This window comes from Rhinoderma darwinii, chromosome 3 (genome assembly GCF_050947455.1).
Source record: "Rhinoderma darwinii isolate aRhiDar2 chromosome 3, aRhiDar2.hap1, whole genome shotgun sequence".
NCBI classification, from domain to species: Eukaryota; Metazoa; Chordata; class Amphibia; order Anura; family Rhinodermatidae; genus Rhinoderma; species Rhinoderma darwinii.
The window spans coordinates 375,300,781-375,444,959 of record NC_134689.1 but is presented as its reverse complement, the minus strand read 5'-3'; the positions used below and the strand labels follow the sequence as shown (position 1 = coordinate 375,444,959).

General features: G+C 43.4%; 1 protein-coding gene across 3 annotated transcripts; it reads left to right on the top strand.

The window, feature by feature from the left end:
• Positions 1–25,224: 25,224 nt before the first annotated feature.
• LOC142748289 (CD209 antigen-like protein C) lies at positions 25,225–136,124 on the top strand. 3 transcript variants are annotated; one of them, XR_012882217.1, is made up of 12 exons: positions 25,225–25,584; positions 41,348–41,398; positions 42,598–42,699; positions 50,719–50,820; positions 64,322–64,429; positions 81,873–81,914; positions 83,987–84,034; positions 91,592–91,633; positions 107,836–107,987; positions 126,165–126,274; positions 135,480–135,700; positions 135,802–135,880. XR_012882217.1 is itself a non-coding variant. In XM_075855389.1 (11 exons), exons 3-11 carry the CDS (start codon positions 42,675–42,677, stop codon positions 135,938–135,940), a joined length of 768 nt encoding a protein of 255 aa, XP_075711504.1. In that variant the 5' UTR covers positions 25,226–25,584; positions 41,348–41,398; positions 42,598–42,674; the 3' UTR covers positions 135,941–136,124. The 3 variants fall into 3 exon arrangements, 1 of the variants encoding a protein (XP_075711504.1); XR_012882216.1 differs by having other exon boundaries at positions 135,467–135,700; XM_075855389.1 differs by lacking the exon at positions 135,480–135,700 and having other exon boundaries at positions 25,226–25,584; positions 135,802–136,124.
• The last annotated feature ends 8,055 nt before the right edge of the window (positions 136,125–144,179 follow it).

The following is a 144,179-nucleotide window of genomic DNA, read 5'->3' as shown; positions in this document are numbered from 1 at the left end:
GGCTCAAATTACGTTGCAAAGAAGTGTCCTGCACTTTTTTGCCGAGGCAGTCAATTTACGCGTCGTCGTTTGACAGCTGTCAAACGACGACGCGTAAATGACAGGTCGTCTGCACAGTACATCGGCAAACCCATTCAAATGAATGGGCAGATGTTTGCCGACGTATTGTAGCCCTATTTTCAGACGTAAATCGAGGCATAATACGCCTCGTTTACGCCTGAAAATAGGTCGTGTGAACCCAGCCTAAGGAAGAATTGTACATCAAACACAGATTTTAACACACAAAGTCGCATTTTATACAAACGGTTTAGAGAAAAAAACTATCCTCGTACCCTATTATCTGATGCCTATTAAAAAACAAAAAATTTAAAACAACTGGATTGTTTTAAAACCGCTGACACAAAAGAAATAATACCAAGTAAGAAGGAAACAAACTAATTTTCTTTTAACTTTGTAACAAAATATAATTGTGCACACAAAAAAATTAGGAACATCATCTGTAAACATTGGCATATCTTACAAAGGGACCCTTATTTAAATAACAGTTTACCCACTAAGCCGCTAATCACATTTAGGAGGGCAAAAACAATTAAAAACATACTAGCACCTAGCCGTGTAATTTTTTCTGATAAGAACAATAAAACCAAACCAATAATTGATGTAAAACAAAATAAAAAAGGCAGTTCGAAATGTAGCAATCCAAGATGCCTTTGCTGCGATATGATTATCAAAACTGATGTTTTTACATCAAAACAAACTAATAATACATATAAGATTGAAAGCAACTTGAATTGCCAATCAGAATATGTTATTTATTTAATTAATTGCCAATGTGGCTTACAGTATATAGGAAGGACCACACAGCACTTACACTGCCGTGTAAATAAACACCGGTCAAACTGTAAGAACAAATTTTTATTACACAGTGTTTCCAAACACTGCACGGTTACACATAACAGTAATTTCGATTGTTTTAAAATTATACCTATAGAACAAATAACCACATCTAATACAAATCGTTTTGCGTCATTATGCAACTGAGAAAACTTCTGAATTTACAAATTGAAAACTTTAATACCAGAAGGACTCAATGAAAAAATGGAAACAGTTATTTAACCACAATTAACACAGTATTTATCCTAAGTAATGATAATAAATATTGCCTGGTCTGAACCTATTTTAAGTTCATCCTTCCTTCAACTATATACAATGAAAACAGTACGGCAAATGAAATTTCTGTAAATTTAATGAGTCATTTCACTAGAGAATTAGTGGCTAATTATTAAAAACGAAATATAATATAAAAAAATACTATTAATGTTTCTGTCAAACACAAACAATTTTTTCTTCACTATAAGCTCTATAGCTACAATATTCATCTTTTAACACACCATGGCTAATGTTAACATTTTATATATAAAATTTTTATATGGTTCTTATATGATATTTTCTGATATGATAAGTTCTTATGACATTTTTAATACCAATATTTTCTGTCATTTTATCCCTGTTTTAATATGTGACAAAAGTAATTTACATATATTGTGATTCTTTTTTACTATTTTATTGAAGCATACCAACTCTGTTTTAAAAGTAATATTATCGGGGGCGTGGCCAGCTACTGATGTGAGAGGACGTGTGTGGCGATAGCTCCGGGCCGGCATCCTGCATTATATCCTCCTGACGGTACAGTAATCCGTGAAAGTTGCCAAAATTCCTTACCAGCTACGTCGGAAGGGAAGGACATCTCACAAAAAAAAGATGAGCCCGCCTAAAGCGATGGATGCGGCGGAAAAACTGAAATCCTATGCCCGCGTGGTGATCCAAGATGGCGCTGGCGGGTGCTCTGCTGGGCAGGCCGCGGCAATGGCAGGGACATCCACATCAGCTCCCCCGGAACAGGATGCGGGACTCACGTTGCAGGAGGCATCGGATAAGCTGCTGACAGCCATCCTTGAGACACGTACGACACTCACGGCCAAGATAGATGAGGTGAGAGTGGACGTGGGCCTATTGAGGCAAGACCTGCAGAATGTGCGGGAAAGAGTGACGGAGACGGAGGGCAGGATTTCGGCCTTGGAAGATCTCACTGCTAATATGCCTGCGGCTATACAAGACCTGCACCGTAAAGTGGATTTGTGGCGCCAGAAAGCCGACGATCTGGAAAATAGATCGCGCCGTAATAATCTCCGCATTATGGGGCTGCCGGAGAGGGCAGAGGGGCAGAGATCGGGAGAGTTTGTGGAGAAATGGCTGAAGGAGACCTTCCCAGATGCGCCATTCTCGTTGGCGTATGCGGTAGAAAGGGCGCACAGGGTTCCAGCACGATTACCACCTCCGGGTGCTCCCCCAAGACCTCTGCTTGCTCGGATGCTGAACTGCAAAGATCGGGATACGGTTCTGCTGGAAGCTCGGAAGGCCGGAGGGATTCGATTTGGAAATGCTTCTGTGTCCATATACCCGGATGTTTCTCCTGATCTGCAGAGACAGAGGGCGTCTTATGTCCCTATCAAGCGCCGACTACGGGACCTGCAGATTCCTTATTCGATGGCATATCCGGCTAGATTGCGGGTTGTGGATGGAGACAGGGCCATATTCTTTACGAATCCAACTGAGGCGGAAGATTGGATTACAAGAAAGCATAGGCAATCTCCCCGAAGATGAGAGCTGTGGCTATGCAGGATGGAAGTTATATCTGACATATGGAACTCATGGATACCCCATATTGCTTATAGCACGGACGTTCCAGCTAAAAGTATCCTTCTAAGATAATGATGTGATGATGTACCGTATTGGCTGCAACTTGTTATGGGGGGCATGAGGCCCATGTTATAAGGTGGGCAGTTCAAGGCCCATAGTAACATCCTTATATGTTCTAAATTGAAGGTATGGGGGACCGATATTATACGTCAGGTATTAAAATGTCTTTAAAAGGGCCTGGGGATGCTGGCTCGGGGGTGTGCTACACTTATACAGACAGTGTATTTACGGCAGAAGCACGCTAGCCGTAGAAACTACCCCCTAGAGTATAGGCTACAAAGGTTAGCTCCTGTTGAGCAATGTTTGTTTTTGAAGTTGTTATGAAGGATATTGAGTCAATTCACATTATAGCAGAACACGGCTTAGATATTGCATACCTACGAGTCATGGAGGGCAATGCATACGGGACTGGGATAATTGTTACTCAGGGGCTGGGGGATAGGTTTCAGGGCAGTAATGCTCCAATGTGTGTTAACAGTATGAAATGGCAGGATTACGGTTAATGTCCTGGAATGTCCGGGGAATGGGGTCTCCTGAAAAGAGGCATATGATATTTGCTACTGTGCGGGGACAGCGTCCACATATAACGTGTCTACAAGAAACACACATGACACCGGACACTGTGTCGATTCTGAATAAGCCCTGGGTACAGTGGGTGGGACACGCTTCGCACACTTCGTACTCCAGAGGGGTGGCCATCTTAGTACACGCAGAGCTTCGTTGGAAATTGCTACAATCCAGTGTGGACCCGGAGGGGCGGTACATTTTTTTACACGCGGTTCTAGATGATTGCCCATATGTGATTATGGGGGTGTATAATCCTCCACCAGCCTCATTGGCAGTAATTCAGGAAGCCGTCCGGTTTGTGGCAGCACACCCCGGGGTTCGAGTGATCATGATGGGGGATCTCAACTTGGTTATGGACCCAGGTATGGATAGACTGCCGGGGAATGGGAGTAGAGGCCCTGGTAATCCCACTCAGTTGAGCATGTTGGTAAAGGAAATGGGATGGATAGACTTGTGGAGGGTGACACATGAAGGGATCAGAGAATTTACATGCCACACCTTGCAGTACAACGCGCTGTCCAGAATTGATTATATATTTGGATCACATGCGGTTTTCCAGGGGATAGAATCAGTGGATCATTTACCGAGGGGGATCTCGGATCATAGCCCGATATTATTGACATTAAAAAGGCCACAGGTAGGCAGAAGGGGGATGGGTAAAATACATCCGTTTTGGCTTCAGCTCATCCAACAGAATGATCGCATACCGGATCAGTTATAAATTTTTATAGAAGCGCATGCTCAGATGGAAAATCGGTCACTGGTGTGGGATACCCTCAAGGCCTATTTAAGGGGGTGTCTCCGATCCTCCATATCCTATGTAAAACGAGCATCCGCCCTGCAGGAGGAGGACATAGCATATCAATGTTCACAGGCGGAAGGGGCATTTGTTCAGGATCCCACACCAGCTAACCGGAATGCATGGCTGGATTTGGGTAGACAGTATTTGCAGATCCTGAGGGATAAGACATCGCGTAGCTTATTCTTTAGCAAACAATCTCATTTTGAACTGGGCAACCAATCGGGTAAAATTCTGGCACAAATGGTACGGAACAGCTCTAGATCCCCCCCGGTGATGGGCATAGCGGGGCCTGGAGATGAGATCTACACCTCCCCGGGAGAGATTCTCGAGCAATTTACACAGTTTTATGATCAGCTGTATGCATCGAAAGTTGATTATAGGATGGAGGAGATGGAGAGCTACTTGGACGGAATATCGTTTTCTTCATTGACAGCGGAGGGGGTGGCATCTCTTGAGGCTCCATTTACGTTAGATGAGGTTTTGGAGGGAATGGCTTCATTGGCTAAGGGGAAGGCTTCAGGGCCGGATGGTATTCCTCTGGAGGTATATTTACAATATGGAGAGCTGCTGGCCCCCCAATTGCTGGCCCTGTTTGAACACAGCTATCGGAATTCCGCTCTTCCGGAATCCATGTGTGACGCCACCATAATTGTGTTGCTGAAGCCAGACAAAAAACCAGAAGAATGTGGTTCATATAGACCGATCTCATTGCTGACAGTGGATTACAAAATCTTGACTAAGATGTTAGCTAGTAGGCTCTGCAGAGTGATAAAAGAGATCATCCATTCAGACCAGTGTGGCTTTATACCTGGCAAGTCCACCTCAGAAAATATTAGGCGGGTACAGGTGGTGACACAGATCGGATGGGAGGAGCAGCAGGACTGGGCAGTGGCATCTCTGGACGCGGCAAAGGCATTTGACTCGGTAGAATGGCCTTATCTGCTGGCAGTACTGCGAAGATTTGGGTTTGGGGAGAGATTTATCAATTGGGTTTCCCTGTTATATAAATCTCCACGAGCGCAGGTGTTGGTGAATGGGGCCCTGTCCCCTTCCTTTGGCCTCCATAGGGGCACGAGGCAGGGGTGCCCTCTTTCGCCACTTCTCTTCGCTTTAGCCATTGAACCACTGGCTCTTAAAATTAGGAAGGATCCTGCATATATGGGAATTAGAATAGGAGACAGAGAGGACCGGATAGGATTATATGCGGACGATATGGCGTTGTTTATGGCGAACCCCAATGCCACCCTCCCCAGAGCTATTTCCCTTATTAACGATTTTGGAAGATACTCAGGGTTACTAATTAATTGGTCTAAATCGTATCTGATGCCATTGAGACAGGATAATTGTGGATGGGGCACCCAGTTTAGCGGACTGCCGGTAAGATCAGAGTTCAAGTACCTGGGGATTAATATTGCTAGAGATAGCACTAGATCGTATGGGTTAAATATAGCACCCTTGGTTACGTATCTAAGGGACAAAATACAGGTGTGGAAGGGCCTGCCTTTGTCAGTAGCAGGACGTGTCAATCTATTAAAAATGATAGTAATGCCAAAGTTCTTGTATGTGCTGGAGCACATGGATGTGTTGGTGCCTAAAAGGTTCTTTAAAATAATAAATTCGTTGTTTGCGCCGTTTGTGTGGGGGGGGGGGATCTAAACTCAAGTTGTCGATTCTACAAAGACCTAAAGATGAGGCTGGGGCTGCGTTACCGGATGTTTTTCTATATTATTTGGCGGGGCAGCTAAGGTATTTGATCTCTTGGGTCTCCCCCCCCCCTAAAGACTAATGCTGAGAATCATCTAGCCCGAGTACTGGGCTTAAAAACTCTATGGCCGATACTGGAGCCGCATGATTTTAGGCACCGCTCTCTGTTGCCCTTACATAAGCTGGCGAGACGAGTCTGGCAACAGGCTAAAGATGTACTGGGATGTGTGGGGGTGGTGGCGGAGAGTCCGCTGTGGGATAACCCGAGCTTTTCTCATTTGCATGGGTTGGTGGGGAAACGTTACTGGTCATCTAGAGAGGTAGTTAATGTATCACAACTGCTAACGGAAGAAGGGTCGGTGATGACGGTGAGCGAGATTCGGGCAGCATTCAATATACCGCCAGGGGATGAATTATATTGCATACAGCTTCATCATGCTCTAATAGCACAATTCCCATTGAACTCCGTGACATACTCTAGCTGTGACTTGGTGGTGAGGCTGTGCACGCCGTTTACAAGGGGTGCTATTTCCCAAATTTATTCTTATCTAATGGAGGCTAAAATGCAAATGGAGCTCCTGGGGGTGGAGGATAGGTGGCGTGCATTAATCCCACAACTCACAGCAGAGGAATGGAGGGAGGCGCAGGGCTCCCATCTGCTGGTTTCACCAGCTGCAAATAATAAACTTGTGCAACTGTTCATCATCCACCAATGTTATTTAACGCCCGTAAAGTTACATCGAATGGGAAGATTGGAGTCCTCACAATGTCATAGGTGTGGAGAGATGAGGGCAGACTTTATACACCTAATGTGGGGTTGTCACCGGATTCTTCGTTTTTGGGAGGAGGTGGTTGCATTATTAACGGCAGTGATGGGGAGGACGATAACTTGCAGGCCGGAGGTGTGTTTATTGGGACTGCTAAATGAGGAGCAATGGTCAGTATATGAGAAGATCTTTCTCAGAGAAACACTGTTTATGGCAAGAAAGGCGGTGGCCATGAGATGGATGGCGGATGGGATCCCGACAGTAGCGCAATGGCGCAAAATGGTCAATGACATGCTTCCATTTGAGAAAATAGTGTATAAACATCGGGGAAAGCCAGCTAAATTTGATCTGATCTGGGATGGGTGGTGCTCATCGAGCCTCACTCATTGTACAGTCCAAGGGCTGACAGCTGCTCTGGCGCAAGCTGGGGGTGGGAGAGGGTAAAAGACTAGGGAGGATGACATGTCCAGGTGCTCCAGGGTATGATGTACAAGAGGATTGGGGCGGGGTGATAGAATATTGAAATGTGGGAGTATTCCTATTCTCATGATGTAATGTAATAAAAGTCGGGGTGGAATGCATTGAGAATCCTGTATTATGTGTGTGTGGTCTGCGAACCACGGGTTATTATGATGGATACCTGCGAGTAATCCCTTTGTATATATTGAGTCTTCTGACATATGCACTATTGAATGTATACTGTTCTCCTGATGTATGTGATGGATTGACTCTGACAGTTACTTTTAATAAAACGAGTTTAAAAAAAAAAAAAAAGTAATATTATCAAATGTCTATATATATATATATATTTTTTTTTTTAACGATCGCCTGACCTGTCAATTTGACCCGGCAGTTGTTCTCAAGTTAACTCCTCTTCTGGGATATATAGCAGAGGTTTTTCCTAATTACAAACACTCGTACACTGCCTGAGGAAGAGATCTGTTCGATCTCGAAACTTTTTGTTGTATCTGTACATGAAATAAAGCCTGTTTTTACGCACCCGCTCTCCGATTGAGTAAAAAATTCATATAAGGTTGCGCCAGAAGGAAAATCCATTTTTTTATCCATTTCTTTTTCCAATTGATGCCATACCTGGCACGTTTGTTGGGCAAATACTGCCTGAACTTCACCCTTCCCTTGAAATGCACCAGGGACTTGTCAATGGCAATTTCTCTTCCAGGGGTATATGACATGGAAAACTTTTGGGCCAAATGGGAAATAAGGGGTCTAATTTTATAGAGTCGATCGAAATTGGGGTCATCCTGGGGGGGAGGGGCACTGGGAATTATTGAAATGCAAAAATTCTGTATTGCCTCAAAATGAGCTCTGGGCATTGTGGTACGGCAGTGGTAAAGAATATCAGTGGAGCAATAGGCCCTCACCGATGGCTTCTTTGTTAGGCCCATATTTAGGACCAATCACCAGTACTGCAGCATTTCTGCTGTCGGTGGGATGCCACCTGTATGGCCTGGCATAAAAACTACCGAGGTTGACAGCAATAAATTGTTGAGCACAAAGATTCGTTTGCTCAACAATTTTGTCCACAATGCTGTCCGAAAAAAAGAGCTGAAAAAACTCAATTTCGGACAGCCCTGCTGTCTGGACTTGGACCCTTGCAGCAGCAGTAAAGTCCAGTACTTGGGGGGTGTAGGAGGTTGGGGGCAACCAATTAGGTTCAAGTGCAGGTGTAACCTGAACACTAACCCTCCTGCGACTGCGAGGAGGTTCCTCGGTGTCACTTGAGGACAGCACAAAAGCGGACCCAGCATCACTCGCAGTATCTGTGTCCGATACAAGCATCTCATACGCCTCCTCTGCGGAAAATGGTTTGCGGGCCATTTTTTATTTTTGTGTACAGTAAATGTTTATGTACACTTGTATACTGTAGAAAGTGTATACAAAAAATGTACATAAATTACATAAAACGCTAAATATTAACACGAACGTACACTAATATATATTTTTTATTTTATGACACTATAACTAACACTAAACTACACTTGCAAAAACACGATGACTAACTGACAATCACACACTGACTGACGCTAACTGAAGGACGCTAACTGACTGACACTGTCTGACGATGACTAACGGGCGATCTGACGCAAACAGGCGATCTGACGCTAACGGGCAATCTGACAGGCGGTCTGACGCTGACTAAATTGACACTGACTAACACTGACTAGTGACGCTGACTAACACTGACTAAATTGACGCTGACTAGATCTGACTAAACTAACACTGACTAACGGACGATCTGACGCAAACAGGCGATCTGACGCTAACGGGAAATCTGACGCTGACAGGCGGTCTGACACTGAATAAATTGATACTAACACTGACTAAATTGACGCTGACTAACACTGACTAAATCTAAATTGACACTAACACTGACTAGTGACGCTGACTAACACTGACTAAATTGACGTTCCCTATATATAACACCAAAGCTGCCTGTATTTCACACCATATTAAAATCTACATAATAACATCAACAAGTAAAAATATTATTCATAAAACTGTCCCTAGTTGTATATAACAAAACATAAAACTTATTCTAACATTACGCTAAACGTTTCTGTATGGGAGTATTTTGAAAAAATTGAAGACCAGCCCTGCTTCCTTGTCCTGAATATTGTAGATAGTACAACTATTGCCTGGAGGAACGAAAACGAAGTCTCCATCCTTTAAAATCCGTTCTGACATATGGAGATTAAGCTCACTCGACCTTGTTCGACATAGTAAATCACGAATTCAGCCACAACGTTCCTTTTAGTCTTTTTTTGTGGGGCGATTATCAACTTCCCAGTAGTAAATATATTGTTTCTGAAGCTGTTCCAGGATGTACAGGAATCATTGCCAATAAATTAGCTATTTTCACTTTGGGCAACGCATTCAACAAGTACATTACTCTCTGAATCAGGATCAAAAACAATCGCAAGGCGTTTCAAAAATTCTTCCGTTTCATCTGAACTAACATTTAATTCATCCTCTTTATCTCCAGGTGTAAGGTCTACTACTGCACCCCCAAATTCTACATTTCAACTAACAATTGATTCATTCTCTTCATCTTCAGTTGTAACATGTTCATCTGTGGCTGGAAAATCCAAATCACATGCAAGTGATTTCACTCGTCTATGAAATTGAACTGCTCTTTGGGGTTTAACAGGCCCGCACCGAAAGACTTTGTTGTCGTCAACCGGACATGGTGTGCTTACATCCTTCATATTAGCCCTTCTTTTTTTTGACTGAAGACCCACACCTGTCACTGTCTGTCGTCCATCACCATGATCAATTTCTGGACTTTCCTTGGAAAAGTTTTCTTCCTGCTTCTTACCTGGTTGTTTTGAAATTTTTGCCTTTTTGTCAGCCACTCATGAATTTGCATTATCTTTTCCTGCCCTATTTCTTATACTAAACGTTGCTTCTATATCACCATACACCTTTGCCGCGCTCCAATTAACCCTTACTCCTTGATTGCGTCTAATTTGCGGGACTCGCACTGGTTTCTTATTATTCAAACTATCATTCTCTGTATGATGAGCTTCTTAGTTTTCACCTGGCAAATCATCTCCATAAATACTTTCCCTTCTTTCAATACCTTCTACAACTCGTGGCGAATCAGTATCGTGAGATAAAGGTCCTTGTTTTTCAATGCATTCGACAACTTGCAGCAGAGCAGCATCTTGAGGTGAATATTTATTTCTACCTGCAGCTCCTTCTGTATGATTGAGCGTAGAAACATTGCTCAACTCTGCATTTAGTCTTAATTGGAGGTATCTGAACAAGTTCTTTAAAGTTTTTTATTAAAGGTGGAAGATCCTGTTTTTTATACACATATTTCCCAAACTCCTCTGATTCAGAATCAACGTCATCTTTAGCAGTTTTCGGTAATCGTGGCATAGATTTCTCTCTCTTACTAACACGACCATTTTTTGTCGATTTTTCCTTCGCAAAGGTTTGATTCATTTATGTGTGATAGGTCTTCGATTTCAAATTCTTCCTCATTAGCACTAACGGTAGTTGAAGTAGCCGGAGATTCAGAGACCACTGATGATAATCTATTGCCTATTTATCCAGTTGTTGTAGTCTTGAAGAAATGATTTGAAAAACTATACTTCCTTGCATTTGGATCATTTGTCTTCTTTTCTGTGTTTACCATCCTTTCACCTGTGGTGCTACTGGCCAGTGATGCCGTCACATTCTCAGATATCTTCTGCCGACCACTGGAAGCTTCAATTGGATTTGTTTTTTTAGGAGTTGGTGTTGGTTCATCTTTCTTAGCTCTAGTTGATAATGGAGAAACCTTTTTCTTTTTAACGGGAGAAATCCAAGAATCCAAATTACAGCTGCGTTCATCCTCTATCACAAACTCATTTTTCGGTCTTTGTTGAAGAATCAAACCTTTTGACAATTCCTGCGAAGGAAAAGGCGACAAAAAAATGGTTGTTAGTAAGGAAGAGAAATCTATAGATGTAAAGCATTGGATTTTTCAAAAGGACAAACAGACCTTGGTTGAAGAATAATCCAAAGGAATTTATTTTAAGCATTCCTTCGTTCCAAAAAAACGTAATTACGTGGTGAAAAAGTCCATAGTTTGTGTAAGGGCCTGTTCACATCACCGTTCATTTCCGTTCCGGGGTTCCGTCGGGTGAACCCCGCAACGGAAAGTGAAACTGACAGCACAGCTTCCGTTTCAGTCACCATTGATCTCAATGGTGACGGAAACATCGCTAATGCTTTCCGTTCGTCACCATTCCGGCTGGTTTCCGGTTTTCCGACTGAATCAATAGCGGAGTCGACTATGCTTGAATAGGAGCAAGGAGTCGACTATTCACTTGAATAGGAGCCAAGCTGCAGTACGGTTGCTATTCCGTGTCCGGATTCAACTGCTTCCGGCTCCAACTACTGCATACCGTTCAAAACATCAAGCGCCTGGAGGTAGCCCGAGCAGCTGATCGGTGCGGGGTCTGGGTGTCGGACCCGCAGCGATCATATACTGATGACCAATAGTGTGGATACGTCAACAGTTGTCCGGTCGTGGACAACCCCTTTAACCCATTTTTGACATCTGTCGTATATATACTGTGCTGTCGGGAAATACTTCCTGCAATTTGCAATATATGTACAGGGCAGTGATGTCATCCGCAGTGGTTGTCTGCTATATATTACAATTGACAATCTGCTGCCAGAGGCAGTACCTAATAGGATGCAATACACTGCATGGTTAAATCCACTAGTGGGGAGTAAAAAAATAAAGTTTAATAAAGTTTTCATAAAATAAAAAATAAAAAAAACACAAGAAAATGTCAATACCAATAAAGGTATCATACCTACAATACTTTTGTGTTTGTTGACACAAAAGTATTTAACATTGCATTTTACAATGTCAAAAACTCTAAGGAAAAAAAATACACATATTTGGTATCGCTGCATCCGTAACGACCCAAAGTAACAAAGAAAAAAGCCAAAATAGTTTTTTGTTCATCCCGCCTCCCAAAAAACAAAATGTGATCAAATAGTTGTATGTGCCGTACAATGGTGCTAATAAAAACATAAATTCATCCCACAAAAAATAATTAAGCTGACACACAGCTCCATCAATGAAAAATGTTAGAGTTATGCGTCACAAAAAAAAGTTTTTATTGTGCAAAATATAAAAAAAATACATTTGCTTGCTGTTGTTTTTCTTCATCCCCCCAAAAAAAGAATAAAGGTATTTCAATACACTACAAATAAGTAACCCAAAATGGTGCCATTAAAAATACAACTCTTCACACAAAAAAAACAAGCCCTCATATGGCTATGTTGACCGAAAAATAAAAAAAAGAATGCAGCGGAGATCACTCCTGTCTTCCACTTGACGCTGTGCCTCGACTTGTGGATACTATCCCCACACACAGGGCCGGCTTTAGGATAAATGGCGCCCCGTGCAAAGTTATCTTTCGGCGCCTTCAGGAATTTTTAAGCAGATTTTGAATTGACAGCGTTGTTTGACGCTTTTTTTAAGCCATTGAAGCCAATGCAAAAGACGCAGGCAAAAAAGCACCAAACGAGTGCCACAGGTATTTTATGGGACATACTAAAAAGAATGAAGAAAAAGAATGAAGATTATTACTAATGGAAAGAAAATATAAAAAAGGGCACAATTCATTTTTTATGTTTGGTAGACATGGCATGAACAGATTTTCTTTGTGTTTATTTCCTCATTAACTACAAATTCCATATAAACAGACTCCTTTGGAAATTCCTGTGCTTGATAGACCTGGAATGAACACGATATATGTGTAGTTTATAGTGGAATGAACACATATTCCATAGAAACAGATGTGTAATTATTCTCCTGTGCTTGATAGACCTGGAATGAACACGATCTATGTGTAGTTTATAGTAGAATGAACGCATATTCCGTAGAAACAGATGCGTAATAGTTTTCCTGTGCTTGATAGACCTGGAATGAACAGGATCTATGTGCAGTTTATAAGGGAATGAACACATATTCCATTGAATCAGATGTGTAATTATTCTCCTGTGCTTGATAGGCCTGGAATGAACAGGATATATGTGTAGTTTATAGTGGAATGAACACATATTCCATAGAAACAGATGCGTAATTATTCTCCTGTGCTTGATAGGCCTGGAATGAACAGGATATATGTGTCGTTTATAGTGGAATGAACACATATTCCATAGAAACAGATGTGTAATTATTCTCCTGTGCTTGATAGACCTGGAATGAACAGGATCTATGTGTAGTTTATAGTGGAATGAACACATATTCCATAGAAACAGATGTGTAATTATTCTCCTGTGCTCTATAGACCTGCAATGAACAGGATCTATGTGTAGTTTACAGTGGAATGAACACATATTCCATAGAAACAGATGTGTAATTATTCTCCTGTGCTTGATAGACCTGGAATGAACAGGATCTATGTGTAGTTTATAGTGGAATGAACACATATTCCATAGAAACAGATGTGTAATTATTCTCCTGTGCTCTATAGACCTGCAATGAACAGGATCTATGTGTAGTTTACAGTGGAATGAACACATATTCCATAGAAACAGATGTGTAATTATTCTCCTGTGCTTCATAGACCTGGACTTGTACATGTAGTTATTGGGAATGAATACATATTTCTAATAAACAGATGTGTAATTATTCTCCTGTGCTTGATAGACCTGGACTTGTATATGTGGAGTTATTGGGAATGAATACATATTTCTAATAAACAGGTGCCACTGGATCCGTGAACTTAGTTTTGGTATGATAGTTCTTTATTGATATATTGTATATTCCCAGTTGCTAAACGACGGACTGGTTCCCGTTAGACCTTCCTACTTCAAGCAAATATATTGAGGAAGGGATAGTGTATAAAATGTAACTTTTAATTATTTGTCCATATAAAATGGGATAACAATATAGATAAAAATTGTGCTATAGATATGTAGCACTATAATGTTCAATTTGCCCAGTGCTTTTTAACCCCTATCCGCACCAGGACGTAACTGTCCGTCGTTGCGGGAAGTTACTTCCCGCACGAGGACGTACAGTTACTGAGTTAATCCCGGTGCACACTGTCGGCGACAGTGTGCACCGGGAACCAGGAGGTCAGCTGTCGCCGACAGCTGACACTCCCCTCTTGCCGGCCAGCGGTCCTTTGCCGCTGATTTCGGCACATTAACCCCTTAAATTCGGCGATCGGGTGCAATCGCCGAATTTTAGGGGTTTCTAACATATCGGCAGACCCCCGTCCGAAATCGCGGGGTCTGCCGATAGTTAGTATGGCAAACGGAAGCCAAACAATGGCTTCCGGGTCTGCCATGGACAGAAGCCCATCAGGACCAACCTTCGGCTGGTCCTGATAGGCTTCCTGTCAGAGTGACAGAAAGTCACTGTGCCGTTCCCGATGCACACTGTCGGCGACAGTGTGCATCGGGAACTTGGAGATCAGCTGTCCCCGACAGCTGACACTCTCCAGTGTTGCCGATCAGCGGCTCATCGCCGCTGATTTCGGCAATTAACCCGTTACATGCGGGGCTCGATTGCGATCTCCGCATGTAGCGGGTTTGTAGCGCATCAGCAGCCCCCATGCAATCGTGGGGGCTTCTGATGCTTGTGATGGCACTCGGGGGCCAGACAACGGCCCCCAGGTCTGCCATGTATGTCAGCCTATGAGGATCAGCCTCTGCTGATCCTCGTAGACCAACTGTCAGAGTGACTGTGACGTCACACTGACAGTTGGAATACATTACACTACCTAGGTAGTGTAATGTATTCTAGCAGCGATCAGAGCTGCAGGTCAAAAAAAGAAAGTGTAAAAAGTAAAAGAAAAGTTAATAAACAAAAATATAAAGTGTAAAAAGTAAAAAAAAGTTAATAAAAATGTTTTATAAAAGTGTAAAAATAAAAGGTTTTGTTTTCCTATAATAAGTCATTTATTATAGGGAAAAAATGAAAACGTTAAAAAAAAGTACACATATTTGGTATCGCCGCGTTCGTAACGACCCAATCTATGAAACTATAATGTTAATTTTTCCGCACGGTGAACGCGGCAAACAAAATAAACGGAAAACTGTCAGCATCGCTATTTTTTGGTCACCACCCCTCCCAAGATATAGAATAAAAAGTGATCAAAAAGTCGCATTTACCCCAAAATGGTACCAATAAAAACTACAACCCGTTCCGCAAAAAACAAGACCTCCCACAGCTTTTTTGACGAAAAAATAAAAAAGTTACGGCTCAGAATAGCGTGTCTCAGAAAATAAATTATTTTATAGAAACTTAATTTTATTGTGCAAACGCTGCAAAACTTTAAAAAAACTATACACATATGGTATCGGCGTAATCGTACCGACCAGCAGAATAAATTAAAACGTAATTTATTGCGCACGGTGAACGCTGTAATAAATAAAGAATTTAAAGCGCCAAAATCGCTGTTTTTTTGGTCACCCTAGCTCTAAAAAAGATCCTGAGGGGCCAAAATGCTCACTATACCACTAGAAAAATTCCTTGAGGGGTGTAGATTCCAAAATGGGGTCACTTTTGGCGGGTTTCCACTGTTTTGGTCCCTCCGGGGCGTTGCAAACCCGACATGGCACTGAAAACCAATCCAGCAAAATCTGCGCTCCAAAATCCAAAAGGCGCTCCCTTCCTTCTGAGCCCTGCTGTGGGTCCAAACATCAGTTTACGACCACATATGGGGTATTGCCGTAATCGGGAGAAATTGCTTTACAAATTTTGGGGTGCTTTTTCTCCTTTATTCCTTGTAAAAATGAAAAAATTCTATGTTTCCACAGAAAAATAGGTGATTTTCATCTTCACAGACTAATTCCACTAAATTCTGCAAAAAAACTGTGGGGTCAATATGCTAACTATACCCCTAGAAAAATGCCTTGAGGGGTGTAGTTTCCAAAATGGGGTCACTTTGGGGGGGTTTCGGCTGTTTAGGTACCACAAGACCTCCTCAAACCTGACATGGTGCCTAAAATATATTCCTAAAAAAAGGAGGCCCCGAAATCCACTAGCTGCTCCTTTGCTTCTGAGGCCTGTGTTTCAGTCCATTAGGACACTAGGGCCACATGTTGGATATTTCTAAAATCTGCAGAATCTGGGCAATAAATATTGAGTTGCGTTTCTCTGGTAAAACCTTCTGTGTTACAGATTTTTTTTTATTACAAATGAATTTCGGCAAAAAAAATTAAATTTGTACATTTCACCTCTACATTGCCTTAATTCCTGTGAAACGCCTAAAGGGTTAAAATATTTTCTGAATGTGGTTTTGAATACCTTGAGGGGTGCAGTTTTCAAAATGGGGTGATTTATGGGGACTTTCTAATATATAAGGCCCTCAAAGCCACTTCAGACCTGAACTGGTCCGTGAAAAAATAGCCTTTTGAAATTTTATTGAAAATATGAGAAATTGCTGCTAAAGTTCTAAGCCTCGTAACGTCCTAGAAAAATAAAAGTACGTGAAAAAAATTTATGCAAACATAAAGTAGACATATGGGGGATGTTAACTAGTAACTATTTTGTGTGGTATTACTATCTGTTTCACAAGCAAATACATTTAAATTTAGAAAAATGCTAATTTTTGCAAATTTTTGCTAAAATGTGAAGTTTTTCACAAATAAATATTGAATTTATCGACCAAATTTTTTCACTAACATAAAGTACAATATGTCACGAGAAAACAATCTCAGAATCGCTTGGATAGGTAAAAACATTCTGGAGTTATTACCACATAAAGTGACACATGTCAGATTTGAAAAAATAGGCTGTGTCCACAAGGCCAAAACAGGCTGTGTCCTAAAGGGGTTAAATGTCCAGATTCGTATTAAGCAGGGTTAGGGCATGACCACACATGGCGGAATTCCTCCGCAACTGTCCGCATCAATGCCGCACAGAATCTGCGTTGCAGATTCTGCAGCGGATCTGCACAAAATGTGCAGAAAATTGATGCGGACTGGCCGCTGCGGACTGCAGGAAAAGTGCTTCTCTTCTCCCTATTCAGTGCAGGATAGAGAGAAGGGACAGCACTTTCCCTAGTGAAAGTCAAAGAAATTCATACTTACCGCCCGTTGTCTTGGTGACGCGTCCCTCTTTCGGCATCCGGCCCGACCTCCCTGGATGACGCTCCAGTCCATGTGACCGCTGCAGCCTGTGCTTGGCCTGTGATTGGCTGCAGCCGTCACTTACACTGAAACGTCATCCTGGGAGGCCGGACTGGAGACAGACGCAGGGAGTTCTCGGTAAGTACGAACTTCATTTTTTTTTACAGATACATGTATATTGAGATCGGTAGTCACTGTCCCGGGTGCAGAAACAGTTACTGCCGATCGCGTAACTCTTTCAGCACCCTGGACAGTGACTATTTACAGACGTCTCCTAGCAACGCTCCCGTCATTACGGGAGCCCCATTGACTTCCTCAGTCTGGCTGTAGACCTAGAAATACATAGGTCCAGCCAGAATGAAGAAATGTCATGGTAGTAAAAACAATACGCTCCGCAGCACACATAAGATCTGCGGACTTCATTGCGGAATTTTGACTCTCCATTGAAGTCAATGGAGAAATTCCGCCATGAGTCCGCAACCAGTCCGCCACTGCTCCGCAACAGACAGAGCATGCTGCGGACACCAAATTCCGCTCCGCAGCCTATGCTCCGCAGCGGAATTGTACGCATCGTGTAAACGAACACTGCTAAATTAAAGTGAAAGTCAATGGAGAAACGGCTCCGCTGCGGATTAACGCTGCGGAGCGTCCGCAGCGGAATTTAAGTGAAATTCCGCTATGTGTGAACCCGCCCTTACTCAGGATCAGTTACGAAACACAATGGTTTTCTATCTGTCCCTTGCGTCTCAAATTTCCCTTGCTGTACCAACATAACAGGCTCACGTTCTTAGAAGAACGACCTGGTTGTTTCTGGAACCTGTCCCTATGATGAAGACCGTATTCTAATTAGGTTCATGCTCCAGATGTTCTATTGTTCTATGCTGGCTTTTGGTACAGAATGTGCAGATTTAAAGAGGCTCTGTCACCACATTATAAGTGCCCTATCTCCTACCTAATCCGATCGGCGCTGTAATGTTTTTTTTTTTTTTTAAAACGATCAGTTTTGAGCAAGTTATGAGCAATTTTAGATTTATGCTAATTAGTTTCTTAATAGACAACTGGCCGTTTTTTAACTTTTTACCAAGTGGGCGTTGTAATGAGAAGTGTATGACGATGATTGGTCACTGCTTCGTCAGCGTCATACACTCCTCTGTGCAACGCCCACTTGGTAAAAAGTTAAAAAACGTCCACTTAGGCATTAAGAAACTAATTAGCATAAATCTAAAATTGTTCATAACTTGCTCAAAACTGATATTTTTTTAAATAAAAACCACTGCTGTTATCTACATTACAGCGCCGATCAGATTATGTAGGAGATAGGGCACTTATAATCTGGTGACAGAGCCTCTTTAGGGCAAAGCCACACGTGGCGGAATTGCTCTTGAATTCCGCTGCGGACACTCCGCAGCGTTAATCCACAGCGGAGCCGTTTCTCCATTGACTTCCACTTCTAATTAGTAGGGTTCGTTTAGACGAGGCTGAAAATTCCGCTGCGGAGCATAGGCTGCGGTGCGGAATTTGGTGTCCGCAGCATGCAATGGATGTTGCGGAGTTGTGGCGGACTGGTTGCGGACTCATGGCGGAATTTATCCATTGACTTCAATGGAGATTCTAAATTCCGCAATGAAGTCCGCAGCTGTCATGCACATGTTATGTGTGCTGCGGATGAGTCTTGCTTTTTTGACATGACATTTCTTCATTCTTTCTGGACCTATGTATTTCTAGGTCTACAGCCAGACTGAGGAAGTCAATGGGGCTCCCGTAATTACGGGAGTGTTGCTAGGAGACGTCTGTAAATAGTCACTGTCCAGGGTGCTGAAAGAGTTAAGCGATCGGCAGTAACTCTTTCTGCACCCGGGACAGTGACTACCGATCCCAATATACAGCAACCTGTAAAAAAAATAGAAGTTCATACTTACCGAGAACTCCCTGCTTCTGTCTCCAGTCCGGCCTCCCAGGATGACGTTTCAGTCTAAGTGACGGCTGCAGCCAATCACAGGCTGCAGCGGTCACATGGACTGCCGCGTCATCCAGGGAGGTCGGGCTGGATGCCGAAAGAGGGACGCGTCACCAAGACAACGGCCGGTAAGTATGAAATTCGTTTACTTTCACTAGGGAAAGTGCTGGCCCTTCTCTCTATCCTGCACTGATAGAGAGAAGGGAAGTACTTTCACCGCAATACGCAGCAGCTAGTCCGCATCAATTTACTGCACATTTTGGGCAGATCCGCCGCAGAATCTGCAAAGCAGATACTGTGCGGCATTGATGCGGACAGTTGCGGAGGAAATCCGCCACGTGTGGGCATGCCCTTAAAGGGAATGTGTCGCTAGAAATATATATATATTTTTTTCAGTTAAACAGTTAGTATTTAAGTGATTACACATTGGTTTAATTTTTTCACAAGTCAGGAAATATTATAAATTAGATTCTAATTTATAACATTTCCATGTGCTGGTCATTAGAGGGAGCAATTCCCAAAATTGCAGCATTGCAATGTGGTAAAGCAACCTCATTGCTTTATGCTGCAAATTTGGTGTAAACCCACACGCTCTAGTGTCCTCACACACTCCCCCCTCCCTTATCCTGGCTAGTGCCAGGAGAAGGAGGTGGTTGAATCTTTTAATCCTCCTACACTGTGCATTCGCTCAGAAAATGGCGGGCACACAATGTAGGCGGATTACATACAGTAATAATCAGACAGTATAATACGAACATAATACACTTTCCACATACACAACTTACCTGCTCCTGGCGCAGCTGCTGACTCCGATCCTACTCCTCGCGTCTTCGCTGCCTGGAACATATGTCCGGAAGCCGCGACCGGAAGTAGTCATCTTACTGTCCGGCCACGGCTTTCCGGCCCACATGAAAATGGAGCCGGATGTCGCTTTGCCGAAGACCTTCCTTTTGGACTGTGTGGGAGTGGCGCATGCGCCGTTCCCACAGACGGCGTACACCATAGTGAATGGAACGGCTCCTGTTCGCATTCTCTATGGGGATGTGTGTGCCGTATTCCATCTCTGTATGTGTCATTAATCGACACATACAGAGATGATAAAAAAAATGGCAGCCCCCATAGAGAAGTAAAAGAAAGAAAAAAGTACAACACAAAAACACAAATAAATTAAATTTATTTTAATAACATACTAAAAGCAAATTGACATAAAAAATAATAATTTGCGACACCTTCCCTTTAAATCTGCACATTCTGTACCAAAGGCCAGCATAGAACAATAGAACATTGGGATTTGAACTGAGATAAGATAGAAAGATGAGAAAACTTTTTTTCACAAAAGAACAAAGCTAAGACCATAAATACGGTGACCGAGTGTATATCAATAGAGAACTATCATACTAAAAGTTCACGGATCCAGTGGCACCTGTTTATTAGAAATATGTATTCATTCCCAATAATTCTAGATATACAAGTTCAGGTCTATGAAGCACAGGAGAATAATTACACATCTGTTTCTATAGAATATGCGTTCATTCTACTATAAACTACACATATATCGTGTTCATTCCAGGCCTATCAAGCACAGGAGAATAATTACACATCTGTTTCTATGGAATATGTGTTCATTCCCTTATAAACTACACATAGATCCTGTTCATTCCAGGTCTATCAAGCACAGGAGAATAATTACACATCTGTTTCTATGGAATATGTGTTCATTCCCTTATAAACTACACATAGATCCTGTTCATTCCAGGTCTATCAAGCACAGGAAAATAATTACACATCTGTTTCTATGGCATATGTGTTCATTCCACTATAAACTACACATATATCATGTTCATTCCAGGTCTATAGAGCACAGGAGAATAATTACACATCTGTTTCTATGGAATATGTGTTCATTCCCTTATAAACTACACATAGATCCTGTTCATTCCAGGTCTATCAAGCACAGGAAAATAATTACACATCTGTTTCTATGGAATATGTGTTCATTCCACTATAAACTACACATATATCGTGTTCATTCCAGGTCTATCAAGCACAGGAGAATAATTACACATCTGTTTCTATGGAATATGTGTTCATTCCGCTATAAACTACACATAGATCCTGTTCATTCCAGGTCTATCAAGCACAGGAGAATAATTACACATCTGTTTCTATGGAATATGTGTTCATTCCACTATAAACTACACATAGATCCTGTTCATTCCAGGTCTATCAAGCACAGGAAAATAATTACACATCTGTTTCTATGGAATATGTGTTCATTCCACTATAAACTACACATATATCGTGTTCATTCCAGGTCTATCAAGCACAGGAGAATAATTACACATCTGTTTCTATGGAATATGTGTTCATTCCGCTATAAACTACACATAGATCCTGTTCATTCCAGGTCTATCAAGCACAGGAGAATAATTACACATCTGTTTCTATGGAATATGTGTTCATTCCACTATAAACTACACATATATCCTGTTCATTCCAGGCCTATCAAGCACAGGAGAATAATTACACATCTGTTTCTATGGAATATGCGTTCATTCTACTATAAACTACACATATATCCTGTTCATTCCAGGCCTATCAAGCACAGGAGAATAATTACACATCTGTTTCTATGGAATATGTGTTCATTCCACTATAAACTACACATATATCGTGTTCATTCCAGGTCTATCAAGCACAGGAGAATAATTACACATCTGTTTCTATGGAATATGTGTTCATTCCGCTATAAACTACACATAGATCCTGTTCATTCCAGGTCTATCAAGCACAGGAGAATAATTACACATCTGTTTCTATGGAATATGTGTTCATTCCACTATAAACTACACATATATCCTGTTCATTCCAGGCCTATCAAGCACAGGAGAATAATTACACATCTGTTTCTATGGAATATGCGTTCATTCTACTATAAACTACACATATATCCTGTTCATTCCAGGCCTATCAAGCACAGGAGAATAATTACACATCTGTTTCTATGGAATATGCGTTCATTCCACTATAAACTACACATAGATCCTGTTCATTCCAGGCCTATCAAGCACAGGAGAATAATTACACATCTGTTTCTATGGAATATGTGTTCATTCCCGGTCTATCAAGCACAGTCAACATTTTTACACATCTGTTTCTATGGAATTTGTTTTTATTTTCTCATGTTTTCGAAACATAAAAAACTCATATTTTTTTTATATTTTCGCCCATTACTAATATTGTTCATTCTTTTTCTTCATTCTTTTTAGTATGTCCCGTATTTTCTGCCTCCTATTAATTTCAATTGGAGCTCAGAGGTGGAAACCACTTGAAGACCTTTAGCCCCCCACTCACAGTAAAATAACCATCATCCCCCCCCAGTAAAGAGACCATAAGCCCCCACCAGTAAAGCGACCATCACCCTCAGCCCCCTCCAGTAAAGTCACCATCCGCCCCCCCACTCACAGTAAAATAACCATCAGCCCCCACTCACAGTAAAATGACCATCAGCCCCCCCAGTAAAGAGACCATAAGCCCCCACCTGTAAAGCGACCATCACCCTCAGCCCCCCCTAGTAAAGTGACCATCAGCCCCCTCCAGTAAAGTCACCATCCGCCCCCCCACTCACAGTAAAATGACCACCAGCCCCCCTAGTAAAGTCACCATCAGCCTTAGTCCCCCAGCAAAATGACCATCAGCCCCCCAGTAAAGTCACGATCAGACTCACCCCCCCCCCAGCAAAATGATCATCAGCCCCCCACTCACAGTAAAATGACCATCAGCTCCTCTAGTAAAGTGACCATCACAGACAGAAAGTGTGCTTACTCCCGGGGACGGAAATAAGGAGGTATAAGGGGAGAGAACTACAACTACCAGCATGCCCAGGCTGTTGTGTGATATCAAGGGACATTACAGGGAGGAGGTATAAGAGGAGAGAACTACAACTCCCAGCATGCCCAGGCTGTTATGTGATATCAAGGGACATTACAGGGAGGAGGTATAAGAGGAGAGAACTACAACTCCCAGCATGTCTTGGCTATTATGTGATATCAGAGGACATTACAGGGAGGGGGTATAAGAGGAGAGAACTAAAACTTCCAGCATGTCCAGGACGTTATGTGATATCAGAGAACATTTACAGGAGGAGGAGTTATAAGAGGAGAGAACTACAACTCCCAGCATGTCTAGGCTATTATGTGATATTAGAGGACATTACAGGGAGGTGGTATAAGAGGAGGACTACATATACCAGCATGGCCAGACAATTATGTGATATCAGAGGACATTACAGGAGGAGGTATAAGAGGAGAGAACTACAACTCCCAGCATGTCTTGGCTATTATGTGATATCAGAGGACATTACAGGGAGGTGGTCTAAGAGGAGAGAACTACAACTCCCAGCATGTCCAGGACGTTATTATGGGATATCAGAGGACATTACAGGGAGGAGGTACAGTATAAGAGAGAACTACAACTCCCAGCATGTCCAGGACGTTATTATGGGATATCAGAGGACATTACAGGAGGAGGTATAAGGAGAGGACTACAACTTCCAGCATGTCCAGGCTGTTATTATGGGATATCAGAGGACATTACAGGAGGAGGTATAAGAGGAGAGGACTACAACTCCCAGCATGTCCAGGCTGTTATTATGGGATATCAGAGGACATTACAGGAGGAGGTATAAGGAGAGGACTACAACTTCCAGCATGTCCAGGCTGTTATTATGGGATATCAGAGGACATTACAGGGAGGAGGTATAAGGAGAGGACTACAACATTCAGCATGTCCAGACTGTTATTATGGGATATCAGAGGACATTACAGGAGGGGGTATAAGAGGAGAGGACTACAACTCCCAGCATGTCCAGACTTATGGGATATCAAAAGACATTACAGGGAGGGGGTATAAGAGGAGAGAACTACAACTACTAGCATGTCCAGGACGTTATTATGGGATATCAGAAGACATTACAGGAGGAGGTATAAGATTCAGCACATCCAGACTGTTATTATGAGATATCAGAGGACACTACAGGGAGGTGGTATAAGAGAGTACTACAACTCCCAGCATTCCACTGGCTCCAGTTCTCACACAATTAATAAACTAAAGAAAAAACACCTACCCTGCCCAGCTAATGGCTCCTCTCCCTCCGGCTCTTCTAGTGGGAAGTGTTGGGTGGTTCAATGTCGGGGGATATTTCCGGAGGTTGTAGCAAAAAAAAAAAAAAAGTGGATGAGCGGAGTGTCGCGGCACCCTGTTTGGGAACCACGGCTCTAGCCTATGGGCTGACATGATTTCTGTATTAGGGAGACTCATCACGTATGTAGCCTTGGGGGCAGGGCTGGGTATCAGCTCCTAGTACAGAGATCATGTCAGCCCATAGAGATCATGTCACCCCATAGAGATCATGTCACCCCATAGAGATCATGTCACCCCATAGAGATCATGTCACCCCATAGAGATCAGGTCACCCCATAGAGATCATGTCACCCCATAGAGATCATGTCAGCCCATAGATATCATTATCAGCCCATAGAGATCATGTCAGACCATAGAGATCATGTCACCCCATAGAGATCATTATCACCCCATAGAGATCATGTCAGCCCATAGAGATCATTATCAGCCAAAAGTCACACTCACACTTCAAGCTCTGACTGCTCTGCGGCCTCTGTCTCTTCCCAAATGCAAGAAGTCATGAGGCCGCTCAGTCCAGGAGCCGGAGAATAAAGAATATGCGGCTGCCGCGCGCCAACGGGGGTTAGGAGAGGGGGTGACGGCAGCGCAAACTACACACAGAACGTCCTGAGCGTCAGGTCGTTGTGGGCTCCGCAGCGCCAGGGGCAGATCCGTTCATATTGCTCGGACACTGGCCAGGCAGAGAACACAAATAAAACGGGCGCAGAGGGCGGGCGTTGCCGCCCCCATCACTCCTCCGCGCTTACATTTAGTTGTGCACACATTGTCCTGGCCAGTGTCAGAGCCGTCCACTATGCATTAAACGAGCGGGAATCCTCCCGCCCTTGCTTGCAGCTGCCACTAGGGGAAGCTAGCTGCACATGTATTTATATTGCCCCCATTGACCTTAATGTGAGCTGCATATGTGAACTCACCCTAGTTTTGGCAGGAATTTTATGGCTGTGAGAAGACGGGCGCTCTGCTGAATTAGCAGTCTGCTCGGGCCCCATACACACGAGGATCTGTTTTCCCACACAGAGAGGAGAATTGCTCTTTCCTCTCTGCAGTGAGAGGTGAGTGCTGATTGGTGGAGCGTCAGGGTCTTCTGTCTGCTCCACCAATCAGGCAGTCGGTCCTGCACACAGACTCAGCCCTGCACCGCCCCCCGCAGTTTCTCCCTCCTCTGCTGCTGCCACAGTGATAACTCCTCCACGGGCCTCCGGAGTCTGGTAAGAGCAGCAGCTTCAGTGTACTCCGTGTATGTGCAGTGTGTGGGGGAGGGAAGAGGGAGCTGTAACTGGATGGGGGCTTCTGTATAGATCGATGTTGTGGGGGAGGGGCGACTTGTTTATAAGTGCTTTATGTGGGGGGATTCTTTATAAATCTATTTTGTGGGGAGGGGGACTTCTGTATTCTGAAACTTGGCTGCAAATGTTATGTATGGGGGACAAAGAGATCATTCTTGTGGGCGAGGGCAACTTGATTAATAGGGGTGGGAACACACAGGGCGGATACACTGCGAAAAACTATACAGAGTATCCGCCCGGAAAACCGCAGGGAATTCCAGCTGAGAAACCGCACGGGTGGCAGGTCCGCTGCGGAAAGACTGCAGAAATAATTTTTAAATAAAGCTGATCCTTGCTCCCGGCTGTAGTCATGGCGACGCGTCCCTCTGTTCAGGGCCTCCTGGGATGACGCTGTAGTTCATGTGACCGCTGCAGTCTTTGATTGGCTGCAGCAGTCACATGGGATGAATCGTGAGGCCAGGCTGCGTTCAGAACAGATTAATGCGTCGCCATGACTACGGCCGGGTGTAAGTATCAGCTTTTTTTTTTCTCATTTGAGATTTTTGCGCCAGAATGGCAGCGTTTATGCCGCAAAAGACGCAACACATGACTTTGTTGCAGGTTTTACCTCCCATTGAATTCAATGGGTAAATCCCACGATACAAGAGCAGCGATTCCGCAGCATAAATTGACGTACGGCAGATTAAAAAACCGCAGGTCAATGTATGGACAACTTCTGTGTAGGGATGATGTTTGTTCAAATCTTACCCGCGCTGCTGCTACTGGGTTAGGCTGGGTTCACACGAGCGTGTTACGTCCGTAATGGACGGAACGTATTTCGGCCGCAAGTCCCGGACCGAACACAGTGCAGGGAGCCGGGCTCCTAGCATCATAGTTATGTACGACGCTAGGAGTCCCTGCCTCGCTGCGGGACAGCTGTCCCGTACTGAAATCATGATTACAGTACCAGACAGTAGTTCCACGGAGAGGCAGGGACTCCTAGCGTCGTACATATGTATGATGCTAGGAGCCCGGCTCCCTGCACTGTGTTCAGTCCGGGACTTGCGGCCGAAATACGTTCCGTCCATTACGGACCGAACATGCTCGTGTGAACCCAGCCTTATGCTGCAGATTTTCCACAATGAAAGCCATTACGGACGATCTGCAGTGTTATTCGCTGCGTGTATTCCTACCCTAAGAATATATTCACGTGTTGCTGCCATATTGCAGTTTTGCTGCATTTAATTTAGTGAAAATTACAGCAAAATATGAATGTAACGTGTGAATACGTCCTAAATAATTAGTGGCGGAGCGGGGCTTATTTATAGTTTGCTTGTTGGTGGGGGTGGGGTAGATTTGGCTATAAGGCTATAATTTTGGCGTTATGACGACATGACATCAACTTCAATGTTTCCCTATCAGACATTTTAAAATGTTCGCAAGGTTGTGCACAATTTTTTTCGGGCCCATCATGTAATCTAGTCATGGTATGGTGGTGTTGACCCTTTAGTGACCAGCCTATTTTAGGCCTCAATGACCAAGCTATTTTTTACGTTTTTCCATCGTCGCATTCGAAGAGATAGAACTTTTATTTTTATTTTGTGTCGACATAGCTGTATAAGGTCTTGTTTTTTGCAGGATAAGTTGGATTTTTTAATAGCGCCATTTTGGGGAACGTATAATTTCTTGATTAACTTTTATTTACTTTTTTTGGGGGGGATAGAGAAAACCAGCAATTTCGCCACTTTTTTTGCGTCCTAAATTGACGCCGTTTAACGTGTGGTATAAATAACACAATAACTTTATTCAGCGGGTTGTTACGATTGCAGCGATACCAAATTTATATAAGTTTTGTATGTTTTACTACTTTTAGGCCTCATGCACAAGAACATATATTTTTCCTCCCGTAAATACGGGTCCTTTGTCACACGTATTCGACCCGTATTCCACCAGTATTTACGGACCCGTGCCCGTAAATACGGGTCCGGTGTCACCAGTATCCCACCCGTATTTACGGACCGTTTTCACTAATCGGCAGCCCCTTCTCTCTATCAGTACTGAATAGAGAGAAGGGGCAGCCCTTTCGGGCAAAGTTAAAGAAGTAAAGTAAAAGAAGTTCATATGTACCCCGGCCGTTGTCTTGGTGACGCGTCCCTCTTTTGACATCCAGTCCGACCTCCCTGGATGACGCGGCAGTCCATGTGACTCACAGGCTGCAGCGGTCACATGGGATGAAGCATCATCCCGGGAGGCCGGACTGGAGGAAGGATCAGGTAAGTTAACTTTTAATACTATTAACTCCAGCGGTAGTCACTGTCCCGGGTGCTGAAAGAGATACTGCCGATCAGTTAACTCTTTCAGCACCCTGGACAGTGACTATCCCCTGATGTCGCCTAGCAATGCTCCCGTAATTACAGGTGCACACATGTAGCCACCCGTAATTACGGGAGCCCCATAGACTTCTATGGGCCTGCCCGTGCCGTAATTATGGCCTGAAATAGGACATGTTCTATATTTTTCAACGTAGAAGTCTATGGGCCTGTAATTACGGGCCGTAAATTCGGTCCGTGATTACGGGTGTTTTTACGTTCATGTGCTTGGGGCCTTAGGCCTCATTCACACGACCGTATTTTTGTCCACCCGTAAATACTGGCGTAAATACGGGTCCTTGGTCACACGTATTCGACCCGTATTCCACCCGTATTTACGGGCACGTTTTTGGCTGCAAAATTGCACTGCACTAATCGGCAGCCCCTTCTCTCTATCAGTGCAGGATAGAGAGAAGGGACAGCCCTTTCCGCAGTAAAAGTAAAAGAAATTCATACTTACCCGGCCGTTGTCTTGGTGACGCGTCCCTCTCTTGACATCCAGCCCGACCTCCCTGGATGACGCGGCAGTCCATGTGACCGCTGCAGCCTGTGATTGACCTGTGATTGACTGCAGCGGTCACATGGGCTGTAACGTCATCCCAGGAGGCCGGACTGGAGGAAGAAGCAGGGAGTTCTGGGTAAGCATGAACGTCTTTTTTTTTTTTTACAGCTTTATCTATATTGTGATCGGTAGCCACTGTCCAGGGTGCTGAAACAGTTACTGCCGATCGTTTAACTCTTTCAGCACCCTGGACAGTGACTATTTACTGACGTCGCCTAGCAACGCTCCCGTAATTACGGGTGCACACACGTAGTCACCCGTAATTACGGGAGCCCCACAGACTTCTATGGGCTGCCCGTGCCGTAATAACGGTTTGAAATAGGACATGTTCTATCTTTTTCAACGGCACGGGCACCTTCCCGTAAGCATACGGGGAGGTACCCGTGGCCAATAGAAGTCTATGGGCCCGTAATTACGGGAGTTTTTACAGTCGTGTGCATGGGGCCTTAGACAGTAAAAACACTTTTTTTTCAAAATGATTTGGTTTTGTGTCTCCATATTTGAAGAGCCATAACGTTTTTATTTTTCCGCCGATGCAGTTGTATGAAGGCTTTTTTTTTGCGGTACGACTATTAGTTTTTATTGGTACCATTTTGGAGTAGATGCGACTTTTTGATAACTTTTTATCACATTTTTTTCAAGGCAGGATTCACAGAAAACAGCAATTCTTGCATTGTTTTTTATTTAATTTTTTACGGTGTTTGCCGAGTTGGTTAAATGCTGTAATAACTTTATAGTTGGGGTCGTTACAGACGTGGCGATACCAAATATGTGTAACTTTTTAACTTTTTTTTTTCCATAATAAAACATTTTGTAAGTGGAAAAGGTGAGTTTTTCTTTTTTTGTTTTTCCGTGGGCTTTTTAATTATTTATTTATTTAGTTAACTTTATTAAACTTTTTTATTAGTCTCACTTGGGAACTTTACTATTCGATCGTTTGATGGCTTTTATAATACACTGCAATACTTCTCTATTGCAGTGTATTATTGCCTATCAGTGTAAAACTGACAGGCCTCTGGCATGGCCTAGCAGGCATCCACTACAGGCAGACCTGGGGGCCTTTGTTAGCCATAGAAAGCACCGATACCCTGCGATCGCATGCAGGGTGCCGGTGGTGTGAGAGAGGGAGCCGCTTCCCTCCGAAACTACTTAGATCCGGCGCTCGCTATTGAGCGCCACATCTAAGTAGGGATGCACTTCGATACTGTTTCGATACTCTGCATCCCAAAACGGTTCGATACCGTTATTTCATGGCCGCACAGCTCAGTATAGTAACACATGAATGAATGCGAGCGGGGCTGCGGCCTTGTAATACAGTCACTGCCCCGCTCCTGAGTCCTGACAAGTGCGCGCCGTCAGGATGATGCGATGCGGCCGGCACTGTACTAATGAGCGGCGGCACTGAAGACAGAACATGGTGGGCGCACTGCAAAACACACCCATGTTCTGTCTTCAGTGCCTGCGCCGCCGCTCATTAGTGCAGCGCCGGCCGAATCACCTCAGGCTGACCGCGCGCGCCCTTCCTGTCAGGAGCGGGGCAATGACTGTATTACACAACCGCAGCCCCGCTGGCGGAGATCAGAGAAACCTCTCATCTCCGCCGTTATTCCCCTGAATGCTGCGATCAAAGCTGACTGCAGCATTCAAGAGGAAGTGAGAAGGGGGATGCCCCTTGGATCGCATCACAGGAATCCCTGTGATGAGATTGAGGGGCATACCATATATGGGCAGACAGCCCAGGGTCCATTGAAGACCCCAGTGCTGTTTTACCATATTTCCTGTTAGGGCATACTGAGGTATGTCCTAACAACTGCCTGTGTACTATCTAACTGCCTGTGTACTATCTCTACACAGGCTAATGTACTGGCATATAGGTATATGCCTGTGTACTATCTGTATATAGATATATGCTGTTAACGCAATCATGGGCCAAAATATATTAGACTGAAATTTGTAATGGGTATGTCAACCGATACCCGCCCTCCAGTGATTTATCCAGCTTCCAAATCATAGGTGATAGATATATATATCTGAGAGAAAAGACGACACAAGAGACCATGCTTGTATGCTCAAAATCCTTCTCTGATCTTTATTGATCCAAACAAGTATATAAGTATAATGACAGGAAAGGTGTAGGCTTTGGTTTCAGCCAATCATCTACATTATGATAATGACTCTGATTCAGCCAATGAGAATATTTCAATGCATTATAATAATTCTTCACCCTCCAAGCCCCAGGTGGCCTGAACCTTGTCCCATGGGAAGACACACATTTCAGAGACACAAGTTAATTTGTCTCCTTCTTAGGCTATTTGATCTGCTCCTCACAAGAGTAATAAAACATTCAATTCAAGAACACATAACATAGAATTGCTTCAGGACATCTGCTGACATATTACTTTTTACTTAATCTCAAGATGGCTCCTTCAGGCCACAAGATAGATTCCAACAATCCAAAATGGACGCCTACCATACAAGATGGAGTCCATGCAAAATGTTATCTTTTAGACATATTCTAATCACTTTCACATATGCCAGTACATTAAAGTTTAAAAATAAAGTAAAAACATCAAATATTAAAATAAAAACTGCTTAGCTTCACTTATTGTGAGGCACGAGGTGTGATGAATTTAACCTCCATGTGCCTCACATTAATAGGAATTAACACCATCATGTACCTTACACATTAACCCATTATGACTGAGAAACATGATGGGGTTAATTACTATTAATGTGAGGCACATTCAAAATTCATTACACCTCGTGCCTCACATCACAAAATGGAAGAACTTTTTTTTTCATTACTGTTGGCAAAGTATCGATATGGTATCGAAATCGCAATACTACACACAGTATTGGTATCGAAGTCCAAATTCTGGTATCGTGACATCCCTACATCTGAGGGGTTAAACGGGCGGATTTCAATCCGCCCGCTCGAGGAGCGCTGCTCCAAGCACTCTGCTACCAGAGGTACTTGAGAGCAGGGAGATTTAACTGCCCCCTGCCCTATTTATTTATTCCGATGCTGCGCCGTAAAAAGGCTATTGCATTGGAATAAAGCCGGTTAGTGGCCGCCGTAAAAATACCAATGGGCGGTCACTAACGGGTTAATCAGTCACTGTATGATGGTATTATTCAGTCAGTGTGTGGTGGTATTATTCAGTCACGGTATGCTGGTATTCAGTCAGTGTATGATGGTATTATTCAGTCACTGTAATGGCAGGAAGGAGGTGAAGGGAACAAGTGAGCCCTAATCTACCCACCGCCCTGTCCCTGCCTACTTGCAACGACCCGCCCTAGGCGACGGGGTACAACTTGGCGGCGGTCCCTACGCTGTCTAAGTGCAAGGGAGACAAACAGGGAACACGCAAGGGAATACAGTAGCCCACGGAACGCCGCGAGGAAACGGAGCGGTGAATGAGCCAGACAGGATCAGGAAGTAGTGGAGTATACAAACGGGAGCACGGAGCAGAAGCAAGCCAGGGGCAGAGCAACGCAGGATAAACGGAACTGAAGCAAGGCAGAAGCACGGCAGAAGCAGGCTGGAGCAAGGCAGCAGTGGGGCCAGGAATCCAAAAAGAATAACAAGCAAGGAGGAAGAGAAAACGGCAGGTATAAATGGACAGGGGGCGGAGCTAACTCTGACTGACCAGGCCGCGATAGGCTCTCCCACTCCTGAGCCTGCCAACCTGATTGGTGGGAGCAGGTGTCAGTCTCAGAGGTCTGGCCTCAGGTGTCGACTGATTAATCCTGGGAGTATACCCAGATGTAGTGCCTGGCAGATCCTTTACAGTACTCCCCCTTTTATGAGGGGCCACCGGACCCTTACTAAGAGGACCCGGTTTAGTGGGGAAGAGAAGGTGGAACCTCCTTATCAATACCCCAGCGTGAACATCTCGAGCAGGTACCCAAGTCCTCTCCTCCGGCCCGTATCCTCTCCAATGGACCAGGTACTGGAGGGAGCCCTGGATCATCCTACTGTCCACAATCTTGGCCACCTCGAATTCCACCCCCTCAGGGGTGAGAACGGGAACAGGAGGTTTCCTCGAGGGGGACCAGGACGGGGAGCAGCGTTTCAGGAGGGAGGTATGGAAGACGTCGTGTATGCGAAAGGATGGGGGCAGCTCCAGACGGAAGGATACAGGGTTGAGGACTTCAATGACCTTATAAGGTCCAATAAATAGGGGAGCAAACTTCCTGGACGGGACCTTAAGGCGCAAGTTCCTCGACGACAACCACATCAGATCCCCGACGACAAACCGGGGGTTAGCAGAACGTCTACAATCAGCCTGAATCTTTTGTACGCTCTGGGACGCCTCTAGGTTCTTCTGTACCTGGGCCCAGACTGTGCACAGTTCCCGATGAACGTCCTCTACCTCGGGATTATTGGAACAACCAGGGGAAACGGAGGAGAACCTAGGATTAAACCCGAAATTACAGAAAAACGGGGAGACCCCTGACGAGTTACTGACCCGGTTATTCAGGGAAAATTCGGCGAGGGGAAGGAATGAGACCCAATCAAATTGACAGTCAGAAATGAAACACCTTAAATATTGTTCCAGGGATTGGTTAGTCCTTTCCGTTTGGCCATTAGTTTCGGGATGGAAGGCGGAGGAGAAGGATAGATCAATCTCCAACTTTTTACAAAAAGCTCTCCAAAATAAGGAAACAAATTGTACCCCTCTGTCCGAAACTATATTGACCGGGGCCCCGTGGAGACGCAGAATGTGTTTCACAAACAAAGAAGCTAACGTCTTGGCGTTAGGTAGTTTCTTAAGGGGCACAAAGTGGCACATCTTGCTGAAGCGGTCTACTACCACCCACACCACCGACTTGCCCTGAGATGGAGGCAAATCGGTGATAAAATCCATGGAGATATGGGTCCAAGGTCTCTGGGGAATGGGCAAGGAACGTAGTAAGCCCGCAGGTCGGTTAATAAAATTCTGGAAGACGGCAGGGGCATTACACAACCCAAAGGGCATGACTAGGTATTCGAAATGACCTTCGGGCGTGTTGAACGCAGTTTTCCACTCATCCCCCTCTTTGATGCGGATAAGGTTATATGCCCCCCGTAGATCAAACTTAGAGAACCATTGGGCCCCCTGAACCTGATTAAAAAGATCCGGAATCAAAGGAAGGGGATACTGGTTCCTTACTGTGACCTTATTCAAGTTCCGATAATCAATGCACGGCCTAAGACCACCATCCTTCTTCCCCACGAAAAAGAAGCCAGCACCTACAGGAGAAGTCGAGGGGCGAATGAAACCCTTGGCCAGGCATTCTTGGATATACTCCCTCATAGCTTTACGTTCAGGACATGAAAGATTAAATATCCTCCCCTTAGGAAGCTTGGCACCAGGCACCAAATCGATGGCGCAATCGTAATCTCTATGAGGGGGCAACACCTCGGAGGCCTCCTTAGAAAACACATCAGCGAAGTCCTGAACAAACTCAGGAAGCGAGTTTACCTCCTCCCGGGGAGAAATAGAGTTAACCGAAAGACATGACATCAGGCAATCACTACCCCATTTGGTGAGATCCCCAGTATTCCAATCAAACGTGGGATTATGCAGCTGCAACCAGGGAAGACCTAATACCAGATCGGACGATAATCCCTGCATCACCAGTACAGAGCACTGCTCCAAATGCATGGAGCCAACACGGAGTTCAAAAACAGGAGTATGCTGAGTAAAATAACCATTAGCAAGAGGAGTGGAGTCGATACCTACTACAGGGATAGGATAAGGTAAATCAATAAATGGCATTTTTAGAGACATAGCAAATTCCACAGACATGATATTAGCAGATGAGCCTGAATCCACGAAGGCACTGCCAGTGGCAGACCGGCCAGCAAACGAGACCTGAAAGGGAAGCAAAATCTTATTGCGTTTAGTATTAACGGGAAATACCTGTGCGCCCAAGTGACCTCCCCGATGATCACTTAGGCGCAGAAGTTTTCCGGCTGCTTATTCTTGCGCCTGGGACAGGTGTTCAGTAGATGCTTGTCGTCCCCACAATAGAAGCAGAGACCATTCTTCCTGCGAAACTCTCTACGTTGTCGAAGGGACATGGAGGCCCCGAGTTGCATAGGTACCTCCGAGTCCTCCGTGGAAGAGCGAGGAGACGGGACCTCGGGGGGAATCGCAGGGCAGTCAGAGGGGAAAACATTGAAACGTTCAAGCTGACGTTCCCTGAGACGTCGGTCAAGTCGTACTGCTAGGGCCATAACCTGGTCTAGGGAGTCAGAAGAGGGGTAGCTAACCAGCAGATCCTTCAGGGCGTCAGATAATCCTAACCTAAACTGGCACTTTAGGGCCGGGTCGTTCCACCGAGAAGCTAAGCACCACTTTCTAAAATCAGAACAGTATTCCTCAACAGGTCTCCCACCCTGACGTAAGGTCACCAGCTGACTCTCGGCTAAGGCAGTCCTGTCAGTCTCGTCGTAAATGAGACCGAGGGCAGAGAAAAACCGATCAACGGAGGAAAGTTCAGGGGCGTCAGGAGCCAAGGAGAAGGCCCACTCTTGGGGCCCTTCCTGGAGTCGGGATATAATGATACCCACCCGCTGGTTCTCGGAACCTGAGGAGTGAGGTCTTAGGTGGAAATAAAGTCTGCAACTCTCCCGGAAGGAGAGAAAAGTCTTACGGTCCCCTGAGAACCGGTCAGGTAACTTGAGGTTGGGTTCTAAAGGTGAGGTGAGGGGTACTACAAAGGCAGCGTCAGACTGATTGACCCTCTGAGCCAGGGCCTGGACCTGTAGGGAGAGGCCCTGCATCTGCTGGGTCAGGGTCTCAAGGGGGTCCATGATAGCGTCAGGGTAGAAGAAATGGTAGACTAGGTAAGGGCTTGTTATTATGTAATGGCAGGAAGGAGGTGAAGGGAACAAGTGAGCCCTAATCTACCCACCGCCCTGTCCCTGCCTACTTGCAACGACCCGCCCTAGGCGACGGGGTACAACTTGGCGGCGGTCCCTACGCTGTCTAAGTGCAAGGGAGACAAACAGGGAACACGCAAGGGAATACAGTAGCCCACGGAACGCCGCGAGGAAACGGAGCGGTGAATGAGCCAGACAGGATCAGGAAGTAGTGGAGTATACAAACGGGAGCACGGAGCAGAAGCAAGCCAGGGGCAGAGCAACGCAGGATAAACGGAACTGAAGCAAGGCAGAAGCACGGCAGAAGCAGGCTGGAGCAAGGCAGCAGTGGGGCCAGGAATCCAAAAAGAATAACAAGCAAGGAGGAAGAGAAAACGGCAGGTATAAATGGACAGGGGGCGGAGCTAACTCTGACTGTCCAGGCCGCGATAGGCTCTCCCACTCCTGAGCCTGCCAACCTGATTGGTGGGAGCAGGTGTCAGTCTCAGAGGTCTGGCCTCAGGTGTCGACTGATTAATCCTGGGAGTATACCCAGATGTAGTGCCTGGCAGATCCTTTACAGTCACGGTATGATGGTATTCAGTCAGTGTATGATGGTATTATTCAGTCAGTGTATGATGGTATTATTCAGTCACGGTATGGTGGTATTATTCAGTCACTGTATAGTAGTATTATTCAGTCACTGTATGGTGGTATTATTTAGTCAGTGTATGGTGGTATTGTTTAGTCACACTATGGTGGTATTATTCTGTCACTGTATGGTGGTATTATTTAGTCAGCGTATGATGGTATTATTCAGTCAGCGTATGATGGTATTAGTCAGTCACGGTATGGTGGTATTATTCAGTCATTGTTTGGTGGTATTATTCAGTCATGGAATGGTGGTATTATTCAGTCACGTATAGTGGCATTATTATCACTTATTATTCAGTCAGCGTATGATGGTATTATTCAGTCAATGAATGGTGGTATTATTAAGTCACTGTATGGTGGTTATTATTCAGTCACTGTATGGTGGTATTATTCAGTCACTGTATGATGGTATTATTCAGTCACTGTATGGTGGTATTATTCGGTCACTGTATGATTGTATTATTCAGTCACTGTATGGTTCAGTCACTGTATGGTGGTATTATTCAGTCACTGTATGGTTGTATTATTCAGTCACTGTATGGTGATATTATTCAGTCAATGAATGGTGGTATTATTCAGTCACGGTATGGGGGTATTATTCAGTCACGGTATGGTTCAGTCGCTGTATGGTGGTTTTATTCAGTCTCTGTATGGTGGTTTTATTCAGTCGCTGTATGGTGGTTTTATTCAGTCGCTGTATGGTGGTTTTATTCAGTCTCTGTATGGTGGTTTTATTCAGTCGCTGTATGGTGGTTTTATTCAGTCGCTGTATGGTGGTTTTATTCAGTCGCTGTATGGTGGTTTTATTCAGTCGCTGTATGGTGGTTTTATTCAGTCGCTGTATGGTGGTATTATTCAGTCGCTGTATGGTGGTTTTATTCAGTCTCTGTATGGTGGTTTTATTCAGTCTCTGTATGGTGGTTTTATTCGGTCCCTTTATGGAGGTATTATTCAGTCACTGTATGGTGGTATTATTCAGTCACTGTATGGTGGTATTATTCATTCAATGTATGGTGGTATTATTCAGTCACTGTATGGTTGTATTATTCAGTCACTGTATGGTGGTATTATTCAGTCACGGTATGGGGGTATTATTCAGTCACGGTATGGTTCAGTCGCTGTATGGTGGTTTTATTCAGTCTCTGTATGGTGGTTTTATTCAGTCGCTGTATGGTGGTTTTATTCAGTCGCTGTATGGTGGTTTTATTCAGTCGCTGTATGGTGGTTTTATTCAGTCGCTGTATGGTGGTTTTATTCAGTCGCTGTATGGTGGTATTATTCAGTCGCTGTATGGTGGTTTTATTCAGTCTCTGTATGGTGGTTTTATTCAGTCTCTGTATGGTGGTTTTATTCGGTCACTTTATGGAGGTATTATTCAGTCACTGTATGGTGGTATTATTCAGTCACTGTATGGTGGTATTATTCATTCAATGTATGGTGGTATTATTCAGTCACAGTATGGTGGTATTATTCAGTCAGTTTATGGTGGTATTTTTCAGTCAGTGTATGGTGGTATTGTTCAGTCAGTGTATGGTGGTATTGTTCAGTCAGTGTATGGTGGTATTGTTCAGTCACTGTATGGTGGTATTGTACAGTCACTGTATGGTGGTATTATTCAGTCACTGTATGGTGGTATTATTCATTCAATGTATGGTGGTATTATTCAGTCAGTTTATGGTGATATTGTTCAGTCAGTATATGGTGGTATTGTTCAGTCAGTGTATGGTGGTATTGTTCAGTCAGTGTATGGTGGTATTGTTCAGTCAGTGTATGGCGGAATTATTCAGTCAGTGCATCGCAGTATTATTCAGTCAGTGTATGGTGTTATTGAGTCACTGTATGATGGTATTATTTAGTCAGTGTATGGAGGTATTATTCAGTCACTGTATGGTGGTGTTATTCAGTCACTGTATGGTGGTTTTATTCAGTCGCTGTATGGTGGTTTTATTCAGTCGCTGTATGGTGGTTTTATTCAGTCGCTGTATGGTGGTTTTATTCAGTCGCTGTATGGTGGTTTTATTCAGTCGCTGTATGGTGGTATTATTCAGTCGCTGTATGGTGGTTTTATTCAGTCTCTGTATGGTGGTTTTATTCAGTCTCTGTATGGTGGTTTTATTCGGTCCCTTTATGGAGGTATTATTCAGTCACTGTATGGTGGTATTATTCAGTCACTGTATGGTGGTATTATTCATTCAATGTATGGTGGTATTATTCAGTCACTGTATGGTTGTATTATTCAGTCACTGTATGGTGGTATTATTCAGTCACGGTATGGGGGTATTATTCAGTCACGGTATGGTTCAGTCGCTGTATGGTGGTTTTATTCAGTCTCTGTATGGTGGTTTTATTCAGTCGCTGTATGGTGGTTTTATTCAGTCGCTGTATGGTGGTTTTATTCAGTCGCTGTATGGTGGTTTTATTCAGTCGCTGTATGGTGGTTTTATTCAGTCGCTGTATGGTGGTATTATTCAGTCGCTGTATGGTGGCTTTATTCAGTCTCTGTATGGTGGTTTTATTCAGTCTCTGTATGGTGGTTTTATTCGGTCACTTTATGGAGGTATTATTCAGTCACTGTATGGTGGTATTATTCAGTCACTGTATGGTGGTATTATTCATTCAATGTATGGTGGTATTATTCAGTCACAGTATGGTGGTATTATTCAGTCAGTTTATGGTGGTATTTTTCAGTCAGTGTATGGTGGTATTGTTCAGTCAGTGTATGGTGGTATTGTTCAGTCAGTGTATGGTGGTATTGTTCAGTCACTGTATGGTGGTATTGTACAGTCACTGTATGGTGGTATTATTCAGTCACTGTATGGTGGTATTATTCATTCAATGTATGGTGGTATTATTCAGTCAGTTTATGGTGATATTGTTCAGTCAGTATATGGTGGTATTGTTCAGTCAGTGTATGGTGGTATTGTTCAGTCAGTGTATGGTGGTATTGTTCAGTCAGTGTATGGCGGAATTATTCAGTCAGTGCATCGCAGTATTATTCAGTCAGTGTATGGTGTTATTGAGTCACTGTATGATGGTATTATTTAGTCAGTGTATGGAGGTATTATTCAGTCACTGTATGGTGGTGTTATTCAGTCACTGTATGGTGGTATTATTCATTCAATGTATGGTGGTATTCAGTCACAGTATGGTGGTATTATTCAGTCAGTTTATGGTGGTATTGTTCAGTCAGTGTATGGTGGTATTGTTCAGTCAGTGTATGATGGTATTGTTCAGTCAGTGTATGGTGGTATTGTTCAGTCAGTGTATGGTGGTATTGTTCAGTCAGTGTATGGCGGAATTATTCAGTCAGTGCATGGCGGTATTATTCAGTCAGTGTATGGTGGTATTGAGTCACTGTATGATGGTATTATTTAGTCAGTGTATGGAGGTATTATTCAGTCACTGCATGGTGGTGTTATTTAGTCACTGTATGGTAGTATTATTTAGTCACTGTATGGTGGTATTATTCAGTCAGTGTATGGTGGTATTATTTAGTCACTGTATGATGATAAGTGGCTGAAGTAAATAGACCTGTTTTGGAATTGCAATTTGAGCGATTCTCCTAAGGCTGCTGGAGAGTGTCGGGAGGGAGCGTGCACATAAAACCGCAACCTCGAATCCATCACAACTCTGATCGACAGTGTCTAAGGCGACCCTAAGGTTCTCAACAGAGCCGACCGCAAGGTGGGATGGATTTTGCTGCTTAGGACCCAGGTTGTCTTAGCAGAGTTCAACGTTGCATAGGAGGTGCAATGCAGACTAACCTGACAGCCAGGGTATAAACAGAAAGTCCAAATAAGAAGGCAAGCATATATCAGGAATAGCAAAGGTCAAAACCGGCCAGGAGCAGATAATCCAAAATCAGCAAACAAGGGAAGCTGAGGTCAGTTTCCAAAAGGTCCAGAAGTCAGGAGTGCAGGGAATGTAGGAAGCTTGATCAGACACCAGAAGACAAGAAAATTCACAAGCACTGACAGGTGGAGGAGGCTGGGTATAAATACTAATTCTACACCTGAAGGCAGAAAGACAGACAATAGAGATAGGCTCAAGGTAAAACAGACACGCCCAGAAGCCAGAACCATAGTCATGGTAACCTTAAAGGAGCAGACGTTTTCCTGACAAGACCTTTAACCCCTTAATGACCGCCGATATGTCTTTTTACGGCGGTCATTAGTGGGCTTTATTCTAGAGCGCCGACAAACTACGTCGCTGCTGTAGAATAAAGTAAACAGAGCAGGGAGCCGTGAAATCTCCCTGCTCTCAGCTGCCAGAAGCAGCTGAGGGCTGGGGGCGTCCCTGCTCTGCCGGGTGAGATCGATATTAGTATCGATCTCACCCGTTTAACCCTTCAGATGCGGTGCACAATAGCGTGCACCGCATCTGAATGGTTTTGGAGAGAGGGAGGGAGCTCCCTCTCATCTCACTGACACCCGGCGATAAAATCGCCGAGTGTCTGTGTCTTCTATGGCAGCCGGGGGTCTAATAAAGACCCCCAGGTCTGCCTGCAGCGAATGCCTGCTAGATCATGCCGCAGGCATGACCTAGCAGATGCCTGTCCGTTTTAAACGGACAGGCAGTAATACACTGCAATACAAAAGTATTGCAGTGTATTACAATAGCGATCGGAGGATAGGGAAGTCCCCTAGTGGGACTAGTAAAAAAGTAAAAAAAGTTTAATAAAGTTAATAAAAAAAAAAAGTGAAAAAAAAAAAATGAAAAACCCAGCTTTTCCCCTTACAAACTGCTTTACTATTAAAAAAAACTACAATAAAGCAAAAAAGTTACACATATTTGGTATCGCCGCGTCCGTAACGACCCCGACTATAAAGCTGTTACATTATTTAAACCGCACTGTGAACGCCGTAAAAAATAAAATAAAAAACAATGGAAAAATTGCTGTTTTCTGTTAATCCTGACTTAAAAAAAATGTGATAGAAAGTGATCAAAAAGTCGCATCTACTCTCAAATGGTACCAATAAAAACTGCAATTCGTCCCGCAAAAAACAAGACCTTATACAGCTATGCCGACGCAAAAATAAAAAAGTTACAGCTCTTCGAATGTGACAATGGAAAAATCTAAAAAATGGCTTGGACATTAGGGCCCAGAATGCCAGCAGGGGGAAGGGGTTAATGGGTCATATTCAGGCTTAGTGCCTAGGACAGCGTGAGCTGTAAATACGGCCCTGCCTGTGCTTATGGTCGTGGTTTACACGTGAATTGTTTTTTTTACAATGTACAAGGCGTATTGAATCTCATGTTTCCCTGCAGGTCATTCTTAAAATTAGGTAAGAAAGGGGTCTCCGGAATGGTGAGATTCAGGTGAGTAAAACTTTGCGGATTTAGTTGTGACCTAAAGGTCAATTTGCAGTTTTTGCATTTTAAGCTCACCGGCTCTTCTTGCAAATGTCACCGTTACAATTTCTTGTCTTGAGTCCTTCCGTTCTTTATTTTTTGTTTTTCTTCTGCAACTAAATATTTCTTTATGACTATAAAATGTTCCTTTAGGCTATGTTCACATGGAGTATTTTGACGAATTTATTGACGCGGAAACCGCGTCACAAAACTCGTCAAAAACGGTCCGAAAATGCCCCCCATTGATTTCAATGGGAGGCGTCGGCGTCTTTTTCCCGCGAGCAGTAAAACTGCCTCGTGGGAAAAAGAAGCGACATGCCCTATCTTCGGGCGTTTCCGCCTCTGACCTCCCATTGACTTCAATGGGAGGCAGAGAAAGCGTATTTCACTGTGTTTTATGCCCGCGGCGCTCAATGGCCGCGGGTGAAAAACGCCGCGAAAAACTCTGAAAATCGGCGTGCAGGGAGAGGAAAATCTGCCTCAAACTTCCAAACGGAATTTTGAGGCAGATATTCTACCTTCAAAATACTCCGTGTGAACATAGCCTAAGTATGGTTTTTATTTTTGTTTTTTAATTTGTAATGTTTCTAAGCTGGTAAGGCGTTGGGCCCCATGCACACGAACGTTTTTTTTATGGCCGCAATTCACCCGCAAAGCTGCGGGTGAATGTTGATCCCATTCATTTCTATGGGCCCATGCGCACGACCGTGGTTTCCATGGTCCGTGCATTGCCCTGGAGCCTGGACCGCAAAAAGATAGGACATGTCTTATTACGGCCGTGTTTTGCGGTGAAACTCTGCGGCCGTCCGAGCCGAAAATCACGGCCATGCACATCACTACGGTCGTGTGAATGAGGCCTTATTCACATGACCGCAGTTTCGCAGCCGTATACTACAATATAGTATAGTATAAAATGCATGCTTTCCTATGGCCCAATGCACACGACTGTGGTTTCACGCATTTGCGGTCCGGGCTCGTTGACATGAATGCACATCTTGTGTGTGCATGGTCCGTGATTGAGGACGGCCTGCTGATGACACTCCGTGGCCCATCCGTGCCGAAACCTCGGACCGTACACACAGCTCCGGACGTGTGAAGGAGGCCTAATATACAGATCTTTGCTCTCTATTTGGTATCATGATGCCTGTGTCTTTTATTTTTCTTAGAACATCATTATGTGGATAATGTATATGGGAATGTGGATGAACTAAACAAAGAACCAAAACTGTCTGGATCCATAGAAATGGAAGAAGCATCAACAACCAAGGGTAAAGAATCTTCCTACAAGTGTGCAAACAATCTTATTCATTGCTCCAATGCAACTAAAATGAAGCAACTTTGCAAATAGTCTCGGTTAAAAATCGACCAACATTTTGTGTATGCAGCTTCTATGCAGACCTATGTATCTCTATGGTTACAGACTACAAACAAACTCTGTAGTCTGATCCTGCAGACATATATTACTCCATGCCCTCATAGCATATGGAGGAGTGTAGGTTTTCATGGAGCAGCACCTACCATGGAGCACAGAGACAAATTCCACTGTAAGAATGTCCTCTTTAACCCCTTAATGACCAGCCTATTTTAAACCTTAACCTCTTGCCGCGCTGCTCCGCAATAGTACGTCCTGCAGAGGGGTTAGTTCCCGCATCCAGACGTACTATTGCGGAGTAGTTCCCGGCGCACACTGTCCTAACGGACAGTGTCCGGGAACCTGGAGGTCAGCTGTCCCCGACAGCTGACACTCCAGCCTTGCCGCTGATTTCGGCAATTAACCCCATAAATGCGGCGACAGATTGCCGTCGCCGCATTTAAGTGGTTTGAAGCACATCAGCAGCCCCAACAAAGTGATTGTGGGGGCTACCGATGCTTGTCACGGCAATCGGAGGTCAGACAATGACCTCCGGGTTGCCATGTATGGAAGCCTCAGAGGAGCAGCCTCCTGCCGGTCCTCCGAGGCTTCCTGTCAGTGTGACTGTCACATCACAATGACAGTTAGAGTACATTACACTACGTGTGTAGTGTAATGTATTCCAGCAGCGATCAAAGCTGCAAGTCTCGTAGTCCCCTAGTGGGACAAGTGAAAAAAGTAAAAAAAAGTAATAAAAATGTTTTAAAAAAAGTGTAAAAATAAAAGTTATAAGTTATATAAACAAACACTGCATTTTTTTCCTATAATAAGTCTTTCATTATAGGAAAAAAATGAACACGTTAAAAAAAGTACACATATCTGGTATCACCGCGTTCGTAACGACCCCAACTATAAAACTATAATGTTATTTTTCCCGCACGATGAACACCCAAAAAAAATCAATAAAAAACGACACCAGAATCGCTATTTTTTGGTCACCACCCCTACCAAAATAGAGAATAAAAAGTGATCAAAAAGTAGCATGTACCCGAAAATAATACCGATAAAAACTACAACCCGTCCAGCAGAAAACAAGCTCTTACACCGCTTTTTTGACTGAAAAATAAAAAAGTTACGACTCTCAGAATACGGTGACACAGAAAATAAATTATTTTATAAAAAAGTGATTTTATTGTGCAAACGCTGCAAAACATAAAAAACCCTATATACATATGGTATCGCCGTAATCGTACCGACCCGCAGAATAAAATATAATGGTCATTTATAGTGCACGCTGAACGCCGCAAAAAATAAACTAAAAAACATTGTCAGAATTGCTTGTTTTTGGTCACCCGGCTTGCAAAAAAATGTAATAAAAAGTGATCAAAAAAATCGCATGTATCCCAAAATGGTACCAATGAAAAGTACAGATTGTACCGCAACAAATAAGCCCTCACGCAGCTCCGGTGGAGAAAAAATAAAGACGTTCTGGCTCCCAGGAATATGGCGATGCAAAATGTGCAGTCTTTTCTAAAAGCGGGTAACCTCCGACACCATTTATCAGTGCGACGCTGGCCACACATCTATGAATTATTATTTATTTACCGCATTTTTATACCCTCTTATTATGCCCTGATGTTCTCCGCACAGATTACATATATCCTGATGTACTCCGCACAGATTAGATATGCCCCCACATTATAAACTGAAATACCAGCAAAACCCAAAACAGAAAAACTACCAAGCAAACTCTGTGCCCCAAAAGCCAAATGGCGCTCCCTCCCTTCTGAGCCCTGCAGCGTGCCCAAACAGCAGTTTGTGCCCACATATATGGTATCGCCATACCCGGGAGAACCCGCTTAACGCTTTATGAGGTATTTGTCTTCAGACATATTATGTCTTTTGACATATTATGCACTAAAATGGCATATCAGTGGAAAATTGCAATATTCACACCATCCGCTGTGCATTAACCCCTTTGAGCACTATGACTTAATAGCACGTCATGGTGCGGGGGTGATGTATGGAGCGGGCTCACATGCTGAGCCCGCTCCATACGCTGCGGGCGTCGGCTGTGTATTAGAGCTGACACCCGGGACTAACGGACAGGAACAGCGATCGTGCGGTTACAGAAGCCTGTAAGAATAACAATATACTGCAATACATTAGTATCGCAGCATATTGTACCCGCGATCCAATGATCGCTGGTACAAGTCCCCTAAGGGGACTAATAAAATGTGTAGAAGAATTAAAGTTATTAGTGGTGAGAAAGAAAAAAAAGTTACAAAAAAAAAACTTTTCCCATTTTTCTTCAAAAGTAATGTAAAAAAATAAACAGAATTGATATCGCTACGTCCGTAAAAGGCCGAACTATTACAATATACCATTATTTAACTCGCACGGTGAACACCGTAAAAAACGAAAATAATTTAAACCGCCAAAATCGCTGTAGTTTTCGTTTTTACCGCACGGCGAAAGCTGTAAAAACGAAAACCCCCCAAAAATGGAATCAGATTTTTTTCCTATATTCCTATATTTTCCTATTTTTTTTTCAGTTTCCCAATACTTTTTATGGCACTTTAAATGGTGTCAATAGAAACTACAATTCCTCCCGCAAGAAATAAGCTCTCACATCACTCTACTGACGGAAAAAGAAAAAAGTTATGGCTCTTGGAAGGCGGGGAGTAAAAAACAAAAATAAGAAAGCAAAAAGTGGATCAGTCCTGAAAGGGTTAATTCATTTCTAATGAAAAAAATGTATGACCCCATGTGGGGTATTTCCGTACCCGGGAGAAATTGCTTTACAAAAATTGGTTGTTTATTTCTCCTTTATCCCTTGTGAAAATGAGAAAATGCAACATTTTAGTGGAAAAAAATTGTGATATTCATTTTCTCCGCCTAATTCTAATAAATTCTGCAAAAGACCCGTGGAGTCTAAATGCTCACTATACCCCTAGAAAAATTCCTTGAAGGTTTTTCCAAAATGGGGTAACTTGGGGGGCTTCCACTGTTTTGGTCCCTCCAGGGCGTTGCAAAGGCGGCACCGAAAAACAATCCAGCAAAATCCGTGCTCCAAAATCCAAATGGCGCTACTTCCAATCTGAGCGCTGCCATGGGTCCAATCAGCAGTTTATTACCACATATGGGGTATTGCCGTAATCAGGAGAAAATGCTTTACAAATGTTGTGGTTCTTTTTTCCTTTATTCCTTGTAAAAATTTAAAATTTCTATGCTTTTTCAGAAAAAAGTTGATTTTCACTGCCTAATTCCACTAAATTCTGCAAAAAACCTGCGTGGTCAAAAAGCTAACTATAAACCCATAGATAAATTCCCTCAGAGGTGTAGTTTCCAAAATGGGGTCACTTTTGGGGGGTTTCCCCTGCTTTGGTCTCTCCAGGGCGTGCAAACGCGACATGGCACCGAAAACCAATCCAGCAAAATCCGTGCTCCAAAATCCAAATGGCGCTCCTTCCCTTCTGAGCCTTGCTGTGGGTCCAATCAGCAGTTTATTACCACATATGGGATATTGCCGTAATCAGGAGACATTGGTTTACAAATGTTGGGGTGATTTTCTTCATTATTCCTCGTAAATATTACACATTTCTATGTTTTTTCAGAAAAAAAGATTTTCATTTTGACAGACTAATTCCAATATATTTAGCGAAAAACCTGTGTGGTCAAAATGCTAACTATACCCCTAGATAAATTCCTTGATAGGTGTAGTTTCCAAAATGGGGTCACTTTTGGGGGGTTTCCCCTGGTTTGGTCCCTCCAGGGTGTTGCAAACGCGACATAGAACCGAAAACCAATCCAGCAAAATCCATGCTCCAAAATCCAAATGGCGCTCCTTCCCTTCTGAGCCTTGGTGTGGGTCCAATCAGCAGTTTATTACCACATATGGGATATTACCGTAATCGGGAGACATTGCTTTACATATGTTGGGGTGCATTTTCTTTATTATTTCTTGTAAATATTAAAAATTTCTATGTTTTTTCAGTAAAAAGTAGATTTTCATTTTTACAGACTAATTCTGATAAATTTAGCGAAAAACCTGTGCGGTCAAAATGCTAACTATACCCCTAGATAAATTCCTTGAGGGGTGTAGTTTCCAAAATGGGGTAACTTTCGGGGTGTTTCCACTGTTTTGGCACCACAAGACCTCTTCAAACCTGACAAGGTGCCTAAAATATATTCTAAAAAAAAAACTTTGCTTTAATTCCTGTGAAACGCCTAAAGGGTTAAAACACTTTGTGAATGCTGATTCGAATACCTTGAGGGGTGCAGTTTTCAAAATGGGGTGACTGCTGGGGATTTTCTAATATATAAGGCCCTCAAAGCCACCTCAGAACTGAACTGGTCCCTGAAAAAATAGCCTTTTGAAATTTTCTTTAAAATATGAGAAATTGCTGCTAAAGTTCTAAGCCTTGAAACGTCCTAGAAAAATAAAAGGACGTTCAAAAAACGATGCCAACATAAAGTAGACATGTGGGAAATGTTAACTAGTAACTATTTTGTGTGGTATTAATATTTGTTTTACAAGCAGATACATTCAAATTTAGAAAAATGCTAATTTTTGCATATTTTTTCTAAATTGTGGTGTTTTTCAGAAATAAATACCAAAATTATCGACCACATTTTTTCACTAACATAAAGTACAATATGTCACGAGAAAACAATCTCAGAATCGCTTGGATAGGTAAAAGCATTCCAACGTTATTACCACATAAAGTAACACACGTCAGATTTGAAAAAATTGGCTGGGTCCTGAAGGCCAAAACAGGCTGGGTCATGAAGGGGTTAATGACCAAGCCATTTTTTAAGTTTTTCCATCGTCGCATTCCAAGAGCTATAACCTTTTATATTTGCGGGACAAGTTGTATTTTTTAATAGCACCATTTTGGGCGACATATTATTTATTGATTAACTTTTATTAACTTTTTTTTTGGGGGAATAGAAAAAACCCTGAAATGTTGCCACTTTTTTGCGTCTTAAATCTACGCCGTTTACCGTGTGATATAAATAACACAATAACTCATCCTGATGCAGTGCCATAAAAAGGCATATGCATCAGAATAAAGCCCGTTAGTGGCCGCCGTGAAAAGGCGTATTGGCGGTCACTAACGGGTTAAAGATAAATACAACAGTATTGTGGAGTTTTTGTCCAATTTTTTTCACCACTGGACAGGTCCTGTAGATTTGGATCACGTAAAGCCACCACTTTAGGTACCATTCATATTACTGTAGACCTCCACGCAACCAACCGAACTAAAATGGTCTCTGCAGATGTCGTTTTTCTCCTGGGAAAGGGTCTATATCTACATTACAGGGATTTTCCGGCACTACTGCACACATTGGTAAAAGGTTTGGCCGCACTGCACATATTCAAAGTACAGTATTCCACCCCAAATATCTTTATTACGTTTATTTCATCTTTTCTGGCAACCCCCGGGCTCCAGGAGTGCTTCCAGCTTGTGCTTACATGCATGATTTCCGGTCCGTGGCTGCTTTAATGTGATTAGACATCAGAGTTTCTGTAAAGAAAGAATCTGGACACAGGCACACGGGAAGATAGACACAGAGATTGTGTGGAGCAGAGTTGCTTTGAATGCATTTGAGGATCTGAGCGAACCCAAATTACCCCAGATACCCCAAGGCCAGAAGAAGGCTTTTGAAGACATTGGACGCACGGCACCGGATGAATCAATTTCACAGGGGTTCGGTGTCACATGACCAGCAACACAAATAGGAAAACACTGGGCATTTTCTGAAACGTAAGTGAATTGTAAGTGTGTTTCATTGGCACCTTGAGGTATAGCCATTTGATAGATAGTTAGTCCCGGAAAACCGCTTTAAAGAGGCTCTGTCACCAGATTTTGCAGCCCCTATCTGCTATTGCAGCAGGTCGGCGCTGCAATGTAGATTACAGTAACGTTTTTGTTTTTAAAAAACGAGCATTTTTGGCCAAGTTATGACCATTTTTGTATTTATGCAAATGAGGCTTGCAAAAGTACAACTGGGCGTGTTGAAAAGTAAAAGTCCAAGTGGGCGTGTATTATGTGCGTACATCGGGGCGTTTTTACTACTTTTACTAGCTGGGCGTTGTGTATAGAAGTATCATCCACTTCTCTTCAGAACGCCCAGCTTCTGACAGTGCAGACACAGCCGTGTTCTCGAGAGATCACGCTGTGACGTCACTCACAGGTCCTGCATCGTGTCGGACGAGCGAGGACACATCGGCACCAGAGGCTACAGTTGATTCTGCAGCAGCATCGGCGTTTGCAGGTAAGTCGATGTAGCTACTTACCTGCTGATGCTGCTGCAGAATCAACTGTAGCCTCTGGTGCCGATGTGGCCGACACGATGCAGGACCTGTGAGTGACGTCACAGCGTGATCTCTCGAGAACACGCGGTGTGTCTGCACTGCCAGAAGCTGGGCGTTCTGAAGAGAAGTGGATGATACTTCTCGTCAGAACGCCCAGCTAGTAAAAGTATTAAAAACGCCCCGATGTACGCACATAATACACGCCCACTTGGACTTTTACTTTAAACACGCCCACTTGGACTTTTGCAAGCCTCATTTGCATAAATACAAAAATGGTCATAACTTGGCCAAAAATGCTCGTTTTTTAAAAATAAAAACGTTACTTTTATCTACATTGCAGCGCCGATCTGCTGCAATAGCAGATAGGGGTTGCAAAATCTGGTGACAGAGCCTCTTTAAGATTAATAATTAGTTCACCAATGATACAAAATATATCAACTGCAATCCTACAGATGATCTCCTCGAACGGATCCTAACAAATCCTGATAGATCTCATTGACTTACAGTTGCAAGAAAAAGTAAGTGAACCCTTTGGAATTACCAGGATTTCTGCATTGATCACTAATAAAATATGGTCTAATTGTCTATAATTATGACTTAGATAACAAACACAATGTAACTAAACTAAAACACACAAATAGTTGTACTGCTCATGACGTATATTGAGTACATTGAGAAAATATCCACAGTGCAGGGAGAAAAAGTAAGTGAACCCGGCAATTTGATAACCTGTAGATCGTTTCCTGTAGCTGCAAATGAGATTTGCACAACATTGAGGAGGAATTTTGGACCATTTCTCTCTGCAAATGTGTTTCAGTTCATCAATATTTCTATCTGTCAGGTGTCCATCAGGTTTTCCGTCTGTGTTTTGGTATTTGGAATGCAAGAATATCACTCCGGACTGTGAAAATGTAAACCATCCTCCAACCTAAAAGCAAACAAGTCTGTGTAGGGCTTTTCAGTTGGTTCAAGGGCAATAAAAGCTGCTTTTGATGTTAAGGCACATATCAGGTTAATGGCTGGTCAGTGGAAGAAACTGAACACAGGTTGAACACAGAAACTTAGCTTTGGAGTGCAGGATTATTTTTAGGCTGGGTTCACACGAGCATGTTACGTCCGTAATGGACGGAACGTATTTCGGCCGCAAGTCCCGGACCGAACACACTGCAGGGAGCCGGGCTCCTAGCATCATAGTTATGTACGATGCTAGGAGTCCCTGCCTCTCCGTGGAACTACTGTCCCATACTGAAAACATGATTACAGTACGGGACAGTTGCCCTGCAGTGAGGCAGGGACTCCTAGCGTCGTACATAACTATGATGCTAGGAGCCCGTCTCACTGCAGTGTGTTCAGTCCGGGACTCGCGGCCGAAATACGTTCCAGCCTTTACGGACGTAACACGCTCGTGTGAATCCAGCCTTACAGTTAGTTTTGGTGCACATAGGTCTGCATAGGAGCTGAATACATAAAACGGTAGGATATTTTTTTTATTGAAAAATATATTCAACATTTCCTCATTAAAGTATGTTCGACTTTAATTATTTTCTCAGTTTTTTCTGACGACCGGAAAATAAAGGAAAATGGGAAATTTATCTAATAATGTCTTCTTTTTAGACAACTCTATCAGTGAGGATGTGTATGTGAATGTAGAGGGACTAAAGAAAGAACCTACATTGACCAGATCCCTGCAGAATGATAAAGCACCAACAACAAAGGGTAAAGTATATTAACCCCTTAGTGTCCAAGCCATTTTTTTTTTCTATTTTTGTTTTACACTCCTCGCCTTCTATGAGCCATAACATTTTTTTTTTTCTGTCAATAAAGCGGTGCGAGGGCTTGTTTTTTGCGGGATGAGTTGTAGTTTCTATTGGCACCATTTAAAGTAACATATAATTTACTAGGAAACTGAAAATAAAATCGAAGTGGTGTGGAATTGGAAAAAACTGTGATTCCTCCATTTTCTTTTGGGTTTCGTTTTTACGTCTTTCACCATGCAGTAAAAACTACATATTTACTTTATACTGCTGGTCAATATGATTACGGCAATACCATATTTATATAGGTTTTTTATTGTTTTAATCCTTTTACAAAGAAAAATGTATTTGTTAGAAAAAAAATTGCAGATGCCACAGGCAGGGCTTAACAGAGGCAGAGTGAAGGCAGTCCTGGGGGCCTTCATTAGGCCGCTGGGCTGCCATGACAACCATCGGCACTCCTCGATTGCGTTGAGGGGCCACCGATGAGCTGTTGGAGCGCCCCCCTCTCTATAACGCCTCAGATGCTGCGGCCGCGATTGACCGCAGTATTTGAGGGATTAAATGGCCAGGAACAGCGCGATTGCTATTCCTGGCCATTAGTCCCGGGTGTTGGCTGTAAAATACAGCCAACAGCCGCAGGCTATGGAGCACGCTCACCAGGTGAGCGCTCTCCATACTTCTCCCGTGCACCTTGACGTAAGTGCACGTCAAGGTTCGTTAAGGTGTTAAGCTTTGATTTTTTTATACGTTTGAAAAATAAAGATAAATGCAATTCTTAAAAGGAAAATACTAAAAGGTCTATACATTATTAAAGCATAGTGCATGCTGTCTACTCTAATGAGAATGGGAAGAGAGGGATGAAAAACCTATGGGCCTGTGGTGTCATAAACACCCATTGTGGGGGCCCCGATTGATTTCGCTATGTTGTTGGTAAAAGATAACAGTGGTATTGGAATTATTGTAACAGACGTCAGGCGGTTGTTTAATACATCTCCTGCACATCTTATAGGGACAGATACTTTTGGCAAGAACAGAATAATCCACATGGCAAGCCACTATACATTACAGACATATCACTGCTCTGCCGGTGTGTCCTGAAAATAAACGGCTTAGCGAGACGGTGATCTAGGCTACCAAGTGGCTGAACCGTGTGTTATAATGGGAGAGCATACCGCTGCAAGCCGATGCCAAACACAGTAGCATACAATGTATCACTGAATATAGGATAAACACAACGATAAACAATACCACCTTTGTTCTGTGCAGTGGGGCATAGACAACCTTGCTTCGTGGCCGAGGCTATTTAACACGAGTGTGAGGAAGACACCTGTTCTGTGTTGAAACGCGTAGCCCTATGAAATGAAAAATCCAGTCTATGTCCTTCATCCAGCAGCGCTCAGATATCCTTGTTTTTCTAACTTTATCTATGCTACTTATTGCGGATTTTTTTACGCACAACCTGCCAAGGAGGAGCTGCAGCTGGTCCAGGGGCGTAGCTAAAGGCTCATGGGCCCGGGTGCAAGAATTCAGCTTGGGCCCCCCTACCCCTCCCCAACACCACCATCATCAGACCCCTGCGTGCGCCTATGCCCAGACGCCTTGCCCAACAGCCCTCATAGTATAATGCCCCCACACAGTATAATGCTGCCATAGCTGCCCCCACACAGAATAATGCCCCATAACGTATAATGCCCCCATAACAGCCCCATACCGTAAAATGTTCCCCATATCAGCCCCCACAGTATAATGCCCCACATAGCTGCTCCCATACAGTATAGTGCCCCCACATATCAGCCCCCATACAGTATAATGCCCCCATATCAGCTCCCCATACAGTAAAATGCCACCCATATCAGTCCCCCATACAGTATAATGCCGCCATATCAGCTCTCCATACAGTATAATGCCCCCCATATCAGCTCCCCATACAGTATAATGCCCCCCATATCAGCTCCCCATACAGTATAATGCCTCCATATCAGCTCCAATACAATAAAATGCCCCCCATATCAGCTCCCCATACAGTACAATGCCCCCCATATGAGCTTCCCATACAGTATAATGCCCCCCATATCAGCTCCCCATACAGTATAATGTCCCCCATATGAGCTCCCCATACAGTATAATGCCCCCATAGCAGCTCCCCATACCGTATAATGCCCCCCATATCAGCTCCCCATACAGTATAATTCCCCCATATCAGCTCCCCATACAGTATAATGCATCCATATCAGCTCCAATACAGTAAAATGCACCCCATATCAGCTCCCCATACAGTAGAATGCTCCCCATATGAGCTTCCCATACAGTATAATGTCCCCCATATGAGCTTCCCATACAGTATAATGCCGCCCATATGAGCTCCCCATACAGTATAATGTCCCCCATATGGGCTCCCCATACAGTATAATGCCCCTCCATATCAGCTCCCCATACAGTATAATGCCCCCCATATCAGCTCCCCATACAGTAAAATGTCCCCATATCAGCTCCCCATACAGTACAATGCCCCCCATATCAGCTCCCCATAAATTACAATGCCCCCCATATCAGCTCCCCATACAGTACAATGCCCCCATATCAGCTCCCCATACAGTAAAATGCCCCCATATCAGCTCCCCATACAGTACAATGCCCCCATATGGGCTCCCCATACAGTATAATGCCCCTCCATATCCGCTTCCCATACAGTATAATGCCCCTCCTTATCAGCTCCCCATACAGTATAATGCCCCCCATATCAGCTCCTCATACAGTACAATGCCCCCCATATGAGCTTCCTATACAGTATAATGCCCCCCATACAGTATAATGCCCCCCATACAGTATAATTCCCCCATATCAGCCCCCATGCAGTATAATGCCCCCCCATCTTATCAGCCCCCCATGCCATATCAGCCCCCATGCAGTATAATGCCCCCCCCATATCAGCCCCCATGCAGTATAATGCCCCCCCCCCCCCCGCAGTATCAGCCCCCCATACAGTATAATGCCCCATATGTGTATAATAGAAAAATAGCATAATTACTTACCTATCCCCGTTCCCACGCCGGGTGGAGGATCCTTCACCTCTTCCGGTGTGTACTATGAGTGACTCAGCGCAGACAGGCGCGATGATGTTGCTACATCCCGCCTGCCTGCGTCGAGCCGCTCAAGGCACAGGGAATGCTGGATCAATGAGACGTCAGCTCCTTGCTCCAGCATTGAATGGAACCGGAACCTCGGTGAGTGACTCGCGACTCCACAGAGGTCTTCACACGAACCCCCAGGGGGACGCGACCCACAGTGTGTAATGTATTGTGTTGTATTGTGCAGTTTGCGGTGGAGAGAAGAGGGGGGGATGTAATTTAACGGCCCCCCCCCTCTCCACCACTGCACTGACTGGAAGACGTGTCACGTGACAACACAAGTGTACCATGTGACCGTAACCTGGAAGTGCCGGCTTCACGGCACAGGAAATTTATTTAACAAGCCTGTTGTAGCACATCTCACCCAGGTGAGCAGATATATCTCCGTCTGTCCATTCTCAACATACCAAAAGGTTTCTTCACTACAAAGTGCCGTGTTTTTATTTCTTAACCCCTTCGCGCTCAGGTCAGTACTATTACGTCCTGCTGAGCGCATCGTTCGCGCTCAGGTCAGTAATAGTACTGACCTGAGTTAACACGGCGCCATCTTTCCCCGGCGCGTGTTTGAGCTGTGATACCTTCTGTTTCCGACAGCAGGCTATCACAGCTTAGTGTGCAGGGACCGATCGCGGTGGTCCCCGCCGATTAACCCCTTAGAAGCCGCGTTCAATAGCGATCGCGGCTTCTTAGGGGTTAAGCTGCCATTGCCGGCCTGCTACACGATAGCGGGCCGCGATGGCTACTATGGCAACCAGAATCCTAACAATGGACTCTGGCTACGCCATCGACGGAAGCCTAGTGGGTCCTGACAAAGTCAGGACCCACTATGCTTGCTGTCAACGAACAGCTGACAGTTCTAATACACTGCACTACGTATGTAGTGCAGTGTATTAGAATAGCGATCAGAGCCTCCTGCCCTCAAGTCCCCTAGTGGGACAAAGTAAAAAAAGTGTAAAAAAGTAAAAAAAAGTTGTGTAAAAATAAGAAAATAAAAGTTTTAAAAGTGCTAAAAGTAAAAATCCCCCTTTTTCCCTTATCAGTCCTTTATTATTAATAAAAATATATAAATAAACAAATAAACTATACATAATTGGTATCGCCGCGTCCGTAACGGCCTGAACTACAAAACAATGTCGTTATTTATCCCGCGCGGTGAACGCCGTAACAGAAAATAATAATAAACCGTACCACAATCACAATTGTTTGGTCACTTCACCTCCCAAAAAATGGAATAAAAAGAGATCAAAAAGTCGCATGTACCTAAAAATGGTACTGATCGAAACTACAGTTCGTTACGCAAAAAATAAGTCCTCGCACGACTTTCCTGATGGAAAAATAAAACCGTTATGGCTCTTAGAATAAGGTAACACAAAAAATAAATTATACTTTACAAAATGTATTTTATTGTGCAAACGACATAAGACATAAAATAAAAGTATAAACATCTGGTATCGCCGTAATTGTATCGCCATTCAGAATAAAGTGAATATGTCATTTATAGCGCACGGTGAACGCTGTAAAAAAAATATAATAAAAAACAATAGTAAAATTCCTGTTTTTTAGTCACCACGCCTCTTAAAAATAGATTAAAAACTGATCAAAAAGTCGCATGCACCCCAAGAAAACTACAATGAATTCCTCAAGGGGTCTAGTTTCCAAAAAGGGGTCACTTTTGGGGGGTTTCCACTGTTTTGGCACCACAAGACCTCTTCAAACCGGACATGGTGCCTAATAAATTAAATTAAATTAATTAAATTTCACCTCTACTTTGCACTAAATTCCTATGAAACATCTAAAGGGTTAATAAACTTTCTAAATGCTGTTGTGAATACTTTGAGGGGTCTAGTTTCTGAAATGGGGTGTTTGATAAGGGTGTCTAATATATGGGCCCCTCAAAGCAACTTCAGAACGGAGCTGGAAACTAAAAAATAAAATAAAAATTAGGCAATACTTCGCTTCTTACATTATACTGATAATGAGCCGTGCCCACCCCGAAATGACCCCAGTTTTGACCGTTTGTATAAACAGAGACCCCTATTAGACCGTTTCAGTGCCCGGTTTTCCCAAGCATACAGCCCTGAGAAGTGTATTTCTATTGATGAGTCCTTGGTACATTTTAAAGGGAGGGTTCAATTCCGCCAGTACCTGCCGGGTAGGAGGGCAAGGTATGGCGTGAAGATGTATAAGCTGTGCGAGAGTGCATCAGGGTATACCTACAAATTTAGGATATATGAAGGGAAGGACACCAGTATTCAGCCCCCAGAATGCCCCCCCTTACTGGGAGTTAATACAAAAATTGTGTGGGATTTGGTGCACCCACTGCTGGACCAGGGTTACCACCTCTACATGGATAATTTTTATACCAGCGTCCCACTCTTCAACTGCCTCGCTTCCAGAAGTCCTGCGGCATGCGGCACTGCTAGAAGAAATCTGAGAGGCCTCCCTAAGACTCTGCTTGGGCAAACAAGAAGGGGTGAGAGCAGGGCACAATCCAGCAGCAACATATTGTGTGTCAAGTACAAGACAAGGGAGATGCCACACCAGTACCCATGTACCAGTACGAGGTACCAGTACAGAGACCCCCAAACCAGACTCCATCCTGGACTACAATAGGTACATGGGAGGGGTGGACTTGTCAGATCAAGTCCTGAAGCCCTACAGCGCCATGCGGTGTGGTATAAGAAGCTATCCGTGCACATCATTATCAAGAACCTAATCTTTAGGGACCAAGAAGGAGGCACCCAGTACTTCTGGAAGCGATGCCACAGGTATCGTACATGGGCAACACTTTCCAGAAGAAGTTCCCCAAACTGGCAAGAAGGGAAAAAGTCAAAAGAGGTGCAAAGTCTGCTATAAGAGGGGGATAAGGAGGGACACAATATATCAATGTGACGCGTGTCCCGAAAAACCAGAGCTCTGTATGAAAGAGTGTTTTCAAATTTATCATACATCCGTTTATTTTTAATTTTCCCCAGTTTTACTCGCTCTGATCCACTTCGCACAACTTACCCCTCCTCATCTTTCCCCTCTGAGCCCTGCTGCGTGCCCAGGCAGCTGATAACAGCCACATGTAGGGTATTGCCGTACCTGGGAGAACCCACATTACAGTTTATGGGGTGTATATCTCCGGTGGCGCATGCTGGGCACACTATATCGGACACTGAATTGGCATATATGTATAGAAAATTCCAAATTTCACTCTGCACCATCTGTTGCACATTATCTTTTACACAATACCTGTGGGGTCAAAATGCTCACTACACCTCTAGATGAATGCCTTAAGGGGTGTAGATTTTAAAACAGGGTCACTTCTCGGGGGTTTCAACTGTACCGGTACCTTAGGGGCTTCTGCGTACAAGACTTAGCACCAGAAAAGCTCCAGTAGGCCAAATGGTGGTCCTTTCCTTCTGAGCCCTGCCGTGTGCCTAGGCAGCTAATAACAGCCACATGTAGGGTATTGCCGTACCCGGGAGAACCCACATTACAGTTTATGGGGTGTATGTCTCCGGTGGCACATGCTGGGCACAATATATCGGACACTGACATGGCATATATATAGAAAATTGCAAATCTCACTCTGCACCATCTGTTGCGCATTATCTTTTACACAATACCTGTGGGGTCAAAATGCTCACTACACCTCTAGATGAATTCCTTAAGGGGTGTCGTTTTTAAAACGGGGTCACTTCTCGGGGGTTTCAACTGTACTGATACCTCAGGGGCTTCTGCACACATGACTTCGCACCAGAAAATTCCCAGTAGGCCACATGGTGGTCCTTTCCTTCAGAGCCCTCCCATGGGCCCAAACGGCAGTTTATCACCACAAATAGGGTATTGCCACACTCAGGACAAATTGGGCAACAAAATGGGGTATTTTATTCCTTGTGAAAAGAAGAAATTTTGAGCCAAAACTACCTCTTATTGGAAAAAATTAAATTTTTTTTTAATTCACAGCCCAATTCAAATAAATTCTGTGAACAAACTGTGGGGACTAAATGGTTACAACACCCATAAATAAATTCCTTGAGGGGTGTAGTTTCCAAAATGGGGTGACTTCTGGTGGGTTTCCATTGCTTTGATACCTCTGGGGCTCTGCAAATGCAACATGGCACCCGAAAACCAATCCAGCAAAATCTGGGCTCCAAAGAACACATAGCGCTCCTTTCCTTCTGATCCCTTCCATGGGCCCAAACGGCAGTATATCACCATAAATAGGGTATTGCCACACTCAGGACAAATTTGGCAACAAATTGGGGTATTTTATTCCTTGTGAAAATAAGAAATTTTGAGCCAAAACTACCTCTTATTGGAAAAAATTACATTTTTTTAAATTCACAGCCCAATTCAAATAAGTTCTGTGAAAAAACTGTGTGGTCTAAATTGTCACAACACCCATAAATGAATTCCTTGAGGGGTTTTGTTTCCAAAATGGGGTCACTTTTGGTGGGTTTCCATTGCTTTGATACCTCTGAGGCTCTGCAAATGCGACATGGCACCCGAAAACCAATCCAGCAAAATCTGGACTCCAACAAACACATAGCGCTCCTTTCCTTCTGAGGCCTCCCATGGGCCCAAACGGCAGTTTATCACCACAAATGGGGTATTGCCGCACTCAGGACAAATTGGGCAACAAAATGGGGCATTTTGTTCCCTGTGAAAATAAGACATTCTTATCAAAAATGACATCTTATTGGAAAAATTGTCATTCTTTTAATTTCACAGCCCAATTCAAATACGCGCTGTGTAAAAACTGTGGGGTCAAAATGGTAACAACAACCATAAATTAATTCCTTGAGGGGTGCAGTTTCCAAAATGGGGTCAGTTTTGGGGGATTCCTACTGTTTTGGCACCTCAACACCTCTCCAAACCTGGCATGCTGCCTAAAATATATGCTAATAAAAAAGAAGCACCAAAATGCACTAGGTGCTTCCTTGCTTCTAGGGCTTGTGTTTTAGTCCACGAGCGCAGTAGAGCCACATGTGGGACATTTCTAAAAACTGCAGAATCTGGACAATACATATTTAGTAGCATTTCTCTGGTAAAACCTTCTGTGTTACAGAAAAAAAAAATAGAATAAAATTGAAATTCAGCAAGAAAAGGGAAATTTGCAAATTTCACCTCCACTTTGCTTTAATTCCTGTGAAATGCCTGAAGGGTTAAAAAAAACTTTCTAAATGCTATTTTGAATACTTTGAGGGGTCTCGTTTTTAAAATGGGGTGTTTTATGGGGGTTTCTAATACATAGGCCCCACAAAGCCACTTCAGAACTGAATAGGTACCTTAACCCCTTCAGGACTGAGCCTGTTTTGGCCTTCAGGACGAAGCCGATTTTTCAAATCTGACATGTGTCACTTTATGTGGTAATAACTCCGGAATGCTTTTACCTATCCAAGCGATTCTGAGATTGTTTTCTCGTGACATATTGTACTTTATGTTAGTGAAAAAATTTGGTTGATAAATTCAATATTTATTTGTAAAAAACACCAAGATTTGGAGAAAATTTGCAAAAATTAGCATTTTTCTCAATTTAAATGTATCTGCTTGTAAAACAGATAGTAATACCACACAAAATAGTTACTAGTTAACATCACCCATATGTCTACTTTATGTTGGCGTCGTTTTTTGAACATTCTTTTATTTTTTTAGGACGTTACAAGGCTTAGATCTTTAGCAGCGATTTCTCATATTTTCAAGAAAATTTCAAAAGGCGATTTTTACAAGGACCAATTCAGTTCTGAAGTGGCATTGAGGACCTTATATATTAGAAAGTCCCCATAAATCACCCCATTTTGAAAACTGCACCCCTCAAAGTATTCAAAACAGCATTCAGAAAGTGTATTAACCCTTTAGGCGTTTCACAGGAATTAAAGCAAAGTAGAGGTGAAAGTTACAAATTTCATTTTTTTTTTACAAAATTCATTTGTAATACATTTTTTTCTATACCACAGGAGGTTTTACCCGAGAAATGTAACTTATTATTTATTGCCCAGTTTCTGCAGTTTTTAGAAATACCCCACATGTGGCCCTAGTGCGGTCATGAACTGAAACACCGGCCTCAGAAGCAAAGGAGCACCTAGTGGATTTTGGGGCCTCCTTTTTTTTAGCATATATTTTAGGTACCATGTCAGGTTTGAAGAGGTCTTGTGGGGCCAAAACAATAAAGACCCCCAAAAGTGACCTCATTTTGGAAACTACACCCCTCAGGGAATTTATCTAGGGGTATAATTAGCATTTTGAACCCACAGTTTTTTTGCTAAATTTATTTGAATTAGTTTGTGAAGGTGAAAATCTAATTTTTTTCTGAAAAAACGTAGAAATTTGTAATTTTTTCAAGGAATAAAAGAGAAAAAACACCCCAACATATGTAAAGCAATTTCTCCTGATTATAGCAATACCCCATATGTGGTAATAAACTGCTGTTTGGACCCACAGCAGGAGGGAAGGAGCACCATTTGGATTTTGAAATTCTGATTTTGCTGGTATAGTTTTCAGTGCCATGTCGCGTTTGAATTGCACTGGAGGGAACAAAATAGTGGAAACCCCCGGAAAGTGACCCCATTTTGGAAACTACACTCATCAAGGAATTTTTCTAGGGGTAAAGTTAGCATTTTGACCCCACGGTTGTTTTGCTGAATTCATTGGAATTATTCTGTAAAGGTAAAAATCTACTTTTTTTCTGAAAAAAGGTAGCCATTTTTAATTTTTACAAGTAATAAAGGCGAAAAAGCACCCCAACATTTGTAAAACCATTTCTCCCGATTACGTAAATACGCCATATGTGGTAATAAAGTGCTGTTTGGACCCACAGCGGGGCTTAGAAGGCAAGGAGCGCTATTTGGCTTTTGGAGCTCAAATTTAGCTGAAATGGTTTTTGGGTGCCATGTCGCATTTGCAAAGCCCCTGAGAGGCCAAAACAGTGGAAACCCCCCAAAAGTGGAAATTACACCACTTAAAGAATCTATCTAGGGATATAGTGGGAATTTAGACCCCACAAGTCTTTTGCAGGATTTATTAGAATTGGGCCATGAAAAATTAATATCAACATTTCTTCCACTAAAATGTTGCATTTTTTTCAATTTTACAAAGGATAAAGGGGGTAAAAGCTGCCCAACATTTGTAAAGCAATTTCTCCCGAGTACGGCAATACCGCACATGTGGTCATAAATGGTTTTTCATTAGAAAGTAATTAACCCTTTCTGGACTGATCCATTTTTTTCTTTTCCTTTTTAGTTTTTTCCTCCCCGCGTTCCAAGAGCCACAACTTTTTTATTTTTCAGTCAATAGAGCGGTATGAGGGCTTATTTATTGAGGGACAAGCGGTCGTTTTTATTGGTACCATTTTTTGGTACATACAACTTTTTGAGCACTTTTTATTACATTTTTAGCTAGAGCCAAGGTGACCAAAAAAACAGCGATTTTGCAGTTTTAAATTCTTTATTTTTCACGTGAGACGCTCCATACATCACCCCCCACACTAAGACATGCTATGTCGTGGTGCGCGAAGGGGTTAATGCGCAGCGCATGGTGCGGAGTGAAAATTACAATTTTCCACTCATATGCCATTTTAGTCACTACATGTTATGCCCAGTTTGTGCCACTGAAGACAAATACCTCATAAAATATTAACCGGGTTCTCCCGGGTATGGCGATGCCATATCTGTGGACGTAAACTGGTGTTTGGGCACGCTGCAGGGCTCAGAAGGGAGGGACGCCATTTGGCTTTTGGGGCGCAGATGTAGCTTGGTAGTTGTTCTGTTTGGGGTTTTACTGGTGTTTCAGTTTGTAATGTGGGGGCATATGTTATCTGTGCGGGGTACATCAGGGTACATGTTATCTGTGCGGAGTACATCAGGGTATATGTTATCTGTGCGGGGTACATCAGGGTATAATAAGAGGGTATAATAATGCAGTAAATAAATAATAATCCGCAGATATGTGGCCAGTGTCGCACTTATAAATGGCGCCCGATCTTATCTGCTTTTGGACACTCTGCACATTTTGCATCGCCATATTCTGGGAGCCAGAACTTTTTTATTTTTTCTCCACCGGAGCTGTGTGAGGGTTTATTCTTTGCGGGACAATCTGTAGGTTTTCATTGGTACCATTTTGGGGTACCAGAAATTTTTTGGATCACGTTTTATTCCATTTTTTGCCAAGCAAGGTGACCAAAAACCATCAATTCTGACAATGTTTTTTATTCTTTTTTTTATGGCGTTCACCCTGGGCTATAAATGACCATTTTACTTTATTCTGCGGGTCGGTACGATTACGGCGATACCAGATGTATATAATTTTTTTATGTTTTGCAGCGTTTGTGTAATAAAATCCCTTATTTATCAAATAAATACATTTTTGTGTCACCGTATTCTGAGAGCCATAACGTTTTTAGTTTTCAGTCAAAAAAGCGCTGTAAGGGCTTGTTTTTTGCGGGACGGGATGTAGTTTGTATTGGTACCATTTTGGCGTACGTGCGACTTTTTGATCACTTTTTATTGTATATTTTGGGAGGGTTGGTAACCAAAAAATTGTGATTCGGGCACTGTTTTTTGTTTATTTTTTTTGCGGTGTTCACCGTGCGGAAAAAATAATATTACAGTTTTATAGTTGGGGTCGTTACGAACGCGGCGATACCAAATATGTGTACTTTTTTTAACATGTTAATTTTTTTCCTATAATAAAAGACTTATTATAGGAAAAAAAGCATTCTTTGTTTATGTCACTTCTAACTTTTATTTTTACACTTTTTAAAAACATTTTTATTATCTTTTTTTTACTTTTTTTACTTGTCCCACTAGGGGACAGTTAGACTTGCAGCTCTGATCGCTGCTGGAACACATTACACTACACACGTAGTGTAATGTGTTCTAACTGTCATTGTGACGTAACCGTCACACTGACAGGAAGCAGAGGAGGAACGGCCGGAGGCTGATCCTCCGAGGCTTCCGTACATGGCAACCCGGAGGTCATTGTCTGGCCTCTGGTTGCCATGATAAGGATCGCCAGCCCCCGCAAATACATGTGGGGGGCTGCCGATCCGCTGTAAACCTCTTCGATGTGGTGATCGCAATCGACCACCGCATCGAAGGGGTTAATTGCCGATTTCAGCGGCGACAGGCCGCTGATCGGCAACGGGGAGAGCAGGGCTGACACCCTGCACAGTTAACTGCCGCTGCGGTGTAGCGCCGCGCGGCGGTTAACTGTTAGAGCTCGGACGTAACTGTACGCCCAGGTGCGCGAAGTTACTGCTCACCTGGACGTACAGTTACGCCCAGGTGCGGGAAGGGGTTAAAAAAAAGGCTTTTGAAATTTTCTTAAAAATATGAGAAATTGCAGTTTATGTTCTAAGCCTTGTAACGTCCAAGAAAAATAAAATAATGCTCTAAAAACTATGCAGATCTAAAGTAGACTTATGGGAAATCTGAACTAGTAACTATTTTGGGTGGTATAACCATCTGTTTTACAACCACATGCATTTAAATTCGGAAAAATGCTATTTTTTCAAATTTTTCTCTACATTTTGCAATTTTTCACAAATAAACACTGAATATATCGACCAAATTTTACCACTAACATAAAACCCAATGTCTCACGAGAAAACATTCTCAGAATTGCTTGGATAGGTTTAAGCATTCCGACGTTATTACCACATAAAGTGAAATATGTCAGATTTAAAAAATGGGCTCTGAGCCTTAAGGCCCAAACTAGGCTGCGACCTTAAGTGGATAAAGAGGTTTATAAAAAAAGAAAGTGCAGTTACTCTTTAACTATCACGCTGAAGCCCCAAGGAGGAAAGTGACCAATTTAGCTTTGCTACATTTGTACAACAATGATTTGAAACATAGTCCCACATTTACTAATGCTGTCTAATAGTGTAACTTAGACCAGGAAGACAGAAAATGCGCCAAATTTATCACTGTGGTACATGCTGCATAATAATTTTGGCGCACCTTGCTTAACCTGTTAAACACTTTTTTCTTCTCTATACCACTTTTGATTTGGCTGACGTTGTGCCAGAATTTTGTGCCAGTTTCTTTGGCACACAGTTTTTATGCCACGCCCTTTACTGCCAAGCTACACCACTTTTTTTAAAAACACTTAAAAAGTGTCTAATGAGGCGCAAACATCAAAATTGCATCAATTTGCACTAGATACATTTTCTAGACCCAGACACAGTAGTACATCTGTTCCAATATCTTTTTATTTCTCCCAGATATGGACTTTTTTTAAAAGTTTGTTCATACTGTATGCTAAGAATAATTAGAATAACTACAAAGATTTACATTTGATTCTTGTAATTTTATTTTGAAAAGCTTCCTTTTAATTTTATAACAGGAGGACATACAAAGAAAAGCCATGGCTGGATGGTACCAGTGCTAGTGGTTACACTGGGCATCCTATTTGTCATTGTGGGCATCCTCACTGGAATCCTGTTTGTGAATTGTAAGTATTAAGCATAAAGATATACGATACGGGTGTACATACCGGTGGGACAAACACTTTTGGTGCTGGCACTGCTGGTGTCCAGTGGTTTTGTTCCTCAGCCCCTGGTGATTTGGTACCTCAGCTCTAGTTTCATAGAGCTTTATGTTACTGAACACGGGTCCGGCCTTAGGGGTGTGCGACTGCGACCTTTGCTGTTGCAGAATAACGCATGACATGTCAATACTGGCGACTAGCACACAGAGCTTGCACCCAATCCCATACTTTGTGCCCAAAGCTATAGGAAAGTGTTATTTAGGCAACTTTCTGACAGTATTATTTGGGTGAAGACAACCTAAAGGGAACAAAAAAGGGACATAGCCCTAAGAATGATAATGAACTATATAGTATACAAAAATACAAAATCTTTATTAGAAATGATACAACAAATAACACGGAATATAAAAACGAATGAACCACATATGGAGATAAAGACAGTGCGGTCAGGTGTAAAAGACCGTAAACATACAGAGTCAGCCAACCAAGGGAAGACGGGAACCGCTCATGTAACCCACAGGGAAAGAAAAGATGAACCGTGCATATAGAATGACTATGCCCAAATGTGTAGGGAAGTGCTGCCTATCCACATATGGAATATGTATGAACAGGCTAGGAAAGTCCCAACAAAGTACCTGGGCAAAAGTAGTCAGGCAGGGTAAGACTATAGTAATAGACAGAAAGACAAAAAATGCATCATATAAAAACCCAATGCCAGCACGTACCCTGAGACATAATGGAGAGCGGAACCAGCGACCCAGAACAGAATGATGAATAATGCCTCGACGCGCGTTTCGCCAAACAGACCGGCTTCGTCAGGAGGCTAAATTGCATAAAACTAGGGGGGCTTATATGGAAATGGACTATGGTTAAAGCTCACCTGTGACGGGTGAAAATCGGCGCTGGACACGCCCATTGAGCGACGCACACATCGCTGGACGCGCCGCACGTCAGATGACCAGGCGCCGCATGATGACCTCTGCCGAGAGTCACCATGACAACGTCAGACGCTAAGCAGCACTCCCGGATGTGGGTCGTACAGCGCATGCGCAAGCCAGCGTCTGTACACACACCACAGTAAAGAAAACCAGGATGACAAAAACGAGGCAAGTAAGTGAATTACACGAATGGGACTACTATAGAGGATAACCTAGAGGAATACAGATAAATGATAAATCGAAATAATAAATACGTGTTTGTAATAATGTACAATACGTACAATCATATATAAACGTGACAAATAAAGATGATGACTAGGTTAATATAAAAGTCGTGCTAATTACAGAATGTGCATAAAAAGTGAAGAAAACAAAAATAAATATAAAGGTGACACTAAACAAAGAACGTGCACAAACTTTTTGTTCAGAAAAAATTTATTGTAAAATAAAGTGGAATAAATAGGGAAATATAAGTGATAATAAGATAAAGAAAAGTGACAGAATGTAAGATGACCCAAAAATATATCATATAATAGGGGCATATAATGTGATAAAAAGTGAATAGTATAAAGTGATGAAAATACAAAGATATACATACAAAATATTGAAATAACATCTGTGTTGTGAAAATTAGGCAAAATAAATATAAAATAAAATATATATAATATATAAAAAGTATATCCTAACAATCAAATATACATAAAAAGAAAAAGGTAAAATATTAAAAGGAAAAGATACTAATACTATCCCAATCACTATAATAAATATAGTAAATGTACAATAGACAAATAACAAACAGTTGTGTCTGATTTTTCTTTGGTAATAGTATACATACAAAATATAATAAATGTACACTAGACAAATAACAAGCAGTTGTATCTGATTCTTCATTGGTCAAAAGAAGCTTAGGTAGTAGTGTTAACTTGGTATCTTCTCCAATCCAGTAAAGTGCATATAGAAGTAGTCCCACAAAATTAAATAAACACTCTGTAAAACAAAAAATAAATATAAATAAAAGCAAAACAAAAAGCCACCCTAGAAAGATAAAATTCACGCATAGCTGTAAATTATAAAAAGGGCTTGAAACTAGTGGCCTCATTTAAACCAAATGGTGCCGTGGTATTAAGAAGCGTAATCCATTTCATCTCCTTTCTCAATAGTGCCAGGCGTACATCACCACCTCTATAACCCAAGGAAATTCTGTCTATTCCACGTACCTCAAAACCCCTGGGATTACAAGAATGGTGCTCGCGAAAGTGTCGAGCTATAGGTTGAAGTTTATCCAATTCTTTGGTATTAGCAGCCGATTTGATTTTATTGACGTGTTCTAACACACGTACCCTGAGGGGTCTACTGGTGATACCAATATAGATGAGGTCACATGGACAGATGGCAAAATAAATCACAGCCGCTGTATTGCATGTGATATGATAGACGATCTTATAGTCTTTGCCTCTATCAGAACTGTAAAAATTGAAAACACGTGGGATGTATTTACACGCGGAACAATTCCCACAATAAAAGGATCCCCAAGGGGGACCACGACTACCAAAAGGATTAGGAGGAGCACTAGGGACATAATGACTAGATGTTAAAAGATCCCTTAGATTCTTAGATCTCCTCCAAGTAATGGAGGGATAATTAGGCAGAACACCTGCCAAGTCGCGATCAGTAAGTAATACCCTCCAGTGTTTTTGTAGGATGTCGCGAATCTCAGTCCATTGTGGGTTAAAAGTGGTGATAAATCTGACATTTTGATCTGCATGTTTCTTTTTTGGCTTACTCACCAGAAGTCCATCACGGATAGAGTGTTTCGCTCTAAGATAACCCCTTTTAATGTCTCTCTGGTTATAACCTCGGTTTCTAAACCTTGCTGTCATGTCGGATGCTTGACGCTCAAAGTTACTGTCACTGGAGCAGATACGCCTTGCCCTTAAAAACTGACCCACAGGTATACCTTCTTAACCTTTGGATAGTGTGCAGAAGAGGCATGAAGGAGGGCATTGGTGGAAGTTTTCTTCCTAAAGATGTCTGTAGAAATAGATCCCATATCATCCTTCGTGATACAAATATCTAAAAACTCCACACAGGTCTGGCTATATTTCCACGTCAGTTTGATATTAAAGTCGTTGACGTTAAGGGAATTTAGAAATGATTCAAGCTGTGGCGCGGAGCCCTGCCAGATGAACAAAATATCGTCTATATACCTCGACCACAGGAGTACCGCATCATGACCCGGAGTCTGCTGGACAATATCCCTCTCCCACAGACCCAGGAATAAATTGGCATATGAGGGTGCACAAGTCGCCCCCATTGCCGTACCCTGGAGCTTTAGGAAGAGGCGGTCCTTGAATGTGAAAAAGTTATGAGTCAAAGCATAATTAAGAAGACGTAAAACAAACTCAATCAGATCCGGGTCATGATTCGCCATCTGGAGAAAGTGTCTCGACGCTCGCATCCCGTGGTCGTGGCATATAGACGTATATAGGGACTCCACGTCACATGTAACAAGAAACACATCATCATCATCAAGATGCAGCCCGTTTAACCGTTGTAGCATCTCTGTGGTGTCTCTAATATAGGATGGTAAGGTTTTCACACATTTTTGCAAAAAGAAGTCTATAAATCTACAGATGTTTTCACTCAGGCCTCCAATCCCTGATACGATTGGACGACCAGGGGGATTAGTAGCATTCTTATGCACTTTAGGCAGTAGATAGAATGTTGGTTTAATTGGAAAATCGACCGAAAGTCCCTCCTTCAGCTTTGGATTTATAATTTGTTCATCTACACCCCTTTGTAACAAGGTATCCAATTCACTTTTAAAGGTCTGGGTGGGATCAGATGGTAACCTCTGGTAACAATGTCCCATATCTAATTGTTGGAAAGCTTCACTCTCATACATCCGTGCCGGCCAGATCACAACATTACCCCCCTTATCGGCTGATTTAATTACCACATCTTTAAGTTTTTTAAGTTCTGTAATAGCCTGTCTTTTGTTAAAATTAAGATTACAGGACAGCCTGTTATCTGAGATACCTTCTAGATCTTTCTTAACCAATTTAAAGAAGATATCCACTGATGGGCACAGCGCGAGAGGGGGGAAAAATGTTGGGAGCGGCGACACAGATGCATAGGAAGTCTAGGGTCCACCTTTTCCTCCTGTTCCTCCAGAAGCGATAACAAAGCATCAAATGCCTGCTTTTCTGCCAGAGCCTATTGGAACCATGTGATCATTTCTACTGAAATGTTTCTTAAATATCAACTTCCTAGAGAACAGGGCCAGATCTTTAATAGTGGTAAAAAGGTCAAATTTACCAGTAGGAGAGAAAGATAGACCCTTTTCTAAAACTTCTATTTGTGAGGGTGATAAAATGTGTGTGGAAAGATTAATTACCTTTAGAGCCTCCTGTTTCTCTTGTCCCTGTTGAACACCCCCCATGTCTTACTTTTTACTGCCGGTGTTCTGGAGTTGGACATTGGGTCTCCATCTCCTGCGGCCTGTGGTCTGTCTAAAAAACCGCCACATTCTTCTTCAGATAAAAGAGAAGTAGAAGAGACAGAACGAGAAAAAGAGCGAGTTCTATCCCTTTTAGTATGCCAACGATAGATTTTGTTAGACTGGAAATCGCTCAGATCTCGTTGAAATTTCCTAATTTTTAGGTCTTGTATCTCTCTTTCCCACTTGATTAGTTCTTCCTCCAATTTTTTATCAAAAGTGTCGATCTCCTCCTTAGTAAGAGACTGTTGTATTTTGTCTTTAAGAAGGTCAATCTCCTTTTCCAAGGAGTCAAGGGTTCTGCGATCTGCTCCAATGAGCAATTCAATGAGCGTACGAGAGCATTTAGTAAGGGATTCCTCCCATTTGGTAACAAAAGAGGGGTCCTCAAAATCTAGGGTTGGGAAAACCTGCAGACGTAGACCTCGGGGTAAGATATCTTTCTGTAGATAATTTTCTAACGCTGCTTTGTTCCACCAAACCTTAGTGCGTTTTTTGAGAAGGTCACAAATTTTAAGCTTCAAGCCCTTAGTAGTACTACTCTCTGTAGTTACTACTGAATTTTCTCCAAATATGGTACCAAGTCGTATGATCCAATCCTTATCTCGTTTCCTGAAATCCATATATCCTGAGGTATTTTCTGTAATCACAGACAAGAATAATTGAACAACCTACAAAACCTCTGACCAAAACAATGGCATAGAAAGGGGTCCCTTGTTACAAGTAGACAACCTAAAGCGAACAAAAAAGGGACATAGCCCTAAGAATGATAATGAACTATATAGTATACAAAAATACAAAATCTTTATTAGAAATGATACAACAAATAACACGGAATATAAAAACGAATGAACCACATATAGAGATAAAGACAGTGCGGTCAGGTGTAAAAGACCGTAAACTTACAGAGTCAGCCAACCAAGGGAAGCCGGTGCCCCATTACAATATTATTTGAGCACTGTATTTTCAATGGGAAAAACGGCATTCCGTTCCCACGGGGTGTTTTTTTACGCATCCTTTTTTAAAAACGGCTGCGTAAAAAAACACCTCGTAAAAAGAAGTGCATATCATTTCTTGAGCCGTTTTTGGAGCCGTTTTTCATTGGCTCAATAGAAAAACAGCTCCAAAAAACAGCCGTAAAAAACGCAAGTTGCTTAAAAAACGGCTGAAAATCAGGTGCTGTTTTCGCTTGAATACTGCTCTGTATTTTCAGCCGTTTTTTGTTAAGCATGTGAACATAGCCTAAGGCCTTATTTACATGAAAGTGTTAAACGTCCGTGGGATGGCCGTTGAAACAGCGGCCGTCCCACGGACCTATGTAATTCAATGTGGCCGTTCACACAGCCGTTGTTTCAATGGACCGTGTGAAGGGTCCGTGCGAAGATAGGACATGTCCGTTCTTTTCACACATCACGCATTCCTCCATAGACTCTCAACTATGGGGGATGCGTGACATCGCGTCCCGCAGCGCCTTAGCACTGATACTTAGCACTGATACTGCTGTTTTTCATGTCCGAGATGCGCAGCGCTCGTGTGAATCAGGCCTAAGCCTTCACAGATCTTTGTATCAGATATTAGCACAGTAATAAGAGAACGAGGAACATCCCAGCTGCTTTGTTCCATCTGATGGAGCAGCTGTCATCTATCAGCTGTTTCCTTTCCAGGTTTGCTATTTTAAAGAGGTCCCCGTCACCAGTTTATACGTGCCCTATCTCCTACCTAATTTGATAGGCGCTTTAATGTAGATAACAACAGTTTTTTTTTTAAAACTTTTATTTTTGACCGAGTTATGATCATTTTTAGTTTTATGCTAGTTTGTTCTAAATGCGCAACTGGGCGTTTTTTTACTTTTCACCAAGTGGGTGTTGTAAAAAAAAGTGTATGACGCTGACAAATCAGCGTCACACACTTCTCTCCATTCATGCCCAGCTTGTTTCACAGCACAGCGTGATCTCGTGAGGACTTCCTTCCGCAGGTTCTTCACTGATGCAACGGAAGAGTCAACAGACATCGCCTCCAGCCGTGCCAGGACGTTTATCCGAATTTGCAGCGGCTGGAGGCGTTGTCTGTTCAGTCTTCCAGCTCGAGATCATGCTGTGCTGTGAGTAAAGCTGGACATGAATGAAAAGAAGTGTATGACGCTGATTGGTCAGCAGCATACACTTTTCTTGGTGAAAAGTAAAAAAACGCACTTGGGCACTTAGAACAAATTAGCATAAAACTAAAAATTATCATAACTTGGTAAAAAAAAAAGTTTTTAGAAAAAAAACACAAAAAAAAACCGTATCTCCTTTAACCCCTTAATGACCGGGCCATTTTGCACGTTAATGACCAAGGATTATTTTTTGTTTTTTCATGGTCGCATTCCAAGAGTCGTAACTGTTTTTGTATTCCGTCTATATAGCCGTATAAGGGCTTGTTTTTTGCGGGACGAGTTGCATTTTGTAATTGTACAATTTTTAGATGCTTATAATATATCGATTAACTTTTATTAACTTTATTTTAGGAGAGAATTGAAAATAAGCAGCTATTCCAGCATTGATTTTCACGTTACAAATTTACGCCGTTTACTATGCAGCGTAAATAACATGTTCACTTTATTCTATGGGTCGGCACGATTACGGGGATACCAAATATGTAAGAGTTTTATATGTTTTCCGACGTTTGCACAATAAAAAGCCATTTAGAAAAAAATTACTTGTTTTTGCATCGCCGCATTCCAAGAGCCGTAACGTTTCTTATTTTTCCGTCGATGTGGTCGTATGTGGGCTTGATTTTTGCGGGCCAATGTGTAGTTTTCATTAGTACGATTTTGGGGTACATAGGACTTATAGAGTAATTTTTATTTAATTTTTTATGGGGGGAATGGTAGAAAAGAGAGAATTTTGCCGTTGTTTTTTGTGTTTTTTTTGGACGCCGTTCATCCGGCGGTTTAATTAATGTGTTCATTTTATTGTTCAAGTCGTTACGATCGCGGGGATACCATATATGTGTATGTGTGATTTGTTTTGACACTTTTACTAAATAAAACCACTTTTTGGGCAAAAAAAATCGTTTTATTTGATTTTCACTGTAATTATTATTATTTTTTTTTTCACCAACTTTATTTAACTGATTGACATTTATTTTTTTAGTCCCACCAGGGGACTTCACTATGCGATGTGCCGATCTCATATATAATGCTTTGGTATACTTAGTATACCAAAGCATTATTGCCTGTCAGTGTAAAACTGACAGGCAATCTGCGGGGGCGCCGATGGGGTGACAGAGGGAGCTCCCTCCCTCTGTCAAACACATTAGATGCCGCTGTCACTATTGACAGCGGCATTTAATGGGTTAAACTGCCGGAATCGGAGCGCGCTTCGATTCCGGCAGTTGCAGCAGGAGCCAGGCTGTGCATAACAGCCGTGCTCCTGCCGCTGATCGCGTGGGTACAGTCTCAGTACCCGCTCCATCACAGGACGGATATATCCGTCCTACTGCGCGAACTAGCAGCTGCAGAGGACAGATATATCTGTCCTTCGGCGTTAAGAGGTTAAAGCGCCTATTAGATTAGGTAGAAGATAGGGCAGTTATAAACTGGTGACAGAGCCTCTTTAATACTCCTGTCAGTCACATTGGTCATTATGCTGCCCCCTAAAGTAATGGAGAACCCTGCATCCTAGGTGTCTGTGAAAGTGATTAGAATATGTTTAAATTATTATATTTTGTGTAGACTCCATCTTGTATGTGTGGCGTCCATTTTGTATATTTGTAATCTATCTTGTAGCCTGAAAGAATCAATTTTGTGATTAAGAAGTCATGTTGCAGGGGGCGTGGCCAGCAGGCAGCATGAGCGGACGCACTGAGTGAGAGTTCTGTCCTATAACCCGCTATACCAGTGATCCTGAACAACATCCTGAGACCGACAGACCTCTTGATAGACTCCCGGAGTGGTACTGAGCCATGGCACCGATGGGCCCCACGAAAGGTACGACGACGGCGGAGAAATTAAAGGACTTTGCTCGGAACAGTTCTCAAAATGGCGCCGCGGCATCTCCGGCACAGCGCTCCCGACCACCACGAGGTCGGAGTACAAGCACGGCTCAACATGAGGAGACAGAGCCTGCGGCGGAGATGACTCTGCAGCAGGTATATGAACAACTGCTGCAGGCTATTACTGTGTCCACGACGTCGCTGACAGGGAAGATAGAGGAGGTGAGGGTCGATCTGGGATTGGTGCGCCATGATGTGCAGAAGCTCAGGAACCGAGTGAAAGACACAGAACAAAGGATATCTGCCATTGAAGATGCTAATCTATGCATTCCTGCAAGGTTGTCGGCAATGGAGGCTAAAGTGGAGATGTGGCAGCAGAAATGTGATGATCTGGAAACCGATCGCGCAGGAATAATGTCCGAATGATTGGCTTACCGGAACGAGCTGAGGGAGCAACACCTGCCACCTTTATTGAAAAGTGGTTCCGTGATACCTTTCCTGAAGCGCAATTTTCAGCAGCATTTGCGGTGGAACGTGCACACAGAGTGCCCGCACGACCGCCACAGCCTGGCATGCCGCCAAGACCCTTATTGGCGCGCTTACTTAATTGGAAGGATCGGGATCAGATTTTACAGATGGCTCATTTGCACCCCAATATCCAGTACGAGAATTCCAGAGTGCTATTGTTTCCAGATTTTTCAGCGGAATTACAAAAAAAGCGCGCCACATTTATAGCGGTAAAGCGAAAGATGCGGGATTTGAATATATCCTACTCAATGGCATATCCGGCTCGTCTACGCATTACTGATGGTGGAAAGGCGGTATTCTTTGGAGATCCGAGGGAAGCTGAGGAATGGCTATCTTTGCGACCAGGCGACCAACGGGATTGAAACTGGCCACGTGTGACTTGACTTTTTAACCGAGATGCCGGATGTCCAGGTATGCAGTATGTGTTTCCTTATCGTGGTGAACGGACTGGCAGATTGGGCGACTGAGCCAAGACATTCTAACTTGGATACCTAAATCCATGATGTAGGGAGGTTGATATATCCTTTCATCTTCTGGACTGTCCGGTGCTTCCGGTCGTACGAATGAAGAGGTCTGATGGGGGATAGCGGGGGCAATTTGGGTTGCTGCAGTTGCTTTATTTCTGTGTAGGTTAATTTACCATCTTTTACTTGTATGCACAGATACCCCGTAACCGTCAGCCGTGATATACCAAATACACTTATACCTCTACAGGTTGCTGATAAGTTTGCCCATGGGAGGGGAATCCTCTCGTGCAAGTCCCCACAGGGGGAAGTTATGTTTTGTTGGATGAAAGTTACAATGCTTGCTAGGTGCACTATGCAATGTACGAGCTATATGTTACTAATATATAGATTTTATTACATACAAGGGATATGTAGGGAACTCCTGTCCAAACATGTGAAGGCATGCGTCCATGGCTGATCTGAAAGTTATGTCCTGGAATATTAGAGGCATGGGTACTCCCCGTAAAAGGATTACGGTGTTTCAACATGTGAGGGAATTTGGACCGCATATTTTGTGCCTCCAAGAAACCCATCTTGTGGCTGATACAGCTCATCGTTTAAAAAAAACATGGGTTCAATGGGCGGAGCACTCGTGGCACACGACGTATTCTCGAGGGGTCTCTATCTTAGTTCATAAATCGGTAAGGTGGAATGCCACTCAGACGGTGCGAGACACAGAGGGTAGATATGTATTTGTCCATGCATGTATTAATTGTGTGCCCTTTGTGATCATAGGGATATATAACCCACCCCCAGCAAATTTGTCCATACTGCAGTCAGCAGTTCACTTTGTCTCTAGTTACCCTGATGCTAAGGTAATCTGTATGGGAGATTTTAATCTTCTGCTGAACCCGTCTCTTGATAAATTTATACCTCAGAATGGGGCTAGGGAACTGACCTCATCCTCCAACTTGCAACGAATGACGGATGAGATGGGAGACATCCCCAATCTCTTGAATTCTCCTGCTTTACTCCTGCCAGGGGGGCATTGTCCAGAATAGACTATATGTTCGGTTCGGCTTGCCTGGGAACCAGGGTGATTGAGGTTGAATATGCACCACCTAGTGCTTCGGATCATGCGCCTCTGCAGGTGACATTCCATTTATATTATAGACAGGATAGTAGACTCAACTGGAGGGTTCACTCATTCTGGCTGTCCCTGATAGGGACTAACGACCGTATGCCTGACCAGTTAACCCAATTCTTTGAAATCCATGAAGAGGAGACTGATGCCCTTCTGAGGTAGGACACATTTAAGGCATACTTGAGGGGCTGCTTAAGGTCCACTATCTCCTTTATTAAAAAAACATCTAGGGTGGAGGAAGATAGACTGGCAGGGCGCTGTAAGGAAATGGAACAGACATTTATCGAGGAGCCGAATGAGGTGAACAGATTGCGATGGCAGCAGGCGGCCAGATTGTATCAGATACATCTCAAGGAGAAGGGGGGTAGGAAGTTGTTCTTTCTTAAACAAAACGCCTTTGAATTAAGCAATAAGTCTGGTAGATTATTATTACACATAGTGCATTCTAATCGAGCATCTCCTGTCATTTTGGAAATTTTAGATGAGGGGAGTCAACCTCTTAATGATGCTGCGCACATAGGGGAAAGGTTCCGCAGATTTTATATGGATTTATATACATCCCAATGTGATTACTCGGAGCAATCATTGATGGAATATCTAGAAGGGATTGCATTTCCGCAGTTATCAGGGGAACATAGAGAACACTTGGATGAGGCTATCACTTTAGAAGAACTGCAGACAGCTGTGAAGGATTTAAATAATGGGAAATCGCCTGGGCCTGATGAAGTCCCGTTGGAGGTGTACTCCCGATATTTAGATATTATTGGCCCGGAATTGCTTCAGATGTATTCAGCAGCCTTTGAATTAGGAGCATTGCCCACATCTTTATATGAGGCTACCATTATTATTTTGTTAAAACCGGACAAGGATCCTTTGGAGTGTGGATCATATAGACCTATCTCCCTGCTTAATTTGGATTATAAGATATTAACAAAAATTTTAGCAAACAGACTTAACCATATTATAACCTCACTCATACATGAGGACCAATCTGACTTTATCCCAGGGAGATCCACTTCCGGGAATATTCGCAGGGCCCAGGCGGTTTCACAAGTAGGGAGGCAGTTGGATAGACAATGGGCATTGGCATCTCTTGACGCGGCAAAGGCCTTTGACTCGGTGGAATGGAGATACCTACACGCGGTACTATCTAAATTTGGATGTGGGCCTGGATTCTCCAAATGGATATCCAGCTTATACAAACACCCTAAGCCGAATTTGTTAGTTAACGGTATGGGTACTGCTTTCTTTGATTTGAGTAGGGGCACTAGGCAGGGATGTCCACTATCTCCTCTTCTCTTTGCACTAGCCATAGAGCCTTTGGCCATCCGCATACGTCAGGACCATATATTTAAGGGCGTGAACATTGGCACTAGGGAGAGTAGGATAGGATTGTATGCAGATGATATGGTTCTATATATGTCCGAGGTGCACGATACTCTCCCAAGGGCTATTGATATTGTGAATCGTTTTGGCCGATACTCGGGTCTGCTGATAAATTGGGCTAAATCGGCACTGATGCCTTTGTGGGAGGTGGACTGGCCCGATATATATTATAATCTGCCTGTAGTTACAAGTTTTAAATATTTAGGCATTCACATTGCTAAGCGTCCAGCGGAATCTCATGACAAAAATATATACCCCTTGGAAAACCTTTTTATAGAGAAATTTAGGGCATGGAAAACGCTGCCACTATCCGTGGCGGGACGGGTGAACTTGGTGAAGATGATCCTTTTACCTAAGGGATTGTATCTACTGGAACATGCGGATGGTCCCATTCCGAGATATTTCTTTGATAGGTTACACTCTCTTACGGCTAGCTTTGTATGGGGGAGGTCTCGAAGGAAACTCGCTCTGGCCAAGCTACAGCGTCCATGGGATAGGGGGGGTATGGCACTGCCTGATTTTTACATTTACTTCTTGAGTGGCCAACTGCGGTATTTGAAGGAGTGGATTAGCCAGGGCACGGAATTCATTCCAGACTATGCTTTGGGTCAAGTGCTGGGAATATCAGTCATGTGGCCGGTGCTGGAGAATCCCGCTTTGTTTAGAGGGAACCTGCTCTTACTTCACAGATTAGCGCATCAGGTGGGGAAGGCAGCTAAATTGATGTGTAGTTTTGGGGCTATGGAGGAAGGGACACCGATGTGGGATAATCTCATGTTTTCACACTTACATAAGTTGGAGGGATCGGAGTACTGGAAGGTCAATGGAGTTCAGTGTTTAGGGGATGTTTATAATGACAATGTGTTGCTGTCATTTACTCAAATGATGGAGAAATATGGTTTAAAACACACCCAGTTCTATGGGTATCTGCAATTAAGACATGCGCTGACCGCGCAATTTCAAGCGCAATCCCCGTCTCTTTCAAAATTCCCGCTGATTGGAGTTCTGAAGACACAGGAACCTAAGGGCATTATCTCGGCACTATACACCCATCTCCTGAATGCAAAAATTGAGTCGCAAGCGCTCTCTGTACAGATGGCATGGCAGGAGGTTATCCCAGGATTGTCAGAGGAAGACTGGCTGGAGGCTCTGGAGTCTCCTTTAATGGTATCTCCTTCTGTTAATAATAGAATGACCCAACTGTACATTATACACCAGTGCTATCTTACACCGACTATTCTACATCGCATGGGTCGGATACCAAACTCTGAATGCCATAGATGTCATTCCTCTGGGGCTGACTTCATGCATCTCATCTGGGGATGTTCGAGTATTAGCTTATTTTGGGACGGGATACTTGAGGTTTTGTATAGCATTGTTCTGGTACCCATACCCAAGACACCGGAAGTATGTTTGATAGGACTGTTACAAGAGGAGAGCTGGACATTTCATACTCGGGTGTTTCTTAGGGAAACGTTATTTCTGGCCAGGAAGGCTATAGCCTTGAGATAGATGGCGGATAGAACGCCCACGGTTGAGCAATGGAAATCACTAGTTAATACCGTCATACCGTTTGAGAGAGTCGTATACAAAAATAGGAAATGTGAACACAAGTTCGGGAAGATTTGGGATGGTTGGCTTGCAACATCAGAAACCTTTTGAGCGAGAAGCAGTATGCACTCTTTATTGCATTGAATATCAGGGGAAGGAAAGGAGTGAGAAAGGTACGAAGAATGTACCAATATACTGGGTAAATCTGTTTAGAACAATTCTTTCTAAATGTATGTATAGTGGAATAAACCTTGATTTGAATTGGAAATTTCCTGAACATGTAAGGCTCGGTTGTATTGTGTGATCTGTAACATGTACTGTATGACAATGTATGGGATAACACAGACATGGGCAAACTACGGCCCGCGGGCCACATACGGCCCGTTAGGCTTTTTAATCCGGCCCGCCGAACTTGTCCAAATCATAGTAAAAACCTCCTTTTTTTTCCCCTTTCCCTGCAATGCCCACGTTTTCCCAATAGATGGCGCACTCAAAACACATTGACCGTTGTTAACTCCTTAACGCCGAAGGACGGATATATCCGTCCTCAGCAGCTGCTAGTTCGCGCAGGAGGACGGATATATCCGTCCTGTGATGGCGCGGGTACTGCCAGTGTACCCACGCGATCAGCGGCAGGAGCACGGCTGTTATACACAGCCTGGCTCCTGCTGCAACTGCCGGAATCGAAGCGCGCTTCGATTCCGTCAGTTTAACCCATTAAATGCCGCTGTCAATAGTGACAGCGGCATCTAATGTGTTTGACAGAGGGAGGGAGCTCCCTCTGTCACCCGATCGGCGCCCCCGCAAACAAATCGCGGGTCGCCGTCGGGTTTCCATGACAGCCGGGGGTCTAACAAAGACCCCCAGGTCTGTCTTCCGCAACTGCCTGTTTGGCGATGCCGGAGGCATGACCTAACAGGTTGCCTGTCAGTTTTACACTGACAGGCAATAATGCTTTGGTATACTAAGTATACCAAAGCATTATATATGCGATCGGCACATCGCATAGTGAAGTCCCCTGGTGGGACTTAAAAAAAAAATGTCAATCAGTTAAATAAAGTTTGTTGAAAAAAAATAAAATAATTACAGTCAAAATCAAATAAAACTACTTTTTTTGCCCAAAAAGTGGTTTTATTCAGTAAAAGTGTCAAAACAAATAACACATACACATATATGGTATCCCCGCGATCATAACAACTTGACCAATAAAATGAACACATTAATGAAACCGCCGGATGTACGGCGTCCAAAAAACCCGCAAAAAACAACGGCAAAATTCTCTCTTTTCTCCCATTCCCCCCATAAAAAATAAAATAAAAGTTAATCTATAAGTCCTATGTACCCCAAAATAGTACTAATGAAAACTACGCATTGGCCCGCAAAAATCAAGCCCACATACGGTCACATCGACGGAAAAATAAAAAAATGACGGCTCTTGGAACGCGGCGATGCAAAAACAAGTAATTTTTTTCTAAAAGGGTTTTTATTGTGCAAACATAGGAAAACATATAAAACCTTTACATATTTGGTATCCTCGTAATCGTGCCGACCCGTAGAATAAAGGTAACATGTTATTTACGCTGCATAGTAAACGGCGTAAATTTATAACGTGAAAATTAATGCTGGAATAGCTGCTTATTTTCAATTCTCTCCTAAAATAAAGTTAATAAAAGTTAATCAATATATTGTAAGCATCTAAAAATGGTGCAATTACAAAATACAACTCGTCCCGCAAAAAACAAGCCCTTATACGGCTATGTCGACGTAATAAAAAAAAAGTTACGACTCTTGGAATGCGACCATGAAAAAACAAAAAATAATCCTTGGTCATTAACGTGCAAAATGGCCCGGTCATTAAGGGGTTAATGTGGCGCGTATCTCTCTTTATTTCACTTTAATTTTCACTTCGTTTCACGTCACCATTAAGCCCTTCGGTTTTCAAAGAGTACAATATCAGCCGTCACTTTGCCACGAAGCATGCAAACTATGCTAGCAAGCAGTCAACACAAGAACGGGCGGCTACTGCTCAGAGGTTGGCAGCTAATTTACAGAGTCAACAGAACTTTTTTCTTGATAAATCACAGTGCGTATGTTATTTTAATCTATTTACATTTCCTCCTCCCAGTATCTGCGAAATAGTATGTAAATGCCATATCTTGCATATTCCTTGAGACAAATTTATTAACTGATAAGGGCTATTTTTCACATTTGAAAGACAGTTAATAAATTGGGTTGTAGTGTTCTTACTGTGCTATGAGGTTTGCACACACTACATTTAATGCTTTAGTATATCCGGCCCAAACACTCCCTCCAAATGCTCCTGGCCCGGCCCCTCTGTCAAATTTTAGAACCCATTGTGGCCCGCGAGTCAAAAAGTTTGCCCACCCCTGGGATAACATGTGTCAATTCTACCCTTACTATTGTATGATTTGCTGTATCATTGTATATTGTTTATTGCAAGCTTGAAGTTCAATAAAACGAGTTTAAAAAAAAAAAGAAGTCATGTTGCTCTAAAGCTAATATATTCATGTCAGCATTGTTTGAAACAATTAGGCCCCATGCACACGAACGTGTTTTTGCGGCCGCAATTCACCCGCCAATCCGCGGATGAATTGTGGCCCCATTCATTTTAACGATCCCTGCACACGACCGTGGTTTCCACGGTCCGTGCATTGCCCAGGACCTGGACCGCAAAAAGATAGGCCGCATTTTGCGGTCCAGGCTCATAGAAATGAATGCAGGCGATGACACCCCGCGGCCGTGCACACGGCAAATCACGGCCGTGCACACCACTACGGTCGTGTGCATGAGGCCTTATATGTTTTTTTTTGTTCCTGAGCTGCATATTTATGTTTAGTCTTTCTTTCTATGGAGAATATAGATAAATATTTACCCGTTTTGTAGTGTGAAAAGGAGCCTATTATCTCTTAGGGTGTGTTCACATCAGCGTTGGTTTCTGCTGGGGAGTTCTGTCGGAGGTTTCCGTTGGGTTAACCCCTTAGCGGAAAGTCAAACGGAAACCTCAGCTTCTGTTTCCCTCACCATGGTACTGAATGGTGATGGAAACCTAGCTAATGGTTTCCGTCTGTCACCGTTGTGACAGGGTTCCGTCATTTTGGACACAAGCAATAGCGCAGTCGACTGCAAACGAACGCTGATGTGAGCAGGCCCTTACTGGCTGGAGAATGGTTTTGGGGGTAGTTTGACTCTTAGCCTTGATTAACGGTTTTGTTTACTATAAGGGAGGGTCATTCTGACTCTTAGCATCTATGATGTGGTATATTTTGGGAAATCATAGTTTTACATTTAAAAAAGTCTTCTAAGCCTGTGATTGGTTCAGTACAAACATATTGTCATTGTATGCTATTGGCTGGTTAAATCAAAATCAACATCACATTGTAAACGATTGGCTTGAATCAAGCTACTCCTTTTTCAAAAGATATGATTGTAATTGTTTGATCAATAAACGTCAGAGGAGGATATTTTTTGTATACAAGCGTGGTCTCTGTGTCTTCCTTCTCTCCGATATATCTATATAACCTATGATTTTGATCTGGATAAATTCACTGGGCACCTATCTAAAATTTCAGTCTAATAAATATTTTGGGCCATGATTGCGTCAACAGTTTTTGGTGCCGAAACCCAGGACCTTAATTGTCTGATACCTGTCACTGGAGGTCGGGCATTGCATTAGTGAAATCAAAACCGGCCAGTAAGTGAGAAGCTTATTCTTACACAAACCTTTTTCACTGTACTGTGGGCTGGAATTAGCTGTCATGACGTCATATCTCCCAGACGGGCCCCTAAAAACTGCCATGATTGTGTCAACAGTTTCGGCTCCCCTTGACTATTCCTCCCTCATGGTTTCAGCTTTGTATTTTATTTTCATGTGTCCCGCACATCACTCGACAGAAATTTACACTTTTCCTTTCTTTTCCAGACTTCGCTATGAAGGATGAACTCTCAGTTCTAAAATATAACGGTAACTACCTAAAGACTGGTAAACTATTATGTGGTTGAACATCATGTGATATTGTAATATTTCATAGTATAATTTCAATCTAAGTATTAACAAACATTCATAAAAAGGTAAAAATATTCCAAAACAAAGAACCGTCCAAACATGATGGGAACATCTCAGAGGGAGACCCCAACAACCAATATATCTACATCATGGAAAGTAAAAATGAGAGGGGGACAATAAAATGAATGTGGCTCGTATAATTATTGAATAATACAGTAAATAGATTACTATATCAATTACATCCGCTTAGTATTGCATAGATAATATAACTATTGTCAGTGCATCACAAATAACCACAGTTGTTATCTCTTTGGGATAGTCTCAAATCCTGACCATTTGGGGGGGACTTGAGGATTGTTATTGAGAAACACTGCTAAGGATAAGTGCACTTTTGCAACCTCTTTTTTTATTGGCCCTATGCATCTAAAATAAAAAAGAAAGCAACTTTGTCAAAATCTTGATCACAAATCTCTTACCATTTTGTGTATACAGCTCCTATGCAGACCTATGTATCTACATAGCAACAGACTACACACAATCCCTGTGAGTAGTCAGATTCTGTCTTATATTTCTTGCTAACCTACAGACCGTAGTAGAATGTAATAATGACACAGGGTTTGTTAGTAGTCTGTGAGCATGGGAGCACATAGACCTGCATAGGAGCTGTATACCCCAATCACTAATCAAGGCTATTTACTAACTTAGTACTTTTTTGGATTTAAAATATTTTAAATTCATTGGAGCAGTGAAAATATTGGTTGCAAACATATACATAGCTTTTGTCTGTCTGTACTCAAAAAACTTGTAGTGTAGTTTTCAGACTAAATTACAATGCATCCCGGGATTATTATTGTTAAAGAGGTTGTCTGGGAAGTGAATTTATTTTCTTAGGCTCATAGCAGTTGTAGATTTCAATTTCTAGCTATAGGACAGACAAAGAAGCGCCAAATTTATTAAGAGATGTGCACCTCTTAATAACTTGAGTGCATTTTACGCTCTTCTGTTTAAGGCCCAGTTCACATGTTGTTTTTGGCGCTGATTTTAAAGCAGAATCCGTGCCAATGATGGCCCAAATCTCCTATTGATTTCAATAGGAGGTAGAGGCTTTTTTTTACCCAAAAGTTATTTGACCACTCCCAAAAAAAACAAACAATTGCCCTGTCTTAGAGCGCTGTTTGTTTGCAGTATTTTTTTGACGCGTTTATTTAATTTGCTTAAAAACGGCTAATTTCTTTTAATAAAACCATCAAAAGACGCTTGCATTTAGAAATTTGCCGCCAAAATTCTGAAGGAATTTTGAGGCAGATTTTTTCTGCTTGAAAATACAACTCTGTGTGAACATACCCTAAGGCCTTATTCAGACGCGCGTGTTCGTTTTGCATTCACAAAAAAGCGGAGCATATTTCATGCATTTCAGTTCCGTGTGGCCTCAGTGTACCTGTTTTTTTTTCTTATTTCTTTAGAAAACGGTGCGTGAAAAACGGACAGCACTCGGATGTTGTCCATATGCTGTCTGTGTTTTTCACGCACCCATAGACTTCAATGGGCGACGTGGTCCACAAAAACGGACCATAATACGACATGCAGTGAGTGTCACGCAACGGGCATATGCTGCTTGAAAAATCACTGATGTGTGAATATCGCTATTAATTTGCATGGGTCCGTGTGTTGTTATTTCAACAGACAGCACACGGATATAAAATAAGTTTGTCTGAATAAGGCCTAAGACTAACGTATGAAGCGCCAGTCTTGATAAACTTTCCCCACTGAGCTCTACTACGATCCATACTACTACCACCAATGTTTGTCTATGAAGATTGCATGGACGTGTGTTTGATTTTATGCACCTTTTTGTAATCGGTATTGCAGTAAAATGCAGTGCAAGTGTAAAAATTACGTGCAATAGGAGAGAAAGCCCTGCGCATATGGCCTAACAATTCAGAGGGTGTACAGCATAATGCCACCAAAACTGTTACAAAGAGTACAAAGGCAAAATCTGACTGTCTCCCTTCAATGTTCCCTTTCTCCAGTTTCAGATCCAGTTCTGAAAAATGATATCTCGGAGCTCTGGAAATCAGGTAATTACATCATACGTACCAAAACGTTTTTACATTGCCCCATTCCACACAGGAACGCCTCCAAAAACACACCATTTTGCAATGTGGTTCACAGGATTTTCCCACCAAAATCGGGGCTGGTGTCTGAGGGGGCCTAAACACCAGTTTAATAAATGGCACATGGTAGCTGGGAGACCCTTTTACAGATTTTGGATTGGGGCCCAGAAGATCAAAGTTACTCCTCTGATTTTAATCTTTTAGTGACAGATATAGATGTAAATTGGTTGATAAATTGAATTATAATATTAGGTATATTATTATTGTTGATTATTTATATAAAGCCATAAACTTCTGGGGTGCCTTACATGTGAAAAGAACAAAAGAACATATTTATACTGTACAACAGTCTTTTTACATGCACTATAGATGTAGCCAAGTTTATCTTGACTGATAACTTGCTGCAGCGTTATATCACAATATAAAAGCCATTAAAAAAGTCATGTTTCTTGACACTAGTTAATGCGTTAAAAGTGAAGATAAAGATGGCTACATCTGTATATCACACAGTATCTATGGTAGTCTAGGGTTATGAAGGAGTTATGAAAGTCTATCAATCGTGGGCTAGCGTGGTTATGGGTTAATATATGAGATCACAGAAGGTCTAGGGTGGTTTAAGGGTTTAAGATTTTGAGATTAGCAAAACACGTCTGCTTTGTATCTAAAACAGCGCCCCTGTAGTCCATGGGCTATATTTGGTAGCGCAGCTTAGTGTCATTCAAGTGACACAGCCCATGGACAAGTGCGGTGCTGTTGCTGGAAAAAAGCTACAGAGTTTTAATCTTATACAAGTCCTCTAACATAATATTTCTGGTGGTTTGGGATGGTAAAAGGGTTAATAAAGGGCTTGTACCAGAATAAAAAATGATCACCTATCCACAGGACAGGTGATCATTTTCTGATTGCCGGACCCCCACCTATTATGAGAATGGGGGTCCCAGGCCCATAGTGAGGAGAAAATGGAATGAAGCGGCAGTCACACATGTGCGCTGCGCTCCAATAAAGTCTATGGGAATGACGAAAACAGTCGAGTACATAGCTCAACTGTATTGGTCATTCTCCTAGACATTAAATGGAGCGGTGGCAACATGCTTGACCGCCACTCCTTTCAAGCTCCTCTTCACTGCGATCGAGCAGTGAGGAGAACCTGGAGGGTTTGGGACCCCCGTTTTCACGACTGACAACAGTGATCAGAAAATGACGGTACCAGAAAGAGATAATAGAAGCACTGATCCAAACACAGAGAATTTACTCCTAAAATTGCAGAATTTGCATATGATTTGCTGTTGTTAATCTCTAAACCTAAATTGGCCCCTCCAATAATCTTAGCAACTTTTTAACATTTTGGTCGACTGTCTAACTTTAGGATTAACTATGGTAAGTAGGAAGCTCTTAACATAACCCTCCCCAAAAAACAGTTGGAGGAAATAAAACGTGCGTCCCCCTTTCATTGGCCTATAGACATTGAACAACTAAGTATTTTACATTTGCCGTCTGACCACAATCGAGCCTTCAAACTTAACTTTTATCTACTCCTGCAAAAAGTTAAATCTAAATTAGATGGCATTTCTTGGTAGGAAAAACCTCCTGATGACTTACGTTCTCCAAATTTAATATTTGATACAAACCCTTCCACAGATTCCTTCTTCCATAAGTTTAGATCTGTATTCTCAAAATTTCTCTGGTATGGTAAGAAACCAAGAATTGTGTATCATTTTTATGGTCGACCCTAACGACAAACAAATACATATCAGCTTGGAGAGATACTTATTGGGTGAATGAAATGACTTCCTTCTTAGGAGGAATGGTTTTCATCCCAGGCAATTGTACATAGTAACCTTACCAGAGGTGTGATTATTTCCACCTTAAAGGAACAGTGTCATCACAATTTTTTTTTTAATATGTTAAAGATGTTAGTGCTTTATTAAAAACGTTTATATTTATTTGTGTGTTTGTGTTTTACTTTTTCTTATTTTTACACTTTTTCTTCCCTATGGGGGCTGCCATTTTTTGTTCCATTTCTGTATGTGTCGATTAACGACACATACAGACATGGAATACGGCAGCCACAGTCCCATAGGGACTGCGAACGGGGCCCGTTCCATCCACTAACATGTACGCCGTCTGTGTGGGAACTGCGCATGCGCCGCTCCCACACAGTCCAATTTGAAATGCGCGCCGTCCGGCGCCATTTTCCTGTGGACCGGAAGTCGCGGCCGGACAGTAAGATTTACTACTTCCGGTCGCGGCTTCCGGACTTGTGCACTTGGACCAGCAGCAGCAGACGGAGCGGACGGGCCGGAGGGAGCCGCGGCGGCAGGAGCAGGTAAGAGATTTCTATGTATGTTCGTGTTTGTGTACGTTTACTACTGTATGTAAACCTTCTACACTGTATGTTAGCTCAAAAAATGGCGACACACAGTGTAGGAGGTTAGACCGTTCAAACCCCTCGTTTATCCCGGCACTAGCCAGGATAAAGGAGGGGGGGGGATGCTGAGAGCTCACTAGAGCGAGGGCTTTTTACCCAATTTTGCAATGCTGCAATTTTGGGAATAGCTCCATCTAGTGACCAGCAATGGGAAATATTATAAATTAGAATTAATTTATAATATTTCCTGACTCGTGAAAAAAATAAAAAAAATGTGAACAATGTTTAATCACCTACACACTAAATGTTTAATTAAAAAAAAAACAACATGTTTTTCTGGCAACACATTCCCTTTAACACCCCACAGCTTGATAACAACTATTTTGATGGGTAAAGCCATGACTACGCCTACCCACTGGAGAAAGTTGACCCCATACCGATACGTGACCTCTTTAGATGCTCCAACCCTTCATAAATACTAACCCTACTTCCTACAGCAGTTCTCTCCATTGGTTTCGCCAATTGTGAAACTAGACTTCTGTTCATCCAGTAAATCTTTTCTTGCTCAGTTTAAAGACAAACGTAGAGACCCACCATGGTTTGAAAATTTCCTTTTACTCCTCTCAATGTCTCGGAAATTACTTTCTAAGTTATATCAATGGCTTATTACTGGATCATTCTGTAGAAAACCTAACTACATAGCGGCTTTGGAACGTAAGTTAAACATCACTTTTACTAAAGAGAATATGGAACATATTTTCTCTCGCTCACATGGTTTCTCTAGGTGTATCTGTATGCAAGAGAATTCTTTTAAAATAATCACTAGGTGGCACAGAACCCTGGATTATCTATCGCAATGGTCTCATAGGGTCAAATTATTGTTAGAGATGTGGCAATACCAATGGGAATATTTCTCACATTTGGTGGCACTGCCCTAAGATTCAACCCTTCTGGAAAGAAATGAAGTGATATTAATAGTATCTGCTCTAATAACCTCATACTCACCTTGGAACTTATTTTATTATGGTGGTATGATGGAGATTTTACTCCATCTAAGAGTGACCTATCCAATGATTTGATTACTGCAGCTAAATCACTTATTCCAACAAAGTGGAGGAACCCTGATCTACCTTTGACTGCCTTGTGGAGAGATAAGGTACGACAAATTTGTAGACTGGAGGAACTTGCGGGTTGGGAAAATAAGAACAGATGTTCTTTTCTCAAAACCTGACAGTCGTGGCTGGTTAATGTACAGTCATGGGAAGTGGGGAGTTAGGGATTGATATTCCTTTCATGTGGGTCAGGGTGAGCTGGGTTCCTCTATTCCTATTCTTAGGTTCCATTCTCGGCCCAGAAAAGACAAGGGTCAACCCACCCCCCACCCGCGAAGACCAATGGGATATAGGGATGCCTAATCTAAGTGTCTGCTTGTGGACTCCAAGGGGAGATAGGCAAGCTTAAACAACCATTCCTTTTTGGGCAGAACCAGTATTAATTAAAAAATAGTCAAGAACTTATCCATGCTGAATGAGTAGTTTCAAAACAATCTCCCCCAATATTTGAACCAAAGATGAGTCAACACGCTATGCGTGCGGCGCATTAGTGCAGAAATTATAGTCACGTGCTTAAGATGGTATTACAGCAATGGCGTAATAACGCTATGTGTGTAATGTTTGAATGATGCAGGCAAAGCACAGTCCCGCATTGTTAACCTAATCAAGATACAGCATGGTGACGCCAGCTGCATGGTGTTTAAGTGAGGCAGAGCATAGTCCCGCCTTGATGTCGTCATCACTTATCAGTGTGGCGACGTCATCCTACAAACAGGTCCTGTATGCATTTATAGTCATACTAAGGCTTCGTTCACATATGCGCTAGGGCTCCGTTCCGATTTTCAGTCTGAGCTTAACATCAGAATGGAGCCCTGACAGACACAAACGGAAACCATAGGTTTCCGTTTTCATCACCATTGATTTCAATGGTGACAGATCCGGTGCCAATGGTTTCCGTTTGTCTCAGTTGTGCAAGGGTTCTGTCGTTTTGACGGAATGAATTGCGTAGTTGTCTACAGTACTGATTCCGTCAAAACCACGGAACATCGGAACGGAGCTCTAGCGCACATGTGAAAGAAGTCTAAGGTTGACCACATTATGTTATCAAGATTAAGTCCAGTGGTACACTTTTGAAAGGCATTTTTTTTTACTAAAAAGGTCAGTCAGTGTGATTAGTGCAACTTTAGAATTCGTTTTTATTAAAGATTATTTTTACTTTTTGAGATACAGCTGCTCTGTATTTTCTATACAGAGCAGCTGTATCGTTGCTAAGACCTGAATCTCAAAAAGAGAACTTTTAATAAAAACTAATTATAAAGTTGCACTTAGCACACTGACTGAACTTTTTACAAAAAAATGCCTTTCAAAGGTTTACATTATAGTAAGCAATAGATCAAAATAGATAGTGCCGGTCATGAAAGAAAGGATTAGGATTAGGTTTAAGCAATACTGTAAGGGCATGACCACACGTAGCGGAATTGCTCTGGAATTCCGGAAATCCGCAGCGTACACGTTTTTCCATTGCCTTCCACAGCTTTGTGGTTGGGTTAGTTTACACGTTGCGGACAATTCCGCTGCGTAGCATAGGCTGCGGAGGAGGAATTTGGCGTCCGCAGCATACAATGGTTGTTGCGGACGTGTAGCGAACTCATTGCGGAATTTCTCCATTGACTTCAATGGAGAGTCAAAATTCCGCAATGAAGTCCGCAGATGTTATGTGTGCTGCGGAGCGTATTTGTTTTACTAACATAACATTTCTTCATTCTGGCTGGACCTATGTATTTCTAGGTCTACAGCCAGACTGAGGAAATCAATGGGGCTCCCGTAATTACGGGTGACTACGTGTCTGCACCCATAATTACGGGTGACTACGTGTGTGCACCCGTAATTACGGGAGCGTTGCTAGGCGACGTCAGTAAATCGTCACTGTCCAGGGTGCTGAAAGAGTTAAGCGATCGGCAGTAACTGTTTCTGCACCCGGGACAGTGACTTCCAATAACAATATACATCAACCTGTAAAAAAAAAATAGAAGTTCATACTTACCGATAACTCCCTGCTTCTTCCTCCAGTCCGGCTTCCCAGGATGACGTTTCAGTCTAAGTGACGGCTGCAGCCAATCACAGGCTGCAGCGGTCACATGGACTGCCGCGTCATCCAGGGAGGTCGGGCTGGATGCCGAAAGAGGGACGCGTCACCAAGACAACGGCCGGTAAGTATGAAATTATTTTACTTTCACTAGGGAAAGTGCTGTCCCTTCTCTCTATCCTGCACTGATAGAGAGAAGGGAAGTACTTTCACCACAATACGCAACGGCTAGTCCGCATCAATTTAATGCCCATTTTGGGCAGAGCCGCAACAGAATCTGCAACGCAGATTATGTGCGGCATTGATGCGGACAGTTGCGGAAGAAATACGCCACGTCTGGGCATGCCCTAAAGGCTCATTCAGTGAGCCATGGCACAATTAACACCAGCCAGTGGATTTAAATGATATTACCTTAGATAAAGTATATGTTAATGGGTAACTATCATTTGATTTTTTTTTTTTTTTTATAATATATAGGGCAGGCGATTTCTAGAAATATTGCAATACTCATACTTTATTAATGCTTTTTTTTTTAGACCCCCACCGATCGAGAGAACAGGGTTTACGAACCCCCTGTTCGTCCTCACTACTCGACCGCAGTCAGAAGGACATTGAATGGATTGGCAGTCTATCATGCGCACTGAAGCTCAATTCAATGTCTATGGGAATTACGGAAACTAAGTTCCTATAGTTATTGAATGGAGTGGCGGGGGCATGCTCGCACTCTACTCCACTCAAGCTGTTCCTCACTGCGGGGGTGCAGTTAGAAGGATTTGGGGTTTCAGGATCCCGTTTTCGGCAGCGGTTGTTGGCCCAATGGTGGGGCCCCCAGCCATCACACAGTTATCACCTATCCAAATTGTTGATTCTGGGACAACCGGTTTAATGATTTGCAGCTGATCCTCTCTAGCTGGTGAACTTACACTGGGCCAGCTGACTTGTTTTGTACCTGATTTGTGGCTTAGGGTATGTTCACACGGCCAAATTTCAGACGTAAACGAGGCGTATTATGCCTCGTTTTACGTCTGAAAATAGGGCTACAATACGTCGGCAAACATCTGCCCATTCATTTGAATGGGTTTGCCGACGTACTGTGCAGACGACCTGTTATTTACGCATCGTCGTTTGACAGCTGTCAAACGACGACGCGTAAAAATACAGCCTCGGCAAAAGAAGTGCAGGACACTTCTTTGGACGTTTTTGGAGCTGTTTTCTCATAGACTCCAATGAAAACAGCTCCAAAAACGGACGTAAAAAACGCCGCGAAAACGGCGTGAAAACGCCGCGAAAAATGCGAGTTGGTAAAAAAACGTCTGAAAAGCAGGGTCTGTTTTCCCTTGAAAACAGCTCTGGATTTTCAGACGTTTTTGTTGACTACGTGTGAACATACCCTTATCTCTAAAGTCCTAAAAGAAAAAACAGGGTTCTAATTGTAGGAAGACAGACAAAGCCACAGTAGTACTGTATTAGGACATTGTGCCCTATTGCTACCATGTGGATTTTCCTTATGGAGATCTTGGAGGTTTGTGATATATCCTATGGATATGCCATAAATGTCTGAGATGTAAAAGAACTCCTTTAAACCAAAGTTTTAAAGTCCCTTTATATGGGTCAATGATCAGGCAAACGAGCATTTATATAAACGCTTGTTCCCGATCATTGCCCTGTGTAAACAGGGCAACGATCAGCCGATGAACGAGAAAACTCTGGTTCATCGACTGATCTGCTCGTTTCTGCGGCCAATAAAATGGTCGCTAGTCGGCAGCACATCTCCGTGTGTAAACAGGGAGATGTGCTGCCGACATGATGAAAATGTAGTGGGACGACTGTAGTAACGATCGTTCATCCCCATACATTACCGATTATCGTTCCTTGTAAAAGGAGAAAACAAGCACCTTTCGTCGATCAGTGCTCATTTTCACGGCCCATATATCGCGCCATGTAAAACGACCCTTATGCTTGCTTCTGGTTTTCTGAACATGTATACATTTTAATTGTATGATCTTTCTTTTCAGTTTCCAACATCATGGGCGATCTGTCAAAGTTAAAAGATAAAGGTAATGTTAACATTTACTATACATCACTGCTGCTCTAAACAATTAGGATGCATCAGTTTGATCTGTAAGAAAATATCATTTATGTTTATATTAGGGTAATTTCACACAGGTTGGATTTGCTGCGAAAAACGCTGCAGCATATCCGACCCAGATTCCACAGGGAATTCTAGCAGAAAGTCTACGCCAAATCATTGACCAATGTCTGTGTCCTGTCCTCTATATTATTTAGCCTGGGTTCCAATTCAGATATTCTGCCCCTCTTTTTTTTAACCCCTTAGTGACCAGCCTATTTTAGACCTTAATGACCAAGCCATTTTGTACGTTTTTCCATCGTCTCATTCAAAGAACTATAACTTTTTTATTTTTGTGTCGACATAGCTGTATAAGGTCTTGTTTTTTGCGGGACAAGTTGTAATTTTTATTAGCACCATTTTGGGGTACATAGAATTTATTGATTAACTTTTATTAACTTTTTTCTGGGGGTGAATAGAAAAAAACTTCAATTTCGCCACACTTTTTTGCGTCCTAAATTTACGCAGTTTACCGTGTGGTATAAATAACACAAGAACTTTATTCAGTGGGTTGTTGCGATTGCAGCGATACCAAATTTGTATAGATTTTGTATGTTTTACTACTTTTACACAGTGAAAACACTATTTTCAAAATTATTTGTTTTTGCGTCTCCATATTTGAAGAGCCATAACTTATTTTTTCGCCGATGCAGTTGTAGGAGGGCTTTTTTTTTGCGGGACGACTTGTAGTTTTTGTCGGTACCATTTTAGAGTAGATCCGACTATTTGATCACTTTTTATAAAAAAAAAATTAACGCTGGATTCAATGAAAACAGCAATTTTTGCATGGTTTTTTATTTTATTTTTTACGGCGTTCACCGTGCGGGTTAAATTATGTAATAACTTTATAGTTGGGGTCGTTACGGACGCGGCGATACCAAATATGTGTAACTTTTTTACTATTTCGTTTTTTAATAATAAAGCAGTTTGTAAGGGGGAAAAGTGGGTTTTTTATTTTTTTTACTTTTTATTAAACTTTTTTTTTACTATTTTACTAGTCCCACTAGGGGACTTCACTATGCGATAATCCGATCACATTTATAATACACTGCAATACTTCTGTATTGCAGTGTATTACTGCCTGTCCGTGTAAAACGGACAGGCATCTGCTAGTTCATGCCAGTGGCATGACCTAGCATGCGTTCATTACAGGCAGACCTGGGGGCCTTTATTAGGCCCCCGGCTGCCATCGGAGACATAGGCACTCGGCGATCTCATCGCCGGGTGCCGGTGGGATGAGATGGAGCTCCCTCCCTCTCTCCAAAACCACTCAGATGCGGCGCTCGCTATTGAGCGCCGCATCTGAGGGGTTAAACGCGTGAGATCGATACTAATATCGATCTCACATGTTTGAGCAGGTATGCCCCCAGCCCTCAGCTACCTCTGGCAGCTGAGACCAGGGAGATTTAACGGCTCCCTGCTCTGTTTATTTATTCTGATGCAGCGCCGTAAAAAGGCTTTTGTATCGGAATAAAGCCCGTTAGTGGCCGCCGTAAAAACACTATGGGGCGTTCACTAACCGCTTAAACTACCGCTCTCAGAATTGAGGGATATCCTCCACTCTCTCCTCTCCCTACCCCTCTTCCTGACAACATATCTCTGACTCCTTGGCTGCATTACTTGCTCCTTTGTTTTTAAGTAGCCCCCTGCGGCTTATACCCTCTTGTTCTGGAGATTTTAAATATTTTTCCTGATTATTTAAAGGAAGTGTTTTTGTCTTTTTTTTTTTTCCTCTCATTCCATATGTGGCATATAGCCTACGGAGTTCCTATCTTTGCAGGGCACCTTATTGTCTCCTTTTAGTTGTCATTTTTTTCTAGGCATTTTGTTTTGTTATTAAATAATATCTAGACACACACACCTATTTCAATCAGTAGATATTCATTGATCTTACCTTTGGATGCAGCCAACGTTAAGCCTTAAAGCGTAACTAAACGTTCGATCAACTTTTTCTTTTCTAGCAGCATGTGTAAGGGCCTGTTCACATCACCGTTCATTTCCTTTCCGGGGTTCCGTCGGAGGGTTCCGTCGGGTGAACCCCGCAACGGAAAGTGAAAGCACGGCTTCCGTTTCAGTCACCATTGATTTCAATGGTGATGGAAACATCGCTAATGCTTTCCGTTCGTCACCATTCCGTCTGGTTTCCGGTTTTCCGACGGAATCAATAACGCAGTCGACTACGCTATTGATTCCGTCGGAAAACCGGAAACCAGACGGAATGGTGACGAACGGAAAGCATTAGCGATGTTTCCGTCACCATTGAGATCAATGGTGACTGAAACGGAAGCTGTGCTGTCAGTTTCACTTTCCGTTGCGGGGTTCACCCGACGGAACCCTCCGACGGAACCCCGGAACGGAAATGAACGGTGATGTGAACAGGCCCTAATATAAATATATTTTGTAATATACTTTATTAATGAATTTGGGCTCCTTTTTGTGTTATATGTGTTTTAAATGGCCACTCTGACACTTTTTTACTACATTTTATTCTCTGTATTTCTCCTATTGCTAGCAGAAATCCGTACACCGTTTGAATGTATCGGTGTACGGATTCTGCTGCCTATGAGTACGGGTGGGTGGGGACTCCATCCTGACGTCCCATGTGCACACCCCCATTGTGACGTCAGGAAGGTCTCTGCCTCTATGTTCTATACAATTCTCTATAGAGTAACCCACAGCAGCAGAGCGCAGGGAGGGGAATGACAGCTCTGCTGCTGTAGGGACTATAGTGTGTGTGAGAGGCGCTTCCGTAGCAGAAGCGCAGGTCTGGTGCCCCCTCCCTGTCCCCTCTTTCCCCTGTCCACTGTACTGTAACCGGCAGGGAGGAGAATGACAGCTCTACTAAGGAGGAGGAGCCAGGATAATCACACTGCCACACTCCGCGCTGTGTCAGGCTGCAGTGATGGACTTGCATGCACTGCTGTTCTCTTACTTCCCCGTCATTAGAATGAATTTTCTGCGCGCACTGGTCTCTGTGCCTGGATGATTCTCCCCCTTCCCTCCAGCAAAGACTCTCAGGACACTGTAATCTGAGCTGCTAATTAGCATTAGATAAGACTAGGACTGCTCCATCCCCCGCACGCAAGCACCCTGCCGTCCCGTCTTAACTTCCCTGCACTCGCCAGGGAAAGTGAAAAAGAAAAACTCTGATTCCTTTCTTCTGGAGTGTGCAGAGATATTTACATCTCTATATATAATGTGTACTGATGTGCATAGCTCAGTGCACGCTCACAATATTGTAGTTATCACGTCAGAGTTCACTGCCCATGAAAGATACAGACAAATCGTAACATCACACACAGTAAGACACGCCCCTAGCAATCGGCCAGAATCAGGAAGTGTGAGAAAATAGATGTAGACGGTTGCACAAGAAAAAAAGCTGCAAAAAAGGTACTTTGAGTGAAAAAAATTGCTAAGAGTAATGTATCCACATAGAGGGACATAATAGCAGTTTAAATATTTTTTTATTTTTTGCGAAAGTTTAGCTACGCTTTAACACCTGGACACATGTTTTACAAGGGACTTAGAAATTGCCTATATAGATAGGTTCACACACAGTTGCTAAGTGAATAGATATGGTTTACTTAAAGGGAAGGTGTCACGAAAACATTTTTTTTTATATGTTTTTGCTTTTAATATGTTATTAAAAGATTTTATTTATTTCAGTTTTTGTGTTTTACTTTTTCTTTCTTTTACTTCTCTATGGGGCCTGCCATTTTGTTTTTCATCTCTGTATGTGTCGATTAACGACACATACAGAGATTGAATACGGCACATACATCCCCATAGTGAATGCGAACGGGAGCCGTTCCATTCACTATAGCGTACGCCGTCTGTGTGGGAACGGCGCATCTGCCGCTCCCACACAGTCCAAAAGGAAGGTCTTCGGCCGAGCGACATCCGGCGCCATTTTCATGTGGACTGGAAGTCGCGGCCGGACAGTAAGATGACTACTTCCGGTTGCGGCTTCTGTCCATATGCTCAGAAGCAAGGACTAGGAGCGGAGGGAGCGGCGGCGGCAGGAGCAGGTAAGTTATGTTTGTGTATGTTTGTGTTATACTGTGTATTTACCACTGTATCTAATCCTCGTACACTGTGCATTCGCTCAAAAAATGGCGACACACAGTGTAGGAGGTTTGAACATTCAACCCCCTCCTTTCTCCTGGCACTAGTCAGGATAAAGGAGGGGGGGATTGTTTGAGGACACTAGAGCGAGTGTGTGTTCTCCAATTTTGCAGCATAAAGCAATGAGGTTGCTTTACCACATGCCAATGCTGCAATTTGGGGAATTGCTCCCTCTAGTGACCAGCACTCTAATTTATAATATTTCCTGACTTGTGAAAAAATGTAAAAAATTAGAACAATGTTTAATCATTTATATACTAACAGTTTAACTAAAAAAAACTAATTTTTTTTTTTTCTAGCCACACATTCCCTTTAAGGGTAATCCCAAGATCAAATTGAGAGACTCGCTGTCTCTCTGTGCAGGGAAACTGCGCATGCGTGTTTTCCCTATCTTCAGGGCAGCGCGAGCATGCTCAGACGACCTCTGTACCATCTTTGTAAGTTTTGTTTGCTCAGTTACCGATGCTCAGTAAGCGCCACTCAGCAAGAGCCACTGCACAGAGAAAGATCCACTTGAACCACCAATAAATCCTTTTCTTGGAATCACAAGGTCATCCGCATACAGGCTTAGATTTGGAGGTGTCTGCTGCCCAGAGAAGATGGGAACTGTAGTTCCCAGTTAGAGCAGGAGGACTGCCCAGATTGCTGAGTAAAGTGAGATGCATAAATGGGAGAAAGGGGATCAAAATACAGAGGAGGAAAACATCATGGCGCAGTTTCTTTTTAGCAGTTCAGAGTATACTGCGCTTACTGGGTATGCTAAGCTTTTTGAGAAAAACAATTGATTGTCGGACAACCCCTTTAAGTGCAAAAGATATCACAACATACATACAAGATCAAAAGATACAAAGAAATAAGTAAACAGGCAAAACATATAAAAGTCCATCATGGGAGAGCCCGCTGTTGTACATCACAACTCCAAGAAGTCTCAATGACAGTAGCACAGGGGTCCTGGACACTTGGAGATACAGGTGATCTCTGCTTTTTTGTCTATCCAATGTTCCTTATAAGGCTGCGTTCACATCTGCGTGAGGGCTCCGTTCAAGGGTTTCGTCTGAGCCTAAGGCCTGATTTACACGAGCGTGTGCATTTTGCGCACGCAAAAAAACACAGCGTTTTGCGTGCGCAAAAGGCACTTGACAGCTACGTGTGTCATCAGTGTATGATGCGTGGCTGCTTGATTTTCGCGCAGCCGCCATCATTATGACACTCCGTTTGTATGTTTGTAAACAGAAAAGCACGTGGTGCTTTTCTGTTTACATTCAGAGTTTGACAGCTGTTGCGCGAATCACGCAGTTCGCACGGAAGTGCTTCCGTGCGGCATGCGTGGTTTTCACGCACCCATTGACTTCAATGGGTGCATGATGCGCGAAAAACGGCGAAATATAGAACATGTCGTGAGTTTTACACAGCGGACTCACGCTGCGCAAAACTCACGGACTGTCTGCACTGGCCCATAGACTAATATAGGTGCGTACGACACGCGTGAAAAGCACGCGCGTATATTACGCTTGTGTAAATGATGTCTAAACCTGATGATCTGGTGCAAATGGTTTACGGTTTTCTCTGTTGTGTAAGAGTTCCGTCGTTTTGATGGAATCAATACCGTAGTCGACTGCGCTATTCATTCCATCAAAACAATTTCCACCGGATCCGTCACCATTGAAATCAATGGTGATGCAAACGGAAACCTATGGTTTCCATTTAATTCAGTCAGGGTTCAGTTCAAGGGTTCCCTTAACGGAAAGCTTCGACAGAACCCATGAACGAACGGTGCCCTGATGCAGATGTGAACTAAGCCTGATGGTTTTTAGGTTACCTATACACAACCCATGGTAAATCCCCAGATACCAGAAGTCTGACGACCGAACTTTAATTAGTAAACATTCTTGAACAAAGTAAAAGTAATTCTTATCAACAGGAGTGTGTGATGCACATGCATGTTCTGAGCTCTTACACTTAAATATGTATGACATCCTCTTGCTTGGTACCTCCAGGTACATCATTGTAAAAACGAAAGCTGAAGTTAAAACTAAAGTGGCAAAACCAAACGCAGAGTGTAAAAACCCTTCTTTATGTTCGCTGTGGCTGTTCAGGTCTGTCCTTTAGGCATCATTTAGACGAGCGTAATATACGGGCGTGCGACGCGCCTATATTAGGCTATGGGGCAGTGCAGACAGTCCGTGAGTTTTGCGCAGCGTGAGTCCGCTGCGTAAAACTCACGACATGTTCTATATTTCTGCGTTTTTTGCGCATCACGTTGAAGTCAATGGGTGCGTGAAAACCACGCAGGTCGCACGGAAGCACTTCCGTGCGAACTGCGTGGTTCACGCAACAGCTGTCATTCTCTGAATGTAAACAGAAAAGCACCACGTGCTTTTCTGTTTACAAACATCCAAACGGAGTGTAAAAATGATGGCGGCTGCGAGAAAATCTCGCAGCCGCGCATCATACACTGATGACACACGCAGCTGTTAAGTGCCTTTTGCGCACGCAAAAAGCCACGTTTTTAGCGTGCGCAAAACGCACACGCTCGTGTAAATCAGGCCTTATACAGTATTGTTGTCTCTGTTCTTCAGACAGGTGTTCATCCCAGGGCAATATCATTGCGAACAGCAAAACCTTTGTGACGTGGCAGATCTGTGGTATTGGGCAGTTCATGCCACCAAAAGCTGTGTCTCTAGAAGGCTGTTACACAGGGTGATGGTTTTCAGGTTGGCTGGTGCTGTACCTCATAATCTGAGTCCTGGGTTATTTTTCACCACCCCTTCATCAAATGAATAAAGCAAATAACTAAAACAAAGTAAAACGTTTTAATTAAAAAAAAAGCAAAAAAACTTTTAGTAACTCTGACTATAGCTAAGTCGTGATTATCTTTATGATATTTTGCTATATACTGTAGGTTTAGTCTAACAGTCCTCATTGCAATATTTAACTACTGTACACACAGTGCCAATGGTAGAGAGTGCCACACACAGTGTCCCTGGTAGATACTGCCACACACAGTGCCTCTGGTAGATAGTGCTACACGCAGTGTTCCCTGTAGGTAGTGTTCCACTCAGTGCCCCACTGTAGATTGTGCCCTTATAGAGTAATAGTGCCCCCCATGCAAATAATAAAACATATACTTACCTAGCCCTATTTCCAAGACAAATGGAGCTGCACAGCAGGCCTCCTCAGCCACGTTATGCCTGCAGCCTATAAGATGCTGGGAAGGGACCATTGCGTAAGCTGGCACGATTCAGTGACATCATTGTGCCGGCCTGCGCAGGGATCCCGTTCCAGTTTCTTATAGGCTGCAGTCCTAACGCAGATATATTTGAATGTGGATCCAAGGCATATGCCTACCGAAGCCACTGCAACGGCATCTGCATCCTGAAGACACAGATATAGTTAAAAGTTGTGGTGCTGTCAGGAGGCCTGACAGGGGCCCCCTGCTCTCTGGGTCCCCATACAAACTGCATGCATTGCGGTAAAGGAGGTAATGCCACCTCCTGAGGAAATCATTGAAATCGTGCCCTCATCTGTACAATAGACAGGGGGGGGGGTACAGGACATTCACAAATAGCAAAGAAAAAAAAAGAAATATAACCTTTATGCTCACACGTCGTGGAAATATGTTTAATACAAATATATAGGATATAAAAATAAAAAACAGATCACATGCTGCATGAAATCGGCAGTGTATTACTTGCCTGTCTCCATGCACAAACTATATTAAACTCACCCATCATAGATCTATATTGTCACATTTAGCATCACAAGAACCAAGCTCAGTTCATAATTACAACCAGGCACAGTACAAAAATGTAGAACAAGAACCAAGCACAGTACATAAATACAGTACGAGAACCAAGATCAGTACATAAATACCGCACCAGAACCAAACTCTGTACATAAATACAGTACCAGAACTAAGATCAGTACATATATACATCCCCAGAACCAAGCTCAGTACATAAATGCAGTACCAGAACAAAGCTCAGTACATAAATGCACTACCAGAACAAAGCTCAGTACATAAATACAGTACTAGAACTGAGCACAGTACATAAATACAATACCAGAACCAAGCTCAGTACATAAATACAGTAAATAATAGGAAATGGGGATAAGAGAAGGGCAAAAGTTACTTAGATCGCTAGATCTCTATAATGTATACCGGCATCAGTACAAATTATGCCTACCAGGGAAAGTATGGTGAACGAACCTTCAATAGCGAACACCAAAAAGATTAATTTCATATCCCATTTATTACTGTGTTTTTTACTGATTTGTACTCACTCTCACTGTAGGGGCAACATGGGCTATGTGAATAGGACAAATGGTGGAATAATAACTTATTCCCTGTGCCTGTATTAACGGTCTCTAGATTTATAAAATAACTGCCTGTCTCTAGGTAATGTTGTCATGTTGTTAATAAAGTTAAATTACAAAGAAACACAACACACAGAGGAGACAGTAAGACGAAAGAATGGCCGTACCCGAGCCGCACGGCATAGACGGAGGCCTCATGTGAGGGGAAGAGGAAGGGGAGGAGCCGAGGAACAAGTGGCTGCTGGGTTAGACGGCGCTCTGGTTTGAGCGCCAGTCCGACCGGAAGCAGTAGAAGGTATAGTTGTCCCGCTGCTCACTCCTGCTCTCAAGCACACGCGGCCCTCCTTCCTTTGTTCTCCACAATGTCGGATGTCCCCAGGCTGCTGGAGCAGCTCCGTGCCATGGCGGGCAAGCGGGGCTCGGAATGGCTGAGGGCCCTGCTTGCTGGACAGGTGGGAGAACCGGCGGTGGTTGGTGTGGCCATGCCCTCGGAAGAGGGATCGCAAGTGATGCAGGCCGGGGAGGGGGAGGCGGCTGGGGGAATCGCAGGACCGCGATCCCCATAAGTTGAATCCACGGCGGGCCAGGCCGTCAGCGAGGCTAAGCCCTGACGCTACTGCCAGGGTCTGATGCAGGGTTGGGAGCCCCTCTAGGGACCCTGGAGGCCGGGGCCTTGTGCCCTCTCATCCTGGGGGTAGGCCCCGGTCTGGCAGGAATCCCGTTTCCCGGTTGGAGCCATTGGGGTCAGGGGGTCTGGTCCCCAGGAGGCGGGGGACGCTCTCAGGCCCCAGTATGACAATTTTGCCCGGATCTATGGCAGGGCGACCTTGCGATGCTCTAGTCGGGCGGCCTACATGTTCCCGTGAGGAAAGCGCCAGGATCTCTCGAGGGCCACAGTCGATGGTCGTGCAGGGCAATGGCAGTGGGCGGCACCCCCCCTTCTGCGGTGGAAGGCCGGGGAGAGCTCTGTCAATGGCCATTTTTCCAGCTTGGGCTAAGGGCGGTGGGAGCGGCCCTCCAGGTTCGGCTACTGGAGAAGGGACACAGGCGGAGGAAGATCCTGGTGATGATAATATGCTTCGCGGAGGTCGACTGGATGATCCTGGTCCTCTGGCTGGTGGGACCACAGCTCCTGCACAGCCCGGTGAGTCTAACTCATTTACTTACTATATTCCCGCTATCTTTAGGTTCCCTGGGTGGGGGGTTGTAGTTAGGAAATCCGTTGCTGGTAGCGGGGGTCAAGGGGAGGACAATAGTTTCCGTGATTTGTTGGGTAGTGTGCGGGAATTGTTGTCGTGGTGCTAGAATGTTGGGGAGTCCGTCACCGGTTGCTGCGTGGGCAGGTGCCACAGGAGCGGCGCAAAGGTGTGGGGGGCAGGGGTGGCGGTGTCAGTTCAGACGGATAAGGATGGAGAGGTCGATCAGGTGCCGTTAGACGATAAGGCAAAGGGGTAGGTTTACATTTGCTTTGAGGGCCCCTGGGAGCGTATTTAAAACCCGAGGTAAAGGAAAAAATCTGGAAGGACGAGTACGTCGAGATTTTTTCACTCTTACCTTTAGAGAAGTTTAACTTCGACAAGCCAAAAAGGGTGGAGAGTAAGAAGGAGGACGAGGAAAAGGGTAGGTACAGATTGATACCCCAAACCTTTCCGAACTGGTTGCTTGCGTTTGCCATATTGGCAAGTGTAATTGGGGAGAAGGCGCCGGATAATTGGTCAGGCCTTTTCTGCTACTTAGATGCCATAGGGGAAGCTTACAGGGTTTACAGAGGGATGACGTGGCTCAGATACGATGAGCAGTTCAGACAGCGTAAGGCGGTGTGCCCGAGTATACGGTGGGATCAGAAGGATATTGGCCTATGGCTGAGAGTCATGGAGCCGGTGAGGTTTCGCAGGGAGTCCTTTCAAGGCGGGGCCGGGTGTTCAGGCCAGTATGGACAACAGGGAGGGGGAGGGCAGTTGGGCGGGGCAGCCAGCAGCAAAATGGGTTTATGCTGGGAGTTTAATGACGACCAATGTAAATGGTTGCAAATTCAAGCACTCCTGCTCTGTTTGCGGCGGAGCGTCCCATGGGTCGTCCCATTGCTTCAAGAAGGGAAGAGGTAAATCTGGCAGTACAAGTGGACATGGGGGAGACGCCGGTGAAGCTGGCAGAAATGTTGCCTTATCTAGATAGGTACCCTGATAGGGAGAAGGCGAAGTTGTTGGAGTTAGGGTTTAGGGATGGTTTTTGTATCCCGCACCCTCCGCATGAGGTCCCTTTTCGTTGCACCACCTAAAGTCAGCTTGTGAGTTCCTGTTAATAGAGGTGGAGAAGTTGAGCAAAAAGGTGGGGCTGGGTAGATTGGCGGGCCCCTTTGTTTCACCCCCCTTTTCTCACTTGGTGGTTACCTCTCTCGGGGTGGTCCCCAAGAAGGAACCGAACAAGTTTAGGCTTATCCATCACCTATCGCATCCAAAGGGGGCTTCGGTGAATGATGGCATTGATACGTCTCTCTGTTCTGTGGTTTACACCTCCTTTGATGTGGCAGTTGATTGGGTTAGGCGGTATGGCAAGGGTGCGATTATGGCGAAGACGGCGTTGGAAATCGGCTTTCCGTTTACTTCCCGTTCATGCCGAGAGCATTCGGCTTTTGGGTTGCTATTTTGAGGGGCGTTTTTTTTATTCATAGATGTCTTCCGATGGGCTGCTCGATCTCCTGCGCCTATTTCGAGGCCTTTAGTACTTTCTTGGAGTGAGTTATTTGTAAGGTGGTGGGGGTGGCTTCAATCGTTCATTACTTGGATGATTTCCTTTGTGTTGGGCCGGGGGGTTCCCCGGTATGTAGGAATCTGTTGTCGACAGTAGAGTGGGTGTCTAGCCGGTTCTGGGTTCTGCTTGCTCCTGAAAACACAGAGGGCCCAAGATCAGTGATGGTGTTCCTGGGTATCACCATTGACTCGGAATGCATGGAATGTCACCTTCCCCCGTAAAAATTGCAAGAATTGAAGTTGCTGGTTGGCAGAACGCGGCACATGCGGAAAATCACGTTGCGGGATTTGCAATCTCTCGTGGGGAAGCTTCATTTCTTATGCCGATGGGTCGGATTTTTTGTAGGTGGCTGGCGCGAGCAACGGTGGGCATGAAGGCCCCTCATTATTTTGTCCGTTTGGTCCGAGAACATGGTGACGACTTGGTGTGGTCAGAATTCCTGGACCAGTACAATGGCTGATCAATTATCATGGGGCTGCTCTTTAATAGTTTTGACTGGAACCTATTCACCGATGCATCTGGTAGTGTGGGTTATGGGGCCTACTGCGGAGGGCAGTGGTGTGTGGGTCAGTGGCCTGACACCTGGGTCGATGAGGGTTGGGTTCATAACCTGGCTTTCCTGGAATTGTTTCCCATTGTCATTGCGGTTACAATATGGGGTGAGCGTTCTAGGAACAGAAAGGTGTGGTTTCACTGTGACAACATGGGGGTGGAGATGGCAATTAATAACGTTTCGGCGTCTTCTCCCCTTGTTGTCTGTTTGTTGCGACATTTGGTTTTGTTGTGTTTGTCTTTAAATGCGTGGGTTACTGCAATGCACGTCCCGGGGGTCAACAACTCAATTGCTGATTCTCTCTCTCGCTTACAGTGGGATCAGTTCCGGCTTTTGGCCCTGGAGGCGGAGGGTGTCATTTGTCCTCTGCACTTGTGGGATCCGTTAGTCGTTGGCTCCAGGGACGTGGTTAGCTTACGAAGCAGCTTGTAGAGATTGGGAGGAGTGGTTGAGTGAAATGGATGGGGTTGTAACGGATGACGATTGGATGGTTGCGTTGCTTGCTTTCTTGGGCTAAGTATCGGCCTTGGCTTTCAGTTGCAAGTGGCGGGGACGGCTGGGTTATCACCAAGGATTTTCTGGTCTGCCTTGCCCTGAGGGGGTTTAGACGGGGGTGGGTGGTGGCGGATAAACGCTGCGCGATGTCGTTTGCATTGCTGGAACGATTGGTGTCTGCAGTGGATGGGGTGTACACCTCCAAGGATGTGGCAGATTTGTTTAGATTGTCTTTTTCGTGGGCATTTTTTTGTGCGCAGTGCATGGTGTCTCCTAGTGGCTTGCGACCAGGGGGGGGGGTTTGTTAGTGGAGGATGTTACGCAGCTGGAAAAGCGGGTGGAGTTCTGGATTCCCCGTTCTGAAACGGATCAGTCAGGAAGGGGCAAACGGGTGTTATTGGGTAGAGTGCCGGGTGCGATCATGTGTCCTGTTCGCTCCTTGAGGGTTTACTTACGGGGTACTGATGTAGTGTCCGGTCCATTGCTGCGTCATGCGTGCGGGGGTTTTCTGTCTCGGTTTTAGTTCACGGCTGTTTTCCATAAGTGCTTGATGTCCATTGGCCTGGAGGCTAGATCTTTTGCGCCGCATTCTTTTCGAATTGGAGCAGCTACGAAGGCGGCCAGCTTGGGGTTGGGACCTGACGTGGTGCGCCGTATAGGGAGGTGGGAATCTCTGCGCTTTCAGTCATACGTTCGCCCCCACTTGCTTGCATAAGGGCCTGGGGTTGTGGCAAATATTACGATGCTTCGCGCTGCTGGTTTAACGCTTTCCTGATTTTCCCATTGCCTAGTGTGGATCTTTGCGCACTCATATGTCCATTGGAGGCAGTTCGGGCGGAGGTTCGGCTGGATGGGCAGCAGCTGGGGTTTTCGAGATCGGCGGCCATGTTGCGGTGGCTCGGATTCCTGGGCATGTCGTGGGCAAGGGTGTTACTGGAGTTCCATCATTCGGCAGGGCCGTATAGGGCGCCGGATGTCCTGGTGCTTCATGTTGGGGGGAATGACCTGGGTGTCCGTCTGAACTTATTCGTGACATACTCTTCGATCTGCTGCAACCTTTTTTTCCCGAGTGGTTGTGGTATGGTCGGAGATCGTACATCGTAGATCTTGGAGGGCCGTCAGGTCCGTGTCAACAATTAATAGGGCGCGGGTGAAGGTGAATCGGGCTGTGTCTGCATTTGTGGTGAGAAATGGCGGGGTGTTTGCGCGTCACTATGATTTTGAGGATAGTGTGGGCAATTTTTAGTTGGCGGATGGTGTGCATTTTAATGCAGTGTGTGTGGATCTGTGGGTGTTGAGGATTCAGGAAGGAGTCGAGCGGGCTATGTTGTGGGGGAACTCGCATATTTGAGGGGTTCAAGATATGCTCGCTGTGGCGGGTTGGAAGTCCTTGGAGTTGGTCAAAATTTGGTGGGGGAGGGATTTATAGTGAGGATGGTCCTTCCCAAATTATGTTATGGGGGATCTGATTGATTTGGGCTTCTGCTGGGTGGGGTCCCGAGGAGTAAATACATGTTACGTTTTAGCCATCGGCAGTTGGTCACGGTGCCCCTGAGCCTGTGTTCTGGACGGCTGGGGATAAAACTGCAGTTTTATGGGCAGAGTGGCGCCAGATCCTTCTCTGAGCTTCAAGGACCTCCTTTCCCAACTTTATGTTAATGATTTATTTCTTGTATATTTATTTCTTGCATATTTATTTGTTGAGTTGTTTTGGTTGTTTGTTAATAAAATGGCTGCTGTGGCCAATTCATTCCAAGCAAAGTCTCTGTGTTTTATCGGTCTAGTTAGAGTTATAGTAAGTGGGAGGTATAAGGGATAAGGGGGTATGAATTGGTACAGTAGCAAGGTGTAAGGTAAGACAGGACCGCACTCTATTATCCCTTGTCATGTAAAATCTCCTTTTCACAGACACTGACAGACATGAGATGTTGCTGGAGGTAGAAATACTTCATAACTCCTGATCCTTTATAATCTACTATTAACCTGTTAGATACCTGGATATTGCCAGTGATCACATGACTGTCCATTCAGTTATCCTATGGGTGCTTTTTTATGGACAAGTCTGTGGGCTATACAATTTTTTTTAATTTTTAGACAGAGACAACTGCACTGATATAAGAAAGGTATGTGAGCAGAATTTTAAATACATGTATATTAGAAATCTGTATGTTTTCCTATTCTATAGATAAATGAATACAAAAAATAAAAAGTGGACAACCCCTTTTAGTGTGTTTACATTACGCTTAACCAATTAATTTACTGATAACACTGTTTCAAATGTGCCCTGTTGCAGGGTGGTGAAACACAGTAGCAGCTCACACATTCAAAGTAGCAGCCGCACCGTTTTATCAAATTCTGTCAATGCAAGCTGTAACAGTGTTGTCCTATATAGGACTACTCATTAGCACTAACACAGCAGCAATTTAATGCCTCATGCACACGATCGTTGTGCAACTCGGGCCGTTTTTGACGGCATCCGAGTGGCACCCGATAGTCTTCACAGACCCATTCACTTTAGCGGGTGTATCGGGTCCGTGAAAAATGGTCCGAGGCTCCGATCCAAGGAAGGATAGAACATGTCCTATCTTTCCTCGGATCACTGATGGGACTCAGACGGCACACATAGTCGTGTGCATGAGACCCTAACCCAGCCTTTCCTCCTATTCCCATTTCTTTGTTTCTGGATCTACTATTGCTAGTCAGCAGAAGCTTTAGTAGCAGTCAAGGTGGTGAATAACGATAACACTACTACCACACAAATAATAAATATTAAACACAATTAACAATAATAATAAATAAGATTTAAAATTATAGGCACGCTGTGGCCGGACTTGGAGAGACGCTAATACGAATGTGTATATTTTATGTATTGAGACTTATTTTAATGTTTATTGTAAAAAAGGTGTATGTGTATTTTTTTTAATTTAATATAATTTTTTTTATTTAATATTCATTTATGTTTTTACTTTATTTTTAAATTATGATATACTGGCATATATCTATATGCCAGTACATTAGCCTGTGTACGGATAGTACACAGGCAGTTGTTAGGACATACCTAAGTATGCCCTAACAGGAAATATGGTAAGACCGCCCGGGGTCCTTCAATGGACCCTGGGCTGTCTGACCATATATGGTATGTCCCTCAATCGCGTCACAGGTCAGCTTTGAACGCAGCATTCCATGGAATAGCGGCGGAGATGAGAGATTTCTCTGATCTCCGCCGTTATAGAGCGGGGCTGTGTAATACAGTCATTGACCCGGTTCCCAACAACAAGTGCGTGCGCGGTCAGCATGAGGTGATGCGGCCGGCGCTGCACCAATGAGCGTCATTTTAGGCACAGAGGACAGAACATGGGGGTGTTTTGCAGTGCGCCCTCCATGTTCGGTCTTCAGTGCCACTGCTCATTAGTGCAGCGCTGGTGGCATTGCCTCATCCTGACAGCGCGCGCTTGTCAGGACTCACATTGTTGTGGATTGTGAAATAAAAAACAATTGCGAACAGAAAAAGTAGTGCCGGGTCTTGCTTTCATTGTAAAGCTGGGTAGTAGTGGGAGGAGAATTTTTAGAGGAGAGCGGCTGCAGCAGAGGAAAGGTCGACCTGACAGAGAAAAGGCACTTAGGACAGGAAAGAGGAGGCAAGCAGGCGCTGATGAAAAATTTGTATATTGTAGCAGGGGCGATCATGACACAGTACTGGGTTTCTGCCTCCTTGATCTGTTTGGTTAGAGATGTTCACTCTCACCTCCTAATTCTCACCACCCAAGTTCTCCCCATTACTAGATCAAATAATATCTATACATATGGTTATTTACTGTGTAGCTTTTCCTAACTACCAGTTTCCGTACATTTCCAATGCATCTTTTTCTCTTGCACGGTGGACATCACAGCCAGCACCTGCACAACTTGTTCTCCTGGATGGAAACTGATGAATTCCCATTGTTATTATGTTTCAACAAGTGGTGAGACATGGGAAAAGAGCAGCGAGATATGTACAGAGCATAATGCGATCCTCATTACAATAAAAGACAATGTTGAAATGGTAAGTCCTGAAAACCAATCTTACTTCTACGACCACCTCTTCTGGTGACCTTGTGCCCCAAACATATTGTTGTCTTTTCTCAAAGTTCTTCGCTTCAGTTGCATCTATAGTTTTCTAGAGGTGTTTGGTAGTTTCCCATATATAAGGTAACCTTAGTTTGACACCATGGAATAATGGACTAAATTCTGGAATAAAACGTGTTTAAAATTCCAGCTGCCTACCAATCAGATGTCTAACTATAATGGGTGCAAAGGTTTCCGATACCCCGATATCTGCGGGGGCCAAGTAGGGTCAAATACACTTCCATACACTTCTGAGATTGTATGAAGCCGTAATACGATACAAGTGTGAGCATGTTGAATTATCTTGTGTAAGGGCAGTTTAACCCATTAAGGACTGGGGCAATTTTGGCCTTTAGGACAGAACAATTTTTTTAAAAATTTCCTCTTTGCTCACAACTTTTTTTTTTTTTTTAATGTAGCGGTATGAGACTTTATTATTTTGTGGGACAGGTTATACTTTATGTAGGTGTAATTTATTGGTACATTTACATTATCATTTAAATGATATAAGTTTTTTATTTTTGCAAAAATGAAGAAAAAAGCAGTTCCACTGCAGTTTTTATAATTTTTTATTTACAGCATACACCGATAATCATTAATGATGCTCTAATATTGTTGCGCAAGTTGTTACGGTCGTGACGATACCAAATATGTGTATATTATCTTATGTTTTGGGACTTGTATCTAAGGCTGCGTTCACATCTGCGTCAGGGCTTGTTTAAGGGTTCTGTCGTTTTGACGGAAGCAATACCGTAGTCATCTACGGTATTGCTTCCGTCAAAACGGAAACTATTTGCACCAGATCCGTAAACATTGAAATCAGTGGTGATGCAAACGGAAACCTATGGTATCCGTTTGTTTCAGTCAGAGTTGCATTCAAGGGTTCTCCTGACGGAAAGCTCAGACGGAGCGCATTAATGGAGCCCTGATGCAGTTGTGAACACAGCCTAATAAAGTTTATTTATTGTAAAAAAAAAAATGTGCATTTGTGGGTATTTTATTTACTGATTTTCTTTTTATTTAACATTACTTTTTTTTTAAATTAATTTTTACTTTTTTTTTAATTTATTTTTTTAAATCCCATAGGGGGATTTTTATCTTTAATTTGATTTTTTAACTTTAATGTACTGGCGTATATCTATATGCCAGTACATTTGCCTTGCCAGAAACAAGGACTTTCTCAAAAATATTCTGCCATAATGAGACCAGCGTTCCGCTGGCAAAAGTCCCAACAAGCAAACCCACCGGAGAAACCGGTATCTCAGATGAGACAAACCGACTCAACATTGACGCCACCTCTCCCCAGAAGGAACGAATACAGGAACAATCCCACATGAGATGCATAAAGTTAGCATCCGGCGCAGGACACCTATGACACTCAGTATGTGGCAGACGAACCATCCGGTTAAGCCTAATTGGGGGTAAGATAGCACTGATGAGTAATATACAATTGAGTCAATCTATTATTAACTGAAGGGGAAACATAGATATGGGACTCCAAAGCTTCCGCCCATTCCTCTCCGGATATAGACGGAATGGCTACCTGACAAGCTGCTTCAGCCAAAAACGTTTGAGACTTCACCTTAGCATTCAGCAGGTATGTATACAACGCTGAAATAATACCCTTGGGTCCCTGTGTCCTCAAAATCCCAATCAAAGGAAATTTGGACAGAATAGGTCCTCCCTCCCCCCCCCGAAACCGAGAGTCAAGTGCATGCCGAAGTTGCAAATAACGATAGAAGTGCATCCTATCTATACCAAACTGTTCCTGCATTTGCGTAAAAGACAAAAGTATCCTATCCCTATATATGTCATGCAAAGTAAGTACACTGTAGGACTTCCAAACCTCATCCCCCTCTAATTGCTGCAACTGTGAGAACATGGGGTTATCCCAGAGAGGGGTCTCCTCAGGTGGATCTACAATCTTATCCAGTTCTTTAGCTGTCTTCCACACCTGACATGCCAATCTCCCCCTAAACAATAATGGTTGTTCCAGAATCTACCACATATCTCCTGATTCCACCACCTCTCCCAAAATGTATTCAGAATATGCTAAGGGCTTAGTTACAGATACCCATGTAGCCAGATATCTCAATTGGGCCCCCAAAAAATACAGCTAAAAATCGGGTAACGTCAAACCCCCCTCAGCTTTGGGATGCTGCAAAATTGCTAAAGCCAACTTCTTCCTACCCCTACCCCATATAAAGGAGGACATCAAATAGTTCAGAGTTGTAAAAAACTTCTTAGGGTATGTTCACACGGCAGCGTCCATAACGGCTGAAATTACAGGAGAAAACAGCTCCGTAATTTCAGCCGTAACGGCATGTTGAGGCGCTTTTTCGCTGCGTCCATTACGGACGTAATTGGAGCTGCTTTTCCATCGAGTCAATGGAAAACGGCTCCAATTACGTCTGAAGAAATGACATGCACTTCTTTGACGCGAGCGTCTTTTTTACGCGCCGCCTTTTGACAGCGGCGCGTAAAAAAATGACCGTGTGCACAGAACATCGTAAGACCCGATTAGTGTAATATTTCTGTAATGTATTTCTGCCTGCCCGGCCATTGCTAGGCAACCGCTCCGTCACACACGGTCGGCACACGGATGCCTTCCGTGTGCCTTCAGTTTTTTTGACGGCCCCATTGACTTGCATGGGCCTCACGGTCACGGAATCTCGGACCAAAGTAGGACATGCTCTACTTTGGATCGGAACGGAGCAACGGGACCGTCAAAAAAACTGTGTGCATGGCCCCATTGAAATGAATGGGTCAGGGTGCTAGCCGTCAGAAAAACGGCTAGCACCCTGAAGAAAAACACTGAAGTGGGCATGAGGCCTTAGGGGCAGGCCCATTAGCATGCATATAATCCTTTGGGAAGGAGGACCATTTTGATTAAGTTCACTCTACCAGCCACTGACAAGGGTAAGGTACACCACTCCTTAAATTTATCCCGAAACAATTCCTCCAGTGGATATATATTTTTAGAATGGGAGATTCTCGGATCCTTTGTAATATATACCCCAAAGTACTTGAACACCTCTACCACCTGCAAATTAAAATGCACCTTTGGCTATGGAACCCTCCACAACGGCATCAACGCCGACTTAGACCAATTAATCAAAAGACCAGAAAAGGTTCCAAGTCTATACACTAAATCAATAGCTCTGGGAAGCGTGTTTTCTATGTCTGACAGAAAAAGAATCATATCATCCGCATATAAACCTATTCGACTCTCCCTGATTCCCATCTGTATACCCTGATATTCGCTGTCTTGACGGATTTGCAAAGCCAAAGGTTCTATAGCTATTGCAAATAACAGAGGAGACAAGATCTAATGATGCCAAGGCCCACCTTTTTCCCCCAATGCACGCCCACCTGGGAAACCGCCTGAACCCTACGGATATTTTCAGAAATCGATTTCCCGGAAATAAATCCTGTTTGATCCCCATGAATCAGGGAGGAAATAACTTTATTAAGTCTGCATGAAAGAATTTTGGCCAAGACCTTATTGTCAACATTGAGCAATGAGATGGGTCTATAAGATCCACATTCAGTAGGATCCTTGTTTGGCTTCAATAGAACAATCGTGGCTTCATACAAAGAGGTGGGAAGATAACCTTCAGCAAAGGCTGTACTATACATCTGTAGTAATTCAGGACCAATAACATCCACATATTTGCTATATTCCTCCAACAGGATACCGTCAGGTCCAGGCGATTTCCCCCCAGACATATCCTTAATAGCCTCCAGAATCTCCTCCAGCGTAAGGTCCCTATCCAGCAGATCACTGTCTGCCTCCGACAGTAACGGAAAAGTCACCTCATCCAAATAACTCCCTAAAACTTGCTCAGAATAGTCACTACGGGAAGTATACAGGTCAGCATATTATCTATAGAACCTCTCCACAATCTGCGCAGCATCCTGTATCACCCCACCATCCTCCCACAAAATCTTAAAGGAACAGTGTCATCACAAATTATTTTTTTATATGTTAAAGATGTTAGTGCTTTATTAAAAACGTTTATATTTATTTGTGTGTTTGTGTTTTACTTTTTCTTATTTTTACACTTTTTCTTCCCTATGGGGGCTGCCATTTTTTGTTCCATTTCTGTATGTGTCGATTAACGACACATACAGACATGGAATACGGCAGCCACAGTCCCATAGGGACTGCGAACGGCTCCCGTCCCATTGACTTCAGTGTACGGCGTCTGTGTGGGAACTGCGCATGCGCCGCTCCCACACAGTCCAATTCGAAATTGGCGCCGTCCGGCGCCATTTTCCTGTGGACCGGAAGTCACGGCCGGACAGTAATATTACTACTTCCGGTCGCGGCTTCCGGATTTGTGCACTTGGACCAGCGGCAGCAGACTGAGCAGACGGGCCGGAGGGAGCCGCGGCGGCAGGAGCAGGTAAGAGATTTCAATGTATGTTCGTGTTTGTGTGTGTTTACTACTGTATGTAAACCTACTACACTGTGTGTTAGCTCAAAAAATGGCGACACACAGTGTAGGAGGTTACACCGTTCAAACCCCTCGTTTATCCCGGCACTAGCCAGGATAAAGGAGGGGGGGATGCTGAGAGCTCACTAGAGCGAGGGCTTTTTACCCAATTTTGCAATGCTGCAATTTTGGGAATAGCTCCATCTAGTGACCAAAAATGGGTAATATTATAAATTAGAATTAATTTATAATATTTCCTGACTCGTGAAAAAAATAAAAAAAAATTTAACAATGTTTAATCACCCACACACTAAATGTTTAATTAAAAAAAAAAAAACATGTTTTTCTGGCAACACATTACCTTTAAGTACCGCAGGTGAAGATTGAGATCTATGAACCAAACTAGCCAGCAATCTATTGGACTGATTCCCTACACTGTGTTCCAAATTATTATGCACATTGGATTTGAGTGACATAAACATTTAATTATTCGTTTTTCATTTAAACTCATGGATGGTATTGTGTCTTAGGGCTCTTTGGGTCATTGTAATCAATCTCAGACACCTGTGATAATTAGTTTGCCAGGTGTGCCCAATCAAAGGAAAACTACTTAAGAAGGACGTTCCACATTATTAAGCAGGCCACAGGTTTCAAGCAATATGGGAAAGAAAAAGGATCTCTCTGCTGCCGAAAAGTGTGAAATAGTGCAATACCTTGGACAAGGTATGAAAACATTGGATATTTCAAGAAAACTTAAGCGTGATCATCGTACTGTGAAAAGATTTGTGGCTGATTCAGAGCACAGACGGGTTCGTTCAGATAAAGGCATAATGAGGAAGGTTTCTGCCAGACAAATTAATAAGATTAGGAGAGCAGCTGTTAAAATGCCATTGCAAAGCAGCAAACGGGTATTTGAAGCCGCTGGTGCCTCTGCAGTCCCGCGAACCTCAAGGTGTAGAATCCTCTGGAGGTTTGCAAGTGTGCATAAAGCTATTATTCGGCCACCCCTAAACAATTCTCACAAGCAGAAACGGTTGCAGTGGGCTCAGAAATACATGTAGACTAATTTTCAAGCCGTGTTGTTTACTGATGAGTGCCGTGCAACCCTGGATGGTCCAGATGGATGGAGTAGTGGATGGTTGGTGAATGGCCACCATGTCCCAACAAGGCTGCAACGTCAGCAAGGAGGTGGCGGAGTCATGTTTTGGGCTGGAATCATGGGGAGAGAGCTGGTAGGCCCCTTTAGGGTCCCTGACGGTGTGAAAATGACCTCTGTAAAGTACGTAGAGTTTATGACTGACCACTTTCTTCTGTGGTGCAAAAAGAAGAACCGTGCCTTCCGTAGCAAAATTATCTTCATGCATGACAATGCACCATCTCATGCTGCAGAGAATACCTCTGTGTCATTGGCTGCTATGGGCATAAAAGGAGAGAAACTCTTGGTGTGGCCCCCATGTTCCCCTGACCTCAACCCTATTGAGAACCTTTGGAGCATCCTCAAGCAAAATATCTATGAGGGTGGGTGGCAGTTCACATCAAAACAGAAGCTCTGGGAGGCTATTCTGACATCCTGCAAAGATATTCAAGCAGAAACTGTCCAAATGCTCACAAATTCAATGGATGCAAGAATTGTGAAGGTGGTATCAAAGAAGGGGTCCTATGTTAACATGTAACTTGGCCTGTTAAGTTTTTTTGATTGAAAGAGCTTTTGATTTCTGTAAATATGACCTCCTGATGCTGCAAATTCAACAAATTACCATTTTAATTCTCTTTACAACCTTTAAAATGTTTTGATCTCTGTTGTGCATAATAATTTGAAACAGTGCATTTTGAGTTTTTTACTTCTAAAAAAAAATCTGTTATCATTAGGAGATTTGTTCAATAAAATTCGCATTATACTCCAACGGTTGATGGCTTGAAGATTATACTGACTGTCATCTGCATCGACTATTTAGGAATATCAGCGAAAAATAACATTTGCATAATAATTTGGAACGCGGTATAGTTCGAATGCATTCTGTTTAAGGAATAACATCTTCCCATCACTCTTCTCTTGAAAAGGAATCAGATATTTCTTTCCCTCCAACATCCATGCCTTTCTCCTAGCCTCAGTGGGATCTGACAAAAGGCAGTTTCTAAACTCCGACAGGACCTAGCTAATTCATCCTCAACCAAGTGTGACTCTTTCTTAATAAAGGATATAGTAGATTTCAAACAACCCCTCAAGTAGGCCTTCAAGGTATCCAATTTTAGCAGTGCATTCCTTTCAGAGTGATGTATCTCAAGGAATTGGTCCGGAATACGATCATTGGAACCAATCAGCGAGATACAAAATGAAGGTATTCTCCAATTCAATTTACTGGCTGTTCTATCAACTAACTGTAACTCGACCTGTAGAGGAGCGTGATCCGAAACTCCCCGAGGGGCATACTCGACATTAGTGGCCATAGGAACCACTGAGGGGGACACAAACACATAATCTATCCTGGAAAAGGCATCCCTGGAGGGGGTAAAACAAGAGTATTCCTCTACACTAGTATGTCTAACCCTCCATAACTCCAACCACCCCAATTCAGACATTAGTCTATGCAGGGAAGTAGGATTCAGCGACACCTGGGCCCCCCCTGACCGATGGAACTTATCAAGAGTCTGATCCAAGAGCATGTTATAATCTCCTATACATAAAATCTTAGCCTCAGGATAACTTGACACAAAATTCACGGCAAGTTGTAATACAGATAAAGTAGACGGCGGAGGGAGGTACACCCCAAGAAGCACAAAAGGTATACAGTTAATATATGCATGCACAAAAATGTATCTACCCTCACTATCAGAGATAATCCTGGACACCTCCCATCTGACCGAGCAATGCACCAAGATCGACACGCGACGGGAATAAGAGGTATGCAATGAATGACGGTCCCACTGAACCCATGACTTTTGTAACCTTCCAATACTATCTGGTGTTAAATGGGTCTCCTGGAGACACAAAATATGGGAACAAAATCTTCGAATATGTGCAAAAATCGCTATCCTTTTACGAGACTGCCTAGCCCCCGGATATTCCAGGACATTACTTTCAGGGTCGACATAATAGGAATGATAATATATAATCACATAAATTATACCACCACCCAGAAAGGAGGTAGACACAGATAGAAATATTATGAGAAATACATTCCATATATACTCGTACAATATAAAGCTTAAACATACACAATTTAACAAGACCTAGAAAAGGCCAACAGAAAAACATATTCCATCCGAAGACCTGCATACACATATGGCTCAACCGATGCATACTACAAGATTGGAATATACAAACTTTGTGGCTTAACCCCTTAATGACCGGGCCATTTTGCGCGTTAATGACCAAGGATTATTTTTAGTTTTTTCATGGTCGCATTCCAAGAGTCGTAACTTTTTTTTTATTCCATCGATATAGCCGTATAGGGGCTTGTTTTTTGCGAGACGAGTTGTATTTTGTAATTGTACCATTTTTAGATGCTTATAATATATTGATTTTTATTTTAGGAGAGAATTGAAAATAAGCAGCTATTCCAGCATTCATTTTCACGTTATAAATTTACGCCGTTTACTATGCAGCGTAAATAACATGTTAACTTTATTCTATGGGTCGGCACGATTACGGGGATACCAAATATGTAAAGGTTTTATATGTTTTCCTACGTTTGCACAATAACAACCCTTTTAGAAAAAAATTTTTCCGTCGATGTGACCGTATGTGGGCTTGATTTTTGCGGGCCAATGCGTAGTTTTCATTAGTACTATTTTGGGGTACATAGGACTTATAGATTTACTTTTATTTTATTTTTTATGGGGGGAATGGGAGAAAAGAGAGAATTTTGCCGTTGTTTTTTGCAGTTTTTTTGGACGCCGTTCATCCGGCGGTTTAATTAATGTGTTCATTTTATTGGTCAAGTTGTTACGATCGCGGGGATACCATATATGTGTATGTGTGATTTGTTTTGACACTTTTACTGAATTTGACTGTAATTTTATTTATTTTTTTTCCACAAACTTTATTTAACTGATTGACATTTTTTTTTTAAGTCCCACCAGGGGACTTCACTATGCAATTTGCCGATCGCAAATATAATGCTTTGGTATACTTCGTATACCAAAGCATTATTGCCTGTCAGTGTAAAACTGACAGGCAACCTGTTAGGTCATTCCTCCGGCATCGCCTAACAGGCAGTTGCTGAAGACAGACCTGGGGGTCTTTGTTAGACCCCCGGCTGTCATGGAAACCCGACGGCGACCCGCGATTTGTTTGCGGGGGCGCCGATCGGGTGACAGAGGGAGCTCCCTCCCTCTGTCAAACACATTAGATGCCGCTGTCACTATTGACAGCGGCATTTAATGGGTTAAACTGCCGGAATCGGAGCGCGCTGCTTCGATTCCGGCAGTTGCAGCAGGAGCCAGGCTGTGTATAACAGCCGTGCTCCTGCCGCTGATCGCGTGGGTACAGTGACAGTACCCGCGCCATCACAGGACGGATATATCCGTCCTCCTTCGCGAACTAGCAGCTGCTGAGGACGGATATATGCGTCCTTCGGCGTTAAGGAGTTAAGGTCACAGGGTACTTGTGTATACAAGAAAACAAGCATTGAATGCTCTACACAGATAGTTCTTCAAACAATCATGTAGCTCCCGCTAACTTGAAAAGCAGGCCAAAACCTCCAGCGTAGATGAGAAGAGGATACAGTCCCGAAGATGAGAATGTTTTATCCTAAATCCAACTGACCAGAAGAATTACAATCGTCTCCCGTATAGTAGGACAAAGTTATAATCACCATACGACATCCAACATGGCTGCTTGCATGACGACGAAAACAACTCCAACACCCACCAATAAAGGCCGTTAGGGTGGGCCTCTCGGGCGACGACGAATCCAATCCTCAGCTTCTCTAGGATCCACGAAGAATACAGCTTTCTCTCCATCTGTGATCCGGAGTCTCGCCGGATACGCCATAGAATAGGGAATGTTCAAATTTCTCAGACGCTTCTTCATCGAGATAAATGTGGCCGTTTGTTTTTTGCAATTCTGCTAAAAAGTACAGAAAGAGAGAGATACGCACATTTTCAAATTTAATCTCTTGCCTCTTCCGTGCAATCTGAAGGTACAAACCCCGGTCTTTCCAATTCAGAAGTCTAGCCAGGAGAGGTCTCGCGGGCATACAGTACATATATACAGCACCAGAACAAAGCTTAGTACATATATACAGTACCAGGACAAAGCTCATTACATAAATACAGCACCAGAACAAAGTCCAGTACATAATAAAGTACTAAAACCAAGCTCAGTACATATATACAGCACCAGTACTAAGTTCAATACATAAATACAACAGAACAAAAGTCATAGCATAAATACAGCACCAGAACCAAGCTTTGTACATATATAAAGCACCAGAACCCCCGCTGTCACGATCTGTGGGTATGTGGACCCACTAGGCCGCACCGCCGTAGCGGAGTAGCAGCTGGCCAAACGACAGTCTATGCAATGTCCTAGCACAAGAGTACCTGTAATAGTCCAGACAGAGGCTTAGGCACAGATGACCGTAGATGACACCAAACGTGGAGTATGATGTCAGGCGTGGCAGATTACACCAGACGTGGTGTAAGACAACAGACATGGCAGATGCCACCAGATGTGGTATATGACAGCAGGCGTGACAGATGACACCAGACGTGTATGACAGCAGGCATGGCCGATGGCACAACACGACTCCAACACTAGAAGGGGCACAGGAACTAACACAGCACGGGATACAGGATATAGGTAGCAAGGCATGGGAACACTGGGAATAGGATACGACTAAGAGACTATTTGCTAAGATTAACATGGGAATACACAACAACACTCAGGCAAGAAGTGAAAGGGTAGAGCCCTTTTTATAGTCAGGGTGATCTGGGAAAATTTGTAATTATTTTCATGTGCCCTTTTAGGCCAGGACCGAGCGCGTGCGCGCACCCTAGGAGATACTGTAGAGCGGCCATCAGGTCTGCGGTCGCGGCCATCGAGGGGTAAGTGAGGACGACGGGCAGCAGACATGACTTTGCTGGCGTCTCCTGGGAGGGAGACGCTGGCCCGGACACGGAGGTCTGCGGTTGCGGCTGTCGGGGGTAAGTGAGAGCGACGGTCCGCGACTACGGACTTTACAGTAACCCCCTTACGCCCCCTCTTCTTGGGTCCAGAGCGTGAGAGGAATTTCTCAATGAGGGTAGGGGCATTAAGGTTTTCTTCTGGCTCGGAGGGACCCCTCCTTAGGACCAAACCCTCTCCAGTCCACTAAATAAAAAGTCCTTCCTCCTACTCTCTTGTAGTCCAGGATCTCTTTTACTTCAAACACATCAGAACAACCACTGGGAGCAACTGCAGGACTAGGAGCTTTACTGTAGCAGTTCAGAACCACAGGTTTCAGGAGGGACACATGAAAAGAGTTGGTGATTCTGAGGGTAGGAGGCAGCCGAAGCTTATAGGAGACAGGGTTTATTTGTTATCAATATATAAACTCCAAAAGCAGTTATGTTAAGGGCTGGTTAATGTTTATAATACCAAAATCCCCCCATAATTTACCATGCAGGCAGCTCCATAACTATATAAACCATACAAGAAAGAACTGGAGCATATAGCCAAAAGTATATAAGAATATGACAAATTTTATTACATAAATATGACAAACAATATATTAAAAAACAAAGACAAGACTCTAGTAAAGTTTATGGAGCGAGACATGGAAATTGCTGGATGGCATGTAAAAATAGAAAGGCTGTACTAGATAACTGCAAAATCTATTTCAGACCCAAAAGAGTTCCATACTGATTGCCTCTAATACCCTGTAAACATTATCGACTAGTAGGAAGGGGAACAAGAGAAAGTGTCAGTGCATGCAAATATCACTCAAAAGACAGCCTTACCCATAGCAGCAAAGGAGGTTATATAAACCAATGTTCGCTCTACCACAGAGACCCCAACGCGCATTTCGCTGTGAATGCTTCCTCAGGGGGGTGAGAGGAAGCGATCTGTTAAAACTCTGGCTCGCAGGCTGAGGAGAGGGAGAACCTATCACAGCCTGGCCTGACGGTTCTAGCTCCCGCCCTTATTTATACCCTCACTTGCAGCATGTTCCTTGCCTGTGATTGTCTGGTTTCCTGGCTCTGCGATTCCTGCTATTTACCTGATTGACCGCTGTTACTTATTGACCCTGGCTTGACTGACTACTCTCCTGCTCTGATTTTGCTACTACATACTCTCCTGGTTTGACTCGGCTCGTTCACCACTGCCTGTTGCTCACGGTGTTTCCGTGGGCAACTGCCCCCTGTTCCCCTTTTGCTTCTGTGTGCCCTTGTGTTGTCTGTCTTGCACCTATTGAGCGTAGGGACCGTCGCCCAGTTGAACGCCGTCACTTAGGACGGGACGTGCAAGTAGGCAGGGACTGTGTTGCGGGTAGATTAGGGCTCACCTGTCCGTCTCCCTACCCCGATTCATTACAGAACCCTTTTGGGTCTGAAATAGATCTTGCAGTTATCTAGTACAGCCTTTCTATTTTTACATGCCATCCAGCAATTTCCATGTCTCGCTCCATAAACTTTAATAGAGTCTTGTCTTTATATGTTTTTTAATATATTGTTTGTCATATTTATGTAATAAAATTTGTAATATTCTTATATACTTTTGTCTATATGCTCCAGTTCTTTCTTGTATGGTTTATAGGGTTTATTTGTTGCAGGATCTCAAAAGGTCAGAGGAACCTGGGAGCAAATGTATATGAGGGCACCTTCAAGCGAATATTCCTTGAGAACAGTCAGACTTTGGTTCCAGGAAGAAACTGTGGCCGCTCTCTTCTTCGTGTATCCGCTTTTCGCTTCATGCGATTGACTGCCAGCAGAATAGAGGACCGTTTCTGGTGCCGGATTTGTAGAAAGTCCCCAAACCCAGAGTCAGCTGCAGGTACCTGAGATGTAGCCGGAACAGGAAGAGGGATTTGTGGATGTTAGCCGTAGACAATGTAGAATGGCGTGGAAGTAGTGGACTCACTTGTGTGGTTGATATACGAGAACTCGGCCCATGGAAGAAGCTGTACACAGTCATCATGCTTCATGGAGATGAAGTGACAAAGATAATTCTCCATGATTTGGTTAATCCAATCGACTTGACTTTTAGTCTGTGGATGGTAGGCTGAGGGAAAGTCCAATTTCACATCAAGGAGTTTACAGAGGGCTCTCCAGAATTTTTAGGTGGACTGAAACCTCCGATCAAACATGATATGAAGGGGCAAACCATGCAAGCGGAAGATATGCAGAATGAAGAGATTTGTCAGTCAAGGAGCAGAAGGTGGGCCGGTTAGCGGGATAAAATGTGCCATCTTAGACAACCGATCCACCACCACCCAGACAGTATTGCATTCTGCTGAGGGAGGAAGATCTGTGACAAAGTCCATTGAAATATGCTGCCAGGGAGCGTTGGGCACAGGCAGAGGTTGTAGCGGGCTGGCAGGCTTGGAGCGAGAAACCTTATTAGAAGCACAGACAGTGCAGGAAGAGACAAAGTCCACAATATCTTTGGGCAGCGTGGGCCACCAGAAATGACGAGTTATCGAGTCTTACGAACACCAGCGTGCCCGGCCAGTTTGGAGCTGTGTCCCCAGCGAAGGATTCTCCACCAGTCTGCCAAACGAATAAAAGTCCTCCCCGGTGTAATGTCTCTAACTTGCAGAGGATTAGCAGTAACAATGCAGGATGGGTCTATGATACATTAAGGGGTCTACACATTGTCCCCTGTTTCAAACGACCTGGACAGGGTAGCGGCCCTCACATTTTTGTCAGCGGGACGGTAGTGGAGCACAAATTGAAAGCGGGTGAAGAATAGCCGTTGAGCCGACTGAAGATAGGTGAGATTCTTGTGGTCGGTGTGTATCAGAATAGGAGTAACTTCGCCCTCTAGCACATATCTCCATTTCTCCAGTGCCAACTTGATGGCCAGTAACTCCCCATCCCCAGTAGAGTAATTAAGCTCCTCTAATAAAAAAGTATAGAGTAATAGCCACACACTACTGTCTTTCCTTTGAAGCCTCTCTGGAACAGAAGTACACCTGCACCAACAGAGGAAGCATCCACCTCCAACGAGAACTGTCGAGACACGTCAGGATGATGGATGATCGAGGCTGAGGTGAAGGCACTCTGCCTATGGAGTCCACACCTTGGCGGTCATACCTTTCTTGGTAAGGGTAGAGATGGGGGCCGTCAGTGACGAGAAATTGGGAATAAATTGCCGGTAGAAGTTTGTGAATTCCAGAAAACACTGTATGGACGGCAGGCCCTAGGGACATGGCCATTCCAGGATGGACTTTACTTTCTCAGGATCCATCTTGACGCCTTGGTCCGAGATGATGTAGCCCTGGAAGGGCAGGGAATTTATTTAAAAAATGCACTTCTCCAGCTTGGCATACAGACGATTCTCCATTAATCCCAACAGAACTTGATGGAAATGCCTCCGATGTGTCGTCGGATCTGGGGAGAAGATCAACATATCATCGACATAGACCACCACATAGACATAGAGGAGATCTCGGAAGATATCATTCACAAATTCTTGGAAGACCGCGGAAGCGTTACACAGTCCGAAGGGCATCACCAGGTATTTCTAGTGCCTTTCTCGAGTGTTGAATACCATCTTCCACTCGTCACCTTGACGGATTCGGATCAAGTCGTAGGCCCAACGCAAGTCCAGTTTAGAGAAGATCCTGGCTCCTCGTATACGATCAAATTATTCGGAGAGCAGTGGCAATGGGTATTTATTGTTGACCGTGATCTGGTTGGAACCACAGTAGTAAATGCAGGGTCGAAGATTTCTGTCTTATTAAGGAAGAACAACACGGCTCCAGTTGGGGAGGAGGACTTTCGTATGATGCCCCTCTCCAGATTCTCCTTGACATAGGCTGACATGGACTGGGTGTTTGGCTGGGAGCATCGGGGTTCGGTACTGGTACTGACAGGAGGTGTGGTAGGAGGAACAACAGGAGCAATAGGAGCAGGTGTTGTGAAGGCTGCAGCTTGCGTATCCAGCTGATGTCCAATGGCGTTCACCTCCTGGAGGTGATGGTTCTGTCGTGACCGGAGGTCTCGCATGTCTGCCTGCATGATTTGTGACGTCATCATGGTCTTGGGTTGACCACCGGGGTCCATGGCCTGACCGTAATGTCACGATCCGTGGGTATGTGGACCCACTAGGCCCCACTGCCGTAGCCGAGTAGCAGCTGGCCAAACAATAGTCTATGCAAAGTCCTACCACAAGAGTATCTGTAATAGTCCAGACACTAGCAGAGGCTTAGGCACAGATAGAACTTGAAGGTAGATGACGCCAAACGTGGTGGATGATATCAGGCGTGGCAGAAGACTCCACACGTGGTGTATGACAACCGGTTTGGCAGATGATTCCAGACATGGTGTAAGATAACAGACATGGCAGATATTGCCAGACGTGGTGTATGATGGCAGGCGTGACAGATGACACCAGACGTGTATGACAGCAGCCGTAGCAGATGGCACAACACGACTCCAACAATAGAAGGGGCACAGGAACTAATACAGCACAGGATACAGGTATCAGGCACGGAAACACTGGGAATAGGATATGACTAAGGGACCATTTGCTAAGACTAACATGGAAATACACAACAACGCTCAGGCAAGAAGTGAAAGGGCAGAGCTCTTTTTATGGTCAGGGCTATATGGGGATAATTTGTAATTATTTTCATGTGCGCGCGCTGGCCTTTTAAGGCCGGGACCAAGCTCGTGCCCTAGGAGATACTGCAGAGCATGCTGGCCAGAATACTGAGGTCTGCAAGTAGCGGCCGTCGAGCGGTGAGTGAGGACGATGGCCCGTGACCGCAGATGTTACACCCGCTCAGTACATATATACAGTATACAGCACCAGAACCAAAGTAATAACATAAATACTGTACCAGAACAAAGCTTAGTACATATATACAGCACAGAATCAAGCTCGGTACATAAATACAACACCAGAACCAAACTCAGTACATAAATACAGCACAGAACCAAGTTCAGTACATAAATACAGTGCCAGAACCAAGCTCAGTACATACAGTACCAGAACAGAACCAAGCTTAGTACATATATACAGCACCAGTACCAATCTCCGTACATAAGTACAGCACCAGAACAAAGCTTAGTACATATATACAGCACAGAACCAAGCTTAGTACATATATACAGCATCAGAATCAATTTTAGTACATATGTACATGACCAGAGCAAAGCTCAGTACATATATGCAGTACGAGAGCTAAGTTCACTACATAAATACAGCACTAGAACCAAATTCAGTACATATATACAGCACCAGAACTAAGCTCAGTGTCACGATCTGTGGGTATGTGGACTCACTAGGCCGCACCGCCGTAGCTGGGTAGCAGCTGGCCAAATAACAGTGTACCAAGTCAATGTAACCATATTTTCATGTGCGTGCGCTGGCCCTACGGGACACTGCAGAGCAGAGCCGAAGTGAGTGCTGGCGTCTCCTGGGGAGGAGATGCAAGCCAGCACTCACAGATCAATGGCCGCGGCCGTCGAGGGGTGAGTCAGAACGACAGTCCGCGGCCCTGGACGTTACACTCAGTACATAAATACAGCACCAGAACCACGCTCAGTACATATATACAGCACTAGAACTACGCTCAATACATATATACAGCACCAGAACTAAGCTCAGTACATAAATACAGCACTAGAACCAAGTTCAGTACATATATACCACACTAGAACTAAGCTCAGTACTTAAATACAGCACCATAACCAAGCTCAGTGCATATATACAGCACCAGAACTGAGCTCGGTACATAAATACAGCACCAGAACCAAGCTCAGTACTGCTATACAGCACCAGAACTAAGCTCCGTACATAAATACAGCACACACTATGCCTCATGTAGAAAGTTCCACACACAGTGCCCCCTGTAGAATGTGACACTCACTTTGTACCCTGTAGAGTGTAACACACACTATTCTCCCTTTAGAAAGTGCCACACACACTATGCTCCCGATAGAAAGTGACACACACAGTGCCCTCTGTAAATAGTGCCACACACAGCACCCTCTGTAGATAGTACCACACACAGTGCCCTCTGTAGATAGTTACACACACTGTGCCCTCTGTAGATAGTGCCAGACAATCTGCACCCTGTAAATAGTGCAACACAAACACATTGTGCCCCGTTATTAGTGCCACACAAACACACTGTGCCCCCTGTAGATAGTGCCATGCACAATGCCCTTGGTGAATAGTGTCACGCACAGTGTCCCCTGTGGATAGAGCCACACACTGTGCCTCCTGTAGATAGTGCAACACAATGCACCCTGTAAAAGGTGCCACGCAAACATGCTGTGTCCCTTCTAGATAGTGCCAAATACAGAGCCTTCTGTAGATAGTGCCACACACTCTGTCACCTGTAAATAGTGCCACAAACAGTCTGCCCCCTGTACATAGTACCACAGACATTGTGGACAGTGGCACACACTGTACTTCCTGTAAATAGTTCCACACAAACACACTTTGCCGTCTGTTATTAGTGCCACACAAACACACTGTGCCCCCTGTAGATAGTACCACAGTCATTGTGGACTGTAACACGCACTGTGCTTCTGAAAATACACTTTGCCGTTTGTAGATAGTGCCACACACAGTGCCCCTGTTAGTGGTGCCACATGAGAACACTATGCCCCTTGTAGATAGTACCACAAACAATGTCCTCTGTGAATAGTGCCACACACAGCATCCTCTTTGGACAGCGCAACACACTTTGCCCCTGTAAATAGTGCCACACGAGCACACAGTAAATAGTGCCATATGAGCACACAGTCTCTCCCCTTTAGATATTGCCTTCTGTAAATAGTGCCACACACCGTGTACTCTGTGGATAGTGGCAAACACTTTGCCCCCTGTAGATAGTGCAACACAAAGTGCCCCTGTAAATAGTAATAGTGCCACACAAACAGACCTTTTGTACTATTACCGACTCAATAAACCTGTCCATAAGAGGCAGCCAGTGGCAGAATGCAAGCGGACGCCATACCACCAGATTTTGCGGCCCCTTCCCCACACAGCCACAGAGGTTGTCACATTTTGTTTTCCAAAACTCTGGAATGACATATAATATAGCTAATTATATATCCCCCAACACCTTTTTTCTGCATAGTTAGGTGTATTAACAAAAGCTTCATGACACACACTGAAACGTATATAAGTAAGAAATCTGCGAATATTTATGAATTCTAGATGGCATATTGGTTGGAGATGGCATCAATATCTGAGTGCTGGGGTCTGACCGCTGGGACCACCACCAATGTCTACGGTCACACTAGGCCACAGTGCTTGGTAAGGCCTCTTGGCATATCTCTGATAGTGCTGCTAAACACAATTAATTTAAGTGAATGGGGACCATACTGTGGTACTGTCAAGGCGCTGAGTTATGAGTGGCAAATGGAAAACATCAGCAAGGCTATTCACAGCAAGATTATCTCACAGCCTTTCTAGATATCTTCCCTGTTCACCTATCTGGTTAGTTAGGCAGATTTCCCATTCAGGACACAAAACTTTATTAAGTTAAAATACTTTTATTTATTTCCAGCTTTCTCTATTCTCAATCATTAAACAAGAAAGATACTGGATAGGGCTGAAACGGAAACCTAACCACATTGGCATGTGGGTATGGACAGATGGATCACCTCTGACATACAGGTAAGGGAATATAATTGATTTTCATCATATAAAAATGGGTTCTCCTTTCACTGCAAGCCAGGTCTCTCTCTCTTTGTAGTTGCTCTCCTCTGGCTACCAGAGGGTGCTCCCAAGTGGTGGACCTCAATGTCGTCCATATTCTCTAATATAACATATGGAAAGAGGTTGTCAAATGTAGAGGTGCAAAAACGTTTGGAAGTGTCATTACTTTTTCAGTCAATACCACCTAGAATATGAACATTTCCAAACGTAAAGGTGGCCATACACATTAGATACATAAATCCATAAATACAGCGACTAATGTGTATGGGGGTCTACCGACTTTTTCACGAAGGCAGATTTCAACATCCCCGATCCTTTATTCCCACTGGAAATAAGCCACTGCCAGACCCCTCTTCTTATTGGGGGAGTGAATGGGAGATGAATAGCTGACATCTACTGTATCTTAAGTGTATGGTACCCTTAAAGAGGCTCTGTCACCACATTATAAGTGCCCTATCTCCTACATAATGTGATGTAGATAACAACAGTGTTTTTTATTTTGAAAAAAGAGCAATTTTGAGAAAGTTATGCACAATTTTAGATTTATGCTAATTAGTTTCTTAATAGACAACTGGGCGTGTTTTTACTTTTTTACCAACTGGGCGTTGTAAAGAGAAGGGTATGATGCTGACCAATCAGCATCATACACTTCACTTCATTCATTTTTAGCAGCACTCGCAACACAGCGTGATCACGCGGGATCACGTTGTGCAGTCACGTACTCTCACATTAACTTTACCAAAGTGTCTTGAGAGTGAATAGACATTGGCTCCAGCCAGAATGCGATTAGCATAGAGCTAAAATTGCTCATAACTTGCTCAAAATTGATCGTTTTTCAAAATAAAAACCACTGTTGTTATCTACATTACAGCGCCGATCACATAATGTAGGAGATAGAGCACTTGTAATCTGTTGGCAGAGCCTCTTTAAGCCCAAAATAAAATCTATTCAACTGCTTCAACTCATAGATGTTTCTTTCTTGCATGATAATTCATAACAGTCCTGCCCCAACCAGTCTACTAGAAGAGGTTTATGTGAAATTAAAGCGGTTCTCTGAACTGGATAACCCCTCCTAAAAAATAAACGCTTTTCAAAAGTAAGACCTTGTTAACACGGCGCTCAAAAAAAACGACGTGTAAACGTGTCAAAAACGCTAGCGTTTTTGTAAAGTTCTTTTTATAATACAGCCGTTTTCAACACATTTTTGTCACGTTTTTTGGCGTTTAATCACGACTCCCATTGACTATGAGAATTACACGTTTTTTTCGCCATATATTTGGCGCGTTTTACATGCCAAGAATTAATTTGACATTTCTTTTTTTACATGACGTAATTTTTAAACACACGTGCGTAAAAAAATTGCGTTGTATGCACTACAATGCGCATTTCCATTGATGTCAATGGGAAGCTTAAAGAGGCTCTGTCACCAGATTTTGCAACCCCTATCTCCTATTGCAGCAGATCGGCGCTGCAATGTAGATAAGAGTAACGTTTTTGTTTTTTTTTAAACGAGCATTTTTGGCCAAGTTATGACCATTTTTATATTTATGCAAATGAGGCTTTCTAAAGTACAACTGGGCGTGTTTAAAGTAAAAGTACAACTGGGCGTGTTTAAAGTAAAAGTACAACTGGGCGTGTATTGTGTGCGTACATCTGGGCGTTTTTACTTCTTTTACTAGCTGGGCGTTGTGAATAGAAGTGTATGATGCTGACGAATCAGCATCATCCACTTCTCTTCGTTAACACCCAGCTTCTGGCAGTGCACAGACACAGCGTGTTCTCGAGAGATCACGCTGTGACGTCACTCACTTCCTGCCCCAGGTCCTGCATCGTGTCGGACGAGCGAGGACACATCGGCACCAGAGGCTACATTTGATTCTGCAGCAGCATCGGCGTTTGCAGGTAAGTCGATGTAGCTACTTACCTGCAAACGCTGATGCTGCTGCAGAATTAACTGTAGCCTCTGGTGCCGATGTGTCCTCGCTCGTCCGACACGATGCAGGACCTGGGGCAGGAAGTGAGTGACGTCACAGCGTGATCTCTCGAGAACACGCTGTGTCTGTGCACTGCCAGAAGCTGGGTGTTAACGAAGAGAAGTAGATGATGCTGATTCGTCAGCATCATACACTCCCATTCACAACGCCCAGCTAGTAAAACAAGTAAAAACGCCCAGATGTACACACATAATACACGCACAGTTGTACTTTTACTTTAAGCACGCCCAGTTGTACTTTAGAAAGCCTCATTTGCATAAATATAAAAATGGTCATAACTTGGCCAAAAATGCTCGTTTAAAAAAAAACTTTACTCTTATCTACATTGCAGCGCCGATCTGCTGCAATAGGAGATAGGGGTTGCAAAATCTGGTGACAGAGCCTCTTTAAAGCATGCATTTTTTACACGTTTTTGATACGTTTTTTGGTGTGTAAAACGCGTCAAAAACGTGTCGAATACACGCCATGTGAACAAGGCCTAAGGCAACTCAGGGATCAGCGGTTGCCACATACTCAACTGCTGAAATCCCTAATCACCAAGGGAAGCTGCAGTGCCACCACAGGGGTATTATAGTATAACATGGTTCCTCTCAAGTGAATGAGGAGTCCTTAATCAGACTTGAAGGGCTATGGTGCTATTATCTCCAATGGTGTTCAAAGCACAGTGCATTCTTATTTGCGTTTTGATTTTTTTTTCGGACCCTAAGAGGACATGTTGTCTCACTGACATCTTTCTGATCTTAGGTAATTTGGTACATATAACAGGTATATAACACTGGATATTGTCACAACACTGGTGTCTTGCAATGACAACCAATATGAGGGGTGCGACCGTGGGGCAAGCTCTCTTGGTGCCCAAGGCAGAATTTTTCCGCCACAGTCCCACCGCTCTTGGGCCCTAAAGTTATGCATAATAGCTGTTGGATGGTAAGCCATTATTTGCTCCCTGCCACCCCCTTTCCCACCAATCCCTCGTTTTAAAACATACTACCCATTTTCCTCTAATCACTCTTCACATGTATAGTTCTCAATGTAGGTCCAGCATGACACCCTACCACCAAATATGTGTAGTAGGGTTTGCTGACTCCTCCTGGCGCCACCCCACACCTTATTTGTAAATTGTGCTACCTCTTTAATGGTGCCCAAGCCGGGCCCATATCACTTGTCTAGGCTCTGGTTCACACCTTTTATTATCATGACCCATTCTATATCTTTACTTAGAAACATTCATGAACATGTAATATAAGTAAGTATTGGGTGCCTTGGCTACGCTTTTAGGTTCAGTGATAATAACGGTGTTTATATGTATAGGCAATGCTGTACTCAGATCTGTTCCTTAGGTGGAGTTTATAAGCACATGCAAAACTTGTACCTGATATCTATAGCTATAGATCTATATTCATTGTTCTCGGATGAGTTCTATGACAAAGTATGAAATAAAGGCTGAAAAAATAAATACATAAAAATTAAATCTATTTTACTCTCCCTTGAGCCAGAACAAGGCAAAACCATCAAAATCAGATACTATTCTTGGCACCAAATATACGGCTATGCACAGAGCTATAATACTCTTATGGTGTAGGGTTTGCCAGGATTCATTGATGGCTTGTCCTTACTATAGGACTTCAATGTTTAATGTCTCTTTTAGGGCTATGCTGGGTATAGTTAGACCAAGAAGCAGCCTTCCACTAATGGCAACCATGACAAGTAACATGATCACAGGGACCAACAGAGGCACTACCGCTGCCTATTTTCTATACACAGAGTTCATTAAGTATATAGTTACAGGTGTGGGTATAGAAAGATCATTAGACAGACCGAATAACTTCAATATTTTTATGGTGTAATGGGAGACGTCTCTAGAACATTCCAGGGAGTTCCAGACCTGTCTGTCAGGAATAGAGAGTTCTTAAGCCCTTCCCGCTCCTGTACGTACTATTAGGTCATGGTAGCTGTATCGTTCGCGCTCCATGACCTAATAGTACGTCACGGGAGTAACGGCCGTTTCGGCCGTCCTCCCGACACATACAGGAGCTGTGACAGCTGCTGGCTCGTACAGCAGCTGTCACAGCTCCTACAGCGGGCACCGATCGCAGCTTTTTAGGGCGGGTTCACACGTGGCGGAATTTCACTGAAATTCCGCTGCGGACACTCCGCAGCGTTGATCCGCAGCGGTGCCGTTTGTCCATTGACTTACACTTTAATTTAGCAGTGTTCGTTTAGACTAGGCGTAAAATTCCGCTGCGGAGCATAGGCTGCGGAGCGGAATTTGGAGTCAATGGGGCTCCCGTAATGACGGGAGCGTTGCTAGGAGACGTCTGTAAATAGTCACTGTCCAGGGTGCTGAAAGAGTTAAGCGATCGGCAGTAACTGTTTCTGCACCCGGGACAGTGACTACCGATCTCAATATACATGTATCTGTGAAAAAACATATAAGTTCATACTTACCGAGAACTCCCTGCGTCTGTCTCCAGTCCGGCCTCCCAGGATGACGTTTCAGTGTAAGTGACGGCTGCAGCCAATCACAGGCTGCAGCGGTCACATGGACTGGCGCGTCATCCAGGGAGGTCGGGCTGGATGCCGAAAGAGGGACGCGTCACCAAGACAACGGCCGGTAAGTATGAAAATCGTTTACTTTCACTAGGGAAAGTGCTGTCCCTTCTCTCTATCATGCACTGATAGGGAGAAGGGAAGCACTTTTCCCGCAGTCCGCAGCAGCTAGTCCGCATCAATGTACTGCACATTTTGTGCAGATCCGCAGCAGAATCTGCAACGCAGATTCTGTGCGGCATTGATGCGGACAGTTGCGGAGGAATTCCGCCACGTCTGGCCGTGCCCTTAGGGGTTAAGCTGCCATCGCCGGCCTGCTACACGATAGCGGCCGGCGATGGTGACTATGGCAACCGGACACCAAACAATGGCGTCCGGCTATGCCATCGACGGAAGCCTAGTGGGTCCTGAAAAAGTCAGGACCCAGTATGCTTGCTGTCAGTGAGTAGCTGACAGTTCTAATACACTGCACTACGCATGTAGTGCAGTGTATTAGAATAGCGATCAGGGCCTCCTGCCCTCAAGTCCCCTAGTGGGACAAAGTAATAAAGTTAAAAAAAAGTAAAAAAAAGATGTGTAAAAATAAGAAAATAAAAGTTTTAAAAGTATTAAAAGTAAAAATCCCCCTTTTTACCTTATCAGTCATTTATTATTAATAAAAATATATAAACAAACAAATAAACTATACATAATTGGTATCGCCGTGTCCGTAACGGCCTGAACTACAAAATGATTTCGTTATTTATCCCGCACGGTGAACGCCGTAAAAGAAAATAATAAACCGTACCACAATCACAATTGTTTGGTCACTTCACCTCGCAAAAAACGGAATAAAAAGAGATCAAAAAGTCGCATGTACCTAAAAATGGTACTGATCGAAACTACAGTTCGTTACGCAAAAAATAAGTCCTCGCACGGCTTTATTGATGGAGAAATAAAAAAGTTCTGGCTCTTAGAATATGGCAACACAAGAAGTAAATGATTTTTTACAAAACGTATTTTATTGTGAAAACGCATGACATAAAAAAACTATAAACATCTGGTATCGCCGTAATCGTATCGCCCCGCAGAATAAAGTGAATATGTCATTTATAGCGCACGGTGAACGCTGTAAAAAAAAATAGAATAAAAAAACAATTGTAGAATTGCTGTTTTTTAGTCACCACGCCAACTAAAAATAGAATAAAAACTGATCAAAAAGCCGCATGCACCCCAAGAAAACTACAATGAATTCCTCAAGGGGTCTAGTTTCCAAAATGGGGTCACTTTTGGGGGGTTTCCACTGTTTTGGCACCACAAGACCTCTTCAAACAGGACATGGTGCCTAATAAAAAAGAGGCCTCAAAATCCTCTAGGTGCTCCTTTGCTTCGGAGTCCGGTGCTTCAGTCCATTACCGCCCGAGGGCCACATGTGGGATATTTCTCAAAACTGCAGAATCTGGGCAATAAGTATTGAGTTGCGTTTCTCTGATAAAACCTTTTGTGTTATAAAAAAAAATGGTATAAAAAGGATTTTCTGACAAAAAAAAAAGATGTAAATTTCACCTCTACTTTGCTCTAAATTTCTGTGAAACACCTAAAGGGTTCATAAACTTTCTAAATGCTGTTGTGAATACTTTGAGGGGTCTAGTTTCTAAAATGGGGTGTTTGATAGGTGTTTCTAATATATGGGCCCCTCAAAGCAACTTCAGAACTGAACTGTAACCTAAAAAAATAAATAAATTAGGCAATTCTTTGCTTCTTACATTATACTGATAATGAGACGTGCCCACCCCGAGATGAGCCCAGTTTTGACCGTTTGTATAAACGGAGACCCCTATTAGACCATTTCAGTGCCCGGTTTTCCCAAGCATACACCCCCAAGACGTGTATTTCTATTGATGAGTCCTTGGTACATTTTAAAGGGAGGGTTCAATTCCGCGAGTACCTGCCGGGTAAGAGGGCAAGGTATGGCGTAAAGATGTATAAGCTGTGTGAGAGTGCATCAGGGTATACCTACAGATTTAGGCTATATGAAGGGAAGGACAGCAGTATTCAGCCCCCAGAATGCCCCCCCCCCTTACTGGGAGTTAATGCAAAAATTGTGTGGGATTTGGTGCACCCACTGCTGGACCAGGGTCACCATCTCTACCTGGATAATTTTTATACCAGCGTCCGACTCTTCAAGTGCCTCGCTTCCAGTCCTGCGGCATGCGGCACTGCTAGAAGAAACCTGAGAGGCCTCCCTAATACTCTGCTTGGGAAAACACTCAGAAGGGGTGAGAGCAGGGCACATTCTAGCAGCAACATATTGTGTGTCAAGTACAAGGACAGGAGAGATGTCCTTGTATTGACAACAATACATGGCCACACCAGTAACCATGTACCAGTACGAGGTACCAGTACGGAGACCCCCAAACCAGACTGCATCTTGGACTTCTTTGCGAGACGAGCTGTAGTTTTTATTGGTACCATTTTGGGGTACATGCAACTTTTTGATTACTTTTATCCTTTATTTTGGGTGGCAATGTGACCAAAAAACAGCAATTCTGGCATCGTTTTTTTAGTTCTTTTTATATAGTGTTCACCACGCGTTATAATTGACATGTTAACTTTATTCTGCGAGTCATACCTAATTTATAGCACTTTTTTATGTTTTACAACTTTTTGCACAATAAAACTACCTTTGTAAAAAGAATGTCTTTTTTCTGTCACCATAAAGTTTTCATTCTTTTCGTTGACGGAGCTGTATGAGGGCTTGTTTTTTGCGAGACGAGCTATGTTTTTAAAGGTACCATTTTTGGATACACGCAATTTTTTGATCACTATTTATTTCAATTTTTGGAAGACAAAGTGACCAAAAAACAGCAATTCCGGCAATGTTTTTTTACAGTGTTCTCTGCGCGGGATAAAAAACATAATATTTTTATAGCTCAGGCCGTTACGGACGCGTCAATACCAAATATGTATGGTTTATGTCTTTCAATAATAAATAACTTGATAAGGGAAACAGGGCGATTGTATTTTACTTTATTTCTTGAAATATTTATTTGATATTTTAAAATTTTAATTTTTACTTTTTTTTAGTCCCACTAGGGGACTTGAAGGTTCAACTGTTTGATTGCACTACCTATGTATTAGAACTGTCAGTCGTTCACTGACAGCAAGACGATTTTTCTCCGCCTCCGGGCGGGGCCTAATCGGCTTCTGTAATGACAGACCAGGAGGCCATTGTTAGGCCTCCTGTTGACATAGTAGTAGCCGATTTGCTACATACCACTAAGATGCAGCAATCGCTGCATCTAAGGGGTTAATGGCAGGGATCTGAGCTAATTCTGGTTCCTGCCGTTACAGCAGGGTGACTGCTGTAACATACAGTGCACACACACTGCTGATGATGCTGGCTCAGCTTCTGAGCCTGAGCTATCTTGCCGTTGGTACTGGAAGCTTTATAAGCCCCACCTCCAAGCGGGGCTTAGGAGGCTTCTGTAGCTGGCAGATCGGGAGGCCAGTATTCGGCCTCCAGTTGCCATTGCAGCCACGTCAACCCAGCGATCACGTTGCTGGGGTGCCGGTGGCTAAAAACCCCTCAGATGCTGCGATCTCTATTGAGCGCTGCATCTGAGGGGTTAATCGGTCGGATTCGAGGTTGGCTTCGGTCCTGGCCGTTACAGCAGGGTGTCAGTTGTAACATACAGCTGGCACCCGGCGGTGATGGTGCGGGCTCAGCTCCTGAACCGCACTATGACCGCGATGTAACTGTACTGCGGTTTGCGGGAGCCCATGCCCGATAGCGCCATATATATATATATATATATATATATATATATATATATATATATGGCAGATGGCGGGAAGGGGTTAAAGCCTCCCAGCAGGGCATGACGCTGTCGTAGCTGATATTACAGTGACCATCACATCTGTAGAGATGATCCTTGAGCTGACTACAGTAATGGGGTAATACACAGATTTTAGATATGATAAGGTAATATGATAATGAGAGGAACAACTTTCCGAAACCCAGGGGTTACTGTAGTTACTGAAGTTACTGAAAGGATTACATTCTGGATCATGTAATAAAATCATGAGCAACGAAACCAACACTACTAATGTAACCAATTTTACTCCCACATACACATCTTACAAGGGTGACAGAGCAACTTACTCGCCTTTCAGCAGCCAGTAATTCCCCCTTTTCTGCCTGTAGGCTCTTTGAAACACAAAAAAATCTGTAATTCTGTAAATACAAACAGGGAGGAAGGGGGTGCAGTTGCAGTTTCTCTCTCTCTCTCTCTCTCTCTCTCTGAATCTGTATGGCACTGTACACATTACATTCGAGCCCTATGTTTTAAGTTTGTGGCAGAAAAACTCCTTTTGCATACACCGAACATATCCATAGGTCCCTTTTTGCTCGGTTTATGCCAAAAGTGTATTCCTTTGGCATATGCCGGGCTGGCATGTGTCGGAAAACCTTGTTTTTTGCTTTATGGAACATCGTAGTGGGCTAAGCTGTTCCAAGCTGGGGCACACAGTAGAAAAACAGAAATCGTGCGGGATGCATTTTTTTAGTATGGGTCCTATTGGCAACGTATGCCACTGTATGCTTACAAAGTGACATACATCTCAGCTTTCTGTTGGAGGTATGTGTTGGGAACTCCTCGGGATGAAACGTGATGGGAACAGAGGCTTAGACTGCATGCTATGAGAGGGGAGAAAGGAGGTGCAGAAGTGAGGAGACATCTGCCTCAGAGTGCTGAACACATCATGACCGGAAAACCCAGACCCCTTAGTTGGAGCAGAGAAAAAAAAAAAGTATTTTCCCAATGGAACGAGGGAAATTAAAAAAGGCCCAAAGACACAGGTTAGACAACCAATTTCTGACGGCACTGCACCGAATATCTAAAGTGATTGTGAATATTTTTTTTTAACAATAGGTACTTTTTAACCTTTCTTTTCTTCTAGTGCCTGGCATGAAGGTGAACCCAATAATGACTATGATAACGAACACTGTGCAGAACTTATGGGAGGACCTCAAACATGGAATGACCTCTCATGTGATCACAAGCTTCTCTACATATGTAAGGCTGTATGGAGTTGTTAAAGGGGATCTCCTCTTTTCTTATGAAATGTCCCTTCTTTATGAATCAATTATAGGTTTACAACCTTCTAATTAGCTACTTGTGTTTCCTAGGCTGCAAACCATAAGTATATATGTGTATATATATATATATATATATATATATAAAATTAGTGGGCTGTAAGGTTACCATGACCGAAAAGAATATATAGTTAGCAGTTTTTTGATAATGGGCAACTCCTTTAACGCTTTTGCTGCCAGGTATTTTGGGACAATTTTCACACTTTTGTCACAAATAAAACATGAATTGTAAACTCTAAAAAATTATATTATACCCCCATACCCATATACACCAATTGGACAAAGTATTGGGACACCTACACATTACACCAATAGGAGCTTTTATGACATCCCATTTTAAATCCATAGACATTAACCAGTTCAGGACCGGGCGATTTTGAGACTTCAGGACCAGACACCATTTAGCCATTTTTTGCACGCATTAGTTAAATGGCTATAACTTTTTTATTTGTTGGGCTAGCGACGTGATTTTTGCGATATGTTTTCCGTAGACAATGCAGGTTTCTTTTTTTATAATTTTTTATACACATCCTTTTTTGCTATTTTAGCATTTTTCGGATTAAAGTTTGAAAATAATAGTAAAAAAATAAGCTTTTTTACTTTCCAGCTATATTTTTTTGGTAATAACATCGTTTTACCCTAAAATAGACCTTTTATTTCTGATCGTCATTGTCTACCGTAAATTTTAATATATTACATGTCTATGTTAGGGTAATTGGGTCAGGAATAGCGTTACGACAATGATTGGCGGGGGGGGGAGTTTTTTTTGGGGTGGGTATTTTATGTGTATTATTCATTTTTTTTGCACTTTACTTTTATTTATTTTTTACTATGGTCTGTCCCTTAAAGGTCAGAAAAGACCTTTGTGGAACTTTATATATTTTTATATACTGCTTCTATCCTCTCCTCAGGGTCCCTGGCAGTCACTGACTGCCGGAGACCAGACATTCAGCTGCCCGATCGCTCGGGCAGCAAGTTAAAACCCACGCCGTAAATAGTCTATGGCTCGGGTTTTAAGGACCCTGACCAATGGCCGTAAAAATACAGCCAGCATTCGGGAACCAGTTAATATGGAGTTGATCCCTCTTTGCAGCTAAAACAGCTTTGACTCTTCTGGGAAGGCTTTCTACAAGATTTTGAAGTGTGTCTGTGGGAATTTTTGCCCATTCATCCAGAAGAGAATGTGAGGTCAGACACTGATGTTGGATGAGAGGCCTGGCTCACAACCTCTGTTCTAGTTCATCCTAAAGGTATTAGATAGGACTTGTGTGGGCCAGTCAAGTTCTTCCACACCAAACTCACCTAACCATTCCTTTATTGACCTTGCTTTGTGCACTGGGGCACAGTCATGCTGGAACAGAAAAGGGCCGAACCCCAAACTGTTCCCACAAAGTTAGAAGCTACAATTGTCCAAAATGTCTTGGTATGCTGAAGCATTAACCCCTTCACTAAAACTTAGGAGCCTAGGCCGACCCCTGAAAAACAACCCCATAGTATTATCCCTCCTCCACCAAACTTTACAGTTGGCACAATGTAGTCAGTCAGGTAGCATTCTCCTGGCATTCACCAAACTGAGACTCGTCCATCAGACTGTCAGATTAAGAAGCGTAATTCATCACTCCACAGAATACGTTTCCACTGCTCCAGAGTTCAGTGGCAGCTGCTTTACACTACTCCATCCGACGCTTGGCATTGTGCTTGGTGATGTAAGGCTTGTATGCAGCCTCTAAGCCATAGAAACCCTTGCCATGAAGCTTCTAGCGCACAGTTCTTATGCTGTTGTTAATACCACAGGAGGTTTGGAGCGCCGTAGTTATTGAGTCAGCAAAGCAGAGGCGTAGCTAGGTTCTCCTGCACCCGGGGCAAAGATTGGCGCCCCCCCCCCCCACTTATTTCCCGACATCTCCTTCCCCCTCGCCATGTTTGCTTTCTTTACCAATCAATGAGGTGTAATTGTATTTCACAATTTTTTTAATGTAACTCGAGTGTAAAAGCATTTCTACATTTTACAAGCGATGTAGTTCTATAATGTAATTAACATAAAAATAAATGAAAAGAAAATAAATTAAAGAGGCCACACACAGCCCCCTGTAGATCGCGCCACACAGCCCCCCTTGTAGATAGTGCCACACAGCCCCCCTTGTAGATAGTGCCACACAGCCCCCCTTGTAGATAGTGCCACACAGCCCCCCTTGTAGATAGTGCCACACAGAGCCCGTTGCCCCTTTGTAAATAGTGCCACATTTTCCCCCTCTTGTAAATAGTGCCACATTCCCCCCTTTTAAATAGCGCCACACTCCCCCCCTTGTAAATAGTGCCACACTCCCCCCTTTTACTTAGTGCCACACTGTGAATAGACCGGTGAGCGGTAGCCTACCGCTACCACTCTCCGCTCTGCATGGTGTGACTTACCGGAGGAGCCGAGGAGGTCATGCGGCGCAGGCAGTGGCGGAGTTCCTTCTGACTAGGGTTGGTGACAGCCAGGGCCGGCCTTAGGTTGGATGGCGCCCTGTGCGGGACTCTCTATTGCCGCCCCCTACACAAACCAAAAATTAACCACATATATAAACACGCTGGAACATATATACTGTACATACATAAAGATAGATATTTAGACATACAGGCAAATATACATACACACATCTGGAATATATACATACAGGTAAATATATAGACGTACAGACACATATACACAGACACCGGCAGATAAATACACAGACCGGAACATATACAAATACATTAAAGGCACAAATATACAAGCACAAAGACACATTCACAAACAGACCCATATATACCCACACAGGCACATATGTACACAGCACAGATAATGTAGTAGATGTTACCTGCAGTCCTATGTAACACCACAGATAACACAGTGATAACTCTCTGAGTACAGATAATGTAGTAGATGTTGCCTGCAGTCCTATGTAACACCACAGATAACACAGTGATAACTCTCTAAATACAGATGGTAGTGTTACCTGCAGTCCTATGTAACACCACAGATAACACAGTGATAACTCTCTGAGTACAGATAATGTAGTAGTGTTACCTGCAGTCCTATGTAACACCACAGATAACACAGTGATAACTCTCTGAGTACAGATAATGTAGTAGTGTTACCTGCAGTCCTATGTAACACCACAGATAACACAGTGATAACTCTGAGTACAGATAATGTAGTAGATGTTGCCTGCAGTCCTATGTAACACCACAGATAACACAGTGATAACTCTCTAAATACAGATGGTAGTGTTACCTGCAGTCCTAGATAACACAGTGATAACTCTCTGAGTACAGATAATGTAGTAGTGTTACCTGCAGTCTTATGTAACACCACAGATAACACAGTGATAAGTCTCTGAGTACAGATAATGTAGTAGATGTTACCTGCAGTCCTATGTAACACCACAGATAACACAGTGATAACTCTCTGAGTACAGATAATGTAGTAGTGTTACCTGCAGTCCTATGTAACACCACAGATAACACAGTGATAACTCTCTGAGTACAGATAATGTAGTAGTGTTACCTGCAGTTCTATGTAACACCACAGATAACACAGTGATAACTCTCTGAGTACAGATAATGTAGTATATATTTGAGACAAACACATGCAGAGACACAGACAGACAGACACACACACACACACACACACACACACACACACTGTAACATATACACATACTAAGACAGAGACACACTGTATACACATATACACACAGACACTCACCATGTCTCCTTGCTGACAGGACGGGCTGTGGGCGGAGCTTCCTCTTCTGCTCGTCGGCTGTGTGTAACAGGAGAGCAGAGTAGAGGCAGATGCAGGGAGGCTGCAGCACGGGAGTGGACCTGTCCCCTGACCTGAGTCATCTGACCTCATGTCACTGACGTGAGGTCAGGTGACAGGTCAGGTGACTGGACTGGTCCACTCCCTGGCCATCACAGAACCCAGTCAGAACGCCGCTGTGTAAACATACGGGGCGCCTATCAGCAGCGATCAGCTGCTCTTCGGCACCCCCCCTTCCCTTGCGCCCGGGGCACATGCCCCGCCTGCCCCCCCTAGCTACACCCCTGAGCAAAGCATTGGCGACTTTTATGCACTATGCACCTCAGCACTCGGCAACCCCGCTCTGTTACTTTACGTGGTCTGGCTGAGTTGCTGTGGTTCCTAAATGCTTCCACTTTGCAATAATACCACTCACAGTCCATCACAGACATAGGAGGGAAGACATTTCACAAACTGACTTGTTACAACGGTGTCGCCCTATTACAGTACCATGCGGAATTCAGTGATTTCTTTAGAATAACCCATTCTTTCACAAATGTTTGTAAAGACGACTGCATGGCGAGGTGCTGGATTTTATACACCTGTGGCAATGAGACTGAATGAAACACTTGAATTCAATGATTAAGAAATGTGTCCCAATACTTTTGTCCATATAGGGGATCATTTATTAACCTTTCTCTGCCGGTTTTGTGGAAAAAAGTCGTAGCTTTGGAAAAGAGGCAGTGCCACACTTTGCTCTCATTTGGGCTTGGTGGACTAAGTGGCTTGTGTAACAAGTGGAGTTATTAAACCAGAGTTGAAAAGAGGAGTTACAGTCCCTGTAAGTACTTTTCTTTACTTTTACTTTTTGAATTGTTCACTGTTTTTTGTAACTGGGGTAATGGACAGCAAGATTGGAGGTTTTCTTCAGTGCACAGTTTGCCATATGTATGCACAACTGGAGCCGGAGTTCCAGGGTGAATACCTCTGTGGCAGATGTGAGCATGTTGTTCACCTGGAAGCTTGCGTTAGAGATCTGGAGGAGCAAAATGCAACACTGAGGGCGATAAACAATCTTGAGCGGATCATGCTGCTCACTGAGCATGTAGTTAGTGGGGTATATCTGGAAAGTGAAGACATGGGTAAGCAGGACAAGGCAAGTAGCTGTGTTAATGTAGTTAGAGTCAGTAGGAAGGAGTCCAAAAAATGGAAGGCCAATCCTGTTTCTGTTATTTTTCCAAACAAAATTGCCAAGTTGGGTGATGATGCGAGGGTGTCGATCTCAGAAATGGCAGCCCTAGTGGATACTGATCTCCCTAACAGCAGGGATGAGCAGCCGAGCTAGTGGTCGGCGGGATGGTAATGCAGGTAAGGCAAGACATTTGGTAGTTGTAGGAGATTCTATAATCAGGAAGACGGATAGAATAATTTGTCACCAAGACCGCCTCAACTGAATGGTTTGCTGTCTCCCTGGTGCCAGGGTTCGGCATGTGGTGGAATGGGTGGATAAATTACTGTGAGGGGTTGGTGACAATCCAGCTGTCGTGGTCCACGTGGGTACCAACGACAGAATACATGGTAGGTGGAGGAGCCTTAAAAACTAGGCTACAAGCTGAAGGGAAGGACCTCCAAGATAGTATTCTCAGGAATACTGCCTGTGCCATGCGCATCACAGGAAAGACAGCGGGAGCTTAGGAAGTTAAATGCATGGCTGAAGTCTTGGTGTAGAGGAAAAGGCTTTGGGTTCCTAGAGCACTGGGCTGACTTTTCATTGGGGTACAAACTGTATTCTGCAGATGATTTGCACCTAAATGGAAGGGGGTCCGCTGTGCTGGGGGAGAGAATTCTAGCTGGGGTGGCGGAGTATTTAAACTAGGGCCGAGGAGGGAGGTCGATGTAGAAAATAAAGGGGGAGTTATGTTAGAGAGGGGTCAGACTATATTGGTGGGGGGAGAAATAGACTGTGGGGAGAGGGCTAGACAACAGGATAAGGAGATCCTTTTGTTACAAAACAGCATTGAACATAAAAATGCCCAAATAATGTCAAATAATCACATTTCTGATACCGACGTGACAATTTAAAATGTACGTTAAAGTGTATGTTCACAAATGCCAGAAGTCTAGCAAGCAAAATGGAGGGGCTAGAGGCCTTCGTACTGGAGGAAAATATAGATATAGTTGGTGTTGCTGAAACATGGGTAGATTCTTCTCATGACTGGGCTGTAAATCTACAGGGTTTTACATTGTTTCAAAAAGACAGGACAAATAGGAAAGTCGGTGGTGTATGTCTGTATGTGAGAAGTGATATGAAGGCGGTGGTGTATGTCTGTATATGAGAAGTGATAAGAAGGTGGTATATGTCTTTATGTGAGAAGTGATATGAAGGCGAGTGTGAAAGAGACATTAGAGGGTGAAGATTGTGAGGAGGTTGAAACCATGTGAGTGGAATTACAAAGGGAGGTAAACACTGAAAATATTGTAATCTATAGACCCCCCAATATAACTGAGGAGATGGAAGGTCCGCTATATAAACAGATGGAGCGGGCTGCACAGGCGGGTACTGTAGTGATAATGGGAGATTTTAATGACCCAGACATTAATTGGCGTCATGGTTCGGCTACAACTGCCATGGGGAGACATTTCCTCAACCTGTTGCAGGAAAATTTTATGGGTCAGTTTGTGGAAGACCCGACTAGAGGTGAAGCTCTGTTGGATCTGGTCATTTCTAATAATGCAGAGCTTGTTTGGATGTTAATGTTCGTGAAAACCTCGGTAACAGTGACCGCAATATAGTTATATTTTACCTATACTGTAAAAAACAAACACAGGCTGGGAGGGCAAAAACACTTAATTTTAAGAAGGCCAATTTCCCCAGGATGAGGGCTGCAATTCAGGATATAGACTGGGAAGAACTAATGTCAAATAATGGTACAAATTATAAATCGGAGATCTTAAAATCCACTTTATATAAATATAGTGCAAAATTTATTCCTATAGGTAACAAGTATAAATTACTAAAATTAAACATCACATGGCTTCCACCTTCTGTTAAAAGGGCAATATATATGACGAAATTCTTCAAGTATAAATGCAAAGAAGCCAAAGTCTGAACATGTAGGACCCCTAAATAGTGGTAATAGGGGTAATGGGTGATCAAGAGAAGTCAGAGTTACTAAATGGGTACTTTAGCTCTGTATATACAACAGAAGAAAGAGCTGCCAGTGCTGTTAATACATCGGTTAATATATTTAATTGGCTGAATGTAGATATGGTCCAAGCTAAGTTAAATAAAATAAATGTGCACAATTGTTCCAGGACCAGATGGGTTACACCCTAGAGTTCTTAAAGGAACAGTGTCATCAGAAATTATTTTTTTATATGTTAAAGATGTTAGTGCTTTATTAAAAACTTTTATATTTATTTGTGTGTTTGTGTTTTACTTTTTCTTATTTTTACACTTTTTCTTCCCTATGGGGGCTGCCATTTTTTGTTCCATTTCTGTGTGTGTCGATTAACGACACATACAGACATGGAATACGGCAGCCACAGTCCCATAGGGACTGCGAATGGCTCCCGTCCCATTGACTGCAGTGTACGGCGTCTGTGTGGGAACTGCGCATGCGCCGCTCCCACACAGTCCTATTCGAAATTGGCGCCGTCCGGCGCCATTTTCCTGTGGACCGGAAGTCGCGGCCGGACAGTAATATTACTACTTCCGGTCGCGGCTTCCGGATTTCTGCACTTGCACCAGCGGCAGCAAACGGAGCGGACGGGCCGGAGGGAGCCGCGGCGGCAGGAGCAGGTAAGAGATTTCAATGTATGTTCGTGTTTGTGTGTGTTTACTACTGTATGTAAACCTACTACACTGTGGGTTAGCTCAAAAAATGGCGACACACAGTGTAGGAGGTTACACCGTTCAAACTCCTCGTTTATCCCGGCACTAGCCAGGATAAAGGAGGGGGGGATGCTGAGAGCTCACTAGAGCGAGGGCTTTTAACCCAATGTTGCAATGCTGCAATTTTGGGAACAGCTCCATCTAGTGACCAAAAATGGGTAGTATTATAAATTAGAAATAATTTATAATATTTCCTGGACTCGTGCAAAAAAATAAAAAAAATTTGAACAATGTTTAACCACCCACACACTAAATGTTTAATTTTTTTTTTAAAAACATGTTTTTCTGGCAACACATTCCCTTTTAAAGAACTTAGTTCAGTTATTTATTTTCCCATCTTCATAATATTCAGAGATTCTCTAGTCACTGGTATAGTGCCAAGGGACTGGCGCAGGGGAAATGTGGTGCCTATTTTCAAAAAGGGCTCTAGGTCTTCCCTGGGTAATTATAGACCAGTAAGCTTAACATCCAACGTGGGGAAAATGTTAGAGGGGCTATTAAGGGTCTATATACAGGAG

What these genes read in the sequence shown, in the direction of transcription:
- LOC142748289 (XM_075855389.1), top strand. Translation starts at nt 42,675, where the DNA reads ATGGAAGAAGCATCAACAACCAAGG. An exon ending in AGAAGCATCAACAACCAAGG is followed by an intron (nt 42,700 to 50,718) that starts GTAAAGAATCTT and finishes TCTTCTTTTTAG; the next exon opens with ACAACTCTATCAGTGAGGAT. An exon ending in CTCGGAGCTCTGGAAATCAG is followed by an intron (nt 84,035 to 91,591) that starts GTAATTACATCA and finishes CTTTCTTTTCAG; the next exon opens with TTTCCAACATCATGGGCGAT.